The sequence below is a fragment of the Sorex fumeus genome, unplaced genomic scaffold, assembly GCF_029834395.1.
Source record: "Sorex fumeus unplaced genomic scaffold, SorFum_2.1 ptg000002l, whole genome shotgun sequence".
Taxonomy (NCBI): domain Eukaryota; kingdom Metazoa; phylum Chordata; class Mammalia; order Eulipotyphla; family Soricidae; genus Sorex; species Sorex fumeus.
In genome coordinates this window covers 39,892,688-40,036,866 of record NW_026606059.1, presented here as the reverse complement: position 1 = coordinate 40,036,866, position 144,179 = coordinate 39,892,688, and the positions used below count along the sequence as shown (strand labels likewise).

General features: G+C 39.5%; 3 protein-coding genes and 1 non-coding gene across 6 annotated transcripts; 1 reads left to right on the top strand and 3 right to left on the bottom strand.

Moving 5' to 3' along the window:
• Nucleotides 1-14,242: 14,242 nt before the first annotated feature.
• Nucleotides 14,243-27,429, bottom strand: LOC130022423 (cytochrome P450 7A1). Its single transcript, XM_056113196.1, has 6 exons — nt 27,294-27,429; nt 24,112-24,352; nt 22,093-22,667; nt 19,886-20,016; nt 17,492-17,667; nt 14,243-16,116 (listed from the first exon to the last, which is right to left on the bottom strand). Exons 1-6 carry the CDS (start codon nt 27,371-27,373, stop codon nt 15,817-15,819), a joined length of 1,503 nt encoding a protein of 500 aa, XP_055969171.1. The 5' UTR covers nt 27,374-27,429; the 3' UTR covers nt 14,243-15,816.
• Nucleotides 27,430-40,884: 13,455 nt separating this feature from the next.
• On the bottom strand, nt 40,885-41,020 carry LOC130023194 (small nucleolar RNA SNORA70). Its single transcript, XR_008792420.1, has one exon. It is a non-coding gene; the product is annotated as a small nucleolar RNA SNORA70 (small nucleolar RNA).
• Nucleotides 41,021-59,933: 18,913 nt separating this feature from the next.
• On the top strand, nt 59,934-85,666 carry SDCBP (syndecan binding protein). 2 transcript variants are annotated; one of them, XM_056134753.1, is made up of 9 exons: nt 59,934-60,054; nt 67,716-67,781; nt 71,080-71,158; nt 74,002-74,111; nt 75,505-75,663; nt 78,710-78,885; nt 81,034-81,205; nt 82,468-82,559; nt 84,507-85,666. In XM_056134753.1, exons 2-9 carry the CDS (start codon nt 67,731-67,733, stop codon nt 84,559-84,561), a joined length of 894 nt encoding a protein of 297 aa, XP_055990728.1. In that variant the 5' UTR covers nt 59,934-60,054; nt 67,716-67,730; the 3' UTR covers nt 84,562-85,666. The 2 variants fall into 2 exon arrangements, with proteins under 2 accessions (XP_055990728.1, XP_055990681.1); XM_056134706.1 differs by having other exon boundaries at nt 75,502-75,663.
• A 612-nt stretch (nt 85,667-86,278) lies between these two features.
• NSMAF (neutral sphingomyelinase activation associated factor) lies at nt 86,279-134,103 on the bottom strand. Of its 2 annotated transcripts, none has more exons than XM_056130296.1 (30): nt 134,018-134,103; nt 127,516-127,594; nt 127,355-127,422; nt 127,238-127,274; nt 126,753-126,803; nt 123,482-123,553; nt 122,968-123,015; nt 122,812-122,864; nt 116,232-116,361; nt 114,059-114,130; nt 111,937-112,045; nt 109,795-109,971; nt 107,934-108,013; nt 107,070-107,160; nt 106,727-106,790; nt 105,755-105,806; nt 105,516-105,636; nt 104,850-104,981; nt 103,690-103,732; nt 103,177-103,340; nt 101,676-101,784; nt 99,206-99,264; nt 94,633-94,700; nt 92,928-92,995; nt 91,410-91,533; nt 90,248-90,331; nt 88,592-88,742; nt 87,873-87,975; nt 87,615-87,724; nt 86,279-86,985 (listed from the first exon to the last, which is right to left on the bottom strand). In XM_056130296.1, the coding sequence occupies exons 6-30, from the start codon at nt 123,545-123,547 to the stop codon at nt 86,891-86,893; spliced, it is 2,373 nt and encodes a 790-aa protein (XP_055986271.1). In that variant the 5' UTR covers nt 123,548-123,553; nt 126,753-126,803; nt 127,238-127,274; nt 127,355-127,422; nt 127,516-127,594; nt 134,018-134,103; the 3' UTR covers nt 86,279-86,890. The 2 variants fall into 2 exon arrangements, with proteins under 2 accessions (XP_055986271.1, XP_055986307.1); XM_056130332.1 differs by having other exon boundaries at nt 101,676-101,775.
• Between the last annotated feature and the right edge of the window lie 10,076 nt (nt 134,104-144,179).

Here is a 144,179-nt window from a genome sequence, read left to right as displayed (position 1 = left end):
TATTATTTAGGCATATCTAAGTTTACGAATGGACTTAAACGACTGTTCTCAGAAAGCAGGGTTTCTATTAGGGCAAGGCTTCTTCTAAACCAGGATTTTAAAAAGCAGCCTCACTTTCTCAAATCAGTTAATGGCTCACACCCAGTAATAAGTGAGTGGGGCTAACCCTACATCTCAAAGAAAAGTGGGCCACAATCTTGGTTATTGTTTTGTTTTTATCCAAGCAGTGCTCATGGAGCCTGAGGGTCACTGCTAGTGACACTCAGCCCAGTGCTGCTCAGACCCAATAGTGCTGGTGGCCACCAGGACCATCCTGGGGGTGCTTGGGAAACCCTGACATGCTCGAATCAAGCCCAGGGCCATCCCTTGCCAGGCACTTACTCCAGCCCCAGGAGCTACGTGCTTGATAAATCTCATTCTCCGGGAGCCTCACTCTCCATCTTCATCTAACATGACATTGACAAACCAGGATAGATTTCTAGGTGTAATTTGGACAGTTTCTGATCTAGAACATAAAATACAGAGAAGCTCTTATGTTTTTCTGCTTTAGAATTTAGAATTCTGCTTTAGAATATGGCCAAATACAATGTTACACTGCAATGCCCTATTTGAAGGATCCATTATACTTTGACTCTTGTATGTGGGGGGCTGGGGGGAAGGGTTGGGGGCAGGAGAAAGTGCCCATGTGGCAGTGTTTAGGGACTATTTCCAGCTCTGTGCTTAGGAGTGACCCCTGGTAGTACTCAGGGGACAGTGTGTTGTGCCACAGAAGTGAACTGAGATCAGTCACATGCTAGACTAGTGCCTTACCTCCTGTGATATTTCTCTGTCCCACACCCATTATTCTTTCTATAAGGTTTTAGAAAAACACCTACTTGGGTTAGGATAGGTTAATTTATTAGAAGTTGTTAGTTTGATGGGCATAAGAGATAATTCTTTCCCAAACAGTTAGGATTTATGTTTATATATAAAAGTGATATTGAATACTCAATGTAGCCTGTTAGGGTTTGGTAGCTATGTTTTATTTACTGTAATAAACAATCGCTGCTTGTTCTCTTGTTCATTCTAGTTCCTCTCCCCACTAGTTGACACCTGAAAGTCTACTAATAACAATAGTTTGTATTAAATAGACATTTACCTGTGATGTGTAAACCTTTGTAGACAAAATCAGCAGGTTAGGATCTGAGCAAAGAAGCTCCACATTTTTAGAGCTACGGGTTACACAAATTGACTTTATCAGCTTTGGAATCAAGCCATTGTCTGAGCTAATAGCACATTAACATCCCTGGTAGATGACCTCTTCTCAGCAGGCATGCAATGAATCAGTCAGGTTACTATAGGGCATACCTAGCCAAGCTTCATGGATTTTTGAATTTGGAACAACAGGAATTCTAGACCTGAAATGTCTAACCTTTTCTTTTTTATTTGTTTGTTCTTTTGTTTTACTTTGGGGGCACCGTTGAAATGCTTGTGGGGGTTGCTCCTGGCTCTGCACTCCCAAAATCATTCCCAGCAGCTCAGGAATGTATGGCTCGTCAGGAATCGAACCCCAGGAATTGTGCCTCATATAAACCAAGTGACTTCCTCACCGTACTGTCTCTCTGGTCCCCCAAATCTCTAGTTTTGTGTAGATCTTTCTGGTTACCACCTTGGGCCCAAATAATGATATTCCATGTGTGCTATGATTGAGGAGGAAATTAAAATTCACTCCCCTGGATAACAATGTGCATCAAATTTCTAAACATTCAAGTTGAATGGTCATCTAGCCAGATGTGTAGACTGTCACTGTCACTGTCACTGTCCTCCCCTTGTTCAAAGATTTGCTCGAGCAGGCCCAGTAACGTCTCCATTGTGACACTTATTACTGTGTTTGGTATATCAAATACGTCATGGGTAGTTTTCCGGGCGTTGCCGCGCAGGCGAGATACTCTCGATAGCTTGCTGGGCTCTCCGAGAGGGGTGGAGGAATCGAACCCGGCTCGGCCAGGCTGGCTGCGCACAAGGCAAATGCCCTACCACTGTGCTATCGCTCCAGCCCATATACAAAAATATTACCATCTTTTTTTATTCTGTACTTTTCATTTATTTATTTTTTAAAATTTGAATCACCACAAATTATAAGATTACAAAAATATTTGTGATTGAATTTCAGGTACATATTGTTCCAACACCAGTCCCTTCAAATGTCCAATAAGAATAAAAATGAAGAGCAGGAGAACTGTTCTTCAGTAGGAAATTTTACCATCTTAACCAACTTCTAGGATGCATTTTTGTAATGTTGAGTAGATTCATATGGTGATGCAGCTAATTGCTAGAACTCTTTCATATTACTAAACTGAAGTTTCTCACCTCTTAAAAAACAGAACCACATAATCCCTGACAGTCTCCATTCTATTTATTCTATGATTTTGACCACTATGAGTGGAGTCACAAAAATATTGGGTTTTTTGAAGTGACTGGCTTAGTTCACTTAGCAGGATGTCCTCAAGGTTCATTTGTATTGTAGCCTGTCAGAGTTCCTTTTTTGAAAAAGGTCAATATTCATATGTCTGCATGATGTTCATTACCCTATTGATCTCTCCTGATTTTTTATGTGTATAAAGTTACTGACTTCGGGCAAGATCAGATTATCTTGAATTCATTTATGATTCCTTTTCAGTTACTATCTCTTAAGTAAATGCATATGCTTCTAAGTCAGATGTAATATTTGATTATTTTTATCCTAGTAATGTGACAGATATTACACAGTAATAGTTTTTAGGTCTATTGAAGATACACAGATGTTCCCTAATTTTAAAAAATGACTTGTAAATATGTTAGCATTGACTTTAGTTTTGTTGGAATTCTGCAACTTTGGATTAAAGTAGTCTATAGTCAAATACATCTTTTTTTTCTAAAGGGTAAAGTCAAGAGATTCCTTTACTCCCTATTTTTTTCTTCGACATGGAGATAGGGAACCAAGAGAAATGGGGGAAAATGCTGCTTTAAGGTTCTGGGAATTTTATTTGATAAATCTTTCATGCTTTCTTTTTCTTCCTAGACTCCTCAGAGAAGCAGATTGTCTCTGTTTGACTTGAAAAGTTGTTTATAGTTTTGTCATTCGATGTTAAGTTATCTTATTTTTCCTTCAGTATTTGAGTGTAAGCTTCACTTCACTTGTCTATGTGAGTATGTAGGAGTTTCAATCAAGTCACATTTGGGTGTGACTTTACTTTCGACATTTTTTCTGATGACCTTTGCAACTGCCTTCAAGTAACCTTATATCAAATGGCTTCCTAATTTACCAAAGATAAAGTGATGATGGTTGCACCATTTCACCAGAGAACTCAAAGTGAATACTTTGCAAACAATTATTAACTCTATTCCTCCTGCCAAATTTTCAAACACCATGAGACAGCATTGGAAGAGATTCAGTGAGAGGTTTTGAGCACTGAGCCCAGGGTTGTTTTGCAGAATTCATATGACATGCAAGGACAAAAGAGAAGCAAATAGCTTCCAAAACAAATAAGTGTTGGTGTTTTGTAAGTGACTATTCAGATAGTAGAGGCAATCGTCATGTTCCTGATCCACGGCCAGTCCCCAAAGAACATTCAGAAAGATGAGTCTTAAGAAGATACATGCACCTTCTACAAATGTCACTAACCTGCCACACACCTGTCATCTGAAATCCCCAATATTGGAGGATTCAATTATTCAGTTGGAGATTACAATTTAAATGTCCACACCCAAAATTATATTATTTTACCTTATATTCACCCCTTGGTATGGTGATGTTAAAATTAGATCCTTTTAGGCTTCTAAAATGATGGGCTTGGGGCTGGAGCAATAGCACAGCGGGTAGTGTGTTTGCCTTGCATGTGGCCGACCCAGGTTCGATTCCCAGCATCCCATATGGTCCCCTGAGCACCTTCAGGAGTAATTCCTGAGTGCAGAGCCAGGAGTAACCCCTGTGCAAGACTGGGTATGACCCAAAAAGTAATAAATAAATAAATAAATAAATAAATAAATAAATTTTTTAAAAATTAAAAATAAAATAAAGTAAAATGATGAGCTTAAACTCTGAACTCCTTCAGCTAAGGGTCTTGGGTCTCATCTCTATAAACCACCACTCTTAGCCCTGGCACTGAAACACTCAGCAAGTCTTATTCTTTTATAAGTAAAATATGGATATTGTGCAAAAAATGATCACCAAAGGCAAATCTGACTTCAAAATCTTGTCTTGCTTTTACCTAAGGAGTTGAGCTAAAACAAGGTTGGGTTAGCCAGTGTTTTAGTGGGGAGCATTGTGCCTGTACAAATTCTGTAGACTATAGTTAGTAATAATTTAATCTTATGTTAGAGTCTGTGGAATGCACTACAGTATGGAAATAAAAGACATTGGGTTTGTTCTGTGATTTCTGCAGTCCTGATTCTTCAGCTTGTCCCGTAGAAAGTGGGAATGAGGAGAAACCAAGATATGTAAAGACCCTTATTCTTTCTTTTGGGGAACAGTTGGGGAGAAGGGGATTGGAGCAGCATGTTTGGCTTTGTATAGGACTTACTCCTGGCTCTGCACTCAGGGATCACTTCTGGTGGTCTCAGGGACTATGTGGGATGCCCAGGATTGAACCTTGGTGGGATACATGGAAGGCAAAAGCCCTACCTGCTGTACTATCATTCTGGCTCCATGACACTTATTCTTTCTTTATTACTCTCAGATTGAGTGAACAGACAGGTCAGTTGACTACAAGTAAGAAGGGCCAGAAACCACCAAATCTAGTTGTCTTCTCTGTTCTTTGGAAGAGCTATGTGATAATGGGAGATGGGGGAGCTGTGTGGCTAGTCTCAGTCTCCTCTTCCTAGTCTTGAAATAATCTGATTAATCATTTCCAATAACCATACCCCATAACACAGGATATGTCAGGAGCACAATATACCAACACACTACATGTGAAAGTTCCAAGATCCCTTACTCCCAGGTTCCTTTGCCCTATTAACTTGCCACTGTGCAGTGAAGCTAAATCCAGCCATCCAGATAGACCTTAATCCCAAGTAACCTTTGGAGAAGAGGAAGAGATACTAGTGTGTTCATGCATAGATGACCTGTGAGATAACACAGATAAGACAAGGAGAGGTACCTGAGGATAAATCAAACATGACAACACCATACTCTCAAACTTCAGACTTCCAGAACTGTGGGCATGTCCCGAATCTAAAGTATTCTGTTCTGTTCCAACACCCGTCCTATTTCCCACCCACCCACTGCCTCCCGCTATTGCAGTTACTTTTCTTCTCTCTCTCTCTCTCTCTCTCTCTCTCTCTCTCTCTCTTTCTCTTTCTCTTTCTCTCTCTCTCTCTTTCCTTTAGGGACTTAGGGTTTGTAATATAGGTAGTGAAATATTATCAGGTATATCCCTTTATATGTGCCCACACACTCTTGTGGAAAGCTTCCAACATCTCACCTGTCCTCCTGGCCTCTGTTTACCCTCACCTTGGAAATTAGTCTCATATATAATATACATGTATATAATAAGTGTATAAATGTATATAATATATGAGATATATATCCTGCAAATTAATGCAGTCATTTTCCATCCCCATTTTTTCTCTCTCTCTTTTTTTTTTTTGCAGATAGGAGTAAGGGCAAGTGGAGAGTGGGACATGGTCCGTACCACACTAAGCAGTGCTCAGGAGCTATTTCAGGCATTATGTTCAAGGATCACCCCTCAGGGTGCTCAGGGTGCTTGGAGGACCATGTGTACTCAAGATTCAAACTGCTGTTGGCACAAATGATGCAAGTGCCTCATTGCTCATACTGTTTCCATGGCTCTCCACACATTTTGTTGTTGTTTATTAGTGAAACACCATGAGGTACAGTTGTAGACTTACAGATTTTTGTGCTTGGGTTTCAATTATACAATGTTCGAGTACCCATCCCTCCAACAGTGCCCATTTTCCACCACCACGGATCCCAGTATCCCTCCCACTCCCCATCCCCCCTTATCCCACCCTACCTCTGTGGTAGAGCATTCCCTTTTGTTCTCTCTCTCCTTTTGGGTGCTGTGATTTGCAAAAGAGGCATTGAGTGGCAATCATGTTCGATCTATAGTCTACTTTCAGCATGCAATTTCCATACTGGGAGGATCCTCTCAACACCCTTTATTTGGTGCTCCCTTCTCTATCTGAGCCGTCTTTTCCCCCAGCATGTGCGGCTGGCCCCCAAGCCATGGAGTGAACCTCCTGGTACTTATCTCGACTATTCTTGGGTGTTAGTCTCCTATTTTGTTACTATATGTGCCCCAGATGAATGCAATTTTTCTATGTCTGTCCCTCTCTTTGTGACTCATTTCACTTAGCATGATACTTTCCATGTAGTACCACTTGTATGTAAATTTCATGACTTCGTCTTTTCTAACAGCTACATAGTACTCCATTGTGTAAATGGACCAAAGTTTCTTTAACCAGTCATCTGTTCTCGGGCACTCAGATTTTTTCCAGATTCTGGCTATTGTAAAGAGTGCTGCAATGAACAAACAAGTGCAGATGTCACTTCGACTATACTTTTTTGCCTCTCTGGGATATATTCCCAGGAGTGGTATTGCTGGGTCAAAAGGGAGCTCAATTTCTAATTTTTTGAGAATCGTCCATACTGTTTTCCAAAAGGGCTGAACCAGTTGGGATTCCCACCACCAGTCTCCACACATTTGAAATAAAATAAGTTTAGTATTTTGTTTTTTTTGAGGTTTCATGTGGTGGTGTTTAGACCCCCATGCAGTGATCAAGGGATTTGTAGTTCCAGGGATCAAAACAGAGTCCCCTTCTTGTAACACATGTGCTCAACTCCTTTAACCTATCTCTCTGTCCCTCCTTCCTCTCTTTTAAATTTTTTTTTCTTTTTGGGTCACACCCGGCAATACACAGGAGTTTCTCCTGGCTTTGTACTCAGAAATTACTCCTGGTGGTGCTCAGGGAACCATATGGATGCTGGGAATCGAACCCGGGTCAGCCATATGGAAGGCAAACACCCTACCTGCTGTACTATCACTCCAGCTCTCCCCTCCTTCCTCTCTTAAGACATTTGTTTTCAAGACAAGTTAAAAGCATTACTTAGTATGAAAACATTCATATTTTGACAGCATTTTTTCCTATCTGTAAATAACAATTTTTCAAAATTGCTCAAAACAAAATAATCCACTTGCTGAACATTTTTTTTTGTTTCTCTGAAAAGTTCTACCTATAACTTAGTTGCTTCAATACATTATGTTCTGTATCCAAACTAGTCTATTCAAGGGCATATAAATATTTCCAACTTAGAGATGTCTAAACATGGACTGAATGAAGTAATACATTGTGATGTTATTTCTTTAACAATGAGCCTCAATTATTACAAGTAGATCATTTTAATCAAATTCAAAACCAAAAAGATAGCTGCCATTTCAGCTTTATCCTCCAGCTCTGGGAAACTCTACAAAGCACAGATTCCTTTGTGATAACAAAGCATTCATTATAATCATTAATAGACCTCAACAGGTTAAACATTTCTGAAACTTCACTAGACTGGAAAATATTCTATTAATACGTAATGTGATGTTTTATATAAATTAATGACACATTAGAAGGATACAGACTTCTGTATGATTCCTGTCCATCCTCTCCTTCACCTTCTACCTCTTACCCTGCTGACTGATTGCATCTCTTCATCTATCCAGGACTTATCACAGTCGGCCAACCTGTGCAGTGAGCTGAAAAGCTCTCCACCTTCACATTGTTTTAACAGAGAGTAAATGTACCTTAGCACAAAATATGGGCCGGAGCTTGAACCAGTTATTTATACAATTTCATGTGTGACTTCTTTCCCAATATTTCAGTGAATTAGAAATCAGTGGGCTGGAGCAATAGCACAGTGGGTATGGCGTTTGCCTTGCACGCGGCTGATCCGAGTTTGATTCCTCTGCCCCTCTGAGAGAGCCCGGCAAGCTACATAGAGTACTGTGCCCTCACGGCAAAGCCTGGTAAGCCAACCCTGATGTATTCAATATGCCCAAAACAATAATATGTCTCACAATGGAGAAGTTACTGGTGCCTGATCCAGCAAATTGATGAACAACAGGAGGACAATGCTACAGTGCTATAGAAATCAGTAGATCCAGAAAGGTCTGCTAACAAAGCAATCAATAGTAGAAGTTAAACTTGTTGAAAACTACTAAAAAAATATACAAGTAACACTGTGCCCCTAAAATATATGAAAATTTATACTCTTGTAACTAATGATTTACTTAGTTTGGTTACCAATAAATTATTTTTAAAATACCAAAATAAAACAACTAAAAGACTTTCTCAGTGTGCAAAAGTCTTCCACACAAATTATTCATTTTTTTGTCTCCATATCCATAAGTTTCTGCTTCTAGTCTATCAAGATACAGTTAGGAGCTTTGGTGGGCTGTGAGATTTAAGATAAGTATTCTTGCTGAGCTGACATTTGCTAAAAGTTCTCCAAGGCAACACTAATGTAAGAGCAGTTAAAGGCAAATTTCTGAGAAACTGATGACTCTATTTAGCTTGTGTTTCCATGAGTTAAGTGTCAAGGGAGGCACCCTGTGACACCTGTCCTCACTTTTCAGAGCTGAGCTCAGGTATGTTGATTGCCAGGATCTGTCCTTGGCAGACACAGCCGGTTACTTGGAGCTCTGACTACTTCAGCAGGACACTATCACCAGTCTCTCAGGACCTTCTCTAACTCATTCTAAGAAAATGTCTACTGAAGGAAAGCATTTTTTTACATCATTCCAAATATGTATATGCTTTAATGTTTTATAACACTGTAGCACTGTCTTTCCCCCATTATTCATAGAGTTGCTTGAGCGGGCACCAGTAATGTCTCCATTGTGAGACTTGTTACTGCTTTTGGCATATTGAATACGCCACGAGGAGTTTGCCAGGCTCTGCCATGCGTTTGGGGGGTGGGGGGTGATACTCTTGGTAGCTTGCCAGGCTCTCTGAGAGGGCCGGAGGAATCTAACCTGGGTTGATAGAGTGCAAGGCAAACACCCTACCCACTTTGCTATCCCTCCAGCCCTTTTTATAACAATGGCTTCTATTTTCAGAGGTGTGTGAGTGAATTTCACTTTTCTCTTTCCAGAAAAATATACAAAATCACTTTTACATTCACTGCTGGTGATCTTGGGGAAGATAATATCAATACTCCGACTCCTTCGCATTCCTTACTTCTTTATCCTCTTTAAAAGATTCATAACTAAAGTCATCATTTTGGAACTTAAGGAAAAATTAATTGTTTTTTTGTTTGTTTTATGACCACACCTGGCAATGCTTAGGGGTTACTGCCAGTGCTCCTGGGACCATATGGGATGCCATATGGTCGAATCAGGGCCAGCTGTGTGCAAAGCAAGCACCTTACCCTCCATATGTCTTTCCACCCCTAGAAAAAGAAATTGTAACTAAACAAAATCAGCACAGGTACAGACTGTAAATTTTATTCTTGATATATATCCTTCAGATCAATTTGTTCTTACAGCAGTTTATTATAATTATTTAAAAATTTTAGGCTGCAACGTATGTAAAGCATGACCATCTGCTGAATACCAATTAAAGTGAAGAATCTTCAACTGCATTCCTCAAATGTTTTTCCAGGGTTGAAATTTTGTGAGGGTTTAAGTAGAGAATAGGATTTTTTCCTCTCAGATCCCTTCCCTCTCTTCTAAGCTCTGCATCACAAACTCTCATAATTTTTGGAAATTTGTCATTCTATTTGTCAATGATGAGTTGGTTTAGTATTGCTAATTTTATTCTAATTATTTTTAATGGAAAATGAGCTAAGAAATGAGCCATGGGTTTGCAAATAGTCTGGGAGAGTGGGTGGTCCTCAGTGTTAAATATAAACTGGTCGATTCAGTGTAGACAGTATTTGCTATGAAAATAGGACCTTTCTAAGACACAGACTTATCCTGTAATGTGCTGTGTAGTCTTTGTAAAATTACCAGATGTCAATTTTGAACTAAAATGATAGCTGACACTCGTGGGGGGGAGCAGGGATGCTGGAAAGTTGTTTGCATGAAATTCTTTTATTAACATTATTGGAAAGCACAGTACTTTGAATTAGAAAAAGAAAAAGAAAAAAAAGAGCATAGACAAAAATAAGTGTGAACAGTCCACAATACACTATGAAGCATTGGTGTTGCTTTCCTGGAGACACTTTCTAGGCTTATGATACTGACCTGCAACTAACCAAGGTTGTAAGACAAGGGGCTGAAAAGTGAACCTGCATTATGCACTAACAGGATGGAGGTTGAAGCTGCAATTGATTCAACATGTCTAAGAATGAGCCTAAAAGATTCCACAGTTAACAACTCCAAGCTGCTGGAGAGCTGGAAGAAAATCTTTCAGTGTGAAGGGGAGCATGGCGTCACATTTCGATGTTGAATCTGTATGTACACTGTGACTCTACAGGCTTTTAGTCCTTGCAAGATCAGGATCCTCCACTTCCTGGTAACTCAGGGTCAGCTGAACACAGCAGCCGAAGAGTCCTCTAGCTGGACAAATAGTGCACCCATATAACAAAGATTTGGGACAAAAATGACATCAGGGTTTTTGTTTACTCTAGGCTATTTCAATGACCTGGGTCAGGATGGCTTGCCACTTGGTCCTGCCACAAATACCGAATGCAGGCTTAGAGCAATGTGGTCCAATACACTCCCTGCTCTATCTGCCAGGATTGGCACCTTGGGCCCGTGATTTAGCTTTTTAGAATTCACCTTTTCTCTCCTCTGTAACAAAAGGGTTATAGTAGCGGACACCTCAAAGGACTCCTAAGAACCAAGGAAAATGGTGCATCTGAAGCTGGCCTCAGTCACAGGCAATAAATTTTATTCTTGATATTTACCCTTTAGTCAATTTGTTCTTACAACAGGCTACTATATTTTTTTTTATTCTAGGCTTCCTGTTTCAAAGGAAGATCTTTTGCCCAAATGAAATGATTTAGGTTTTCAATAAAGTTGCAAGTTTAAGGTTATTTACAAGAAAATTAGTTTTTAATGTAGCTGCATCACATTTTTTTTGAAGGTGGAACATTTTAAATTTTTTTTTCTTTTTTCAAACTTCTTATAGGGCTGGAGCGATAGTACAGTGGGTAGGGTGTTTGCCTAGCATGCGGCCGACCCAGGTTCTATTCCCAGTTTCCCATATATTCCCTGAGCACCGCCAGAAGTAATTCCTGACTACAAAGCCAGGAGTAACCCCTGTGCATCGCTGGGTGTGACCCAAAAAACAAACAAACAAACAAAAAAACCTCCTTATAGTTGTTAAGGTAACATTATACAATAGTGTTAGTGGTTATGATTTTTGTGTATGAAGTCAATGTACCTCTCCCCCCACCAAAATGCCAAAGATCTTTCATCAATGTCCTTATGCCAGTTCCAGTCTGTTTCTTCCCTCCCCACCTCTCACCTCCCCTCATTTTCCACCACTTGTAACTTAGCTGTGTAGTCAAAGTGCAAAGGTTTGTTTTCATTAGATAATGACTATTCCCAAGAGTGAGATCATTGAGTATTTGTACTTCTCCTTCTGACTTGTTTTGTTTAAACTTCTAGAGTCTAGATTCAGCAAAATTGTACCCACAGGCAAGTTTTCATCTTTCTATAGCCTAATATAGTATTTTATTTTGTATTTGTACTACTCTTTAGTCACTCAAATGTCTTGGGCATTTGGGTTGTTTCAATATCTTGAAATTGTAAATAGTGCTGCAATGAACATAGGTATGTGTGTGCATGTGGAACTATGTATATAGTTATTTATTGGTTGAGGAGTCACGTCCAGCAGTGCGAAGGGATTACTCCTAACTTTGCGATAAGGATCACTCCTGCTGTTGCTGGGGGGACCATATGTGGTACCAGGTATTCAAGTTGAGGTCGGCTGCTACATGAAAAGCAAGTGTCCTAACCCCTGTACTATCTTCTTGGGTCCAGAATGTATTTCATTTTATACTTTGTATTCATAAGATAGATACCAAGGAATATATTTTCTGTGTCATGTGGAAATTTTATTTTTTGATATGTTGTGAAGTCTCCATAACTATAGATGTTGAACCAGATGACATTCCCATCAATAGTGAACAAGGATTTCTAATTCAGCATATCTAAATTAACATGGATTTTTCCTAGTCTTTTATATGTAGGTAATTTTCTCTGGTATGAAGTGATATCTGGTTGTCATTTGACTTTCTATTTTCCTGATAATGAATGATGGTGAAAACTTTTTCATATGCCTTTTGGTGATCTGGATGTCTTCGAGTGTCTTCTCATCTCTTATAATTATTTATTTATTTATTTATTTGCTATTTGGCATTATTTATTTACTATTTGGCACCTGAGCTGCACAGGAGAAAGAGAGCAGCTTGGAACGCCTTCAAGAACGTCGAAGAAATAGCTAAGAGGACGAAGAACCTCTGGCTCTGGGCACATCTCTTTGATTCCACTGTTCTTCCTGCATTAACATACGCCTCAGAGACCTGGGCCCTACGCAAACAGGATGAGAATGCTATTTGGTCTCCCAAAGAGGAATTGAAAGAGCTATGCTTGGAATATCACGTTTCACTCAAATGAGAGAAAGAATCCGGAGTTCCGACCTCCGTCAATGATCAAGAATCAGGGACACTGTCTCGTTTGCCAAGGTGTCAAAAATCAGATGGGCTGGTCATGTAATGAGATTTACAGACGACCACTGGACTAGAGCCGTTCCCAACTGGATTCCATGGGATGTCAAAAGACTACGTGGCCGTCCACCTACCAGATGGTCAGACTTCTTCATCAAGATCATGAACGAATGGTTTGAGGCTCTTCATGTTCATGTTCCTAGAGCGAACAGACGCCATTGGGCTACACTAGCACGCAACAGGGACAAATGGAGACGTTACTGGCACCTGCTTGAGCAAATCGACGATTCGTTAAGTGAAGTTAAGGGAAGTCAAGTGATCAAGTGATCAAGTGATTAAGTGATTTACTATTTTTTATTATTATTATTATTATTATTATTTTGCTTTTTGGGCCATACCCAGCGATGTTCAGTGGTTACTTCTGGCTCTGCACTCAGGAATCACTCCTGGAAGTGCTTGGGGGACCATATGGGATGCTGGGAATCGACCTGGGTTGGCTGAGTGCAAAGCAAATGTCCTACCTGCTGTGGCATCGGTCCAGCTCTTCTTATAATTTTTTAAATCACAGTCTTTGTTTTTGTTTCTAGGCCACATTTAGCTGTACTTTAGACATCACTTTTGGTGGGGTGGGATAACCATATTCAAACCAAGGTCAACCATGTGTAATAAAAGCATCTTAACTGCTCTACTCTCTCTCTCTCTGGTACTCATAGTCTATTTTTTAAGTAGAAAATAACTTCATATACCAGTACATACACACACACACACACACACACACACACACACACACACACACATATATAGTTAAACTTGTAACTTACATAAGTTAATAAAGTTAGTGTTAAAATTGGAATTTCTATACATCAGGAATTGAAATTTTCTGTAAGGACTATTTTAGGTTTCACACTGACACTCTCCATTGAAACAAATCGGCTCAGCAACCATTTTACAAGAGGAGCTCCAGAAAGAAATATTGAGTGTACATGTACCTATTCACTTCATATTTATGTGGAAATCTGAGTTTTTTATATGGCTATATGTTATAAAATGCAATTCTTTTTATTTTTTCAACCCTTTAAAACTGTAGGGGGTGCAAATACATAGTATGACATTAAATTACTACCCTTACAAGTGGCTGCTTCTGCTGTGACCCAGGTTCAATATCCAACACCACATATGGTCCCCCAAGCACCATCAGGAGTAGCCCCTGAGCACAGAACCAGGAGTAAGTCCTGAACAAGCCATCCAATGGAGTAGTGAGCTAGCTCAAAGGGGATTGTGCCTCATATACACTGTCAGGTCCAGTTTCCATCCTCATGCTCGATGGTTTCACATGTGCCACCTGGCCACACACAAAGCCATCAGCAGTCAACAGTGTGTGGAGTGTCACGGGGTGTGACCCTGAGTTCCTAGCACCCCTAAGGACACCTCTAAAAAAAGTTAAAAAACTGTCCTTCAATACCAAAACATGTGGAAAGACATTTGTTCTACCAATTGTCAACCTCTATTGTGTGAAAAATAAAGATGTAGAAATACATATGAGTACATTTAGAAAGACAAAAAATATTGTAAAACCATATTTTAAAATATTTTTTAAAATCGAGTATAAAACAGTTTTATTGATCATGACCTACATCTGAAAGAGTTTAATTTTCTCACTATGAAATTAATGTATGTAACAGGTAATTTTGTGATAATATTAAATAACAAGATTTTTTTAATTAATAAATTTCATGATTGGTAGAGAAATTTTTAAGTGAATGACAATTTTGCTTCTTATAAGGAATAAATTTTGAACACAATTCTTGCAGCTTTTCAGATGAATGTATTTAGTATTCTTAATATAAAATTTAAAACATTCACACATATTTCTGAAAGGTGAATCATTTAAAAATTATAGAATTTAACAATATTTTCTAGTACAGAAATATTTGTAATACAAGAAATAAGTAAGCATAATTTACAAATAAATACATACAGAAATATCAATAAAATATAACTGATAACTCCAGTACATAAAATACCTCACCTCAGCACTGTAATACACATTAAAGGTTATCAAATAACCTTAAATTATCACTGTCCTGTCACTGTCCTCCCGTTGTTCATCGATTTGCTCAAGCGGGCCCAGTAACGTCTCCATTGGAGACTTCGTTGTTACTGTGTTTGGCATATCGAATACGTCACGGGGAGCTTGCCAGGCTCTGCCGTGCGGGCCAGATACTCTCGGTAGCTTGCCGGGCTCTCCGAGAGGGGCGGAGGAATCGAACTCAGGTCAGCCATGTTGGCTGCGTGCAAGGCAAACGCCCTACCACTGTGCTATCGCTCCAGCCCCACCTTAAATTATATTTTCTTCAATTGAATGATATTGAAATATAAAAAGTATTTAAAGTACAATACTAGATTATATTAAATGATCTCTATGTCCCACATTTTACACCCAATGCTTTTAAATGGCTATTTAAAAGCTATTTAAATGACTGTTTTCTCTTAATAGGGATAATATTTATTTTAACTTAAAAATATGCCACATAAAACCTATATTCTTTTAATTGATTCAGGTTTAGTGATGCCAGAAAATAATTGCCTTTTCTGAAAAAAAATACACACTAAATGAACTCCAATGAAAACATAGTTAAGATAGTTGAACCCTGACTTTAAATGGAAATATTAAACTATCTTTAATGTAGTTCAGAAATTAGTATATTATTATTTTTAAAAGTGTGAATACTTGATATAGGGAAAATGAAAAGATATTTTCTTCTTATTAAAAAATCATGGTTTCACTAAAACGTGAATTTGTAACTTTTTCAAATTTACTAGATAACTTTTATAAAAATAAGTTCATTTCCTTAGGAAAAAAGACTGCCAATTGGAGTATCTTCATTCTGGACAAACAAAAAGCTTTTTCTTCTGGGTGAAAAAAATGAAGTTCAGTCCTGGTTATATGACCGTTCACTAATTCAAACAAAAACAGTTGTGCTTCTAACCAGCATAGACTGAGATGGAATCTAGAAACTGTCACCCAAATATTCAGATTCACAAGCAAAGGTCAGTGATCAAGAATTAGACTTGCTATATCACTTTCACTACCAGTTAAGGTATCTGTCCAAAGAGAGAGCTATACAATGTGTTCTTCAGTCCTGTGATATCACCTCTCTCTAATTACATTCTCAGGAACATTTGCGTTTATATTTAAACTCAACATCGTTTAATGGTGGTAAAATGCCTAAACCTGCACGGGACTGGTCCAAAGGGGGACATTTAACAGGGTTTTCCACCAGCTCTAGCTCAAAATAGGTAAGCATCAAAATCAAAAATTGCTTGATTTCCAGGACAGCAAATATTCTTCCAGGACATATTGTGGCTCCTGATCCAAAAGGCATATAATAATATTTTAACCTGTGTCCATTTCTGTAGAAGGCAGTCTTTATCTTCCCATCTTCATCAAGATAGCGATCATATTTAAAAGTCTGAAATAAAAATATAAAAAAAAACCTCTATAAGCTGTTTCTTTTTTTTTTCCTTATTTTTAGGGGCTGGGGAGAACATCCAGAAATTCTCAACTCTGTGCCAAGGGATCACTCCTAGCTATACTGGACCATACCCAGTGCTGGGGATTGAACCTGAGTCGTCTGGGTGCAAGACCATCACCCAACCCTGTACTCTCTCTCCAGCCCCCAAACTACTTTAAATGGAATGTGCTTCCTCCTTGACCTAGAATATACAGAACAGCTTTCTTTTTAATGGAAGTATCATTGCATTACAATTATTTATATTAAAAGTTCTTAATTGATTGAGGTTTCATGATTTATAATACTGCCATTAATAGTTTCCCACGTATAATTCCAACATGCATCACCAGTACATCACTATACCAGCATTATAATATATAGTTATTGTGGGCCAGAGTGATCGCTTAGCAGGTAGGGTGTTTGCCTTGCACTCGGCCAACCCGGTTCGCCCTCTCAAAGAGCCAGGCAAGCTAACAAGGAGTATCCCGCCCATAAGGCAAAGCCTAGCAAGCTACTCGTGACATATTCATATGCCTAAAACAGTAACAAATCTCACAATGGAGACAAATCAATGAACAATGGGAGGACAGTGCTACATAGTTATCATGTGGGTACCATTGAAAATCAATGCATGCTTTTTCCCTAACTTTCCCCTTCTAATCTTCTGGCTTAACATCTTCAAAATCCAATCCACTAATTGGTCAGTTGGCAAGTACCCAAGGAATAAGAATTTAACATTCTCTGTGAAAATAGCGCCTTCTATCCTTACTAGGTGACTAATATCTGGCAGAAGCAGATCTTTAAAAAGGTTCAGAACAAAACTTAGGGCTGGAGCAATACACCAGGTAGGGTTTTTGCCTTGCACGCGGCTGACCGGAGTTTGATTCCCTGCATCCCATAAGGTTCCGTGGGCACCGCAAGGAGTAATTCCTAAGTACAGAGTCAAGAGTAACCCCTGAGCATTGCCAAGTGTGACCCAAAAAGCCAAAAAAAAAAAGTTCAGAACAAAACTAAAAGAGATGGTGTATCTGTCTAACTTCTGGCATTTGGGTTTAGGCATTTTTAAGGAGAAAAAAAAGCAGAAGACTTCTTAAAAGACCCCAAACTACAAATATAATTGAAATTGAGCACATATTGTGTAGTAAAATTAATATCAGGAATAAAAAGATTTAGCCCATTATATCCAGATTCTCAAAATATATAAATATTGGACATGATGAATGAGACAATCCTTATGGCTTCGATGTTTAAAACAACTGTGCAATGGGAAACTTCCATTTTATTTCTCTCTGGAGAGATAGCACCCGCATATTAAACTTTGATAGTCACTTACCAAAGGGTCCGGATAAATTTCTGGATCTAAATGCATTAGTTGTGGATAAAGTGCTATGATGTCATCTTTGCGAATATTAAAGGAACCTTCCTGAAGGTGCAAAGTGAAATCCTCTTTAGCAGGCCGAATGTTCAGGGAGGCACTAGAAAGCCTCAGAGACTCCTTGATGATACTGTCTAAACATTTTTTTAAGTGAGAAAAAAGAGACAAGGAGGAGGGAAAGAAAGAAGAAAGAACAAATAGGGCATTTAAAGACCATATAATCTAAGGTCAAATGTTTCTAGAAGTCTATAACACAAAGCTAGACAGACTATGGGCAGCTGGTCAGACAAATATTTACCAAGCTTTTTTCTGTTACCACTATGCTAGTCAATCATTCACTTGTATCTGAATGTATGTTTTGTTTCTGATTTTTAACCAGCTCAGAGGCTACTCCTGGCTTTGTTCTCGAGAGATTATTTAGTGCCAGGGACCGAACCCAGCTCTCCCCCTCATAGATTGTGTTCACGTTAACCCAGCGGATAGTCTCCCTGTCCCTAACTGTACTTTTGTTGTCATTGTTGCAGTGCACAGGGATCAGTGCCTTCATTCAGGGTGATTTTTGGAATCCATAGAGCATATAATACTCTATGACTTAAGTCACATATTGACTCATTATTATTCAATCTGATTATCTGAGTTAATAATTTTTAATAAAGAAAATATTCTTGGTCACCAAGAGAAACTAGACTTTCAGAATTTTTTAAAAAAAATTTATTTTTACTTTTTCTTGGGGGGTGGTGAGGCATACCCAGCTGTGTGGGCTCACTCCTGGCTCTATGCTCAGGAATCACTCCTGGCAGTGTTTGAAGAACTATATAGGATGCTGGGGATTAAACCCAGGTCAGCTACATGCAGAGCAAGCACCCTACTTTCTGTCCTCCAGTCCCAATAATTTTATTTTTTATATGACACTATATATTTATTGTAATTGAAAATTCAATAAATCACTTTGATGTGTATCATCAATTTCTAACTTAATATGCCTATAATTATTTTGTTTTGTTTGTGGGTCACACTCGGCTGTGCTCAAGACTTACTCCTGACTCAGTGCTCAAGGATCACTCCTGGCAGGCTTGGAGGACCATTTGGGGTGGTGGGGATTGAACCTGATCTGCTGCCTGGTTGGCTGCCTGCAATGCAAATCCCTACCCTACCATACCCTACCTTATCACTCCTTCCCAATATGCCTACAATTCTTTCACTCAAAAATTATTTTCCTTATGTTTCAGGTAGTTGATGTTTCCATAAGTTCTGATATTTACAATAATGTTTCTTAAATGTTTCAGTGTTTACAAGAACCTGCTTTGATTTTTAGATTGTCTGATTATTTATGGTAATACTGTGCTGTCTGACAAATTTGTTGGGGGATACTATTTAGAATAACCCCCACAGAGTTAAAAATCTATACATTTACTGAGAAGGTTCAATCTGACATACCAACACCTATCTTTTATAATTGTCATGTGTTGGATCCTCACTAAATTAATGGGAGTAAAACCCTAGCTATTAGCTCTTTGTTTTACAAATAAGAAATAAGCCTCCCCAAAGTCAAGGGATAGGCCCAGATTCTCACAGGCATGAAGAGCCCAAGAAGGAACTGCAGCTTATCTCCTTTACTAAGATAAACTATCCCTCAAGTATACATTCATTTCTTTCTTTGAAATTAACAAAGAGGAAAGGGAAACTTTCCTGAGAAAAATAACAAAGACAAAAGGGAAACTTCCCTAGTGTAAAAAATATATAGTACTTTTATATTTCTATAAGATACAGAAAACTAAAATTAACCAAAATAATCTTCAACCCCAACTCTTGCAGCTAACTTTCTTGATGGCACCCATTGATTTTAAGAATGTTAACAGGAGCTGGAGCCATAGCACAGCGGGTAGGGCGTTTGCCTTGCACTAGGCCGATCAGGGTTTGAATCCCAGCATCCCATACGGTCTCCTGAGCACTGCCAGGAGTAATTCCTGAGTGAAGAGCCAGGAGTAACCCCTGTGCATTGCCGGGTGTTACCCAAAAAAGCCAAAAAAAAAAAAGAAAAAGAATATTAACAATATGCTTCTATTAAGTATAAAACTTGTGATAATAGTAAAACCCAAGGAAACAAAGCAGGGTAGATAAGCAGTTGAGAGAATGTGTAAAATCAAGTGTCTTAATTAGCACTGTGTCCACATTCTACTCTAGGCTGTAACTCAACTAAGTGCATTTGCATTTGCTACAGGTTTGTTATAAGGATCAAATGGGGGAATCCATCTGAAACACTTAACAACATGCCCGGTACAATTAAGTTCACCACTATAATGCTGGTCACTGTCTGAAGAACACAGTAAATGGGATATCACTTAGTATTACCTAGCACAGTCATGTCATTCAGTTGTGTTGGACTCAAGGAAATAGGATGGTCCCAAGAGCTGATGTTTTGACCAGCATTCTCCAGAGTTTTCTTCACTTCTTCTGTAGCTGCTTTCAATGCTTCGGGGTTCCTGTTAAAAATTAAGAGAAAAAATTAGATGTGCAAAAGTGAAATTTTTGTCAAACTGCGTGTCTACAAACAAATAGAGATTTGCTCCTTTTAACCAAGTACCAGAGAAGGTGGGAAAGGAACAGTCTCATTTGCCTTTTATTCTGTTTCATAATTGCGTTTATCTCCTTATGTATTACCAACAGTTACTGCTTTAAAGGAACCTTGCTATTTCGAAGTCAAAGTTTGGCTAACCAGTTATAAATAAATGTTTTCTTAAAAAAGATTAAATGGTCAAGTTATTCATAAGTGGGAAAAGGGAAGAAGAATTGGTTATTTAAGTATTATAAATTGCTGGCTGACAGGCTAGAGAGGCAGTACTTATGTGCCTTGCATGTAGCTGACCTCAGTTTGTTCCATGGTACATGGTCCTCTGAGAACCACTGAGTGTAGACTTATAGACCCACTGAGCACCCTTGGAATAGCCTGGGTAGTTCCAGACACACAGGACCCAGGAAACAGCCTATATCCTCAGTCCCACACTGAACTGTCAGTCTAGTTGTCTGAGAATTGTTGGGACTGGTCCCCGGGTCCCCTGGGTATTGCTTGGAAGTCCTCACCAAAAAAGGGGAAATTTGAATTAACTCTTAAAATTCATACTATGATTTCAAATAAAAATTTACCTAACAAACATTGTACATTATTGATATTTACATTATATTTATCTTGTAATTATATTATAACTTGCTATACCATTTTGACTTGTAAAAAGACTGGTGATTCATTTTTGTACTAAGTTTACTGAATTCTCAGTTTTATGGGATCAAATACATAAGGCAAAAAATGAAGCTTGAGAAATATTTGATCATATTTATGTGCCTGCATAAAATGTCTGCTATCACCTAGATGATATTAAATTGATGTTGCAACCTTACTGTAGATATATCAATTTATTTGAACAAAGTTTACTTAAGTAAAAACTGTGGAAGATACTTTGTATTTGAGATTAAGTTTAGAAATGGAATTTTTATATTTACAATTATTTTAAAAATATTTATGTGCGTGATGCTTGGTAATAAACTCATATCCTCATACATGCAAAGTATATACTCTGTCATTAAGCTACATTCTACCCCCAAAATAGTTTTTATATTAAAGATATAAAATGATCAATTATCAATGAAAAACCTGATATTCTCAATTGAACAATTATATTCTACAAAGGAACTAATTTTCTTCCCGAGTTTAGGAAAAGGGGCCATATCTGGTGGTATGCAGAACTTACTCCTGACTCTTTGCTCACTGATCACTGCTGACAGTGCTCAGGAGACCATACTTGGGGTTGAGGATTGAGTCTGGATCAGCTACATGCAAGACAAGTGTCTTAACCCCTGTAGTATCTCTTGGCCTCCTAAACTTCCAATTTAACTGGAATAATTCAATAAATCATTTCATTGCAAAATCTCAAACAATTAGCACTTGGGGGTGAATCTATGTTGTATAAGATACAATACATAAAGTTTTTTTTCTTTGCATATAGTTTTAAAGGCAAAATTTCATCCATAATAAATAATTGCTTAATAAATAATGTATGATATGACTGCTCCATAGATAACAGAGTTGGCGAAACAGTAAAAGTAATCACTAACTGAGAGAGGAAACAGTACACAAATAAGTAAGGCAAAAGCACTGCCTCATTTTCCATTCACAGGTTAATAAGCCATAACTTAAATACACCTACAAATTTTTTTTCCTCATGAATTCTGGATTCATAAACTTTTAGGGTCAGCCTTGTTTAAAGGCAAGGATTTTGCTTTAGATTTCCAGGGTAATTTCCAGCCCTCATTCTTTTCCCTAGCCTTGACTCTGCTTCTCTAAGAAGCATGTTCCACTGCTTCTGTTTTTGTGAGAATTGGATGATTTGAGATGTATGAAGCATAGGGGTAAATATTATGCGCTAAAGTGATAGCACGAGAAGGTTCTACAAATGGTTCTGCTCCCGACACCACCCCATTCCTCCCACCACCACCATAATTGAAAATCTGTTTTCTACTAAAATTTAAATGGGATAAATTTAAGTGGATAAGCTGTTACTTACCTAATCATATGAAACAAGCTCCAGAATGTAGCAGGAATGGTGTTTGCTAATGAAGCCCAGAGTAGAGCGACGTGTGACTTGGCCTTCTCCATGTCATCTAAGGTAGACAGTGTGTCATTCATAAACCTTATCAGTTCTGACATGTGGTATCTTTTCCCCAGGTTCTCATGCTTGAAGCTCTCTTCCAGTTTTTCCCTGGCGTGATGTGCAGTCTTGAACATGTGGATGGGGAGACCTGCTACCAAAGCTGGAAAGATTTTGTCAAATTCCTTGAAGTTGTCAAGGTGATTACGAATAAGTGCTTTTTGTGTATCTTGCCCTGTAATATCTCTGCCAAAGAGTGTTATATATCCAGCTTCAAACATCACTCGGTAACAGAAGGAATACAGCCCTTCTGTTCTCCACATGGGCTGTGAGTTAGGGATGACTTGAAGTCTCATGACCCGTTGGAGGTTTTCCATCATTGTTTCTGTGAGGGAATTTAAGGCATCACCCTGTAGGGTCTTGATTAAAGTCTTGTTTATGTTTTCAGTTGTGTCTCCATCATTTGGATCAATGCTTCTGTGCCCAAATGCCTAATAACAAATAAAATGCATGGAAAAAAATTAAGCCTGACCAGATGGCTTAAAGGCTAAAATATATTGTATTATTTTAAATTTTAAATAAAATGATTTTTTATTTGTTTAAGAATACAAAATTGTTTTTTCTATCTTCTCTTCTCACAATTTTACAGTGCTCACAAATGAATGACCAAATCATACCCTTTTTAAAAGGGCCAGATTTAAATCCCTTCTCTTCATTGTGAGCCTCCCCAACTACTACTTCGGGCATAAATTTCTTATTTTTCTAATGCCACTGCATTTATTTGTACATTAATTTGGCACTAATTAATATATCTTAGCAAGGTTTTAAGCTACGTAGTGGCAGAGACCTTGTCTAATTTCTTTACAAAGTCTCAGTAAATATCAGTCAATTTGCGTATGGAAGATACTATTGAATCAAAATTATCTAGTTTTATAAAAATTATATAATAATGAAAGTGTCTGGTCATGTCTTTAACAAAATTAAATAAATATGTGTCATAGGTGTGATTAAATAAGTGTTAGGATTGCATTTCCACCTTCCACAAGCACTATGGGTATTGTTCAGATATTTCTGGTCTGACTGTATTTGTACATCTTACTCTGAGTGCCACCTTTTTAAGTAACGCATTCTATTTTTATATGACTCTCATTAGCTGGTTAAGAAATAGCAAGTATAGGGGCTGGAGCGATAGCACAGTAGGTTGGGCATTTGCCTTGCACGCGGCCGACCTGGGTTCAGTTCCCAGCATACCATATGGTTACCCAAGCACCACCAGGAGTAATTCCTGAGTGCATGAGCTAGGAGTAACCCCTGTGTATCAATGGGTGTGGTCCCCAAAAAAGGCAGAAAAAAAAAGAAAAGAAATAGCAAATATAGATGGGTGGAGAGATAGTATAGCAGGTTAAGTGCTTGTCTTCCATATGACTGACCCAGGTTAGATTCCTGTCATCCCCTATGGTCCTCCAAGCACTGCCAGGAATAATTCCTGAGTATAGAGCCATGAATGAACCTGCAGACTTGATGGGTGTGGCCAAAAAAGAAACAAAACAAAACAGACAAACAGAAAATCTGGGCCAGGGAGATAAATCAGCATGCTGCAGTCCATGCTCTGCATGCTGGAGGTTCTATGCCCAGTACTACATGATCCTCTGAGCACTGCCAAGAGCAAGCCCTGAGCTCTCAGCAAGAAATAGTCCCTGAACACCAGATATGACCACAAAAACTAAAACTAAAATTGGTTATTCATATTCTAGATATTAAATACAATTAGTATTAATACATTATGTCTAGTCTGATCTAAGACCCAACATGTCAGAGTAATTCTTCAACATCTATATCTGTAAATATACTAAAATAATTAAGTATAATAATAAACAAAATGGCAGAAAATGAAGAGAATTGTATACAAATAAAGGCTAATGCAATATAGGTTACCTTTGCAGAAGTAGTAAAGTGAAATTTTTTCCAGTCAAAATATTTCCCATGGCATAATACTTTCTGGTATGACAAGGGATTTGTTACAAAGTGGACATAGTTTCCCATTAGTTTGCAGGTGAAAATATGACCATGTTTCCTTTGATTTGCTTTCAGGAACTCAAGAGGATTGGCACCAAATTGCAGAGCACATCCAAAATATGGAATTAACCCATTCTCCAGAGGTGGTTCACCTATTTGCCTGTAAACACAAATTTATGATAGATATAAGAAATTACATACTTTTTAAAAATTTAAATCAGATTTGCCATTGACTTTAATCGTCAAAATACTATCTATAGTTTCACTGTCCTCCTGTTGTTCATCAGTTTGCTCAAGCGGGCCCAGTAACATCTCCATTGGATACTTTTGTTGTTACTGTGTTTGGCATATAGAATACAATCACGGGTAGCTTGCCAGGCTCTGCCGTGAGGGCGAGATACTCTCGGTAGCTTGCCAGGCTCTCCGAGAGAGGCAGAGGAATAGAACTCGGGTCATCCATGTTGGCTGCGTGTAAGGCAAACACCCTACCGCTGTGCTATCATTCCAGCCCTATCCAGTCCCTGCTCCTTTACTATATTAGAAGTAACTTTAAAGTAGTAATATGTCATACTGGTAGCACTGTAGCACTGTCCTCCCGTTGTTCATCAATTTGCTCGAGCAGGCACCAGTAATGTCTCCATTGTGAGACTCGTTGTTACTGTTTTTGGCATATCAAATATGCCACCAGGAGCTTACCAGGCTCTGCCATGTGGGCGGGATACTCTTGGTAGCTTGCTGGGCTCTCTGAGAGGGATGGAGGTATTGAACCCGGGTTGGCTGTATGTAAGGCAAATGCCCAACCCACTGTGCTATTGCTCCACCCCTACATCATACTAGTAGAAATGATGTCATTAACCCCATGTACGCTTACTTTCCTCAAACATTGATGGTCTAATATGTTTACCTTTCCCAATGACGGAAGAAAAATGCCAAAGTTAAAAAATTCTTTCCTTAGGGCAGAAATAAAGTTAAGTATATATATGAGGTGTGGGCCTCAAGCAGTACTAATAAGACCTGGGGTTACTCCAGAGAAATTTGGCCAACCATATCAGGAGTTAGGGGAATCATCAGTCCTTGGCATCCCAGTAAGTTCCCCAAGCACCAGAAGTGATTCCTGAGTACATAGCCAGGAGTAAGACCTGAGCATTGCTGGGTGTGACCCCAAAACCAAAAAAAAAACTCCCAAAAGAACCCCAATACCCCTTAGTTTTTGGCCAGGAGTTCAGGAATTTAATGATATGCCTGAGGATGTGGTGCTTCTCTGGTTATGCAGGTCCATAGACCACCATTGCAACCCTGGAAGTGCTGGGGGGCCTTCAGGACCACATCCGGTAGTGCCGGGGATGGAGAGTTCTGAGTATACATTCAGAAAATGTATACATTCAGAAATATCTGGTTGGTCCTGTGTGATGGGGATTGAAGCTGCGCTGTCTATACGTATCTCTAACTCCTGCACTCGCTCTCCAAACCGATATAGTTTTCAAGTGTCATTTAATTATATTTCTCAAACTATTTTATTTTACCATTTCCCTGTTTGTTTGGGGAGCTACATATGGTGGTGCTTAGTGGCTACTCCTCACTCAATGCTCAGGCATCAAGCCTGGGGTTCCGACATGCAAATCACAAGTTCAGTCTCTTGAACTTTCTCCCCAGTTCCTGATTGTTTTCTGTAATTGTATGAGATACTGCATAACACAGAAGATTATGGAATTGAAATTTTCAGAATCTGCCTAGTTTATTTTACTATATAATGACAGTTGAAGAGATGTGGAATCTCATCTGAGAAATTAACTTATGATAGTTAAATTAAGTGTTGATAGGATCAATTTTAGTCCTCTTTCATGTTATTTAAATGTTTTTAATTTATAATATGAATATTAATTTTCCAACATAAGCCACTGTCCACCTTAATATAATATCATATAAAATATTTGTTTTTATTTTACTTAATTAATAAGTTATTTAATTGAAACTAGAAAGTATCAGGTCTTAAAAAAATATCTTAAGAAACAAAGAAGTTTGCAAAAGGTTGTAAAACACTTAGAATCTACATAGCTGAACATATTTTGGTAAATTCTACCTTTGGGAGGTGAAAATAGAGATATTTGCATATCCACCTCTAAATACTTATTAAGCTAATCAGAAAAACTATGTCTAGCTAACCATGGGAACTTATTGTATTCTTATACAAATTATAATGGAAAAAATACTAATGAGTGTACCACATTTAGTAATTTCCCAACTCACATTGCTTTATTAGCATTTATAGATAATCAAAGAGTCATAACAATTATCAATAAAGACTCTACGTTCTTGTCCATACTATACAAAGCATAAAAATGACAAAAGAGCATTTATTTAGTCAAAACCTCTGTTTGATCCATACAACAGAAAGAAACCCTTCTTAGTGCAGTTTCATTTAGCATTTGAATCTTTATTAAAATTAATTTCCATTATGCATAAAAACTACAAACGTCTTATAAAATTTATGACATTATGTTTATCAAAAGTATACATTTTTATGTTATCAGTGTATGTCAAAATTAAAATCACATGTGTTAGATGTACTAGATACCACTTTTAAAATTAAAATTAAATCTCAAGAATTAAAGAAAGTTAAAGCCTTAAAATTAAAATTAACATATAAAAATTAAAAAAGTCAAAACATTCTCAAACTTTTACATTGAATTTACAAATCTTATTTTTTCTGGTTATAATTCTAGTAACTTTTGTATATAATAAGAACAAATAGTTTCACAGAACGTTTTGATTAGTTTTGAATCAATTTAAGTTGAACAATCTAAACTTAAACAATTGCTCTCATTTCTAAACTTAATTAACCAAAATTCTTTATACATTTTTATCTGCACTTATAAAGTTAATGTATTCCATTTTTGTTTAACTATTCAAGTATTTATGTATCTGGGGAAAGTTAGAACCCTACCAGGCAAAATCATTTCTTAAAACTTAAATGTGTAGGAAGAAAATACAATATTCATTTCTATATGGAGGTACAGATTACCACACTGATTAAATAGTAGTGATCAATGTTAAATAAGTGAATAAATTAAAATGTGGTTTAAAAATAAAGCTTTACTTACCTTCTTCTCTTTCCGAGAACAAGCCACAAACAGCAACACACAGCTATAACAACTCCCCAGATCAATGACATGGTCAGCATATTGCAAATCTAACTTAATCTTCTATGCTTAGAAAGGTAAGAATGCAACTAAATAGGGCCTCCACCTAGACTTTTTATATATGGTTGGATCTTGCACTTGAGTGACCAAAGTAAACAATTATTTGTTCATCTTATTAGAAAAAAAAAAATCAAATGTCCTTGAACTAAGTACACAGGTATCAGAAGAGCTTCCAAAACAATCAGAAAACTGCAATACTCAGTAAGTTGAAGGTCTCTCAAATGAATGTTGACTTAATGTTTGGACTTAAAGCCAACAGATATCACAACAGGTATTACAAGTTTAGTATGCTTATTAAAAGTTTGAAAACTCTGTTCAGAATGAGTATATAAAGTGGACATGTAAATCTGATAACGGAAAAAAAGATAAGCATAATTTATTTATCAAGCCAGTGGTCTCATGACTTTGAGGAAGAAATCAGTTTAAATGATTTAGATGAGATTGAGTGACTAAGTTCAAAGGAAAGAGAACTGGGTGAAAAGTTTCTACTGTTTCATGTTTCAGTGTTTTTTAAAAATTAGGAATATTTTACTGTACATAGTAACATGCAACTTATCAAACATTTCAAGATAGGTAGTGTGCCACATGAATTTATCTTCCAGATAAAAACACAGTTTATTTATTTATTTATTTATTTATTTATTTATTTTATTGAATCGCTGTGAGATACAGTTACAAAGCTTTCATGTTTGAGTTTCAGTCTTACAATGATCGAACACCCATTCCTCCACCAGTGCACATTTTCTACCGCCAATGTCCCCAAGTATCACACTGCCCCCCTTCCCAATTCTCCTTCTGCATCTATGAAATAATGCAGACAATTTCCTTCTACTCTTTCTCTACTTTTGGGGCATTATGGAAAAACACAGTTTATTTAAAACATCAAAACTTCCCGATTTTTTTTCTAAAAGAAAAGTTGTATGAGCCTCTCTACTAAAGTAAAATAGTTTCCTTTTTAACTAATGTATGACTAGCTGAAACAAATCTGGTAGGAAGTGAAAGTCAGTTCCTAATTGATCTTCTTTACTACTTCCCACTCAAAAGCAGTACCTCTTAATTATTTGGCACACATCCTTCTTCACTTCTTAAGTCTCTGCACACATACATATTAATTGAGCACCGACTCTGTGCCAAAGATTCTTCATAAGTATTCTGGGAAGAGGAGTTAACAAAATGGAAGATCCCTTATGCTAATGAAGGCTGTTTTAGTACAGAAAGGTAATTAAATATGTATTAGGAACAAAATCACATGTAGAGTGCTCATGGGAATGAGAACAGGACGAAATTTCTTCTTATTTTCCCCCATCAGCCCTAGCTCTAACCTGATAAGAAGACGCTGTTGCTTGTTTGCCTGCTTATTTGGAGACATGAATGAGTCTACCATCCTCTCAAGTTGGTAGTGCCTGCATAAACCCTTTTGTTTCTTGCATAAACGCTTGTCTCTTGAATACTGGCCTTAAAGTGGTAAGCACCAAACTTGGGTTCTGTAAACAGAACTTGGCAGAGCAGCCAGGAGCCAACAGTTGCTCTCAGCGTGGTACTGGCCTTCTCCCTGGTTCCCATGGATCAGAGTGGCTGCCTCCAGCACCTACTAGGGCTTTCAGGATCAAATTTGTTGAGAGCTGCGCTGGTTGCCTGTGCTGGTATACACAAGCAAATAATCTCGGGTTTGTGGCATTCAGACTTTTTTTTTTTTCATTTGAGGTATCAAAAGAAAACTGTCTGTCCTTTCCATTTGGAGGTTTTTGTTTGTTTTTTCTAAATCAGGGCTTTTTGCTATCTGGGATCTTCAGGGCCCTGAGGTACCTACAAGGTGAATTAGCAGACTTTGTAAATCCTACCTCTCTCCTCCTTGGGAAGATTTGCATTTGAAGGAGCTCCATTTGTATCTGTATTTTGAATGCCAATGCTGCTTTTTGTTGTTGAGTTTGGACTTGTGTTGGGAATTTGGTTTTGTTCTGTTTGTGTCATGATGCATTTTAGATTTGGTTTTTACCTGTTTGTTTTAATTTGCAGTGGGAATTTCAATCTCAGTATCATCTGGAAGGCTCCTAAGTCATTCACCTTTAGTTTTGTGTAAAGAAAATGATTTTGTATTGAAAACATGTCCTGTATATGTGCTAGATTACTATGCTATTTTAAAACTAGAATTGTTTTTTTCAATGTTTATTTTGGTAAATGGCATGAAATAACCTATGTTCGGGTTTTTATGTTATAGCATAGCAAGGACTCCTCTCAATAGAGCTGCTTAATCATGGAGAGGGAATTGGAAAGGCTTGACTTTTCTCCCCAGTAGTAAAATCTGGAGAGAAAGAGATGAGGATAGAAATCTTAAGGAACGGGGTTGGAGCAATGGTACAGAAGGTAGGGCACTTGCCTTGCATGCGGCCGACCTGGGTTCCATTCCCAGCATCCCATATGGTCCCCTGAGCACTTCTAAGAGTAATTCCTGGGTGCAAAGTCAGGAGTAACCTCTGAGCATCACTAGGCCTGACCCAGAAAGCAAAAAGAAAAAAAAAAGAAAGAAATCATGTACCTCTTGTGTATATCCCTGTGTCACCTCAGCAGAAGCCAGTCCTGACTTTGCTGGTCATCTCACTTCAGGCAACAGCCTCCCTCTCAGCTGAGGGAAATGTTCACGGCTCTTTCCTCAGTACCACAGAGAGCTGGGAATAGTGCTGTTCCCCTGTTTAGCATGGCTTATCCTTTTGAAGCCAGGAAATTGATATTTGAAGAGTTTTAAAAACTACTGTAAGTGTAAATCAGTTAGTAGAAATGAGAAAAATAACTGAGTACAAGGAGAAAAAAATAATGTATTTATGATGAGACAAGGCACGGAAATAAAAGTGTTTTTGTTAAAAGTGTTTGCTCTCAAGGTAAAATTGGTCATTTCTAAAATGATAACGAGAACTAGTTGCTGCCCCTCCCCAACAGGTCTGTGTACCCGCTTGGCGCTCACTCCCCACCCAAACTCGGGACCACCAGGACCGGGCTTGGGGCATCTGCCTCCACTTCAGCAGGGAGCTCCAGCCCAACTAGTCCTTGCCCCAACAGGTCTGTGGAGTAGCATTTGGACTGGCTGGGGACGTGGCCAACACTTTAGGGGCGTGGCCTTCTCAAGTGGGCGTGGCGTTCTCTGAGGCGGGTGGTAGCCCACAGTTTATTTCCTGCTCAGAGCACTGGACTTTGATCGCAGCCTTCATCACCTAATTATGTGGAAAAATTCCTGGCCACCTCAACTATAATACAACAATAATCCACTGGCCTACTCCAATTCTAAGAAACGACCAGTACACAAGAAGCTATACAAAGCCCAATATTAAAGAGCACCTCCTCCTAAAATGATAAGGAAAGCAGAATATTAGAAAAGACAAACATTTGTCTCATGATTTATCTGAATTAAAATTAAGCTAAAATTTAGAAATATAAAACAGCATCGGTTTCCTCTAAATTGTTTTCAAAGATGGATTTTAAAGATACTAAAGTATAGAGACTCTGTTTTGACCATCTGAGCTACATATATGACTGAATATTATAAAACATCTGAAGTTTTGTAAAAATTTTGTTTTTACTATTTATCTTAAAGCTGAACAAAATGCTCACTAATCTTGAGTATGGCAATCTGACTGAAAAGCAGGGCAGATTTGAAGTCATTTTGTTCATTTTTTTTTTGGTTTTGTTTTTTTTGTTTTTTTTTTTGGGGGGGTCATTCACACCTGGTTGTCCCCAGGGCTGCTTAGGGATTGCTCCTGGCAATGCTTAGGAGACCATATGGGGTGCCAGGGAGATAAGCCAGGATGTCATGTGCTTGTGATGTAGGCAGGCAGGCAGATAAAGAAGGCCCTCATCCCAAGGCAATGACAAAAAACCGGCCTTGCAGAAAACAGGAGGAAAACAGAAACTAAGACCTGTTAAGACCTTCACCTCTGTACAGCAACAGGCCCAGAGAAGCTCCTGCAGAAACAAAAAGCCAGAAAAGGAATTTCAAAGAAGACCATCAACACTCCAAACCCTCTTGGTAATCTCCCTAGCAATGGTCTTTTACCTAGGTTGGAGAATCCCTATGAAGGCAACCTTGAACAAAGGAAGGACGCCTATATGCTGCCCAGGCCCATGTGCTGCTTGTGCCCACATGACTGAGTACATGTGGCACCCGAGCACATGTGTCATCCACATCTCCCCTCTTAAGATGTGTACTTTCATGCATTTGTTTGTAATGCTGGGGTGTGTGTAGGAGCCCTCTCCGCCCTTGGAGAAGCCCCGGTTCTCTCTCTCTTGAGCATGTTACTCTCCACTCTCACTTTCTCTTCCTCCTTCCCTTCAAAACCTCCAAATATAATCTGTTTTACTTCACTGCTTGTCTGTTCCTAAAATTCTTTTCTACGAGGTGAGACAAGAATCCAGTAACCCAGTAGGCCCCAGGTGGCGGAGGTAGATCAGAAGAAAGCGCCTGTTCCCCTCTTCACATGTGCCACCCATGGGACCTACATGCTTCACTTTCAAGAGAAGTCACTTTCCTACTGTAATATTTCTCTGGGTCCACCTACGTTAATATTTTTTAATTTCTTACTTTGTTTTTTATCAATTGTGCTTTCCACATCGCAGACACATTTAGAAAACCATAACTCATGGTGAAACACTGCTATCCAATTTATCTGACACTGCTAAATTAATAGACTAGTTCTTTTACATAGTCCACAATATCTATGATTGGACACAGGTACTATGTTGGATAGCTAATCCATAAATATGGTTATGCTGGGACCTAGAATGTGTCTCAAGTGCAGAGCATATCCCTTGTGTATCGGAGGCTTTAGATTCCATTCCTGGCAGCTAATGCCTTACCTCCTCCACTATACTGCAAAGCTTGACCCTATACGCAACATTTTTAAAGTGAAAAACAAGATAACAAAATATTGACCATATTGATCTTTCCACAGTGGGTAGGGCTTTTGCATTGCACGTGGCCAACGTGGCCGACAATGGTTCGACCCAAGTTTGATTACTACACCCCTCTCAGAGTGCCCAGCAAGTTACTGAGAGTATCTAGCCCAAACGGCAAAGCCTGGCAAGCTACCTGTGACGTATTCGATATGCCAAACACAGTAACAACAAGTTTCATAATGTTACTGGGCCCGCTTGAGCAAATCAATGAACAACGGGAAGACAGTGACAGTGACAGTGATTGATCATTCCAGTGCATTGCATTGTGAAGAGCTACAGCTTCCCCCAAAGATTTCCATAGTCCTCAACGCTGTTTTATTCCCCCAACCAAAACCTTTATTCCCATTTTATAATTTAAGTTCAAATGAACTCCTAAACTTTCAAATTGTCTCAAGTTACCTCTTAGTACACTAAATACACAACTGTATCATTGTATTACTGTCATTGCTGTCATCACTGTCATCCCGTTGATCATCAAATTACTTGAGCGGGCACCAGTAACGTCTCTATTCCTCCCAGACCTGAGATTTTAGCAGCCTCTTCTTACTCGTCTTTTCCCAATGATTGGAGTCTCTTTCAGGGTCAGGGGAATGAGACCTGTTGTTGTTACTGTATTTGGCATATAGGATACGCCACGGGGAGCTTGCCAGGCCCTGCCCATGCTCACGGGATACTCTCGATAGCTTGCTGGGCTCTCCAAGGGGTATATATATATATATATTGTGATTGATTGCCTACTGTCTGAACCCCATAGATATTGCGTAGTAATAGTGGAAAATGGGTAGAAAATGTCTTATAATAGGTCCGAAAAGCAGCCTGGAGCAAGGCGGTAGTTGGGTAGTGGAGGTTGGCTACCATTCCTAGGGGCAGGGAGAGCTCGCACCCGCCCCACAGCCTGGCGTGGAGTCCAGTGGCATGGTTCTGGGAGTCTCCTTTTATACCCTCATCTAGGAGGAGCATCCTGGGTTCTAGAGGGTGGCCGATGAGGAGATTATCTTTTAATTTTTTCTCGTTATCTCTTAGTACACTAAATACACAACACATAAATATAATTTCAAATCTTAGAGTGCTGTCTTCATCTTTTTAACATAGGTATGCAACTTGTGTTCTTTAATAACATCCAGAGATGCTACAGTCTTTTTATAGTCTCAGAACTAAGTATGATTTGATTTACTTTTATCTTATATTCCATATTCCAGATTTCCTTTTCATGTTTTGTTTTTTTGTTTAATTGTTTTTTTTAGGGTAGGGCACACCTGGTGATACTAAGAGCTTACTCCAGGCTCTGCATTCAAGCATCACTCCTGGAAGATTCAGGAGAACCATATGGGGTGCTGAGGTTGAATCTGAGTTAGCCACCTAAAAGGCAAACAGCCTAGCTACAGAACTACAGTTCCAGCCCCCTCTAGATTTCTCATGTATAGATAGTTTGGTACTAAGTTGTACATTATTTTAAAGCTTTGTATCTCTTTACATTTTACACCAACAATTAGGCTCTGTATTTTGCTGGTATTACTCATCACTGAGTAATATGTAGTGTGTATATATATATATGTATATATATTATAGTATAGTTCATGTATTTCTTCCTTTTTAGTCATTGTTTATTTTGCTAGATTGTCTCCTCAAGCAACTCTCCTTGAAAGGACAAATGCACTAAAACGCCCTTCAGTTATGTTTCCCTAATAGGGCAAGTTGCCCCATCAACACCTCTTGGGTGCTTGGGAGAGTCTCAGGAGAGGATTTGTTCAACTGGAGCCTGTCTGAGGAAGCTCACAGCAGAGAGGAGCCTCCCAGTTGAGTATGAAATGGCTTTGGCAAGTTGTGTTCAAAGCAGAAAAATAGAATAGTGTCTTTTTTTTTTTTACCATGATCATATATGCTAGAGTGGAACAGTAGACAAAATATGATCCTCTGAAGATAAGGTAAGTACTAAAATCCGGTATACACATATGTTAACTTACATCTCAAAAAGAATTCTGTGGTATGATAAGGATTATGAGATGAGGACACTCCCTTGTGGGCCAACTGTAATCACAAGGGAACCATAAGATGAGGAAGATGATTAGGGCAGAGAAGCCATTGTGGTAACAAAAAAGAGAGTTTGAATGATACACTTTGAAGATGGAGGAAGAATCCATGAGCAAAAGTAGGCGGGACTCACAGAAAGTGGAGAGATAATTTATTCCCTAAGGCCTCGGCTAAGACCTTGAGATTAACCTGTAAGGCCCGTTTCCAACATCTCAACTTCAGAACTTTCATAAAACAAATTTGTGCTCTGTTAAGGCATTAAGTTGGTTGTAAATTTTTACAGTAGCAAGGGAAACTAGGCAGGTGGCATCTTTCTCCAGGAAGTGATTCTTTGGTATGGGTTGCCTATTCTCCATTCTAACTTCAAGGAAGGGCAGTGCCAGATAAAACCGCCCAAACTCTAAAGATAAAGCTGTCCCCCCCACCCCACCTCCCGCTTCCCTGTAGTCAAAAGAACAGATATGTGCAGCACAGATGGGAAGTTACAGTGATTTGCACTTCAGTGGAACAGAGCTGTTGGATCTTATTGGATGCTGGAAAGGCAAAAATAGCTCAGGAATGTCATTTCACTAGTGAAAGATGAAAAATATTCAGGAATGCCGGGTGGGGAAGAAGCAAGCAACAGAAAGTTTGTTGGACCCTGATGACACCATCTCTGACAACTGGGATGAAGTCATGTTCCAGCTGCTAAATTAACTGCTCTGACCATTCTCCCAGAAGACTCAGGGCTGTGCATCTACAGAGAAAAGGAATCTATCGGATAATGACATACTAGTTTACATTCCCAATTGTTACTTCTAGAAATAACGTCTTTTTTCAGATGAGCATGTGCTTCCTAAACAGAAATCAGAGACTGAACCATGCCAGTTCCAGGACTAATGTCAATCACAGGAACTGCAAGCGCTACTCCTTCATGTTACTTCTCTGTCTCAGGGGCACAACAGACTCCCCTTCCACCATTACAGTAACCCCTTCTCAGTGACACCCTGTTCCCTGACTTGACTCTGAAAATGTATCTTTGTCACCCTGGTTGATTCAACAAGTCAGAATTTTAAAATTGATAAGAGTTATCATCGAGGGGTTGGAGCAATAGTACAGCAGATAGGACATTTGCCTTGCATGCGGCTGACCCAGGTTCGATTCCCAGCATACTATATGGTCCCAGAAGCACCGCCAGGAGTAATTCCTGAGTGCAAAGCCAGGAGTAACCCCTGTGCATTGCTGGGTGTGACCCAAAAAACAAAAAACAAACAAAAAAAGAGTTATCATCTAGGCTTCTTTCCTTCAAGAAGTCTCCTCATGTAACAAAACTCTGCTCTAGATGATTTTTATGTTCCAAACTTTGACTGTGAAACAAGTACCCTTTTTCTTTATGTAAAAAGAAAAGAGGAATAAGTGTAACTTGTGGTACAGGACTTTAAGGGAAGGCACACTGATTTGGCTGGACTCAAATCCTCTGCCTTGTCACCTAACAGCAATTTTAAATTCTAAATTTATACGTCCAATTGTAACATATTTTAAGTGATAGGAATCAAGTTTTGCTTATCTTTGAATTTCTATTTAAGTCAATTTATGATATATTACAAATGCTCAGTGCCTATTATATATTTTGATAACATTGTGAAAAATGTTACTTCAAAATATATAATATGCATATATTATATATGCCATATATAGAAAAAATATAATATTAAAATGTGCTGATTGCCTCCTATAGTCTCCATTTTGTCTTCTCTAATGAAAGATCTCTGAGAAATGTGCTTGGCTACAAGATAATATTTCTCAGACTAAATTTCTCAGTGAGATATAATTTTAGCATTTTCAGAAGCTTCTAAGAAGATTTTATGAAAGCAGAGGATTCTGTGCTCAGCCCAACTGTTCTTTCTTCCTTTCAGTAACCAAAATATACATACGGTGGCTTAAATAGAACAAGAAAGTTACATCATAAAGTTATTTTTGTTCTTTGTTTTTTATATGACACAAATCTATGTCTATCTTGTTTAAGTTATTTAATTTTAGGTCTGAATGTAGATGATTACAAACTTAACTAAATTAAGAATACTTTTTCTTACTAGAAGAAATGAAAGCGAACACAGAGAGTATTAGGAAATAGTCGGATGTGGGAGGAGGAAGTTTGGAGGCAAACAAAATCAGTGCTAGATTTTAAGGGTAGTAAACTTCCTCAAGAATTTCAAACAACAAACCATAGTCTGTTTTGCTGTTACATGTATTCCTGCACTGCAAAATGGTCCACAAGCCACTGGCAAATGGGGAGATGATATCAGTGTGACAATGCTGGATTTTTTTGGCTCACATGATTTCCAAGAAAGCAGGAACAAGTTTTCTCCACAACTAAAAGGTTTTGATCAACATTTGTGTCATGACAGTGTAGAATATGTCATTTATTTCTCTTCTTAGGACTAAAACTGATACATCAATGATATTCTGACAAGGATTCCTCTGTTGATCACTCAGGGACACTACAGAAATTCTATATTCAGCTGCTAGGCCCAGGGAATAAAGGTGGCAGGGCCGCTTTCCTGAACAATAGGCAGAGTGAGCAGAGGACAGACACGGTGAAGAGGCTCATGACTTTGCTCATGTGAAGCCCAAATTCTAGACTACAGTTCACCATTGCTCAGACCCACTGCTCGAGTGGCAAAATGTTTTCTACTTCAATTCCCACCATTTCATTGTTGTTGTTGTTGCTGTTGCTGCTTTTTTGGGTCATGCCTGACAATGCACAGTGGTTACTCCTGGCTCATGCACTCAAGAATTACTCCTGGAGGTAATTGGGGGGGCCATATGGAATGCTGGGAATCGAACCCAGTCAGTCGCGTGCAAGGCAAACATCCTACCCGCTGTGCTATTGCTCCAGTCCCAGCCAAATCAGTATTGCTACCTCACAGTGTACTGACGTTTAACAAACAGGTAAGTCTCTGATCCAGAACCTTAAAGAGTAAAGATACAGCGATTTGCACATAAACTAAACTTTCACTGTGTGGACTGCGCATAGCAGCGATCACCCCCACTCTGTACTTTCCTCCTTAGTGACACAGCAGAGATTCATCCACCCTCCTAACTCACCTGAAGTGCCACCAAGAGCCATCGGTAACCAAAAAACTAAATCTACAGCGCCACCTATTCACATAGAAGAAGAAAGACAGCAAATGATTAAGTTGCTATTTAGATTTTAAACAAGAAATGAAGATGGTGCTAATCAAATGTACAGAGTGTTATACCAAATGGAAACTTGAGACTTTGAGGCAATTTGTGATCCCAAAGAGATAATGAAAACTTCCAGGAGACAAAATTTAAAAATGTGCAGGATTGCAACCATGATAAAGTACTCAAATGAGCTGTCATAAAAAAAAACTCAAAGAAATATTTGAAAAACTTAGAAGGCATTTCAATGAATTCAGCAATTAAATTACACAACAAAAGTACTTCATAGATTAAAAAAAAATGATGGAAGCTAAAAGTAAAAATCTACCAGAGAGGTGGAGGGATAGGTACTTGATCATTGTATAACTGAAACCGAAGCACAAAAATTTCTAAGTCTACAACTATACCTCATGGTGTTTCACTAATAAAAATTAAAAAATAAAAAAAAATTTTAAGAAAATCTACCAGAAATGTAGGAGTGGCACAACCAATAAATGAGATAAAGAGTGCTATCAACAGGAAGGACAATTTAGATAACTGGAAGATCAAATCCTAGAAATTATTCAGGTGGAAGACAGAGATGTAAGATGTTTAAAAATGGAGAAATGCTAAAACTGCTATATGATTCTATTAGGAAATTAACAAAAACAACAGGTATCCTAGAAAATGGAAAAAAAGTATAAGGGAGAAGCAAGCTTATTCAAAGAAGTAATAACCAATAACTTACAAAACCCAGGAAAGAAACTAAATATACAAGTCCATGGAGTTAACAAAACACCTAATTAGTAAAGTAAAAAGAGGCTTGCACCAAGATACTTATAGCGAAATTTGTCAAGTGTCCAAGACAAACAAAGAATATTAAAGACAAGAAAGGCAAAAGTATGCAACAATCAAGATACTTTCACCATAATATTTCTCAACAGAATTCCACAGGCCAGGTGAGAGTGTTATTAAAAAGAACTCAAAGATAAAAACTATCATCTAAGAATATTCTTTTCAGCAAAACTATCTTGGAGAAATGAAGGAAAAATATGTTTTCCCAGGCAAATAAAAGATGTAGGTCAACATCACTAACCTTCCCTTACAAGAAATGTTGAAAAAAGCTCTTGTATATGAACAAAAAACATCAGTGTCACTTTCTTGAATGAGAATATCTGTGAAATCAGAAAGGCATGACTCTATCCCAGAACAGGATATTAAAAACTAAATTTTATAATAGGTCAATAGGAAGGCAATAATAAAAATAGTTGTAGTCACTCAAATGTATTAATGACATCACAGTATGAAAAGGTAATTTATGGGAAGCAGAGAGATAGTATAGCTGGTAAGTTACTTTTCTTGCATGAAGTGAAATAGGATTTGATTCCCCAGTATCCTATTTGGTCCTCTGAGTACTGCCAGGAATGATTATTGAGCAGAGAGTCAGGAGTAAACCGTAATATTGCCAGGTGTGCCCCCAAAACTAACAAAAAGATAATTTATGAAAATAAAAATAGGTAGAATTTGTATAAGTAAATGGTGACAGTACAACATAAACTAATAATAAATATTATTTGAGATAGTAGTGCATATGGAGCATGCTAATGAACAGAGCTTATTTGTGACACAAAACAAATATAAATAAAATCATAAAGATTAAAATCATAGCAAGTATCTTTTCATATCAAAATTCTGTAACAGCCACCATGACTGCCCTGAGGGGAAAGGGTGTTGCTCCCTTCTGCCTTTTTCCCTCTGGAAAGAAAAGATGGCAGCCACTTCGGAGCTTTATGGAAAGCCAGGTATGAGTCGGTCCTGACAGGGTGACTGAAACCTCATGGGAAAGGGGCGTTCCCGGCTCGTCCTTCACACCCTACCGAGGTCACGAGTTGCCCCCCACGAGCTGCTCTCCAGCATGGCCTTGGCTCCAGAGCACAGAAGCCAATCTCATAATTATCTGACTCTCAGCAGAAATACTTCCAGGCTTAATAAGTAAAATACCAGAAATCCAAAATCATCATTTGGTTCTTGTAACCAGCTGTAGAAAACAAATTATTTCACAATGTCTTTTCAGCAGGTCTGATTTTGGGGTGTAAACTCTAAATAATAATGGTGCATCTTTTGTCGAAACAATGAATCTAAACAAAGTAGATAGAGTGTTAACTAGAATTCATCTGCCTCACAGGCATTGGGAGGGTTGGGAGGGGGTGTTTATTGGGGTTCTTGGTGGTGAAAAATAAGTATTAGTGAAGGGAAATGTGTTTGATAATTGCATGACTGAGACTTAAACCTGAAAGCTTTGTAACTTTTCCCACAGTGATTCAATAAATAAAAATTTAGAAAAATTCTGTAACAGTAGAACTAACCATGAAAACAAAGCTAGAAAAAACTCTAAAAATTAAATAACATGATACTGAAAAATTAGGTCAAGAAAATCAGAGAATATGTAAAAAAAAATACCTGGAGAAAAATTAAAACGAAGACAAGAGTTGCCAAAACCTCTGGAAGGCAGCACATGGTACACCAATGTTAAATTTATGACAGTGTGGATTAACCTCAGGAAACAAAAAAAACAACAACTTTTTCCTCATACCACAAGGAACTAGAGAAAGAAGGGGAAAACGAAACCAAAACTCAGTAGAACAAAGGGGATAGGAAAAATAAGAACAGTGAAAACAAAATATACCCCAACCCCAAATATTTTCAAAAGAAATGAAGAGCTGGTTCTTTGAGAAAATAAACAATAGATCAGACTCACAATTATTTTCAAAAGGGTTAAGATAGCTCAAATAACTTCACCAAAGACAGAGTCACAACAGAAACTGAAGAAATACAAAGGATGGCAAGGGATTACTATGAATATCTATATGCCAAAAAATTATAAAATCTAGAATAAACGGAGAATTTCTCTCTTTTTAACATAGGAAGCAGGATTTATTGAGGTGGAGTGAAATGGGTGAGGTGGGGTGGGGAGGGCTGGGAAACAGAAACTCAGACAACTAGACTCCAAAGTTCTCAGGAATGCAGTGCTCACTATTTGCCAAGAAAATCATTATTATGGATATATCATGTCCTCACATCCATCTGAGATGAGTTATTTTTCAGTCATCATGTCTTCAAATTTATTTGCACTCAAATTGATAACGTCCTATTATTTGAAAATGTAGATCTTCTGGGGGACAAGGAATTTGAACTTGGTTCAGTGATAAACCTAAATCGTAAGTTCCTTATTCTGCAATCTGGTGCAGATGGACAGAATGACTTGAACAATGAGGCAACTATTCTCTAGAGTTTCCCCAAGGCACCACATATACCTGTTCCGAGCCTATGATGTGGGTCATCAGGAGGGCAAATATGACTAACCACTGCAAAGAACTATATCTAAAATCCCTTATGGCAACCTGTAGAAGCAAAAGGCTGAATTCACTACAAAGGGGCTGCTATTTGCTTCCATTGCACGCTGAGTGGAAAAATTCTTAAAAACACATAGGAACTCTCCTAGACTGAAACATAATGAAATTGAAAATCTGGTAGACTAATCATGAGAAAGAAAGCTGAAACACTAATCAAGAGTTTCAAATACTAAAATTCTAGGACCAGATATCTCCACCAGTTAATTTTAAGCCAGTGGTCAAAGAAACAATATGTATTACTTTCAAACTCCTCTAAAAATTTGAGGTGACAAGAACGTTTCCAAGCACATTTTTTTAAGCTTTTTGAGTCACACCCTGCGATGCACAGGGGTTACTCCTGGCTTTGCACTCAGGAATTACTCCTGACAGTACTTAGGGTATCATATGGTATGCTGGGAATCCAGCCCAGGTCAGCCGCTTGCAAGGCAAATGCCCTACCCGCTGTACTATAACTCCAGCCCACAAACACATTTTATGATGCCAACATAATCCCATTTCCAAATTCAGACATCATATTAAAACAAAATGATAGTCAATATTAGAAAATTTGGAAATAACTAGCATTAGGAATGTGGTTTAAAGATAAGTCTTTACTATAGGTGGGACTGTCTGGCTTAGCCTCTGTGGAAAATAAAATGGGACTTTTGAAAAATTTAAAATAGATTTTCCACATGACCCAATGAATTCATTCTTTGGCATCTAGCTCAAGAATACAAAAACATTAATTTGAAAATATATAGGCACATCTATATTGATTGCAACACCATTTACAACTGTGAATATCTATAAATAACCGAAAATGCCCAAGAGAAGATGAGTAGATAAAGAAATGCAATAAAATAATATTCACTTTAAAAAAGAATTGTAAGATTGCCCTTTGAGGATTTTCTTTTGCTATACAACTTGGATGGAACTGGGGCATATCATGTTAAGCAAAATAAGCCAGGAAGAGAAGAAAAATAACAAAATATTTTATATGTATGTGGAAATGCCCAAAGGAAAAAAAATCCTGTAATTTGGCCAACAGAATTGTTTGCCAACTGGTGGTAGTGTGGGTTGAAAAGATATAGGACTTAAGGCAGGAGGGAAGGCATACTGACATTTTGGTGGTTGGTGTGGAGTGGTAGTATAGAATGTCTATAACATTAATATGAATTCTATCATGTATCTCAATAAAAAGAAAGCTATAGACCAATATCTCTAAAAATATAGATGTAAAATTTCTCAACAAAATACTAGCAATCTAAGTTCAAACAAAACTTTAAGAGGAGCGTACAAGATGATCACACAGAATAAAAGTATTGTTCAAGACACCCAAGTCAATAAATATGATTCAGCACATAAATAAAATGAAGGCAAAAACTCACATAGTTATGTTAATAGATGCAGAAAAAAAGCAGTAACAATAGCCAATCTATTTAAAAGCTCTAAATAAAGTGAGTATAGATATAAAAAAAACACAAAATAGTAAGGGATATACATATAGGCATACAGCTAGCATCATATCTAATGATGAAAAATCTTTCCTCTAGTATGAAAAAATAATGCAAAGATGCACATTTTCATCCTACTAGTCCACATAATATTGAAATTCCTAGTCAGAGAAGCAAGGCAAAATAAAGAAACACATTATCCAGATTATAAAGGAAGACGCAAACTATAGCTATATGCAAGGAACATAGTACACATATGAAACCTTGAGAGCTACACTCAAATTATTAGAAATGTTCAATATACAGAGATCTAGTGCCTTACCATACACAAATCAATAGAAAGAAAATAAAACAATCTCATTTTATAACTGCATCAAAAGGAACTGAATACCCAGGAGTTTAACTAAGTTTAAGTTTAAGTTTAAGTAATACATTTAATTAAGGTGTAGTAAGGGCTATACCCAAAAAATATTCAAAGAAAGAGGTGATACAAAGAAGAGGAAAGATACATTGTGCCATGATTTAAAATGAATATAATTAAAGGCTGGAGCGATAGCACAGCAATAGGGCGTTTGCCTTACAAGCGGTCAACATGGAGTTCGATTCCTCCGCCCCTCTCGGAGAGCCCGGCAAGCTACCAAGAGTATCTCGCCTACAAGGCAGAGCCTGGCAAGCTACCCGTGACGTATTTGATATGTCAAACACAGTAACAACAAGTCTCATGATGGAGACATTACTGGGCCCGCTCGAGCAAATCGATGAACAACGGGAGGACTGTGACCGTGATAATTAAAGTATGTTAGAGCCTAAATCAATATACATATTCAGTGTGATCCCTATCAAAATCCAAATACTACTATTAACAGAAATAGAAAAATAATTCTAAAATGTATTTGAAATCATGAAAAACTCCCAAGGCCCAAAGAAATCTGAGAAAAGGAACAAATATGGAGGTTTCACACATCCTTGCCTTCAAGCTAACCTATAAAGTGAGAGTAATAGAAATAGCGTTATAGGAAAACAAACAAGATGAAAAACCAAACAAACAGATCAGATCAACAGTACAGTGCTGAAACACACAAAACCAAACATATATGAACTTATACAAGGGAGCTGAGAACATATAATAAAGGAAGTAGGCAGGGCATTTGTCTTGCATGCGGCCAACCCGGCCCACCCAAGTTCGATTCCTCCGCCCCTCTCGAAGAGCCCGGCAAGCTACGAAGAGTATCTCACCACACAGCAAAGCCTGGCAAGCTCCCTATGGTGTATTCGATATGCCAAACACAGTAACAACAAGTCTCACAATGGAGATGTTACTGGGCCCACTCGAGCAAAACGATGAACAGGACAGTACTAGAGTGCATTTGTATACTACTTAATTCAGCCACATGACAAAGAACGAGATAAGGCTATCTTGCACAATACACAAAGTGAATTGAAAATGGATTAAAGATTTAAATGTAAGACCAGAAATCATAAAACTAGTAGAAGAACTAAGAAAAAACTAGTAGAAGATAGCAGTTGCACAATGTTGCTTTTGAGATTTCTTTAAGGACTCGTTTCCAACGGCAAAGGAAACAAAAACAAAAATAAAACAAATGGAGCTATATCAAGCTAAAAGGCTCTTTTGCACTGGGCAGAAAACAAAATAAAAGTCAAAACAAGAAAATATCCTGGAAACTGAAATATGGCTCTGCAATAAAACAGATTTCTTGCACACATGAAGCCTGGGTTTGATCCAGAAAAAAAATTACATCCTACTAAGTGGGAGAAAACATTTGCATATCATACATCTGCCAAGGGCAATGTTCAAAATATAGAAAGAACTCATACACTGTTGCTAGAGAACAGCTGAGGGAGGCCAGTGGATAGGAAGGCATCTGGTGAGTGCCTGTTGACCGTTGAGCCTGGTCTATGACTTCCTGCTCTGTGGAGCTATCACCACCAGCCCCACAGGGTAACCTCACTGAATGCCTGATTCTGCTGTACTTGGAAATGAATCCTGGCCACCCTAGATCTCAGGGGAGAGAAAAAGCTAAAATTAGGACAAGATTGAACTCTTTGGGGTCCAGAAAAATATGTGAGAATAGCCTCCATCTGAAAATTCATTTATTTGATGTGTGGAAGAAAGAATTCAAGGACAGGACAGGGGGTACATAAAAGCAGAATTTTTTTTTAAGGAGAAAGGATACCCCTGAGATGTGGGTGTGAGTGGATTTAAGGGAGATTCAGGCATTGGTTGTTAGGGCAAGGGTTGATGTAAGGAGTAATGAAGGGGAAGAAATATGCAGAAGGAGTTAGCATGAGCAGCGAGATGGGGGTGGTGCTGAAGATGTGCTTGCATAAAAGGATAGCATGCTCCTTTATACTAGTACGTATAATTAGTGTCTACTATGTTCTAGATACTGGCTGTCACTTTTTTCTAAGTCCTCTTTTTCGGGGGATGAGGGCATACCCAGCTGTGCTCAGGGCTTACTCCTGACTCTATGCTCAGGCATCACACCTGGCAGTGCTCAGGGGACATATGTGGTGCCAGGAATTGAACTGTGGTTGGCTGTGTGCAAGGCAAATATATTACCAGTGTATTATCTCTCTGGCACGCAAATCCTTCTCCATCGGGAAGTTGGAACCACAGGGTGCTGGGTTGGTGGCTCAAGGTTCCTTTAGTTTTCTTCATAAAACACACCAGATAGTCTTTTTTTTTTTTTTTTTTGCTTTTCATAGCAGTTTTTCACAGTCTCTCTTACAACACAGTTGCATAACCAAAACAACCATGTTAAGTAAAAACTGGATAAACCTGAATAGACACTTCTACAGAGACAAACAGCACATACTCATCATCACATTTTTTGAGAAATGCAAGTCAAAACCACAATAAAATATCCCCTCATTTATGAGAATGGCTATTAATAAAGAGGCAAGAAGTAGCAAGTGTTAGGGTCATGCACACGGCTCAGTGGTAAAGCATATGCCTTGCATGTGGGAGGCCCTTGATTCAACCTCTGGAAAAAGAATGAAGATAAAGCAAAGGAGGAAGAAAGGAAGGAAGGGAAGGATTTCCTGTAACATTATTTATAATAACAAAGATTTAAAAACAACCTAAATTACCTAGATATGGATGAATACATTTTTTAAAAGTGGTATATATAATTATAGAATACTATTGTCCTATTACAGAAAAAAATGAATTTTAACAGACAAATTTTGAGGGCCTCATGCTGAATGATATGTCAGAGAAAGAAAGACAAATTTTAAATTATTTTGCTCTCCGGTGAAAAGGTAAAGATATAAAATAATTGCCAACTCAAGCAAAATGAAACAAATTCTTAAGACTATAAGGATAATATAGACGTTCCAGAATGTAAGGGGGAAGGAGATGGATAAATAAGGAAAAGAATCGGTTGTATGGGTGGATGATAAGAACTAAACTTTTTGTAGGGATCACAATGCAATATGTACAGAAATAAAATACACTGGTGTACACTCAAATCTATTTAATTTTATAAATTAGTGTTACTTCAAGTTAAATAAAAAAAGAAAAGTAAAATCTTAGCAACGTGAATATCTTTTTCAAAATCCTACCAACAGAACTTGGTTTAGTGTAAGTATTGACTATGTTAATACTTTTGAGAACATTTCCCAATATTAGACTTCTAAAGCAATGGTAAAGAGAGAAGAAAATTGAAAATTATGTTACTTTGTGTTTAAAAAGACTCAGGAATCTGATTTCTAATTTTGATGTATCTGGTATCATGAAAGAAAATGATTCTTTATCTCAAGTATCACAAAATGAGTTTGAAGGCTACACAGGGCAGACTTCTGATGGGGAATGTGCCTTCTGTTTACAAGAGAAGGCGGGGGCTGGAGCGATAGCATAGTAAGTAGGGTGTTTGCCTTGCACGTGGCCGACTGGGTTCGATTCCCAGCATCCCATATGGTCCCCGAGCACTGCCAGGAGTAATTCCTGAGTGCATGAGCCAGGAGTAATCCCTGTGCGTCACTGGGTGTGACCCAAAAAGTAAATAAAATAAAATAAATAAAAGAGAAGGCATGAGACACCTCCATGGGTGCTGGTGTGCTGGAAGTAGGGCCGCTCCTGATAATAAGCACTGGCAGAGTGGGTAAGACAATGCCCCATCACCACCAAGATGGTTACTGTCACAGTCACTGTCCTCCCGTTGTTCATTGATTTTTCAAGTAGGCACCAGTAACGTTTCCATTGTGGGATTTGTTGTTATTGTTTTTGGCATATCGAATATGTCATGGGGAGCTTGCCAGGCTTTGCCGTGAGGGCGGAATACTCTCGGTAGCTTGCCAGGCTCTCTGAGAGGGGCGGAGGAATCAAACCCTGGTCAGCTGCATGCAAGGCAAATGCCCTACCCGCTATGCTATTGTCTGGCCCACCGCCAGAACGGTAGCCTGGGTATTGTGGGCTATGCAGTGCTAGGAATCCAGCTCATTCTTGGTATGTACTATTCCACATAAGATATACACCCACCACACATATCATATTTAGACAAAAATTGGTGTCTGTTGTTTTTATTTGTGCCCCTGTTGTAAAATTAGTGATGTGGTCTTACTCTAATCTGTATGCCTATGATTTTCAGCATGGTGCTTTTGTGGGAAGCAAAGCTTTATATAAACACATATATTATTTTTATAAACTGGCTATACTAAAGTGATACAAACATCTTTAGACAAACTATAACATACGAAATTTTCTTTCTCTCATTTCTTGGGGGGGTTGGGAGGTGGTGGTTCTCAAGCTGCACTCATGGGATACATTCCAGTAATTCTTCAGTAAATGGGCCAATGGTTGATGTAAGGGCCCTATTGAATCTTAGTCACAACACTCTCTCCAGCCCCTCTTTTGTCGTATTGTAGCACCAACTCTACAGTTAAGGTTTGCTTCTATAAATGTTATGCTTTTTGTCTTTTAGAATAAAGCCTTGAACAAAGTGAAACTTTAAATATTTCCTCCTTTTTCTTTCCATTTCTCAAGAAGTTTCTAGAGGACAAGCTAATTATGTTCTCCTTAGAGAGGAGGGAGTGGATTTAGGAATGAAAGGTTTAATGGGAAAGAGTAACAAGGTCACTGAGTGGACACTGAGAGAAAAGCTCTTTCCATGGCTGGCAGAAGAGCAAACTACTTATGAGGTTCTAGAAGAGAGGAAATGGATTCTGCATTAAGTCCTTGTGCTTCTGGGGCTGTGGCCATGCTGGAGAGCCGCTCACGGGGGGCAACTGGTAACCTCGGTAGGGCGTGAAGGACGGACCGGAACGCCCCCCTTCCCATGAGGTTTTAGTCGCCCCCACACCCCAGGCTCATACCTGCTGTCCACAAGGCTCCCATGCAGCCGCCATCCTTCTTTCCAGAGAAGAGAGGGCGAATGGGGCAACACCCTTTCCCCTCCGGCAGACTTGATGGCCTGGGTTAACTCATCGTCCGTTCACTTTTCTGCTCCAAGCTGCTGGGTTCTGCATTAAGTCCTTGTGCTTCTGGGGCTGTGGCAGTGCTGGAGAGCCGCTCGTGGGGGGCAACTGGTGGCCTCGGTAGGGCGTGAAGGAGGGACCGGAACGCCCCCCTTCCCATGAGGTTTTAGTCGCCCCCACACCCCCGGCTCATACCTGCTGTCCACAAGGCTCCCATGTGGCCGCCATCTTTCTTTCCAGAGGGAGGAGGGCGGAAGGGAGCAACACCCTTTCCCCTCCGGGCAGACATGATGGCCTGCATTAATGCATAGTCGTTCACTTTTCTGCTCCAAGCTGCCGGGTTCTGCATTAAGTCCTTGTGCTTCTGGGGCCGTGGCTGTGCTGGAGAGCCGTTCGCGGGGGGCAACTAGTGACCTCGGTAGGGCAAGACCCGGCAGCTTGGAGCAGAAAAGTGAAAGGACTATGCGTTAATCCAGGCCATCATGTCTGCCCAGAGGGGAAAGGGTGTTGCTCCCTTCCGCCCTCCTCCCTCTGGAAAGAAAGATGGCGGCCACATGGGAGCCTGTGGACAGCAGGTATGAGCCGGAGGTGTCGGTGCAACTAAAACCTCATGGGAAGGGGGGCGTTCCAGTCCGTCCTTCACGCCCTACTGAGGTCACCAGTTGCCCCCCACGAGCGGCTCTCCAGCACGGCCACAGCCCCAGAAGCACAAGGACTTAATGCAGAACCCAGCAGCTTGGAGCAGAAAAGTGAACGGACTATGCGTTAATCCAGGCCATCATGTCTGTCCGGAGGGGAAAGGGTGTTGCCCCAGTCTCCCTCTCCTCTCTGGAAAGAAAGATGGCGGCCACATGGGAGCCTTGTAAACAGCAGGTATGAGCCGGGGGTGTGGGGGCGACTAAAACCTCATGGGAAGGGGGACGTTCCGGTCCGCCCTTCACGCCCTACCGAGGCCACCAGTTGCCCCCCACGAGTGGCTCTCCAGCATGGCCACGACTCCAGAGCACAGAAACCAATTTCTTAACTATCTGACTTTCAGTAGAAATACTTCCAGGGTCAATAAGTAAAATAGCAGAAATCCAAAACCAACATTTAATTCTTGAACCCAGCTGTAGAAAGCAAATCACTTCACAATGCTTTTTCAGCATGTCTGATTTGGGGGAGGGTAAACTCTAAATAATAGTGGTGAATCTTTTATTGAAACAATGAATCTAATCAAAGCAAATAGAGTGTTAACTAGAATTCATCTGCCTCACAGGGACTGGGAGGGGTGGGGGGTGGGGTTTTATTGGGGTTCTTCATGGTAAAAAATAAGTATTGGTAAAGGGAAATGTGTTTGATATTTGCATGATTGAGACCTAAACCTGAAAGCTTTGCAACCTTTCCCACAGTGATTCAATAAATAAATAAATAAATAAATATATAAATTTAAAAAAAAAAAGAGGAAATGGAGCTGAAGAACTCTGACCTGCTTAAGAGTATGAAAAAGTAATGTCTGAAGGAATGTTTCTGATCTACTAAGGACACCTAGAAAAATCAGCAGTACACACAAAACCAGTTCTGACTTAGGTTGAAAAACAAGAGACACAACAGAACTTGTGCCTTCTGTTATATCTAGTGAATGACATTTGTCACACTGACACTTAGTATTCAAAAAGGTTTTTTAGAAGTTATTTTCCTGTTGCTTTTCAAGAGATCTAATATCAACCTTGTACATTTAATAGAAGATTTGCTTGTTCTGAGCACAAGTTAACACAAGTAACACTTCCTGCTTCTGTGTAAGTTGGCATAGCTCAGTCATCTCCCTCCCAAATCCCGGTCAGGAAGCCCCTGATTAGGATCACCCACATTGCTCATCCTGAATATTTGTTAGGCCTTCAGCTGAAGTCAAGATATTACTCTCGGTTTCCTCTGTCTAGTCCAAATCTTGTAGCTGAAGATTCCTTGGCATATTTAATTCGCCTCTTTAACGGACGTGAGATTTATGATGATGTAGGTCTCCTCTGTGGGCCATCAGAGCGTTAAGCATTCAAGAAGAGACACAAGATAGACTCAAAGAGAGACTTACATGGGCTGGAGAGATATATTAGCGGGTAAACTGTTTGCCTTGCACATGCCAACAGGGTTTGCTTTCTGGCATCCGATATGGTCCCCCAAGACCTCCAGGAGTGATTCCTGTGTGCAGAGCCAGAAGTAAGCTCTGAGCACTGCTGGGTGTGGACCAAAAACAAAGAAAGAAAGATAAACTAAAATCAACTACTTAGTGTGTAAGAGAAGGGCACCCCACCTATTTCTGGCATCATTTGTTGTTTTTACACGATATGCTTCTTACCTAGTGGTTTTGAGTTACCTCACAGTGTGTAATCTTTGGAAGGCATTTTCAATGTCAACAAGAATTCAAACTTAAGTAAAAAAGTTAAGAGCTGGAGTTCAATGAATGTGAAAAATACAACCGAGGTGAAAACTTCAGCAAAGGGTATATGTTAAGCATGCCTAAAGAGCATGCAAAATAAAAATAACCTCAACTTGTTTTTTTACCTGGAAGCTGAAATATTCTTTTGACATTTATTTTTATTGTTATTTTTATTATTGCTATTATTTGAGGGTCACACCCAGTGGTGCTCAGGGTTTATTCCTGCTCTGCACTCAGGAATCTTTCCTGGCATACTCACGAGACCATACGGTATTATCTTTCCAGCCACTCTTGACGTTATTGCAGAAATCTTAAGTTCTGAGCTTCTGGTTAGAGGGGAAATCTATTGCTGATCCTAGAATTAAGCATTATGGTAATTCTAAAATCAAACTTCTCTACCTCTCAAGTTTTGTGGCAAACATCAAAGACTACTGAAAGCATAGCACCAGCCCTCAGGAAGTTTCTATGAAATAATGTCAATTAATAGAAAACTAACACAGAAGAAAAAGTCACCTCTAATATCATTCAAAATTATACAGTTAAGACTGGAATAAGAGTTGAAAGATGAGGGTGAGTTCAGGAGGTCAAATTAATCCAATTTCTCATTTAGCCACACACAAGAAGCTAAATAAATAAAAAGAAAGTATAGTAATTTTTCTCAGGAATACAGATCAGAAATTCTGCATTTCCCTAACTGTATAAACACAACTAACATAGTTGATTCTGAACATCTGGTACTTTTGGCCACGTTGAACTTGGAAGAGTGCCCTTGGCAATCTTTAAGTGTTTATAACTTAGGGAAGACTCCCAAGTAGAAATCGGCAACTAAACGCAAAAATCATTTCCTCCCATTCCCTTCCCTTTGGTGTGTGATGGTGGTGTACTGGGGATTCACACACTTGTTTGCAGAATCACACCAGCACAGCCAGGCACTGCACACCATGAGGTGAGGTGAAACTGGAGATCAAACTCACAGTCTCATAAATGCAAGGCATGCATTCTAGCACTAAGTTCTATCTTCAGGTCTTACAAAACCAAATTTTAAAATAATGAGAGAGTACCATGACATAGAATAATATTAACCAATGAATGAGCAAACAAGGACAACCCAAATGCCAATATGTACACAACTCCAGATGTGTGTAGAGATTTTATTTTTATGTTTTTATTAGAATGTCAAAGTTCTTATAAGTATTGCAAATATTAAAAAGTAAACTGTATATAAGAATAGACAAGGCATAATAACTTATGTTCTATGAAAAATTTCTTTGAGCAGAGCGATAGTACAGCAAGTTGGACATTTGCCTTGTACTTGGCAGACCTGGGTTTGATCACCAGCCTCTCCTATGCTCGCCCGAGCCTTCTAGGAGAGATCCCTGAGCTCAGCTATAAGAGTAAGACTTGAACACTGCTGGATATGTCCCCAAAACAAAACAAAAATTTTTGTCAGTGGGGAAAGGGGAGAGTGCTATCAGGACAAAGAAAGGAACACTAAGACAATGATAGTTGGAAATGATCAATCTTGTCAAGAACCGAATGCTGAGAGATGGTAAAGTGATACACATCATAACTTTCAGTACCTGTATTACACATGACATTGCCTATAAGGAGAGAGAAGAAGAGAGAGAGTGATAGAAAAAAAGAAGGAGGTGGAGAAAGATGAAGTGTAGGAAGAGGAGGAAGAGGAGAAGGAGAAGGAGAAGAAGAAACTGGGTTTATTGGTGGTGGGAAACGTACAGTGGTAAAGGGATGGGCATTGGAACCATTGAAAGAAATCAAGTCATGAACATTTTTGTAACTGCATATCTCACTGTGATTCAATAAAAAGTAACTAAGAAAAAATTAAAAATAAAGATCATCTGAAAGGGCTTCATAGTGTGTGCATTCGGGAATATGGCATCTGAAGAATGTACAGTTAGAGCATTTCTTAGTTTGTCATACATACTTGAATCTTATACAATGAAAGAACAATGATTTAAAGGTTTCCTGGCATTGCAAACGAAATGGAGGAATGGAAATGGTGAAGAACTGCAAAATACATAGAATATAATTTGTCTGCCACATGTGAATAAGAATTATTCATGATGACCATGAAAGAAAGTAAAATACAGAATCTTAAGGCACAACAAGTGAGCCAATTGAAAACTGATATTACTTTTTCTAAAAGTCAACAGTCATTTCTGCCTTTTCTTAATTTTTTTTCAGCACCGACAATTATTCTTATAATGTAGGAGAAAAACATTTCTAAATATGGTAAAGTTTGTTTTAATTTCTTTTTTTTAGGAAAACAGAATTCAATACACACCTTTGAAAAGTGAGCCAAAATGTACTAAAAGTATATTTAATTTGTATTTATAGTTTGTGATTAACTTACTGGTATGTCGAACAAATATATTTTTACCACTAACCGAAGGTATGACTCATAATTTTGAGGAAAACTAGTACAAATGACATCTTCACTTTAGAAAAATAGTTTATGATGAAATAACTTTAAAAATGGTTGGTAAAAATTGGAAATGACATCAGAAATACTTAATTTAGTAAGGGCAACTGTTATTATTTATATAAATAATTTCTACTTCTAAAATTGCTAGTAATTATGGATTATTTACTTTTACTGGTTTACAGTTTTTATAAAATGATACATTTCAATGTTATTATTAGTAGTGGTTTGTGGGCTACTCCCAATGGTGCCCAGGAGCTACTCCCAGTTCAGTGCTCCATGGTCTCTGCTGCCAGTGCTCTTGGGATATGTAGTCCCAGGGGTTGAACCTGGGCCTCCTGACACAAAGTGTACTCGAAACATATTAAGCTTTCTGGCCCTCAACCTTCTTTTAAACTAGGAGCAGCCTGTGTATTTAGAAGGTGATTAAATTAATGAAAAATAACGTAGACAATTTTTTCAGAGTTACTCCCTTTCAAATGAGATTTTCTAGAATGTACATACATTTATTCCAGGAAGTTCAATAAAGTAGTTTTTTTTTTTATGTGGTGGTTTCATTGTTCAACAAAACATTATTCAAAATCTTGCTGATATAAAACCCCAAGGAGGGAATTGTGTTCCGGGAAAAAGGCTATCTTTAAAAGGAGTTTAGGACTGGCTGGCTGTCATGCGATTGAGATGTTAAAAAGGAAAAGGCAATTTCATAATTCAATAGTGCAAGTGACCTGAACGTGAACTCCTTTGTCTTTAAGGTAAAATAAAACTTTTAGAAATGACGTCAATGCTAATTATGGTAAATTAATATTTCACAACTTAAACAGAGAAAATTCTTTTGAAGACTGAATAAAAATATTTAGAATTATTCTCATCTTTATTATTAGCCATACGTAGTATTATAAATCAGGAATAGTTTTGAAAGGTATTTTTTTAAGAGAACACAGTACTTTAGAAAAGAATCATCAGATTTTTACTATGAGTGTCACTGAATAAAACAGATCGTAAAGGGGTATCAGGGAACTCATTATACATTATACAATTTTTTATTTCTCCTCCATTCATTAAGCACAACTCTAGTTTCTGGTTCTCTACTGACAAAAAATGATGGACTGATCAAGCTGCTTCTGTGGATTGTTAGGGATGATTTCTTCTGTTGTCTCCTTGGAAGAACCCGTTCCTTATTATTGTTATTGTTATTATTACTATTATTATTGTTATTATTATTATTTGAATCCAGATTAACTACCAGGATCTCACCATTCTACAAGGAAGTGATCATCGATGTCAAGAGAGGGGTTCGGCAGGGTGATACCATTTCACTGAAACTCTTCAGTGCCGCCCTCGAGAACATCATGCGATGACTGGAATGGGAAGGAATGGGAGTGAAGATAGACGGTCGGCAACTACACCACCTCCACTTTGCTGATGACATCATTCTAATAACACCAAACATTAGCCAAGTGGTACAAATGCTGGCCAACTTTGTGAGTGTGGAAAGGTCAGACTACAGCTGAATCTCATGAAGACAATGTTCATGAGAAACGATCTCGTTCCTGATGTTCCATTCGCTCTCAATGGAACGAACATCTCCGAATGCAGTAGTTATGTGTACCTAGTTCAAAAATCAACATGACGAATGATCTGGCACCTGAATTGCGCAGGAGGAAGAGAGCAGCTTGGAACGCCTTCAAGACTGTCAAAGAAATAGCTAAGAGGACAAGGAAACTCCGACTCCAGGCACATCTCTTTGACTCCACTGTTCTTTCTGCGTTAACATACACTTGTGCCCTATGAAAACAGAATGAGAGCGCTATTTGGGTCTCCCAAAGAGGAATCAAAAGAGCTATGCTTGCAGTATCACGCTTCAACCAAGTGAGAGAAAGAATCCGGAGTTCCGACCTCCGTCAACAGTCAAGAATCAGCGATGCTGTCTCATTTGCCAAGAAGTCGAAAATCAGATGGACTGGACATGTAATGAGATTTGGAGACGATCACTGGACTAGAGGTGTTACTGATTGCATTCCACGGGATGTCAAAAGATCTCGTGGCCACTCACCTACGAGATGGTCAGACTTCTTTGTCAAGACCCTGAATGAACGGTTTGAGGCTCTTTGTGTTCCTGGAGTGAATGGTTTGAGGCTCTTCGTGTTCCTGGAGTGAGCAGACGCCATTGGGCTGCACTAGCACACGACAGGGATGAAAGGAGACGTTACTGATGCCTGCTCGAGCAAATCAATGGTTAACGGAAAGTCAAGTGATCAAGTGATTATTATTTGACTTCTAGCTTTTAGAGACAGATTCTAGAGAAAGCTGCCTATACACTTTCTTCTAGGTCTACATAGTTTCATTCTCTGTTTTCTTGGGCATATCTAACAATAATGTTGATCCTCTAACCTCTCACCTCATATGGACTCTTGTATTCACATTGGGCATCACTTGGAAATTCAGAAAAATCTCATCTCAGAATGCTTACTATAACTAGTCCTAAAAAGTCCCTTTTATCATGCAAAGGATATATTACTTATTTTGGAGATTAGACACGGACATCTGAGACATGGATGGTTAGTTCACACTACCACAAGTGTGAACTCACACAGTACTTCATATTTAATAAATTCCCAATCTTCTAATCTTCCTTTTGTATTTCTCATCTCAATGTACCCTGTCTCAGTGAACAAGCTAACATTGTAGAATAACTCCCAACATGGATTTATTTTAAATTCCACTAACCACTGCCTTTTTGAGTATTTAGATATCTTTGATTTTTTCATTATCATGGTAATTGCCACATTAGGACCTCTGTAATCATCTCCCAATGTATTTCCCTATGTCCAAGACTTACCTACATGCCCGACCCATTCTTCAAATGGTAACCAGAGTGCTCATTTTAAATGCAAATCTAATTATCACTCTACTAAGCTTCTATATATCAAGCTTCTGTACAACCCTGCTTAATTCTCCAGATTAGTTATTTTTGTTTGTTTGGGGACCACACATACCAATTGTGCTCAGGGTTTACTTCTGGCTATGTGCTCAAGATTCTAGGACTCTATGTGGTACTGGGTATAGAACCTGGGTAGACCAGGTTCAAAGCATGCACTTTACGTACTGTACAATCTTTCCTGAGTCAGTCTAACTCTTCTTGTTTTTGTTTTGGGGTCACATCTAGTAGTACTCAGGGCTTACTCTAGGCTCTGCACTCAGGGATCACCTCTGGCTGGGTTTTGGAGAACATATTAGGTGCTGGAAATAGAACCTGGGTCAGACATATGTAAGACACCCTCTCAGCTGTTCTATCCCCCTGATCTAAACTAGTTTGATCTTAAACCAGTCCTTCTTTTACCATTGCGATGTAGCCTTCCTGGAATACATCTAGTGCCAATTTAACTACAATGTTTTTCTGTTTGCTATCCTCTATCTGAAACATTTTTCTTCCTTTTGCCACTTGACTAATTCTTATTCTTCATCTTAAAAGCTGTATTTTAAAGGATATTATATTTGAAATCCTATGCTAGGGGCTATGGTACAGGGATTAAGGCATTTGCTTTGCAAAGTTGTCAAGATAGGTTAAAACATGGCAAGAGTAAAACTTGAGCACCTCCCTCAACAACAATATCAATAACAACAACAACGACTTTGAGAAATCATACAAAATTTTGGTATCTTTCTATGATAATATCTATTCATAGTTCTGTGAGATTTTTCTTTTGTTTTGTTTTTGGGCCACATCTGATGGTGCTCAGAGATCACTCCTGGTGGTGCTCAGGGGGCAATATCTAGGGCTGCGTTGGTTGCATGCAAGGAAAATGCTTTAAACTCTGTCTTATCCCTCAGCCCACTCTGAGCTTTTTCTGTAAACACTCATCATAACTCTGTTTATAGTTATTATACCTTTAATTAGTAGAAAATCTTAGAACAATTTTATATTTACAGAAAAAAAATGAGCAAACGGTAGAGCTATTGCGCATGCCACTTTCTCTGGCATCTTGTATTAATGCAGTGAGCCATAAAGTCAATAAATAAGTATCAGTACATCCTTATCAAATAAAGCTCACAGCCTACATAATGGTTCACACTTAATGTTATGCTACATGTTTTATTTTATTACCATTTATTTTATGCTGGGAAAATAGCCCAAGGGCTGGAGTGCCTATTTAGCATGTGGGAGCTCTGAGTTTGATCCCTGGCATTGCATGGTCCCTCAGGAACTGCAGAAGTGCTTTCCCACCCACACAAACATATTATTTGACACAAACTTGGTGTTCTATAATTCAATTCTTTTAGTATAAGGTAGTTTTAGATGCCATAAGCTAAAGAAAAAGATAACTAATGAAACCAACTCATTTCACATAGGAGTCGCAATTGGGGTCCAATTGATATCTTTTTTGTTCAGCGTGGTTCCAATATCAGTGTTTCCAACAGTTCCCCTCAAGGTACATGCTCAGAGAGAATGCCTCACAGAAATCACAGAAAGTACTACACTTGTGACCGCAGTTTTATCATAAGAGCAAGATTTGGAAGATATTTAAGTAGAGGAAGTCTCTGTCCTTCTGGAGTTGGGGATGCTCACTGTCCATATACACGAATGCATTCACCAACAAGAAAGCACCACTGGGTTTTAGTGTTGAGTTTTTATTTGGCTTTTCATTATATGGGTAAGATTGATTAAATTACCCTGTGCAAGAATGACACCTCAAATATCCTCTTCCCCCCAAAGATTTGAGAGTAGGGGTGAAATTTCTAACCCTCTAATTCTGATGCTTTTTTTTTAGGTGACTACCATAATGAAACTATGTATTTGGAGCCTCTCTTTCTCCCATTTGAACTGAAACTATGAATGACCAGTATCACAGCAAGGACACACCTGTTTATAACTCATAAAACTCCAAGAATATATGAAGGTCCTGTTTATGTTTTATTATACAACATACTGTCCTGTGGCATTGGACAAATGCATGATGTTGTAAGTCTATTATTACAATAGCACTGTAGCACTGTCCTCATCAATTTGCTTGAGAGGGCACCAATAACGTTTCCATTGTGAGACTTCTTTTTACTGTTTTTAGCATATTGAATATGCCAGAGGTAGCTTTCTAAGCTCTGCCTTGAGGGCGGGATACTCTCTGTAACTTGCCAGGCTTTCCTAGAGGGGCAGAGGAATGGAACCCAGGTTGGTCGCGTGCAAGGCAAACGCCCTACCTGCTGTGCTACAATATCACACAGAATAGTTTCCTCATCTTATTAGGAAAATTCCCTGTATGTCACTTAATTATCCTCTATATTCCCCAAGCCCCCGACAACCACTGATCTTTTCTACTATAATTTAATTTTTATCCAGAATGTCATATAAGAGTCACATAGTGTGCACTGACCTTTTACTTTTTTTTAAATTCTAAATTAAAAATTATTTTTGGGTTTTCCAAAGTGGTGTTCAGAAAGCCTGAGGGATCACAAAGTTGAACTCGATTAAGTGCAGTGGCACAGTGGGGTAGTGCCCAGGGATTATCCTAGTTAAACCCTCTCCCCCCACCTCCACCCCGGTGTCGCTGAGGGAGGGCACTCCAGGATTATGTGGGCCAGCTTGGGGGACCATGTGGTGCTTGAATGGAGCTGGGCGTCTATCTCCCAGCCCCTAAACTATTTTTTTAAGAGTGAATTCTTTCTCAAATCAACATTTAAAGTTCCCTATTGTCCTTTCAGAGTTTGATAGCTCATTTCTTTTTATTACTGAACACAATTTCATTGTGTGGAAGTACAAAAAAAATTAGCAAATTTCAGCCATGGTCTATGAAAATGTTAGTGCAGCTTGCAGGTGTAGAGAAGCTGAAACATTGCTTTATAGTATCCCACGTTAACTATAGTATTCTATGGTAAACTTAAACGTATTATGCCTTCGTCCTATTGTGTGCTAATAGGGATGTAGTATCTGTGATGTAGGGTGCTAGAAAGACAAAAAAAATATCTACATCAAGTTCTTACAACATCATATGAAACACAATTAGTCCTCAAAAATTTTGACATTAGGACATATATGATAGCACAACAGGCAGGGCATTTGCTTTGCACAAGTCCGACTCGGGTTCGATTCCTCCGTCCCTCTCTGAGATCCTGGAAAGCTACCAAGAGAATCCCACCCCCATGGCAAGCTCCTGAGGGTGGATTCGGTATGTCAAAAAGAGTAACAAGTCTCATAATGGAGATGATACTGGTGCCCGTTCAAGCAAATTGATGAACGGGAGGACAGTGCTACAGTGCAGTGCTACTATTTTTTTTTTTTATATTTTTATGAGTGAAGCACCATGAGGTACAGTTGTAGACTTACAAATTTTTGTGCTTGGGTTTCGATTATACAATGATCAAGTACCCATCCCTCCACCAGTGCCCATTTTCCACCACCATGGATAATATCCCCCCACCCCCATCCCCCCATTCCCCCTGCCTCTGTGGCAGGGCAATCCCCTGTGTTCTCTCTCTCCTTTTGGGTGTCATCGTCTGCAAAAGAGGCATTGAGTGGCAAACATGTTCAGTCCATACTCTACTTTCGACATGCATCTCCCCTCCTCGGAGGATCCTCCAAACACCCTTTATTTGGTGCTCACTTCTCTATCTGAGCTGCCCTTTCCCCTAGAATGCCCGGCTGACCTGGACGCCATGGAGTAATCCTCCTGGTACTGATCTTGGCTGTTCTTAGAAATTAATCTCCTATTTTGTTACTTTATGTCCCCCAGATGAATGCGATCTTTTTAAGTCTATCCCTCTCTTTCTGACTCATTTCTCTTAGTGCTACTATTTTTGTGTAGCATCACATATAAATGCCAAAAGCCAAGGGATAATTTATGATCAGAGATAGACATAGAGCAATAAACGGCAGCAAAAGGGCCACCAAGAGAACAGGAGTTGGAAAGTTTAAGTAGAGAGAATGTTTCTGAGCCTGCAGGTGGAGAAATTAAGGCACAGTCAGGACGAAGCAGGACCACAGGGGTGCAAGTGCTCAACTGGTCGAGGACTATTTTCAGGACAGATTCTGGGAACCCTTTGTCTAAGGAACAGGCATCCACTTCGGACAAGTGGAGGGATGAAGTGGGTGGCAATTGGCCCTCCGGCCGTCACAATCGGAAAGATGCGGAAGGGTGCGAACCTAGGCCAGTAGACCCTCCAAGGTCCCCCCACGCCTAAGTAGCGGGAAGGAAACCCAACCCGCCCCGCCCCACCCCCGCCGCCTCGTTTCCATGGGAACGCGGTCAGCTGACCGGGCGCCGCGCGCCTGCGCGGGCGGAAAGCGGGGGCGCCGTGACGCGCCGGGCGGGCGGGTCCTCGGGCGCGCGCCTGCTCGGGCCCGCGGCGCCTCGTCAGTCGGAGCGAGTGGCCCGAGGCAGCGGCTTCCTCGAGTGCAGTTCCTGCGGCCTAGGTGAGCACCCTCGGGGAGAGGCGGCAGGAGCGCTCCTGCCGGGTTCGGGAGCTGGCAGATGGGGGGCCCCTCGCGCGCGGCGCTCTTCCCTGCGCCCCCCCGCTGCTGCCCCGCCGCGTCCCGGGCGAAAGTTGGCGCGCGCGCCGCGCCCCTCCGCGCCGGCGACCCCAGGACCCCCCACCCCCACCATCCCCACCCCCACTCCACGCGGCTGGTGGGGGGATGCAGCGCGGCCGAGTGGGGAGACCTCGGCAGCCCCCGCCGTGGCCGTGTTGACTCGTCCAGGTCCCCGGGGGGTCCCGTCTCCAGGGACGCGGCCACGGGCGCGCTGGGGGCGGGCGGTCGCCGCCCGGGCTCGGGGGTCGCTGGGGACCAGGGAGGGGGTTGGCACCCGAGAGAGAGGGGCGCTCCGCAGCTTTCTTTCCACTTGGCGGAGGGCGGGCGGGGTCCCGGGAACTGGGGGGATTTCGCTGGAGAAGTTGCGGGAAAGGACGACAGTAAAGCGACACTTAGGTCGGAGGTGTTGGAGCCAGAAAACCCGCTGCAGCTGTCATGAGTCAGAGCTTTGGTACCAGGATATCCTGGTCCCTAAAGTGAAAGAAAAGGCAGATCGATCGGGGGAAAGTTCTCGGTTTCACCCACAGGGAATTATTATTATTATTATTATTATGATTATGATTATTATTATTTTACATGGAGTTTTTCCGTGGGCCGCATCTGGAAAGGCATTTCTAGGGCTGGCTTCTCCCCTGTACAGAGTAGAGTATCTGCTTATTCATTGAGTGCTACTTCTCCCTTGATGTAGTTCGTGGGGAAGAAAAGTAACGTTTGGTGGAGCGAATGCATCACGTCCACTTTATTCCTGGGCCCGGGGTGGGGCTGGGGTCAGTAGGTTTAGAAAGTAAAATTAATTGGAAACCCAGCGGTAACTTTGACTCAAATATCTGTGGTTAAGCGCGCATTTGTGGTCTCTGTCTCTGCCTCTCTCTCCTAAAGTGTTTCCCTCCTTATTTTCCCTTAGAACTGAGTTCTGAGTTCTATAAGGCTTTGTGCTTTAAATGGAACATAAATATTACAGTACAAATGGTTATGCCCACAGAATAAAAACACGGAAGTGGACTCAGTGTCTTACGTTCAGGAAATAGTTACTTCACTATAATCCAAATTTAACCTCAGCAACATTAATTTTTGGTTATGTTTGGCATTGTAGGAACGGATATAAAAAGTATGACCAAAAGAGGAATAATTTTTTAGTAGGTGACAGTTGAATGTATGATTCAACCAAATCAGTATCCTAAATTTAACATGACTTAACTATTGGGATTTTTTTTTTAAGGGTAAATAAATGCCGAAAGAGATTTTTCCCACACAACTTTAAAATTACCACTTCCATCTAATGTTAGTAATATTAACATTTATTAATTCATTTCCAAGTGCTTCCTACAGTTCAGTTTTCAAGGAGGCAAGTAATCACATGATGCAGTTTAACTAATAAAACCGTCTACAGTAGAAAGTCTCATTTCTCTATCCAACCATATTCCATTCTTTTTTATTTTGTTTGATAGCAGCCATCCTAATGGGTTTGAGGTGGAATCTTACAGTTTTGATTTGCATTTAACATAATTATTAGTTATGTTGAACATTTTTCACATTCTTATAGTTCCTTTTGGAGAAATATCCATGCAAAAGTTTTGCTTCTCCACCCCCCACCCCCTTTGAATGAACTTGTTTATGTTGCGTTTTAGGAGTCATACAAGTATCATGAAGATTTATCCCAGTTGGATATGTGCAGATATTTTCTCCTATTTCATGGTTGTATTTTAACTGTGAATGCTATCTTTTGGCCTACAGAGTTTTAAAATTTTTATTAAATTCAAATATATGTTTTTTTTCCTTTTTTACCTTTGTTACCTGTGCCATTAATGTCAAATCATTGCTAAATTCAGTGTCCTGAATTTATTTTAGGTCATGTGCTTGGATCCTTTATCGGTTTTGAGTCCTTTTGTTACATTCTGTTAAAGATTGACCTTCATTCTCATTCTTTTGCACATGTATATCCAGTTTTTCCTAGCAGCTTTTGTTGAGAAAACTTTTCTATTTTTCTAGAAAAATAGGAAAATCTAAATACAACATTAAAGAAATACATATCACATAAACAAAAAGAACAAAAGTATCAAATCATTGAATGTTTTTGGCTTGCCCTTGTCAAAAGTCTTTAGATGATTGCATGCAAGAATTTCTTACTATGCTCTGTTCTATTTCATTTCTTGCTTTGTGATTTCAGGAAATCTGAGTCTTCTAGTTTCTTTCTCAAGATTGATTTGGCAATATGGTGTCCCTTGAGAGGTCATGTGATTTTTTTCAGGATTCTTTTTTTTCTATTCTGGTAAAGGATCATTGATATTTTAATAGACTGCATTGCTTTGTTTTTGGTTATTGGGGCCACACCCTGCTGTACTCAGGGCTTACGCCTCTGCTCAGATCACTCCTGATGAGGCTTGGGGGACCATATGTGGTGTTGGGGATTGAACTTTGGGTCATTTGTGTACAAGGCAAGTGCACTACCTGCTGTGTTCTCTCTGGCTCCTAACTACTATTTTTGATTGTTAATAGTTTTCTGGTTGATTTGTGATACTTTTCTTCTTCTTTGGCTTATATGATATGTATTTCTTTAGTGTTATACTTAGATTTTTCTGTTTCTCTTTCGAGCAACTATTGGTTTTTATTTTGTGATTACCATGAATCTTACAGAAACAACTTTATTGTTATCTCTTTTAGGTTAGAGCGATAGCACAGCGGGTAGGGCGTTCGCCTTACAAGCGGCCAACATGGCCGACCCGAGGTTGATAACATATTCAAATATATTCTAAAGTACCACTTTTTTTTTCTCTTTGCTGTTTGCTTTTTGGGTCACACCTGGCGATGCACAGGAGTTACTCCTGGTTCATGCACTGCACTTAGGAATTACTCCTGGAGATGCCCTGGGGACCATATGGGATGCTGGAAATCGAACCTAGATCGGCTGCGTGCAAGGCAAATGCCCTACCCTTGTGCTATTGCTCCAGCCCCCTAAAGTACTACATTTTTAATCACCCCAAGTTTTATATCTTTTTGTGTGTGCATTAGCTACATATAGCTATTATTACTACTTTTGTTTCTTAACCTTCATACCAGCTCTATGAAAGATTAGTCATAACATACATGTTATATTATTTTGAATTTTGCTGTATATTCTTCTTTACCAACAAGGTACCTATTTTCCCAGGTTTTCATGCTAATTACTTGTGCCTTATTTCTACTTAAAAAAAGTGGTCCCTTGATTATATTTTGTAAAACTTCCTTTTTTTTGGGGGGGGGGGTCTGAAAACTATGTCTTATTCAGTCTTTCATTGTTGTTGCTTTTGAGTCACACCTGGCAATGCTCAGGGCTTAGTCCTGGCTCTGCACTCAGGAATTACTCCTGGAGGTGCTCAGGGAACCATATGGGATGCCAGGGATCGAACCTCTGTTGTCTGTGTGCAAGGCAAATGCCTTACCCGCTGTACTGTGACTCCAAACCTTTATTCAGTTCTCAAGGACAACTTTGGTGGGTTAACTTCTTTTGGGTAGTCGTTTTCTCTTTCAGTACTGAAAAAATACGCTATTCTAGTCTGTAAAATTTCCTCAGGACATTCTTCTATATCTTACGTAGGGGTTCTTTTCTTTTACTGCTTTTAGAATGTGACCTTCAGTGAATTATTAGTGTCTTGGTAGGGATCTATTTGTGGTGATCTTTTGTGGAACTTCTTCAGCTTCCTTCCGTACATTAAGGAAATCTTAAGCCCCGGTATGCAATTTTCTGTCTCTTTTTCTCCTTGGAACTATAATGAGATTGTTGTTCTATTTGTTGGTGTCCTATTGGTCATTTAGGTTGTGTTCTTTCTTTTACCCTTTATTTTTGCTACTTTGTTAAGAGTTAGACTGCTCTGCTTTGAATTCAGTGATAATTTTCTCCTGCTTCATCTGGTCAGCTGTTGGATCCCTGCTGGTGTTTTTCAGGCTTTTCAGCTGTTAATATGTATTTGCCTTTATTACAATTCTGCTGAACTTTCTGAAAATCTTCATAATCTTTATTCTAAATTTCTTATCAATAGCACAGCAGGTAGGGCCTTACACGCGGCCAACATGGCCGACCCAAGTTCTATTCCTCCGCCCCTCTCGGAGAGCCCGGCAAGCTACTGAGAGTATTCGATATGCCAGACACAGTAACAACAAAGTCTCCAATGGAGATGTTACTGGGCCCGCTCCAGCAAATCGACGATCAATGGGAGGGCCTTTACTTTTACTCTTATCAATATAACCATTTACATTTAAGTAAGGTATTTTTATTTTCCTTCCCCCCACTCCTCACCCCGTACCCCTTTTAGAACATTAGCCTTGATTCTGTCTTGGTTAGAGTCTATGATTAGGCAAAATCCTCAACTTTCCTTGAAGTCACAGTCTCTGTAAGAGCTTTATTCCATTTTTCAACCCTGTTACATATCTTGGTTATCTTGCAACCCTTTGAAATTGACCCAGCAGCATTTCTAGTGGCCCCCAGAAGTTGAGTTTGTGCCAAGACCTGTGTCTCATATGGAGGGTTCTCTTTCATTCTGATTCTCCCTAGAGCTTCAGAGCAAGTTTTAAAGTCGTGCAAATTCTTCTCTCAGAGGGAGGCTAGGAAGAGGGATGTTTCTGTCTGCTCTGCTAGACTAAACCCTGCATTGATGCCTAGTTAAGGACTGTTTCTATGCTGTTTGCGGTCGCACCTGTAAACACTGGCCCCACTGTCCTCGGTCGCACCTGTAAACACCAGCTCCGCTGTCCTGCAGAGCCGGCCTCTCCAGCAGTGTCCCCTTCGAACAGTAGCCATAAATGTCTGGACATGGGGACCAATTTTTTCCTTAGAGATAGGCAGTGTGTACAGTTTGCCGCCCACCTGAGAGACTGGGGAGCCCCCCTCCACCAAGTTTCTCAGTCTTCTGTCTGTCCACTGAGCCCTGAAGGTGTGGCAGTTAAGAACTGCATGTCCCATCATTACAGTCTGAAAGGACCTGTGTGCATTAGGCCTCACTGGCCTCTAGCCGGGTAAGCTAGAGGCGTCTGTAAGGTAATTGCTGCAAATCTGGGAGCACTGAGTATTTTTCCAAAACTCATATCATCCTAAGGTGTTTTTTGAACAACTCAAAGTTAAAGAAAAAAAATGTGTATTTATTTTTCTATTAACCCTGCCCCTTTATTAATGTTACTGTCCTAACCATGTTGTACACAAGCCTGGCTGTGGAACTTGCATCGTTTCCTAGCTGTGGTGCATATAGGGGGTTGCACTTCAGGTTTGATGCTTGCACATAGCCGCAGTACTCACCTTGTTTCAATGGAAGTGATCACCCGTTGTTCTTCAGGGATACTAGTATGGTAAGAGAAGGTAGGTATTAGGTCAGCAATGTAGTGATTGCCATTCCTGGTGATATTATCAAAATATATGGTTGTAGGTTTCCTTCATCACAGTAACAGAAAGCAAAATAAGGAGCTATTCTTGGATATCAAATATAGTCTTTAAACTACTGAGATTTTGTGTCTGGACACTTGCATTAAAGAGTCTTAAGAATTTACCTGGATATTGCCTGGAAGAGAGAAAAGAAGTATTAACTGGAACACTTAATACTGAGGCAGATGGTTGTTTTATATTAAAAATCTTCAAATAATCCAAAGAAACTCTGAAACTACTCATTCTAGAGCACTGAGAATCTTAGTAGAAATTTAAATTTAAATTTAATTTCATTTGGGACTGTTTCCTAAGGGTTAGCAGTGTTTTGGGTGCAAAAGCTACCCTTTGAAATTAAGGCCTTTCGTAAAGCATGGAGAGAGTTGAGGCAGTTGCACAGCACAGAGTGGCCTGAAGCAGGCTCACAGGTATTGCCCCTACAGGATCTAAAGAGGGGGGAAACGACAGAGCAGGGAGTGAGGCCACAAGAGAGTTACCTAACTCCTGCATTGCCCAATGGGATGCGACTTAGTGAAGTGAGTGTCAAGGAGGTCTGGGCACAGGTGCTTCCTACACTGCTTGGGCTGTAAAATCCTGCAGCCTCACCAAGACAGCCATCAAGCTGAGATCCCCTTGATCTGTGCAGCATGGAGCTGTTTCCTATCACTTGAATTTTAGGGAAGTTGTGGTTCTCAGGATGAGATGCGGCTATGCTCTTTACAGGAAGTCAGTCCTGGGTTCCACCCACTTTTTCTAGCTTTGTTGTTTGTCTCTCAGACGGTTTCGTGAGATATATCGTCAAATAAAGTTGTTTGATTTTGGAAATCTGAGAGAGCAGCAGAGGTCTTTAGCCACTGGTCCATGGACCAGTGTTGATTTAGTGCTGAAAGTTTGAAAACCACTGGTCCACAGTTATAACAGCAGTTATAGCTGTTGTTTCATGGACCAGTCTACTGGACAGAATACAGGTGTAAACAGATTGGAAAACACTACTCCAAAGGAAAGGAAGGGGCTGGAGCAATAGTGCAGTGGGTAGAGCATTTGCCTTGCATGTGGTGGCTGACCCGGGTTCGATTCCCAGCATCCCATATGGTCCCCTGAGCACCGCCAGGAGTAATTCCTGAGTGCATGAGCCAGGAGTAATCTCTGTATTGCTGGGTGTGACCCAAAAAGCAGAAGCAAAACAAAACAAAAACAAAGGAAAGGAAGAAGGAACTCTCTGAACTAGGGTGAGAGCAACCCCAGAATGGAGTGAATTGAGTTCCGTTGTATTCCAGAGGCCTTTTCCATGCTTTCTGAGTGGTGCTCTCTGTGGAGGGAAGAGTCTACTGCAAGAGTATTGTTGCAGATCCAGAACTCTGCTAGTCCCCTGTTTTCCGTCTTCTAGGGACTTTCATTCCTGTTGTCTACTAAAGCAGCTTTTGGGTTTGGGCTGGTGTTATAAGGTAAACCTCAGCCTGGTCTTAAATCCAGAGTCTCAGATTGATCTTAACTCTGGATTGTGGCAGAATAAGTTCATCAGATTTTTCTTGGCTTTGTGGCTTCCAGAAATTGGTGATTGCACAACTCTCTCAATGTACCGAAGTCTGTCAGTTTACATGCTATAAAAAAAGAGTTTCATAATACATAAAGGTTTATCAGTTACAGAATCGTTATAATTCAGCATTCAACCAAGACACAGAAAGAAACAATGGAGGTTTAGCATCCAGAATTATCTAAAACATGATTGAAGAAATAGGCATCATCAGTTAGTAAAATGGAAGAATAAGACCAGTCAGATGCTGCAGTGGTAGAGCACTTGCCCTATATGTGTAAGGCCATGGATTCAGACATTACAAATAAATAAATAAATAAAGAGAACACGAAACATTTTTTTTTGGTCTAAATTTCTAAAATGGTGGGACTTTTACCATAAAGGAAGTTTAAAATCTGCAGTAGCTACAGTTGTAGAATGGTAGGAAGCGGGAGTGGTTGTTTCATAACTCTTAATCAGTTAACAAATTTTGGAATAGCCTGGAGGTTAGCATTTTTTCCTGTATTTTGCAATTGAAATGTTTCTTACTGTGTTAATCATTCATACATGTTTATGTGTATGTTGCTGTATATAGTATTTTTGAGAGGAATTTGAATCAAAGAAATTCAATTTTGTTTTCTTTAGAAAAACCCTGCAAAAATGTCTCTGTACCCATCTCTTGAAGATTTGAAGGTAGACAAAGTAATTCAGGTATGTTTAAGTTGTTTAAGTACTTTTTGTTTATCATATTCTAATTATAGGTGAAGTGAAGCAAGAAACTTAAAGGCAATGTATTTGTTTATTTTTTTAAACTAATAAACATTTTTTCAGTTTATTCATTGCAGTGCAACAAGTGACTGACAAGTTGTTGATTCTTTTTCATTTCTGTTTCATTTCATTTCATTTCATTTTCTTTATGAAAATGTTTCATAATCTTGGGATATCAATTCTTTGAAATAGGATAAGTCATGCTGTTTAAAAGTAGCTGATTGTGTTGCTAAAATATAAATATAATTTATTTACATTGGTACAATACGTTTCAACTTTTCAGCCATTTGAAGTTATTTAAAATTGGAAAATTAGGGCTGGAGAGATAGCACAGTGGTAGGGCGTTTGCCTTGCACGTGGCTGACCTGGGTTCAGTTCCCAGCATCCCATATGGTTCCCTGAGCACCGCCAGGAGTGACTCCTGAGTGCAGAACCAGGAGTGACCCCTGTGCATTGCCAGGTGTGACCCAAAAAGAAAAAAAATGAAAAATTATTTGGTATCCTTAGGTATAACCAATTTTTTTTAAAAAATTGGGATCTGCTAGAGTTCTTCCTGGCACTGCCCCTTGGTGAGTAGAGTTCTCAGGGCCCGTGGGAACGCCCCAGGTCCCATCTACTCTGGGAACCAGGCTGTTGCTGGTGAAATCTGACATTTTCAAAGAACAGCATAGATTAATTGACCTTATTATTGCTGGCGGCTGATGGGTTCAGATGTGGAAAGCAGACATCTTTGGATGTTAGCAGTACTTAAACGTTGCCCTTATAATTTGGAACTTCAAGGACAGTGCTCCAGCAGCTTCTTCTTAACTCCTTCCTCCCTCTTACATACACCCTGTTCACTAGTGTAGGGACACTCCTTCGGCCTTTATTTTCACCATTGTCTCTCCTAATAAACTTTTATCATATGACTACATGTCTTATGGTTCATGTGGGCGGCTTTGCTCTGGTCGTGCTGCAAATGTGAATCTTTGAGCATCCACTGCTCTAGGTTCGAGGAGTCGTCTTCACATTTTTGGGATATCAGTAGCTGCAAAATAGCTGCAGGGATCCTTAGGTATAACCAGTTTTAGAAATTATTCCTTGTCCATTCTTTAAGATTAACAGAAGTAGTGGAAGACCTTTAATAGAGAAGTTGTGTAAAAGCAAAATGAAACTGCAGTGATTCATTTTCTCTATGATATAAGCAGCAGATAGGCAGATATTTTACTTGTTCATTCTCTGATCATATCAGAGTTTACATGAATTCTCATTCTCTGATCGTGTCAGAGTTTACATTAATTCTAATTGCAACTCAGTGTTGTTTTTTTTTTTTTTTTAGTTCTCCATGCTATGTATTTGCTTTAAATACAAAAGCTTCTGCTTTCTAAAGAAAGCTTAGGGTTCAGGAAGTTTGTGGTTGTAGCTACTTTGTAAATTGTTACTCTTTTTCACTGGAGATAACTTGTCATATTTAATGATCAATCTGTTCACAGTTTGCTTTCAGTACACATACACACACAGTGACACACACACATATATTCAAAATCTCTTCAGATACTGTAATTTGTAAGAGTGACTGTGCTACTTCCTTAGTCCCCAAATCTTTTCAATATAGTGCATGTGATGAAATTGTTTCTGAGTTTATTTAGGGCTAGGATCACACTGGGTGGTCCTCAGCTATTCCTGATTCTGCTCAGGAGTGATCCCTGGCAGTGCTTGGGGGCCATATGCAGTGCCAGGGGTTGAATTCATGTGAGCTGCATATAAGGCAAGTGCTGTTACCGCTTGTACTATCTCTTTGGCCTCTTCAGAGCTTTAATGTTAAAAATAGTGTCCTTTAGGTCTTGACCTGTTTACTTTGAGATTTACTTCTGTAAGAGCACAAAGTTTATGAGCAGGAGTAGTTCCTGAGCTCTGCTGGGTGTGATCCAAGAGACAAACAGAAGTATAACAAAATTAGAAGAAATTTTATGGAACTTCACAAATGAAAATATTTTCAATAATGAAATGTTGACTCCTTTTAGCTTAAAAAATGGTAACGATAAAAAAAAGTGTGCGGATATAATTATTAGCTGTGTTAGATGGTTTGGGTGAAAATAGTGATGATTTGGAGCATGTATTTTTCATCTACTGTGGGTATTAAAATGTGGTTTGTACGTCTCCAAAATCTACTGTTCAGCTGCCAAGGCTTTGAAGTCTCACAGTCTAAGTGGCCTGTTCAGTCATCTGAAAAGCTCTATCACTTCTTTCTTTGGTAGTTTTCTCCTGTGGTTTTCATTTCCCTAGAATTCAACTGAATAGCATACTTCTTTTAAAAAATGCTTTTTTTTTTTTTTTATCAGAAATAGCCTTTAAGAACAAAAAAGGAAAGGGGCAGAGAGGCAGTTCAAATGGGCCAGTGTGCATACTCTGCACGCACTAATCCAGGCCCAATCTCTGGCACTGCAGAGCCCCTGAGCACGGCCAGGAGCAACTTCCGTGCAACAGGCCTGAGGGACCCCTGATCACTGGTAGTTGTGGCCCAAAAACACACACAAAAGACCCAAATTTGAGCATTTAAGATGGCATCAGAACGCCAATATTTTTTTTTTAAAAGCCCTGTCTCTGTAAAGTAATAAACTTTTCATCAGTGGAACATGCCATACCCTCATACTTGAGCATGACTGAAGTCATAAGGATATAGCTTGTCAAAGTGATTTTGGCAAGATTGTTGAACAGAAATTACATTAGCATCATTTTTTTTATGTTGATAATTAAGTATGGTATTGTGTAGTTTGTTGCATTTTTATGTTTATGTAAATTCTAACTGTATACCGCCTAAAATGACAGCTTAAGTGGGATATAATAAAACAAGTAAAATAAATATCAGCAACTTGTGTAAACTTTTAGATATTTTTGTTAGTTACTGGTATGTGGTTTTTTCCTCTGTTGTTGAACTTTTTTTCTATTCAGCTAAAGTACTTTTTGCTTAGGCTAATTAGCAAAATAATAATGAAAATATAAAATGTAAAGTTCATGTTATAGTACATTGTCATTGAAAATATTAATTTGTTATAATACTATAAAATATTGCTTACTATATATGTAGAATGATGCAGTGAAGTATTAGAAAGTATCTTTAGAATATGTGATGTTTTTGATTTACTGATTTCCTTTGAAGTGTTTGAAGATAAACTGTTCTTGAGTAGTTTCGGTATCTTAGTTTCTAAGAGTGCTGAACTTATAGATCTTATTGTCATTAGAACTTTCTTGGCTTTTTCAGGCTCAAGCTGCTTTTTCTGCAAACCCTGCCAACCCAGCTATTTTATCTGAAGCTTCTGCTCCCATTGCTCATGATGCAAGTAGGTATACTATTAGGCTTCATACTAGAGTAGAAATGTTTGTTAAACCTTATTTGATGAACTGGAGAATCCAGTTTGAGTCTACAGAACAAAATTGACTGCTAATGCACTGTGGCAAGGACAGAAAATGTTACATCAAAAAATTAATAAATCTTTAACGAAGAAAATGAATGCTGGAACTGGAGAGGAGGCACAGCAGGCAGCTTGCCTTGCACGTGGCCAGCCTGGTCTCAGTCCTCAGCGCCGCTGATGGTCCCAGGAGCTCTGCTAGGAGTGATCCCTGAGTGTAGTACCAATAGTAAGCCCTGAGCACCACTGGATTTGGCCCCAAACCCAAAACAAAAAGAAAAGCAAATGCATTTTAAGTATGTGAAGATAAATATTACTTTCTTGGAAATGTGAATGAAATCATAACTCTCATAAGTCCCTGACTTATGACTGATTTATATTTGGAAAATAAAATCGTAAGTGAACTCTACTCCATACTATTGTTGATGAGTTTATGGCATCTTCTGACTGGGGCAGGAAGAATGGGTGAGGCATTGGAGTTGCCTGCCATCACTTTTTGGTGGGTAGCTTATCAAATCCTGGCCTTTATATCCAGTCTTCCTAGCCTTTTATTCTTGTTTTCTAGGTTCAGAGGAATTTAGCCTTGGTTCCCTAACATAACAAAATATAATAGGTTACTGTGACATGTCGTATTTACTCCGACTCCCAGCTCAGTGCTTTGGGGTTGCTCCCTTAGGGGCTTAGGCAACTATGCAGTGCCATGGATCAAACACTGACCTACAAATAAGTGCTCCAGTCCACAGAACTATCTCTTTAGCCTGATAGTATTTTTTATATAAATCACAAATAGGCCATGCAATAAGGAGCTTTTAGAAGTATGGCCCAGGGCCAGAGCAATAGTACAGCAGATAGGGTGCTTGCCTTGCACGTGGCTGACAGGGTTTGATGTCCGGCATCCCATAGGGTGCTTTGAGCACCATCAAGAGTAATTCCTGAGTGCAGAAGTCAGAGCCAGGAGTAACCCTTGAGCACTGCTGGGTGTGACCCAAACCTCTCCCACTTGATCCCAGGAAAGAAATAGTGCCCAACTCTTCCAAATACTGTTGATTGATACTTCAGTAACATGTTTAATTTCATATGCTGTTTCTCTAGTTTTATTGGAGTGAGGCTAACATTCTTTTTTTTTTTTTTTTTGCTTTTTGCTTTTTGCTTTCTGGGTCACACCCAGCGATGCACAGGAGTTACTCCTGGTTCATGCACTCAGGAATTACTCCTGGCGGTGCTCGGGGTACCATACGGGTTGCTGGGAATCGAACTTAGGTCGGCTGCGTACAAGGCCAATACCCTACCTGCCTGTGCTATTGCTCCAGTCTGAGGCTAACATTCTTTTTTTTTTTTTTTACATTTCAGTTTTTTTTTTTTGAGACATCATGAGGTACAGTTGCAGACTTAAAATTTTTGTGCTTGGGTTTCAATTATACAATGATCAAATACCCATCCTTCTACCAGTGCCCATTTCCCACCACCACGGATCCCAGTATCCCTCCCACCCCCTATCCCCCCCATCCCACCCTGCCTCTGTGGCAGGGCATTCCCTTTTATTCTCTCTCTCTTATTGGGTGTTGTGGTTTGCAGAAGAGGCAATGGGTGACACTCATGTTTGGTCTATAGTCTACTTTCAGCATGCTTCTTCCATCCTGGGAGGATCCTCCCAACACCTTTATTTGATGTTCCCTTCTCTATCTGAGCTCCCTTTTCCCTTAGCATGTGTGGTTGGCCTCCAAGCCATGGAGTAAAATTCCTGGTACTAATCTCGGCCATTCTTGGGTGTTAGTCTCCTATTTTGTTACTTTATGTTCCCCAGACGAATGCAATCTTTCTATGTCTATCCCTTTCTTTCTGAGTCATTTCGCTTAACATGATACTTTCCATGTAGTACCACTTGTATGTAAATTTTATGACTTCGTCTTTTCTAACAGCTACATAGTACTCCATTGTGTAAATGTACCAAAGTTTCTTTAACCAGTCATCTGTTCCTGGGCACTCAGGTTTTTTCCAGATTCTGGCTATTGTAAAGAGTGCTACAATGAACAAACAATTGCAGATGTCACTTCGACTATACTTTTTTTCCTCTCTGGGATGTATTCCCAGGAGTGGTATTGCTGGATCAAATGTGAGCTCAATTGCTAATTTTTTGAGAATTGTCCATACTGTTTTCCAAAAGGGCTGAACCAGTCGGCATTCCCACCAACAGTGAAGGAGTGTCCCTTTCTCGCCACATCCGCGCTAGCACCGGTTGCTTTTGTTCTTGTGGATATGGGCCAGTCTCTGTGTTGTGAAATGATATCTCATTGTGGTTTCAATCTGCATCTCCCTGATGATTAATGATGTGGAGCATTTTCTCATGTGAGAGGCTAACATTCTTAAAAATGATTGTGAACCTCGAAAAATCTACATGGTTTGCTTTTTCTTTTTGTTTTCTTTCTTTTTTTTTTTTAGAGAAATCATAGCCATGTAAATGAGTTACAAAGTAATTGGTTTAGTAAAAACTGTTTTAACAGTTTTTCTGACAGTCTTAGAAAATTGTTTATTCCTTGCTTTTATGAAGAAAAAGCAAGAAAACTCATTAAACAATTCTTTCTTGGGTATTTAGAAATATTGAGCTCTTTCTATTATAAGTACTTTTATACTGTATGATCTTGTTACTACTACAGAGATGCTTTTCCAGAATTGCTATTTTATCAACTTAAGTGGAAGCTGATAATGACAGATTTTATTTTCAGTATTCTACTGTGTTATTTTCCTTTCTTAATCCATTCATTCATTTTTATTAGGTCTTTATCCTAAATTGTATCCGGAACTCTCTCAGTACATGGGTCTGAGTTTAAATGAGGAAGAAATACGTGCAAATATGGCTGTAGTTCCTGGGGCACCAATGCAGGGGGTAGGTATAATTTGTTTTCTCAATATATGAATCATATTTTATACATAAATAAGAGCTTTGCTCTTTGTGACTAACTTACAGATTTATAACCTTATCAGAAACTTTAGACTTCATTCTGGATATCACCTCTTAAGTAATCTTATTTCCTTTTGCACAGCTTCCACTTTTCTGACAGATAACTTTAATTAGTTCTTTCTTTTTTGGTGGGGGGATTTTTGGGCCACACTTGGTGGTGCTCAGGGGTAACTCCTGGCTCTGCACTCAGAAATCATTCCTGTTGGGCTTAGAGGACCGTTTGAGTATCAACCCAGGTCGACTGCATGCAAGGCAAGAGCCCTGCTTGCTATCCTATCACTCCAGCTCAATTCTCTTGTTCTATGGATTCTGTCTTTTCCATGTTCTTTGCATTTATTTCACCCATTTCTGTTTCACTCAGAGTAGCTGTATATCTAGCCTAGATTATTATGGTGGTCTCTACTTTTCTGGAGAACCTAGCCTAGATTATTATGGTGGTCTCTACTTCTCTGGAGAATCATTCTGAAGTATAGATCTGACATATTTTGTCTTGCTTATAATCTTTTAACATTCCAAAATCCAAAGCCTCTTAGAATTCAACACCAGATTGTCAGTTTTAATATAATGTGTCTGATGGTCTTTTTTCTTCAGTAGCTGGTCAAAGACAGTAGCACCTTTTTAGCACATCTAGTTAGTTAAATACACCAGGAAAAGGACCCATGTCTCATTTGTTGCCCTAACCCTAATGCTCAAAACAGTAACGGGCATTCATTTAGCAAACATTAAATGAAAAGTTGCATGTATCCAAACATATCGAGGACCCATTATCTGAGAGCAATCCACTTTCCTCTTTGCAATCTGAGTTAATTGCCTGAGCCAGTTCAGTAACCTCTTCTTTTCTTTGTTTTAGTAGCATGTGAAGTTAGGTGGTGATTTAATTCAGAAAACATTGTTGTGTTCTCATAATGGAGGATGCTTTTAAGTAACATCCTCCAGTCTGCACAATCAAATATGTGGGGATAAGATATACCAGGAATTAATATAAAGAATTGTTTTTTAAATTTTTGTTAGTGAAACACCATGGGGTACAGTTGTAGACTTACAAATTTTTGTGGCTTGGGTTTCAGTTATACAATCATCATGTACCCATCCCTCCAGCAGTGCCCATTTTTCACCACCACAGATCCCAGTATCCCTCCCACCCCCCCATAGAAATATTATTTTTTGCAGAAAAATACTTTATCTAAAACAAGTCATTGCAGATCATTTTGTGGGAAACCACATTTGGAGTATATACAAATGGTCACTTTAGATTTTTTTTTTTTAATGGAGAATGTTTCTAAATATTGACATACTATGTGTGTGTTTTTGTCAGCAGTTGGTAGCAAGACCTTCCAGTCTGAACTATATGGTGGCTCCTGTAACTGGTAATGATGTAGGAATTCGTAGAGCAGAAATTAAGCAAGGAATTCGTGAAGTCATTTTGTGTAAAGATCAAGATGGAAAAATTGGCCTCAGGCTTAAGTCAATAGATAATGTGAGTATGTATCTATTTGAATTTGTCTAGATGTCTTATTGTTGTCAATATTAAAATAATTTGAAATAGAAATGTTTTTATTATGGTGGTCATATTATTTTAATAATCATAGTTATTTAATAATCTAAAATAATTCCTGTTTATTTTATTTTCTCTTTTCTTTTTAATTGAATCATCATGAGATAGTTATTAAACTTTCATGATTGAGTTAGAGTCACAAAATGGTCGAACACTCATCCCTCCACCAGTGGGCATTTTCCACCACCAGTGTCTCCAGTATCCCTCCTAGCACCTCTAGCCCATCCCACCTGCCACCTTTTATTTCTGCTAACTTAACCTTATCTCCTCGGAGAAGTCCTTTTCTGAAGAGGCAGAGTTGGTAGTTCCAACATTTTATGGAAGACCATTTCCCCTTTCTGGACCCATCTTCCTGGAATAAATTTCACGGATTGCATATATCAGAATACTTTTTGTATGGTGATGGTCTGGCATTGAAATAGGGTAGCAAATAAAGAGGTGAGGAAAAAATGGGCCCATGAGAATCAGTGCTCTTATGTGTATTTTTAAGCCAACTCATTGTCATCTTTTTCCCTCAAGTTTTTTATTTGAGTTGCATGATTTACAGTACTGCTACTAATGTTGAACAACACTCTTTCGGGCATCCAGTGTTCCCAAAGCGCCCGTGCCACCTGAGTGTCAGTGTCCCTCCTCTGGTGCCTCTGGTCCTTTGCCACCCCCGGAGCAGGTTCAGTTCTCTAGGCTGACTCTCAAGGGGTATCATCATTGTCTTTTTTTTAATTCCTTTTCTATTTCTCTGCGTTCTACATATGGGACAGATCATTCTGTATTTGGCCCTCTGCCTCTGACTGACTTCACTCAGCAATGATGCCACCTAGTTCCACCCATGGAGCAGTAGATTGTAGGACTGCATCTGCCCTTAGAGCTGAGAAGTGTTCCACTGTGTATGTGTACCAGTTTCTTTATCCACTCATTTAATCTTGTTTTCAGTTCTTGACAGTTGTGCATAGCATTGCAGGGACAGCGCAAATATAGACCAAATGATGGTCATTTAACTTGCTGTGGCTTTGTAGGTTTATTGCCTCCATCCCTTCATTTGAATTTATTTATTTATTTATTTTTGATTTTCGGGTCATACCCGGCAATACGCAGGGGTTACTCCTGGCTCTGCACTCAGGAGTTACTCCTGGCGGTGCTCAGGGGACCATATGGGATGCTGGGAACCGAACCCGGGTCGACTGCGTGCAAGGCAAATGCCCTACCTGCTGTGCTATCTCTCCAGCCCCTCATTTGAATTTAATAGCTTGTTTTCTGAGTAAAAGTGATTTTTCTAATATGGGAAACCATGACTTTTAAAATTATTTCATCAGGCTGAGTATGTAGGCGAGTGGTAGAGCAAATGTTTCACACGCATGAGATCCTGGGTTCAGTTTCTGGCACCAAAACAAAACAAAACAAAACAAAAAACAGGTATAGGCATATATCTAAAAATACACATGTACATGCACACATACAAATGTATGTGTTTATTAATGTATAGCTACTTTACCTTTTACCATGCTGAAGGTAGGGTTGCTCTGGTGAGGAAGTATTTAGGATTAAATACTTATCTTTGTTCTGAATTATAGTTTTGCCTTAGTCGTTTCCTTTTTCAGTCTTAAGATTTATTAGCTTGTGTGTCCAGCATTTTCACACAGGAAATAATGAGTGTAGCACACTGTGGGAAATGGCCAAGGCTAGTCTTGGCACAAAATCTCAACACTGTCTTGCCTCTCCCGAGGTCTGAGTCTCTGCACACATCACCCATTCAAGACACGCGTGTGTCTTTGGGGAGGCCTGACCTCTACTATTCTTTCCTCTCCAGCAAACAGAGGATCTGCTTTCCCAGGATTTCTTCTCTGCTTCGTCCTTTGTCCTCAAGAGAAAGGACAGTCCTCACACTTCACAGCCTTTTCCTCACTGCAGTTATCTTTACAGAAGATTGGCCCACTTACTCAGAGCTCACTGGTCTGAGCATTTTATAGGCTGTGCCTGGTTTTCCATGTACCACCTTAAAGTGAAAGGCATATGGCAGAAATCAAGACTGGGACAGCTGGCGGTGCTAAAAGGGACCTCGGTCTACGGATGGCCTTTATATTTATCACACATTCTCCTATTTTGTTCATCATCATCCAAAATTGAATCTTTACAAGTAAAAATACGTTTGTGGGTTCAGCTCAAGTCAACCATACTTCTTGGATTCCTATATTATTTCACTGTGGATTCTTTGTAACAGTGGTCTTTAACCACTGCTGGTTACAATGTAGAAAGGTTGAAAACCACTGGGCCTACCACCATTATAACTGCTGATGGGCTGGTAATTAGGACAGTGTCCATGTGTAGGTGAAAAGCTTGAAGAAGGCTGCTATATAAGACCTGAAGTGATATTTAGAATGCCCATTTTTAAGGCTATTAAATCCCAATTTAGTATACATAATTTAACAAATGGGTTTATTACACCCATTTATAAGGCCATTAAGCTCCAGTTCATTTTAGTATACATAATTTAACAAATGAGTAAAAAAATATTTTGGCTGAAAAGCAGCATTATGACCTTAAGCTATCATTTCTAATCTGTTATGCCAGACAACTAATAACACTAATTGATGTGCTTTGCCCTATGTACATATCATGTTGCTAATAGATATATTCTATCAGATGCACAAGCTTATATTTATTAATTAGGCCTACTTTATTTTCTTTAGTCGTTCTATTAGATTAAGGGAATGATTGCGGTTTATTATGATTTTAGGTAGAAACTGCCTCCATGGAGTTTTGTTTGCCTTGTGTTTTAGGCATTTTGAGACTTCATAAAATTTCCAGTTTCTTTTTGAGGGTGACATCACATAGACTTGTGATTTCTCCCCCACCTCCTTTATTATAACATTTATTGCAAGAATTGTTTCCCTAAACAATTTCTAATTTTCCAGCATTTTAAACCATGCATAACAGTATTAAATGTCTATGTGTATTTTGTTACTCCTTTTAGGGTATATTTGTTCAGCTAGTCCAGGCAAATTCTCCAGCCTCATTGGTTGGTCTGAGATTTGGTGACCAAGTACTTCAGATTAATGGGGAAAACTGTGCAGGCTGGAACTCGGATAAAGCCCACAAGGTGCTCAAACAGGCTTTTGGAGAGAAGATAACTATGACTATTCGTGACAGGTAAGTTGTTCAGATCGAAGTATAGAAGACTAATTTTTCTTTTTTTTGGGGGGGGGGGTTTGGGGGAGAGGAGTTTATAGATTATGTGACTATAATGTTTTGCTGTAGAAAATGATACAAATGTTAGTGGTTAATTATATAATCTTACAGTTCTTTGGTATAAACTTTTCTTATACTTTTTTTTTTAAGTTAGTATTCTGGTTGAGCATATACTGATTACAAAATTACAGATTTCATCCTCTTTTTAATCCTTAATCCTCCATCCTCTTTTAATGTTTCTCTACAAGATTGTTTTAAAAAGGTATGTTGGAAAGATCAGTATGCAGGTTTTTTCTGCTCTGACTTTCGAGTTTACTTCTTAGCCATCAAGTCTAGGTTGTCCCGACAAGGGACCTGGCCCCCTGCAGAATGTCCAAGTGGTGTGTGAGTTCTAAGAACTAAATCTGGTCTTTGGTCATAAATCTCTAGTTGTCAGGGTGGGAGGATGGAACATTTTATTAAGCAATTCATTGTAATTTTACATGTGAAATATGAACCACTTTTTTTTGCCTCAGTCTTCATAAAGCTTTAAGGATGGAGTCACATCAAATTGTTCATATTTGGGGAGATACGTCCTGCTTTTGTCGATATCTAAAGAGAATTTCAAAAAGTAGTGTAACAACAGGAGATGAATAATCATGAAAACTAATCATGTAAATGTGAGTTTATAAAACTCGTGCAGAGGGGAGCAGGTATGCCTGGCATCACAATGTTTTTGAGTTGGTGGCCAGCGAGACTGATTGCCTTATGTCTTTTTTTCGAAGAGCTTTGAGGAACTCTCTTACTGCTTCTGCAGTGGTTTTAAAGTAGAGCAAAATTCCTGGTGGCCACCCCTCTCGCATGCCCCCAGCCTCGCCAAGAGCACCCTCAACTCAGCACCAGGCAGGCTTACACAGGGCAGAGCTTGGCTGGATCAGCCTTGGGCCAGCACCGCCAGGTGGATTTCTCTGTAAGGAAAAATACAGCAGAACTGTCCAATAAGATTTTCAAAAATCAAGACATGAAAAAATGAAGATTTTAAATAAAAGTACTTCCTGCAATAATTGAGCTCCAGGAAATATGATTCTTGTTGAAAGTGTATTTCATTCCTAATGCTAAATCACTGATAACTCTTCAAAGGAAATCTTTATTTTTTAAAAAATTTTGAGTCATCCCTAGCAGTGCTCTGGGAGTCTTTTATTTTTATTTATTTTATTTATTTTTTTTTTATTTTTATTTTTTTGTGAAACACCATGAGGTACAGTTGTAGATTTATAATTTTTTGTGCTTGGGTTTCGATTAGACAATGATCAGATACCCATCCCTCCACCAGTGCCCATTTTCCACCACCATGGATAATATCCCCCCCACCCCCACCCCCCATCCCCCCCTGCCTCTGTGGCAGGGCAATCCCCTGTGTGCTCTCTCTTCTTTTGGGTGTTGTGGTCTGCAAAAGAGGCATTGAGTGGCAAACATGTTCAGTCCATAGTCTACTTTCGACATGCATCTCAGTGCTCTGGGAGTCTTATCCAGCAGTCTGGCAGATGGTGGTGGTGGTGGCGGGGGGATGGTAACCATGTGATACATGTTATACATGGGATCTAATCAGGGCTCCAGAATGCCAAGCATGTGCCCTAGACCCTTGAATTATCTCTCTAGCCCAGATGGAAATCTTTTTTGGGGATGGTGGGACTCCCAACTAGTCCTCTGGGATTCAGAGTCTACTCCCTGTGATTTTCAGCTAAGTGGGCAGGATGGTTCTGTGCTAGGCCCCAAGGATGCTCTGATGCTTCTCAGGCGCTGTGGTGCCAGGGACAGCCAAGCCACCTCAGTGCTTCTGGAGGAACCTTGTGTTGGGGTTGGCCTCTTAATCCCTGCACTAGCTTCCTGGCCCCTTAGAAGGTAATATTGATTAACAAGTTGGCCAATCATGATGAACAGATGACAAAAAATTTTTTTGAACTTAAGGTGTTCTGCGAATGTACAGTATCAGAGCTATACTAAGTAGTTCTTATTAGAAATAATCAGATAACTAGGATGTTTACTGGAACATCCTAGTAAGAGAGAATAGAAATCCATAAAAATGTTTACCTTGGGATTAAAATTATAATAAAAGCTTTATGTTTATAGGCCCTTCGAACGTACAATCACCATGCATAAGGACAGTACTGGACATGTTGGCTTTATCTTTAAAAATGGGAAAATAACCTCCATAGTGAAAGATAGTTCTGCAGCCAGAAATGGTCTTCTGACAGAACATAACATCTGTGAAGTCAATGGACAAAATGTCATTGGGCTGAAGGTAAGGAACACACTTGTCCCCTCTTTTGATGCAGTTTCATTTTAGCCCAAGAATTTTCTTTTTTTTTTTTAATTTTAGTGAAACACCATGAGGTATAGTTGTAGACTTACAAGTTTTTGTGCTCGGGTTTCAGTTATATAATGATCGAGTACCCATCCCTCCACCAGTGCCCATTCTCCACTACCAATGATCCCAGTATCCTTCCCACTCCCCCATCCCCCCATCCCACCAAAAATATTTTTTTGTTGGAAGTATATTTCATTCCTAATTATATTTATATTTTATATTATATATTTGTATATTTTATATAAATACATTCATATTTATATATTTGTGTTATAATATATTTATATATTTATTCATATTTCATTCCCACCCCACCCCACCCCACCTCAGTGGCAGGGCATTCCCTTTTGTTCTCTCTCTCCTTTTGGGTTAGCCAAATCATTTTCATTTGTCTGTGTAGGTGGTGATGTTTTTACATTGACCTGAAGATTATAGAAACTTGGTGGAAAAATGGGCACACATAGGGCATGCTCTCTGCTCTCTCCCATTCACAGGAAGTACCTGGGCTATTACCTGGAGCTACTGTTGCTTTTATAGGGGCAGTACTAGGTGATCTTTGGTCCTTTGAGCTGAGAAATCCTTGGAGATAAACACTTAGGATTTTCAGAATATATCCTGTGTTGAATGATTATCCAACTTTTTTTAACCCAAGAATGGTTGGAAATAAGTATTAGTTTATGTTCATATTAGCAATTTTTACAGCTTTTTCTTTTATACATTCTAACTATGGCTATTTTAATATCTGGTTGTTTTCACGAAGATATACTCATGAATTTGGTTGAGAATACAGTTAACTAAGGATAGACAACTGTTATCTAAGTAGTACTCTGGAACTTTGTTTAATCTTAAGTAATGAAAATATGACTTGTGGGTAATATATTCAATTCAGTTTACTTATTTGTCCTGTTGTTTTGGCTAGAAAAAAGATGAACACCGAAGTTTGGCTTTCTTTTTACAAAAATGGCATTCTGGCCCAAGAAAACTCCCAGTTCCAGGTCTGGGGATTATTGCCTTTTAAGAAATTCTTATTTTTTAGGATTAAGCTCGGTAAGGAAAACGAGGCTGAGTCTTAAGGATCAGAATTTTAGAGGTGCAAGCAAAACATGAGAGGACATAAATTGTAATTTTTAACTAAGAAATACGTAGTTTTATATATTAAAGCCTTAGGGAATTTCCATTATGTCTGTTTTCAACAGGACTCTCAGATTGCAGACATACTGTCAACAGCTGGGACTGTAGTCACCATCACAATCATGCCTGCTTTTATCTTTGAACATATCATTAAACGGTAAGTTGACAACTCTTCACCTGGATGCTTGGGCTTATGTCATTTGCTACATTCTTTTAATTACCACATCTTTCATTCTTTGTAATATATGATGACGGCGTTTTCTCCAGAAATCTGGAGTAAGTATTTAAGGCAGAGGTATTGTTTGGTTAGGACAACCACCACAACACCCTCATACCTCTCAAGTATGCAATAAATTCTTACCATATGCTCCCTCCATTTTGAAATGTCCTTTAGAGGAATCATAGCTAAAGATGGGGCAGGCTTTCATTTTGGCTTTCAGTTTTTCAGTAAAATCAGCAGTAGTTGTACTCTTGCTTATTAAACCTTCTCGACCCGGGCTATTGTGGCTCATGATTGACAATGCTTCTCAGTGAGATATTACAAGTAATGTTCTTGGGCCGGAGTGATAGTACAGCAGGTTGGGCATTTGCCTTGCACATAACAGACCCGGATTCGATTCCTCCCATCCCATATGGACCCTGGACTAATTCCTGAGTGTAGAGCCCAGAGCAACCTCTGGGCATCACCGGGTGTTACCCAAAAAGCCCCCCCCCCCCAAAAAAAAACCCCCAAATAATAATAATAATAATAATAATAATAATAATAATTTAACTTTCTATTCTGTCCAGTACTTCAGGAGGCAGAGATTAGGGAGCAGGGGTAGGGGTGTGGGGAGAAGATAGAGAAATGTTGCAACTGCCATCTCTTCTCAAAACTTGAGGAGCAACAAGGATTATTTTTCATGGAGCTTTGAAGATTCTGGCTTTGACAAAGAACTATAGGTCCTATGGTTGCCAGTACCCTTGGTGAGAGGGTTGGGGGCCTCTCCCGATTCTTCGCCACAGCCTCCCCCGGAAACTTCCCTCACCATCATGCCACTGTCGCCTCCTCCCCCTGCTTCCCTCTCCGGTAGCTGCCTGTGAAAATCCTGGCTTCTGTCATAACTGTCTTTTGCCAGGTTAACTTGAAACTTCTTCCAGATTCCCTCTCCTACGTGGAAATAAGATTTAAAGATTCAAAAAATTTAAAGACAGACACCTGTAATGAAACTTTTGTTTCAACTTCTGGGTAGAAGAATACAGCTGGCTATGGGCATCAGGGATAAGGAGTTATTTTGAGTTTTACCTTTCCTGACGGCAGTTATGCACCTTCTATATCCAACATTACCATTTTCGTTTTCTTCCGTCTTTAAAAGCAACAGCAACAACAAACTCTAGGCATTCATGTACACGGGCTTATATCTAACTTTTCTAGCCAAAATAGTTTTTTGCTCTAGGTACTTAAAAATAAGTTACATTACCCTAGACTCTTAGATTTCTAAGTTTATTTGAAAGACCTCTCCTCTTTCCCAACACTCTCTCTCTGTCTCCCCCCCCGCCCCCCACCCCCCCCACACACACTTGATGCTAATAGGTGCTAAACTGGCTGGTTGTTTTTTTCTGGTGTTGAACAGACACAGGCTTCACACATGCAAGTCAAGCCCTCTGTCTGAGTTAGATCCTTGGCCCTGGAATCAGGTGTTTCCTTCCATCAGAAATAGCATTTTTGTAAAAAGAAACTCAAGCTTTAGTGCTTATCTTGTTTTTGGAGGGGGGAGTGGAGGGTTAGGCCTCATCTGTCAGTGATCAGGATTTACTCCTAGCTCTGTGCTCATGGGATACTCCTGGTGGGGGGAATTAAACCAGGATCAGCTACATGAAAGTTCAGTATCATACTCTCTCTCCATCTCAAGCTTTAATATTCATCTATTAGTTTTGGGGCCACATCCAGAAGTGCTCCAGGTTTCCTTCTGGCTCTGAGTTCAGAGATCACTCCTGGAAGGGCTTAGGGGACCATACCTGGTACCAGGGATCCAGCCTGGCTTGCGCATGTGTAATGCAAGCATCGTACCTGCTGTACTTTGTCTGGCCCGAGCTCTAATATTTAAAAGTGACTCTTTTGTAGGATGGCCCCAAGCATTATGAAAAGCCTGATGGATCACGCCATTCCGGAGGTTTAAGTCATGGCACAATGGAAATTTGCTGAACTATTCCAGTTTACTTCTTCGGCAACTTCTTTATTATGCACATGGAGCTTTCTAGGAGCCAGAGAGCATATGCTGCATGAAGACCCTCTCTCTTATGGCTGGGAATCTCACCGTTTGATCTCATATCTTGTTCAGACTTCAAGATAGTTGTAGCCTTATCCTGGTTTTACAGATGTGAAACTTTGCAAACGATTTACTGACTTTCACCGAATAGTTTCTCTACTGGAAACCTGATGTTTTACAAGCCATTTTGATTAGGATGACTGATACAGGCATTGCTTTGTTGTCGAACCAGTCACCTTTATCCTAGACATCAAGTAGTGCTGTTCTCAACTTTAATTCTATGGCATATTTGCATTTTTAGTGTGTTACCATAATACATTTAGAATGATTGCTTTTGATAGATTTTTTTAGTTCTGTGTGCGTGCATAGTATGTGTGCATTAAAGCCAATTAAGTAGTATTTGTTTCATTCCATGGAAGCATTAAGCAGTGTATGTAGGTTGCAAGAGATTATGTTAATTACCATTAAATTTTAACTACCTTCACTTAATATGCTTAAACTGTCGCCTTAACTATGTTAAGCATCTAGAATAAAAGCCAAAATAGAATTAACGCTGCCTTTTTAAAACCCAAAATGCAGTTCTGTATTAAACTGAAATGTACTCTAGGCCAGAACAATGTAATACCAAGTTCATAGAGTATACCTGCTTAGTTGCATTTGAGATTTTCTAGTTAATGTGTAGTGGAAACTTCTTTCTTCTAAGTTACTAGAATCTTTTTCTGAGAAATAAATCGCTATATATTTAATGTAAAAATTCTTATACTATATAGGGTAAATTTTTGATGGCTTTTTTTCATTTGTAGATTAAGTGGGCTAATACCCGGTCTTGGCATTTTACTCGCAATAGTTTGTAACCTAGCTATTTGTGTCTTAAAATGTTTCTTCTGGTAATATTTTCCATTTTATGACTTCTCCCTGTAAACAAAACAGTAGTGTCACTTTAATCTGATTCTTTCCTTTTCTTTTTGATTTCTGCCTGTCCTATATTAAATATGTTAAATAAAGTTAAATTTTAGTTTGTTGTTATTGCATCCTTTGGGGAAAAAATTTGGTTGTTTTCACCAAATCTGTGCATGACCTAGCAAACAGGCATGTGAAATTTACTTCCCAGAGCAGCACTCAGTAGCCCAGAGAAAAACTTGCTTGTGTTTAGAGTTGTAGATGTGGGGGAGAGGCTAAGAACCTCAGACCCACTGGCCTGCACACTTCCGCTGAGAGTCAGGGAATCAATGCTGCTATTGATTCTTCAAGACAGCAAGTAACGTCTAGTGACATTCAACTAACTTTGAAAATTACATGACCCTGCTCTGATTCAGACTCCTTATGCCCCATTGCCTACAAGATATAAAGATGTTTTTAAAGATTATAGGAAATTTTAAAACCATGTAATTTCTGTGGTTCAAAGATCGGATATGAAGGAAAAGCAGTGGTACTGCGTTATAGCCGGTTTTGTCTGAGGCTGTTTAGAAATCCAAACCACGTTCTCTGCCTTGCCGGTCTGTCTGGGTCTGCTCTGCATACAGTGATGTGCATGTTTTAATACTTTTGGAACCAAATATGATTTTTTAATGTAGAAGAATCAATATGAGGTATGTCTTTGTAATATTTAAATAAGGAAGAAAAACTTTTATTACAGAAAAATATTTTAATGTTGTAGAAAAGATGAGCATTTTAATAGCTATAATGAAATACACCGTTCCCATACAGTAAACTTAACTGATATAAGAACTGCTAATTCTTCCCCAGGTTCTCAGAATCCAGGGCCAATAAGGTTATAGAAAGTCACCACTCCAGGAAAACACACAAATCTCCAAAACCAGTGAGCAGCACTGCGTCGTCACTTTGGAAGACAAACTAGAGCAACTCAGAAGTAGAGAATACTGCACGTTTTAGGCGGGGGGTTCTGAACTGTTCAGTGCTTTCTGGAGCTTTCCCCGACCCAGTTTATCATCATCTAGCTAGTCTCTGTCATTCAAAGCTGTCTTCTGACCATCACCAGACTCAGCTGATCTTACCAATGTTATGTTTTCTCCCTAGTGCTGCCATATCTTTATCTGCCTGAGAGGACGGCAACTAATGGCTCTCAATGAAGTCATGATTTAAACAGTTTAAACCCACATATTTCTCATGTGGTAAACTTCTAATTACTATCATTGCACATTCACAAGTTCATTTAAAAGTTTGGCTTAAAAATACATTAAGAACAATTCAATTTGATAGTCAAGAGAGGAAAAGGCACTTAATACTGCTGTTTCCAGAACATAATTTGTCTGTCTTCCCCTCCTGTGATGATACTGCTACACTGTTCGTTCATCCATATACATGTCACTGCCCCTAAAAGAAGGAGATACTGTAATTAGATGACAAGCTAGCCAGGAGATATTCACTTTGTTTTTGAAGATCCTAGAAAAGCGAAAAGTCATAAATCCTCCAGATGATCAAAAGAAAAAGTTTGCAAACATAGTCAATAAGCAATATAATAAACTTAATAAAAAATATTTGTTAAGTGTGTCAGAGGCAGAATTATATATACACAGCGACCCTCTCCTTAACACATCAGGACACTTTCCATCCTGGAAAAAGTTCTCCAGAGAGAACTGGGAGGTAGAAGTTGGCAGTCAGAGAACTTAAAACAGCTTACACCAAATTCATCACTTTTCTAGTTTTTAAAGAAACTTTTATCTTGGGTGTGGGGTGGGGAAGAATATAGCTATGCCGTTCAATTGACATTTAGAGGCTAAGGTGGAAATTTCCTTTTGGGATTCAAATTGTATCTGAGCATCAATCTAAATCGTGAGGGACCAAAGCAGGAGATGCTGAACACTGGTGGGATGCTGGTGGAAACGGCTGCCCCACAGAGAACAAGGGATGTTTTCTGCTTGAGAGGTACTCTGTGATGGGAGGGGCAGGGATGACATTATTAATATTATTACAGGAATAAGGCCAAGGACATAAATGCTTACCTGTGTGGCCCTGTATTCGCTCACTGATTTTCCCTCCAAGAAGGTCCCAAACAAGCAGCTGACCCGACTGACTTCCAGACAGAACTGAATTCCCATCCCAGATAAAGCATCTACAAGAATGTTTTAGAAATGTTTCATCATTCATCATGCAGGAAGGTCTTTTTTTTTTACACTGGCCAAAGCAAGCCCAGCCACTGACACGATCTTGAGCTTGTTTGTAAATTTCTTCACCCTAGTAGTAAAGTCAAGAAGATATACCTCTGGGGCTCGTCTGATGTCATAGAGGAGATGAGCATTCCGGTCTGTACGTCGATGACATTCAGACAGCCATCTTCTCCTATGCTGAGGACGTGGCGACTGTCTGTAACACAAGGCCAAGCACAGATAAGGGTTACACTTTCAGAAAAACAATTCAGAGATTATATTACTGAATCTAATGGACTACGCGGCACTGATTTTTGGGTCTTCTTTTTTTTAGCTACTTATACTCAACCAATGATGGGCCACTCTTGGAAATACCTTTAAGGTACTGGAATTTGATAACCCTTTGGTCATGAGTTTGTTTATATTTTAAAATACATTTATCGGGGCTGGAGCGATAGCACAGCGGGTAGGGCATTTGCCTTGAACGTGGCCAACCCGGGTTCGATTCCCAGCATCCCATGTGGTCTCCTGAGCACTGCCAGGAGGAATTCCTGAGTGCAGAGCCAGGAGTAACCCCTGAGCATTGCCAGGTGTGACCCAAAAAGCTAAAAAAATAAAATATATTTATCTAGTGAAGGGGCAGATTAAGACCATCATTCAAATACAGCTTTTCTGCTTAGGTATGAGCTGCCTTAAGTACAGGTATGAAGTGCAGCTTTAGCTATATATGAAATCATAAAAGAACATGTTTTCTTTTTTACATTTTTACTATTTATTTTAAAATAATCATTCTAAGTCCCCCGGTATTATCGTAATGAAGAGGACAATACTACCTGGGCTGAATGCAGTATCGTAGATAGTCCCTGAATGGCATGGAATCTGGTGCAGTACAGTAGCTGTGGTGAGATCCCAGATAGTCACCGTGCCTTCTTTTGTGCCTGAAACCAACAATGTGCTTGCAGCATTTAAGCTGATTGTATCTACCTAAGAAAGAAAAGACACTGAAATGTATTTGGTTTAGAATTTTAATGATTAGTTCTATTTTCCTGGCCAATTCAAATCGAAGAACTGGTGGAGGGATGGGTATTCATTCGATCATTGTATAACTGAAGCCCAAGCATGAAAGTTTGTAAGTCTACAACTACCTCATGGTGTTTCACTAATTTAAAAAAAAATAGTTTTGAAATGCACTGTATCACTGTCCTCCTGTTGTTCATCGATTTACTCCAGCGGGCCCAGTAACGTCTCCATTGGAGACTTTGTTGTTACTGTGTTTGGCATATCGAATACATCACGGGTAGCTTGCCAGGTTCTGCCATGCGGGTGAGATACTCTCGGTAGCTGGCCGGGCTCTCCGAGAGGGGTGGAAGATTCAAACTTGGGTCAGCCATGTTGGCTGCGTGCAAGGCAAACGCCCTACTGCTGTGCTTGCTGTGCTATCGCTCCAGCCCAATTTTGAAATTAAAAAAAATAAAATTGTGCTGCTGTAACTAAGAGAATGTATTTCAAAATCACTGAATGATTTTTAAATTAAAAAAATCATACTTTAATGAATGAAATTTCACTCAGGTAAATATAGTACTCTTTTTAAAATAGCCTAAAACTGACCATCTCAGATAACTCCATGGATAGCAAATTGTAGCAAGGTGCCGAGCTGCCTGAAACATAGCTTGATCCATGGTTATTTAAGGGATTTGGGGAATGAAAGGGATCATCTATCCAGGTTATGCTTGTACAGCTATAAGAAATTATACAATGAAACAAAGACTTTTTCTCTATCCAAGCTGTAAACCCTTCAAATTTGACAGCAATTCATACATTTAGAGAGAAAAAAGCAGTATTACAGCATAAGACAGAAGTGTGATCCAACCAGTAGTAACACAGGAAGTGTCAGCCTTGGTTCTGCCCAGGTGGTATGCTCTGGGGCCAGCTCTTTAAAAGAGAAAAAAATTAGGGACCAACCCGTACGGTGCTGGATAGTACTCCCAAGACACTGCGACCTGCCTGGTGGTGATAGGGTGAGGGACAAGTGAATGCAAAGGTTGGGCCTGAACTCCGGGCTTTGCACATATATGCAAAGCATGTGTTTTACCATTTGGGTCATATCCCTAGTTCCAAGTCATAGGTCATTGTCCCAGGTGTTTGAAGGGTGTTTGTCTGTATAGTTTTTGTGTGTCATGGAAGATGATGGGTCCCATTTTTTCCCCCAAAGTAGTTGGGGGTGGGGTGGTATCCACATATTCACTCTTGTATACAGATAACAGCTATTTCAGAGATCTAACTGGTGGCAACTGATTATCAGGGAAATAGTACATGGAGTGAGGTGGGTATTGGGGGTGAAGTAGATGGGAATTCCAAAGAGTAGTCTTTGATCTCCAATAAAGAAAATTTACAAAACAAAATATCATGAACACTCAAATGAAACCAAAATCTCTGCCCCACCCCCCTCCTGTTGAAGCTGAGTGTGCAGTCTTGTGGCCAGTACTTACACTGACATCATGTTCCAGCTCGGCCACCAAGTCAAACTGGTGTTTTTTAGCACCAGACATTTCTGCAGGAACACCAGACCACACCTAGGAGTGAAAATATTGCAGAAAGCATCTGTAGACATCTACCAAAGCATCTCTGACACATTCAAGGAAGAAGCTTTGACTAGCTTCCATTTCACACACTTGTCAACAAGATGCTGCTATTTCTGGCTTCTCCCCTGCCGGGCCCGACACCATGTGTTTAACAGAGTCAACCAGGTGTGTTTGTATCTGTTTCTATTACTTGTGTTACAGTTGGAATTGTGCGATGTAAATTTTGTGTGAACTAAGTGAAAATGAGTACAAAAGTATAGTATATTAATGTTTTAAGACTCGAAAGTCCAGTGACCAAAAAAACAAAATACTGAAAAGTAATTTTTAAAAAATTACTGAAAAACATAGAGGAGAAAATTCATCTATATAAAATCAGGATGAATCCTGAAACACTTATGTTAGCATTCTAATGGTTTTAGGTTCCATGCTTTCTTATACATAAAGAAAAGTAGAATATTGGATATGCTGAATACTTGTACAGTTCATGCAAGAAATTTATATAGGATTCCAAAGAAAGAAAAAGACTTCGGTTCTACATCAAGGGAATGGTGAATGGATGTATATTGGCATGTTCAGATTTGAAACAAAATGTATTATTTTAGTGTTTCCCTACTTTAATCTGAAATTTTCTGGTCAACTGTCAAGTTAGATAAAGAAGGATGTCTACCCAGAATTTCTATGCAATTGATTTCAAGTGAAAATAGATCATCTAATACTGAGGTGAACACAGTAAAAAAGTCATGACAATTTCCTGTTAAGTGTCCATATTAACAAAACAGAGGCAATGCCATTCAGTATTCCTACACATCACGTAAAGACTGAAAAATTGTGAAGTGGGTCGGAATAATACTACAGTGGGTAGGGGGCTTGCCTTGCACATGGCCTGCATGGATTCAATCCCCGGCACCCCATATGTTTCCCCGAGTCCTGCCAGGAGTGATCCCTGAGTGCAGAGCCTGCAGGATGTGGCCCCCAAACAAAATGGTTCAGTGACTGAACACACTAATAATAGATAGCTAATGTATTTTCCAAATATTTTAAGTTAGGTAATATAGAGATAGATATAGACCTTCACCGTAGAGTCCCATGATGCAGTATACAGCCTGTCATCATGCCAGCATATCTTACTAACAGCATCGTCATGTCCCATTAATGTGTCCTGACGTCTTCCAAAGGCTATGGAATAAAAATAGCTAACATAAAAGATAATGAGAAACATTAAAACAACATTCCAGCTTAATTTTATGGCTCAAACATATTTCAAGATACACTGCCATACTACTATTAAGTATTAAAGCTCAATGGAATGAGAATTTGTCAGTTATTCAACTATTCAAAATGAGCAAAATTCGAATGTCAAACTAGGAATGTCTAGGTCTGGATCATCTGGATTTTTACTTTGATTTCAAGTTGAAAGGAAAATTAGACTCCATTAAGAAATTATAGAGCAGCATTGAGAAAGACAAGTAAGGAGAGGCTGCTAAAATCTCAGGGCTGGGATGAATGGAGACATTACTGGCACCCGCTTGAGTAAAGAGATGAACAATAGGATGACAGTGATACAGTGATAGTGATTAAATTCAAAAATCACACTTAAATCCAACAATTCTGTCTTCATCTCTAATTCTTGTTCCTTTCTGCAACTCACTGTTCTACCAGTGAAAGATTCTGTCCTTTCCTGCTTTCCAGTCACAACATTTTTATACAGCATATGGAATTGATATATGCAGTCAGGAAAAGGGCCCCGTGGAGGTCTCTAAATTTCAGGGAGCCAGTTAAAAATAAATATATTTGGGTAGAGAAGATATATTCTGAAAAGGAGTACTCTGCTATCAGCTCAGGATGAAAACTCAGATCCTCCAGATCCTCATGGTGAGGAATGATGCCCTGATAAGATCCGGAGGAATCTCCGTATCTCCCAAGGCTAGAAGTCCCTTTCAAGAGGACAGAATGATAGTACAGCAGGTAGGATGCTTGCCTTGCATGCGGCAGATCCAGGTTTGATCCCTCGCATCCCATATGATTCCCTGAGCCCACCAGGAGTGATGCCTGAATGCAGAGCCAGGAGTAACTTTTGAGCACCACTGGGTGTGCTCCCCCTCCACATACACACAATTTTTTTTTTAAAATCCCTCTTAACAACTACGAGCAAAACAATGGCCTTCTGCCCAATCCAAGGCAACTTGTGGAGTAGAAAACACAAACCAAAAGAAAAACACAACCTGTAAAATAAGCCATGCAAAGAAACTGATATTCATCCCATTCCAGGGTGCCCACGCCCCACCACTCAGAGGGTGTGACTTCTCCTTCTCCCTTTATCAGGGGCATGCTTGCTTCTGGGATTTGCTCTTACACCCCATCTTGGGGTACATCATTTGTCTTTTGCACTTTGTGGGGTCCTCTCTCCTCTAGTTCCTAAGTAAGACTATTTTACTCCAATCTCTGTGTTCTCTGGAAATTCTTTTCTGCGAAGGAAAGTCAAAAGCCTGACGCAGGGGGCGATGGGGACTTGCTGGTATCAGGGCCCCCCATACCGCCACCCACTCCTGGACACCAGAATTACAACGGCACATCCCGAGATACATACACATTATTATCCCATGAAGAAGTTATGACAGTGGCATCTCCTGGTAAAAGTAAACAAGATGATAAAGCCTGAAATGCAAATGATTCAACATTATTCATGTACAAGAGAAAATCCCCAACACGACAAAACTGTAAGTTTCTAAAAAACGATTCTGCTGATGCGGGCTCTCCTCATACTTGCCCAGGTTTGTCTGTTTGGTTGGTTGGTTTGGAGTCACACACCACTGGGGCTCAGGGATCATGTGTGATGCCGAATTTCGAACCAGCCACATGCGAGGCCAGGCAAGCGCCTCACTTGGCCTCTAGTACCATCTCTGGTTTCCCAGGTTTTCTAAACTGGTCCATTCCAGTTGCTTACTCTGTTCCCAAACGTAAAGAGTCAGGACTGGAGTGACAGCATAGTGGGAAGGGCATTTGCCTTGTACGTGCCTGACCTGGGTTCAATTCCCAGCATCCCATATGGTCCCCTATGCACTGCCAGGAGTAATTCCTGAGTGCAGATCCAGGAGTAACCCCTGAGTACTGCCAGGTGTGACAAAAAAAGGCAAAAAAAAAAAAAAACCCAACAAACCAAATATCAAGAGTCAAGGGTGCTAGAATGGAGCCTGACAATTTCCAGGCTTTCCCTGCCCTGAACTAGAGGAAATCCTACTGAGTCTGAGAGACGTCTCTGGAAGGGGGACCTGGGAGAGTGGGGTGCTCACAAATGCCAACTCCTGCTCTGGATTACAGTCCTCTATGGGTAAGGAAAACTTCCAGTAATCTCTATGGAACTTCAAAGTATACTCTATGGAATTAACAGTAGTAGTTAATTCCCCCCCAATCTCCCCCCCAGAAGAATTGGCTTACTATATTGGGTATCCTACCCACTCAGAAATAAGTCATATTTTAACAGTCCCAAATAGGGAATTACTGATTAAGGAAAATTTGCCCAGGTGACTCTTCAACTTCAGTTTTGCTTTTGTGCCACACCAGGGGACTGAGTGGAGGTTGCCCCCCACAGTGCTCAGGGGACTGTGTTGTACTGGGGTTCACTCTTACGTGCCGAGCGCTGTGATTCTCTGAGCCGCCTCCCAGTCTTCTCTTTAATTTTTTTTAATGTAAGAGTATTGTCTCTTTAAATTTTTGAAGTTACAAATGAAAGAACAGTATTAAGAAAAAGGGACAATATGATTTAAAAAAAAAAAAGTTGTGCCAGAGCGACAATACAGCAGGTAGGGTGCTTGCCTTGCACACTGCTGACCTGGGTTTGATCCCCGGCATCTCATATGGTTCCTTCAGATCTCTCAGGAGTGATCCTTGGGCATAGAGCCAGGAGTAAGCCCTAGGCACAACTTAGTGTGAGGCCCCCCCACAAAGAAAGTATGCTGAATTTACAATTAATTCAAGGGTTGGAGCAACAGCACAGCGGGTAGGGCATTTGCCTTGCACATGGCCAAGCTGGGTTCGATTCCCAATATCCCATATGGTCTCCCGAGCACTGCCAGGAGTAAGTCCTGAGTGCAGAGCCAGGAGTAACCCCAGTGCATTACCGGATGTGACCCCCAAAAACAAAAAAAATAAATAAAATACAGTTAAGAACTTATCACATACCACAGTAGAATAAAATTATTTGGGAGAAAACAATTACATAAAGTATTAAGTATACAGCAAAGTGCTATGTGAATTTCTATTACAACAACAATTAACAATTAAAATGAACTCACCATATTTGAAAATGATATACTTCTTTGCAGCATTTTGGATTCCTTAGAAAACATCTTCAAGGTAGAATCTAGTAAGAAGAGGACAAACATTAAGACTTTCTGACCCCAAAAATTGGAGTCATGAAATTTGCCTATAAATAAATGGATGGACATGGAGAGTATCATGCTGAGTGAAACGAGTCAGAAGGAGAGGGACAGATAGAGAATGACTGCACTCATTTGTGGAACATAAAAAATATATATAGTTAGAAGAATGCTATCCATGGCCAGGGAGAACAGGGGTTAGGACTGGTCAGTGGTTGGAACTAACCACAAGTGTGTGTGGGGCGGAGGGTAAGTAAGATAGAGAAGAGATGGCTATGACAATAATAGCTGGGAATGATCACGCTGGGCAAGATCTGAGGGTTAAAAGTAGGTAAGGGAAATTCTTGATAAGCCTTCAGTATCAGTATTGCAAACCACAATGCCCAAAAGGTGGCGGGGAGAGAGGGAAGGAGGGAGGAAAAGAGCTTGCCAAAGAGGCAGGCAAGGGGTGGAGGGTGAAGCGAGGGAACCTGGGGACACTGGTGCTGGGAAATGTACACCGGTGAAGGGATGGGAGTTCGGATACTCTATGACTGAAACTCAATCATGAACAGTGTTGTAAGGGTCTATCTCACAGTGATTCAATCAAAAGTTAAAAACAAAAACAAACACTGTCCTCCTATTATTCATCGATTTTTTTGCTCCAGCGGGCCCAGTAACGTCTCCATTTTTGAGACTTGTTGTTACTGTGTTTGGCATATTGAATAGGTCACGGGTATGGCCATATGGGCAAGATACTCTCAGTAGCTTGCCAGGCTCTCTGAGAGGGGCAGAGGAATCGAACCCGGCTTGCCGGGCTGGCTGTGTGCAAGGCAAAAACCCCCTACCGCTGTACTATCGCTCCAGCTTTTTTTTTTTTTAAATAAAAAGCTAAAAAAAAAAACAAAAAAAAAAAACTTCCTTACCCTGAGACAAAGAATAGTGACTTATCTAGTCTTGTGGCTCAGAGCAGTGACAGCAGACCCCTGGTGACCACTGCAGGCATCTGACATGGGATACTTCAGGTCCACCCAGCAGCAGGGTTCAGGCATGGGAACTCCATGCCAAGGATATCATGGCTTACTGCTGACATTCCAGGGTACCATGTTAACTAAACCAAACCGTTTCTACATTTTGGATTAAAAAAAAAGAAAAAAGAACCTCATTCCTGAGATTCAGGGTCACTCTGAGAAGTGCTCAGACAAAGTAGAATAGAGCATCCTTGCCTTTAAACACACACTTCGAGGTTTATTTTCCTTTTGAGAAGAGGGAGCAGTTCAATAGGGGAGAACATTTTACTGGAAGTAAATGAGAAAGAAATAGCATTTATATTTTGGGAAGGCTCCAGACAATCCCAACAGCGTGGGTGATCAAAGACTGCATTTATATATCAGGGGAATGAGAATGTATGCTAGGCAGGAGAAAATTCAATCCCTGAACTAAGAATTCATAAAATGTTTAAAAGAATGTCAGGGCAATGGTTGGAGAGATAAGGACCGTGGGGAGGGCGCCTGCCTTGCATGCGGCTGATCTGGGTTCATTCCCCAGTATCCCATATGGTCCCTCAAGCCTGCCAGCAGCGATTCCTGAGTGCAGAGCCAAGAGTAAACCCTGGCTTCCTTCCACACTCCCAGTGTGGCCCAAAAACCAAACACCAAAAAAGAAATTCAGGCCAAAAAGAGAGAGAGAGAGAGAGAGAGAGAGAGAGAGAGAGAGAGAGAGAGAGAGAGAGAGAGAGAGAGAGAGAGAGAATGTCAGGCCAGTTTCACAGCTATTAAAAGCTGCCTATTTACCAGCAGAGGCTGAACTGGAAAATTTGGTGGGGAATCACCCCAGCTCTTTCACACCAGGAGCAAAAGTTTTCTCTTTCCCAAGAAAGCCTCTGGGAGAACATACAACAAATGTCAGAACAGAACTTGATTCTGCAGAGTACAACCTTGTACCTCAATTTTATAAGGATAACAAAGAAACCCCGAGATTTTATTAGCAGAAGGCTTAACTATTCTTCAGCATTAGCCTGGGAACAAAACAGAAGAATGAGTACTGTATCACCTGTTCTTTTCTCTAAGGTAAATAATTAACTCTGATATTTTCTCCACCTTTCTTTTTATTCTAAACTTGGTCTGTTCTCTAAGACACTTCTGAGCACTTACTACTACTTCTACATAAATGTACTAATTTGGGGCACCCCACAAGAAACTAGAAGCCAGCCTGGTGTATGAAGATGCTTTTCTCAAATCAGACTTCCTCCTGGTTTAAAGTTTAATCCAGTAAAACTCTGCTTATCAGCAGGTTTTCCAGTGGCAGACCCCAGGAGTGCCCACCTAACTGAAATATAATCTGAGGAAGAGAAGTAAATTGTGGTGATGATCAGAATACATATAAATCAGAACTGTGAATTATTCAGATCTAAAAGTGAAAATAAAGCAAAAAGGAAAGGAAGAAAGGAAGGAAGAGAAAGAAAGAAAGAAAGAAAGAAAGAAAGAAAGGAAGAAAGGAAGAAAGGAAGGAAAGAAAGGAAGACATCCCAGGCTTTTAAATTTAAAGAAAGTAGGGAAATAAAAAATTACAAATGATATCTTCAGAAAGAATTTCAGCTTTTTAAAATCATGGATCAAAATTCAACTGTAAATTAAGAACAAAACAAAACAAAACCCTTCCTTCTTTCAGTAAAATCTGCAAAAATCAGTGTGACACTTAACAAACCAAAAAGGTTTCAAAGCTTGAAGCTCTGGAAACTCATGATTTCCAAGGTCAGACAAGTACAATGAACTGAAGGATTTAACAAGTCATGTCTGAAAACTCCAGGGAAGAACATAGGCTTTGTTTAATGATAAAGCATTCTGTCTTGGGACCAAGAATGTTGGCAAACTCAGGAGGTAGGAAGTCTGGCAAAACTTGTGTTGTTTCCTTCTTTCAGAGCCTCTGATCTCAGTGGACCCAAAAGGCACAGTGTGTTTCACTTCCTTTAGTCCACAGCTGAGTCACTTTCTACACTTTGTGGGCAGCTGTTTTTATGAAATCCGAGGGAAAATTTGAAAGAGTAAGGAGGACGTGCTACGGACGGTAAACTGTGTGACACTGCATAGTTGGATGAGCACCATTTCATAATGGAGGAAAAAAAATATTGCTTCCCGTTATGACTCTTATTGCTCATATATGTTTTACCTTGTCATCTGCTGAGTCAGATGACAGAGTGGGGTGTGTCTTTGGCTCCTGGGTTGTCTTAGCCAGAACAAAAATTTTTCCAAAAGCTGGCCTATTGTTCCTTCCCCTCCATGGTGGAAAACCAAACAAAGACTTGAATCCTAATGGTTTGTGCTACCCAGCTTACCTTATACGGACACCTCACTGAGAACAACATCCCAGCCCGGACACCTGTGTAGATCCAGCAGATTATAGAGGCCACCGGGGAAGCACTATTTTGAGAAACTGACTCACCTTGCCCCTTCCAAGGCTATCCCAGTTCTCTCCCAATTGGGTGTTTGTATTCCAGAGCCTGCAGTACATAGCCTTGCTTTCCAGAAGCCTAGTTCTTCTGTCTGATTCTTCCCCCATCACACAGCAAGAACCCACTAGCCACAGACATGTTCCCACTAACACTTGCTGGCAAATAAACAGGCAGCCTCCACACAGCCACTAATTTTATGAAAACCAGCGGCCTCAAATCCTATCTGGGCAGCTATGCTATCAACCCCCACCCCCTCCCGTCCCTCTGCCCCCACACATACGTTATCACAGCTTCTACAAAGTCAAGAGGGAGCACTCCCGGGAAAAGCAATTATATGGGCACAGAGGGACATTTTAGTTTAGTCTTGCCTTGAGATCAAAACTGATGCTCTCTTAGGGCTGGAGCAATAGCACTACGGGTAGGGCGTTTGCCTTGCACGTGGCCGACTCGGGTTCGATTCCCAGCATCCCATAGGGTCCCCTAAGCACCGCTAGGGGTAATTCCTAAGTGCAGAGCCAGTAGTAAACCCTGTGCATCTCCGGGTGTGACCCAAAAAGCAAAAAATAAAAAATAAAATAAAATAAACTGATACTCTTATTAATCTAGATCTGTAAGCCTTATTAAGCTAGGACAAGAGCTTTATATAATTTTGATAAGGTATAAGAGAGCATATTAATAATGTATGAAATTAGATCTTGAGTCAAAGCCACCAATAACAGCCTGAAGAGACACTAAAACACTTGACAGCAAATCTGTCTAGCCACACGCTCGCCAGCACCATGCCTGCCCATCCACACAGCGGCTGCAGAGGCCTGTCTGAGTGAGAGGATAGGAGAGCAGCTCCTTCTGAGATGTCCCGTAAACTCTGGGAAACCTCACCAGCAATAGAAAGGCATTTCAGTATTGGTTTTGGTCAACTACGTGAAAATCTGTAGAACATGCCACAAGTTGCTCTGATTTTATTTTACATGCAGGAAGCACACGCACAAAAAAAAAAAGAGTTGAAAAATGTGGACACTATATGATGCTGGGGAACCACTTTCAGGTAGAAAAATATACCTTGTGAGGTTGTGAAGACTGAAGACCCGTTGCAAGAGACAGCTATTCCAGTCACTGCGCTGTTAGAAAAGGAAATTTCACAGATTAGTGTCAGCCGTGGACTAGCATGTTCATTTGTTTCAAGTCATGGAGTTATTTATTTTGGGTTTTTGAGCGGCTAAGTGCTTGGGTGCTTGGGGACTACTCCTGACTCTGTGCTCAGAACTTTTTCCAGGGAGCATAGTACTTGTGGGAGGAGGTAGTGGAGGCATGTGGTATAGGGTTTAGGAGGTAGGGGCAGAAACCAAGGCCTCCTGCATGAAAGCATGAAATCAACCCTTTGAGCTATGCCTTTTCTTCACATTTACCAGGGAAATATGTCTCCACATGCAACTACTATTACCAACCCATCACTGGGAAACTTCTCATTTCACACTGTGTATGCCGGTGGCTGGAATACAGTCCCAAACTCGGCTGCTGTAGTTGCTGTATTCAGTTGAACACACTTCTGACAACTGGAAAGCTAGTAATGAGTTTCCTTCAATTTTGTCTTATTTGATTATCATCATCACCACAACTAAGGCTTTTCTTTGTAAGCACTCCACTTGCTTCTTTCCTAAACAGGATCTACTTACCATCTGTCAGGGACTGATCCCTGGTCTGATTATACCATGACCTCTTAAAAGGTTCACGGCATTTGATAACAAGGTTCCTTTTTTAAATGCCTTTTAGGGAACTGAAGCAAAAAAAAAGCTATTGCCATTTCAAATGAGGCAGAACTGCTTATTTCTTTTCAGGATGCTACACATGGATGCAGTGCCATGATCTAACATTGCTGGGAATGTTCAACTTTGCCCGAGATCGGTAGCAGCAGCCATGTTATCCCAATGTCAGAGGAGGGGTTCCATGGCCAGGGACCAGAACAGCAGGTCTCCTTCCTAGTTCTGAGTATAGCCACTCATAATGGTATGGCCCACACAAGGTCAATGTTCTCAACACTTGCTATACCAAAGCACAGGAAGTCTCTTGATGGCAGAAGAGAGGAAACATTTAGAACCCATCTTGGGCCAACAGCAAGTCCAATTTCTTAGGTGTATATATATTATTTTTAAAATCCATGAGAATTTCTTAGTACACTCTACCATTTTTTTTAAGTAGATTAGCTAAGGATGGAACTGAGAACGCAGCGGGTAAGGCACTTGCTTTGCATGTGGCCAAGCCTGCATGGACCCCAGCACTGCAGAGGGCCCTGAGCAAAGCCAGGAGTGACCCCTAAACACAGAGTCAGCAGTAGCCCCTGAGCACTGCTCGGTGTGGCCCAAACTGCTCTCCCCTCAAACAAGCAAACAAACAAAAAATAGTTTCTCCTACATAGGGCATTTGCCTTGCACACAGCCTACCCGGGTCTGATTCCTCCCTCCCTCTCGGAGAACCCGGCAAGCCACCGAAAAATCCCCACCCGCACGGCAGAGCCTGGCAAGCTCCCCATGCCATATCCAATATGCCAAATACAGTAACAGCAAGTCTCACAATGGAGACGTTACTGGCGCCTGCTCCAGCAAATTGATGAACAATGGGAGGACAGTGCTACAGGGCTACCGTGCTACTTAGAGCAGCAGCAGACTCCACACCTGGGAAGCTATGCCGTGTTTCTCCCTCCTCTGGCCTCATCCCATCAAAGAATGGAGCAGCCATTTTGAGAGGCACAAAACTACCTGCTGTCTGTAGACAAAGTCTTTTTTTTTTTTATAAAATAACTTTATTAGGTCGGGCTGGAGTGATAGCAAAGCAGTAGGGCGTTTGCCTTGCACGCAGCCAACATGGCCCACCCGAGTTCGATTCCTCCGCCCCTCTCGGAGAGCCCGGCAAGCTACCGAGAGGATCTCACCCGCACGGCAGAGCCTGGCAAGCTCCCCGTGACGTATTCGATATGCCAAACACAGTAACAACAAAGTCTCCAATGGAGACGTTACTGGGCCCGCTCGAGCAAATCGATGAACAACGGGAGGACAGTGACAGTGACAGTTCATTAAGTCATTAATTTCGCTGCTTACATTCAGTATTCCAACACCAGTCCCACCACCATTGCACCTATCTATCACCATTATTTCTAATTTTTCCCAAACAGCCCTTCAGCTTGCCCCCATAGCAGGCAGGTCTTCAATAAATTTATTTATTTATTTATTTATTTATTTTTAAATTGATTTACTGAATCACCATGACAACAGTTATAAAGCTTTCATGTTTTGAGAACAGACAAAATCTTAACCTCTCGCTGGCAGGCGTGGCAATGACAGATGGCAGGCCACCACAGATCCATTCTGTGGACTTTCTCTTGCCATAATGCAAGTCCAAGACAGACATGTGGGGGGAATAAAAAACAAGACAAAAAACAAGACACTAAAATGAAAACTCTTCCCTCAGCCTGAAAGGAAAATTCAGGCCAGGTCAAGGCGTTAAGTTTTACAGAACGGCAGAGATGAACTCTTACTCTTTGTGGATTTTGTAGTGCTCATGTAACTGCAGTTTGGTCATGTTATTCCAGGCCAGGGTCTTGCTCTCTTCGGTCAGGTCTTCAAAAGACTCTTCACCTGGAGAGACTAGATCAAATCATTGCTGAGCTAGTTAACTGCATTGCTGGCAAGCATCAGAGGTATGATAATTAATTAAAATCAAACAACCAAACCAAACAAACAAACAAAAAAATTGTCCTACCAAAATGAAATTGGAAACACATGCCTATTACAAAGAATGATGGCCATCAAGGGAAAACAATTAAATCACACAATTCAAATAAAATAAAAAATAATTTGGGAAAAGATTATTTTTTAAAAAATATCTTGGGCTACTAGAGTCTTTTAATACTTTTATCAATGTCTGCCAAATTCTAATTTGGTTCCTAAAGAATGGATAACTATTTCCTTGTCACTGTTTTTTGCTAAAAGCCAACAATTTCCTAAGAGGGCCGCAATTTTTGTTTTGGTTTCAAAGAGGAAGAAGAAAAGAGATAAAATAAATTCCTCCAAGTGCTTCTAGTCAAAAGTAGTTAAGTCATCAGTTCATATAAATAACCGGAATGGTGACCCTTCCAGAAAAAAAATCACAGGACAGTGGAGCAGATCTGATGATTAAGTAGAACAAGGGGTTAAGTGGCATCACAAGATAATCTGATGGTCTTTATGACTTAACCCCGCCAGTCCAGTATCTCTTAGTGAAGTTCTCCCAGCTTGCCTGGGGTCACTGACTCTGTAATTCCCCTACGATTGAGACATTGCTCAGCCATTTGTGCCTAAGACTTCAGAATGTGCCCAGAACAGAGAATAAAACTGAAGATAACAAAGAAGTCAAGTGATCGGTCTGTTAAGATTCCATACCGTGTTAGACTCCTGGGAACCTGTAAACTTGTGGCTGTTTTATGTGTATAAAACAGGGATAACTGAGTGAAGGAGAGTGTTCTTTCCTTCCTTCCCAAACACTTGATGCATGAACTAGGTCAAGTCCATTATTAGCCTGTAGCATATGCTTGGCACAAAAAGCTGAGTCCATAAACGCCAAATGATGAACAAGAGAAAATAGGACCCAATCAAGAAAACAGTGTACTCAGAGTTCAAGATTTGTATGGATAGATGAAGAAAGTCAGCCTGGGTAAGAGTAGGAAAGCATGAGCAGAGAGTAACCCTCAAGACAGCTGCGGCCAGGCAACCTACAAGTATGAAAAAGAGACTGGAAAATCACAGGAAAGAATGAGAGCCATAACAATGAAAAATATTACAAAGTCTCAATTGCTAGAAGTTTTTCAAATGAAAAGTTAAAAACCAGACAATAAAAATAGGTACTTTCCCCCACCCCAAGAGAACAATCAAAAGAGTAAAACCTAATCAACTCTTAATACAACAATTCATATTTCTTCTCCTCTTCAGCATCTTCACAGACATTCTAATTGTAAAAGAGAAATAAAAGGTACATGCATTTGTTCTATTTACAAGATTTACCTGGAAAATCTGGTATGGGAGTACTACAACCAGAAGTCTGGGACACACTTTTAAACTTTGGGGTGATCCTCCGAGGATGTGGTGTCACAAATAATTGTTTTGGTGTCTGTCCAAATTCTAAGATTTGGGTGAGCATGGCCACTTTCTCGTCTGGGTCTTCAATGCTGTAAGGACAGAAAACAGTGTCGTGAACTGCACACTTTAACTGAATACGTGTATTTCAAAAGATGCAGAGATCAACCCTCAAATAGTAACTGCAACTCTAAAACTCATCATAGAACTTTAGATTGCTTAAAGATTATTCAAAGGTAAAAGTAAGGAAAAGATAAAATCACTTGTTAAAAGTTCCCTACTATAGTATTATCAAATGACAGCATACATTATTTCAAGTCAGTGGCTTTACACCTGTAGACTAGTTACTGCCTGGGGACCCGAGGCTGGAACCCACTTGTTTTTCAATAAAGAGGGAGTTTGTAGTGCAATAAAAAAATCTCTTTATAGACACTGAAATACCTGTTCAAGTCGACACCTCCTTCATAGGTCAGCGGATGAAACACTAGAAAGAGAGAGGTGAAACAGCGTTGAAAGACATGTTGTTCAGTGAGAAAAATGCACTGTTGAGAATTCAAACAACTTGGTGGCGACATTACACTTTTATTCAAATAAACTGATTTCATCATGTGAGCAGACAATCATCCCACCTCAGAAACTCTCAGTGGAACTGTTACCTTCTGCTGAGCAGAGCACACTAGCAGGGCAGCAGGGCTTTGACCTGTACACTCCCGCCAGCATGATTCTCCCCTGGGGAAGCATTCCAGGCTACATTCCAGTGTGAGAAACTGTATCTGAACTTCCCTTCCCACTGCACTTCCCTGCTGGCTGTGTGAGGCCAAGGCACCTGGAGTCAGGTAGGAGCTGAAACTGAACGGCAGGCGCAGTGTAGCCGGTAATGTTCCTTCTGCTCAATTTAAAAGAAACTCTGAGCCCATCACAGGACTCGAGAATCACTGTTTTAGCTTTTGATGGAGACTTAAGTTAACTCACTGAACTAAACAAAAAGGACAAATTAAAACAAATTTTTCTTTTTCTTTCTTTTTTTTTGCTTTTTGGATACACCTGGTGATGCACAGGGGTTACTCCTTGCTTTGCACTCAGGAATTAGCCTGGCAGTACTCAGGAGACCATATGGGATGCTGGGAATCGAAGCTGGGTTGGCCGCGTGCAAGGCAAATGCCCTACTCGCTGTGCTCTCACTCCAGCCCCCTTAAAACAAAATTTTATTGAGCAAAAGAACTGTTGGGAATATGGTGACGCTGATAAGCTGTTTTGCCATTTTTTGGCTTTTTTTTTTTAAGTCATACCCAGTTGTTTTCAGGGGATACGCTCAGCTCAGTGCTTGGAGAGTAGGGGGCAGTCCCAGGTGGGGGTGGGAAATCCTGGGCGTCCTACAAATAAGTCCTTTGAAGTCCCATCTCTCAGACCCTGAAGCTGATGATTTTTAGGCACACTTACTTTCTCCTGGTTACTCAGCACTGAACCCCAGACCGGTGGGCCCACAGTTACTATTTGCTGCTTCTGCTAAAGAAGTACACTTGGTTGCTCTGGCCTTGGTGTTCTTCCTTTGCTTTTGTCTTCATCAAATGCAAAACGAAATTTCCTTGAGTACTACTTACCATTGTGGGCGCCAATAGCATTACTTCCTTTTTGCTTGTAGCCAAATATTAGATCAATCCACTCATGAAGGTGCTCGGATACATAAGCGCTTTCCAAAGCATCTTTGCTCTTCTGGAGAAAGTCCTGGGGACCTATCACATCAGACTTGATCAAAACATTTCCAAGTGGCCAGTTCATTTTCTCATCTTCTCCCTCCTTCCATTTTCTTTCATTTTCCTTTCTTTTCCTTTCATTTCCTTTCATGTTCTCCCTCCTTCCCCCCACCCCATTGGTAATTACAGAGAAAAAGCTAAAGTGTCCAAGCTACACAAGAGGTACGTATTTCCTAATAAGGATCTTCCTGCATCATATGACACAGAAACTTTTTTCTTGGGGATGGAGACTGTGAGGGGGAAGTGACAAGCATCACTTACACAATATTAAGGTCTGTCAAATACGTACTACATTTCCATCATAGATTCATAAGAATACTTTGGATTTGGAACAGAATCGATACCAACTCATTTAGATTGACAATGATAATGTTTTGCTTCTTTTAATCTAGGCAACAATGTGATTGATGATAATGAAACTATATTGGAATGTTTAAAAAAATTCTCGTAAAATAAAATTGGACAGTAAAAAAAAAAAATTCCCTGATTCAGTCTGTCCAAAGTGGTACTCACTCTGTGCCCAAGGGGGAAGTTCCACATCATCAACCATCTGCCCTCCTTGTCTCTTTCCCAAGTCCAACTTCAGACTATTGACTAAAAAGCTGACATCATCTCCATAGAATTCTGGAATTAACTGAAAGTTTACAAAGAATTTGTTTAAGCAACCATAAACTATTTTTTTTTAAGCAAAGCTGTTAGGCACCATGAGTCTAGTAAATCATTACCTACATTAACTACTGTTAACAGCTTACCTCTTTAAAGTCTGTTGCACCATCCAAACAGTTTTTCCAAGTTTCTGCAATACTAAATATAAGAAAAATTCAATGGACTTTGATGTAGGGTGTGAACACAGGAGAAGCAGTGCTTTCTTTGGGCATCTCAATATGGTTCTAGTTTTCTCTATGTTAATTAACTTGTCCTGTTTGCTCTTAAATCTCAACAGTCACAGAAATATCCCCCTTTATAGTATAGTCTCTGGGGTCACACAAGGCATAAGTGTAGAGTCAGGACATGAGCCCAGCTGGGATCTCTCTCAGTCATTGTCTTCAAGCCTCTAATCATACCTGGCCTCATCCTCCCAAAGGGCCAAGGGAGGCAGGGGCTTAAACACAGGAGAGTTAACACATCCATTATCACAGCTTAGTTCAAAGAGGAATGATAAACCAGCACGCACAAAACTTTAAAAACCACTTGAGAGACATAAACCCAGGGGTGACAAATGAGTTATTGGTGGGATGCTTATGAACATTATTTACTTGTTTATATCTTCAAATTTCTACATAATTAAAAAAAATAAAGGTTATTTCAACTGTCCCAGGGAATTGTATTCTATCCACATCATTCATTAGAATGACAAAAATGTCAGAAATAATTTAAAGGGTTAACAAGACATAGAGTTAAGTACTTTAAATTATAACAGCTTACGATGTGATAAAAATTTATGTGTACTGAAAAACATCTAATGATATGGAAGAAACTTTGAGATCATATTAATATAAGGCCACAAGTGAAAGGCATGCCAAAAACTTTTTAAAATTATGTCCTCACATATAGAGAAATATGAACAGGAAAAGCCAGTAAGGAACAGACAGATAAAACTATGAATGATCTTCTCAGGCTTTAAAAACCTGTTTATATTTAGTTTTAAAATTAAAGATATAATATTACATATATTTTAAATATATGGTTAGAAAGTTTAAAAATGTGAGTCATTTATGTCCAACCTGTTGAACATTCGATCTGCATTATCAAATCTTCCATTCTGTAGACACAGCATATACTCTGGTGCTAGAGGAAAAAATAAAAGCTTAGACTCGTTGAAGAATCCACATGAAATAACATTTAGCTGAAAATAACCATTGAGAGTCTTACCATTTCTGGACCAGAGAGATCAGACAGGGATTATGTTGCTAGCCTTAGATATGACCAATCCCATTCTATCTCAGGCACCATATAGTGTACCCCAAGCACTGCTGGGAACAACCCTTGAGCACAGAGTAAGGAGCAGCCCCCAAATACCGGTTATATCCCCGACCCCCATCCCTCAAACAAACAAAGGAATCTTACCAATTCTAACAAGATAAAACAGCACATAACCCGGGGAAGAGTAGTGACTGCCATACATGAACTTTGGGTCTGGCATTTCCTGGTAACGTGCCTACAACATATGTAAAAAAACAATACTGCTAAGTGTTGGCTATGAAAATGACAAGGGACTCAAGTAAGCAAGGCTTAAAGAAACAATGGCATGGAAACACCTCTTGGAATCTCTCTGTTTCTCTTTCATACACACATAGAAAAAGGAAAAACAGAGACAGAGACAGAGAGCAGAGAAAGAGAGAGGAAGATATGGAAAATCTGTGAATAAAAGTCACATTCTGTGACAACTGGGAATTCTGCTTTTCTTGGCTCAGTTCTAATAGTGTTGGGGCAGGCACGAGTAGGAGAGATTATATGTGGCTCAATTTAGCAAAGATAACTGATTAACTAAAGGTAATAAAGATAATAACTAAAGATAACTTAGCAATTTAGCAAATATAACTTTGAGGGAAATGAATCAATAAATCTGTAATCTGGTGAGCTTCCCACTTCTTGCATTGTCTGCAGAATGCCAGATTCAAGGCCCGGACAATGCTCAACTGAAGTACATGCTCCAACTGTGGGGGGCCCGGTGAGATCCCCCGGGGAATGACCCCTTGGCCCTGAGCCTAGGAGAATCCCTGAGCACCACTGGGTATAGAACAAAAACCCAAAGACAAACAAATAAGCAAAAGCAAACCCCTAAATTCGTGGGAGAAGGCAGGGTGGCAGAGAAGACAAACTATGATGAACCCTAGGTCACCTCCTCTAAGTCCCTGACAAATGAGTTTCAGTTACTATACAAACAGGCTTTGGCTCTGAAGTTGCTTATAAACCAAGATATCTGCATACCAGGAGTCTCTCCAGCCGCTCCTTATTCAGGGCTCCAACTGGCTTACTAAGATCCCGAAAGGTTTCTGGATTCGACAAATCTGTTACAAAAAAAAAAGTATTAATAAAGCAAACAAGCAAGGTGATCCTCCAAAGCAGATTCAGAAGCAGAATTTAATTCCCATCAAACATTCCCTACTCCCATCAAATTTTTGTTAATAAAAACTGAAGCAGATACATTAGAATGGCAACACTCCTGCTTTTATAAGTGCTAGAACTTTTGGCCTTTAGGTTAGCAATGTCACATAAGAGTAATATCCATAATTTGAAAATGCACTGAATACTGATTTTTTTTAAAAAACCTTACCGACAATAAATATATGTATATATTCCAAATGAAAGAATATAAAATCTGTCACTATTCTATTATGGTTTTTATGTATAATTTTGATTTACAGTGAATAGTTTTACCCTGTAACAAAAGTGTAATTTAAGAATAGGAACTCTGAACAATATTAGAAAAACAAAATTATATTCCTAGAAAGTCTATCTCATCCAAGTACAAGGGTAAAATTAGTGAAATATCAAATGAAATCCCTGTTATCAGTAAAATATTTAAAATCTTACAAAATGAAATTTGATCACACTTGTTAAAATAATTTGACAAGAGAATTAAACCACAAACCACAGAATTAAGATGGTTCTACTTCAGCCATCCAGAATGAAGCCTGTTCTTTTCTGGCAAGGAGTCTAAGCTGTCTCAGCCTGAGAACCAAACACAACTTCTCTCAAAACTCAGACAGCAGGTGAGCGGGGCTGAGGTACATCCTCAAGGTTGCTCCAGAGGCTGGCAGGACGCCAGCTGTGTAGGACCAACTGTGGTCCTGCTCTGCCCTAAAAAAGCAGGAAGGGGGCAGAACGTTCTCAGCTGTGGCTACCTGCTGTGACTCCCACTGCTTTAAATACCATCACTGTCACTGGCCTCCTGTTGTTCATCGATTTGCTCCAGCAGGCCCAGTAACGTCTCCATTGTGAGACTTGTTACTGTTTTTGGCATATCGAATACATCACGGGTAGCTTGCCAGGCTTTGCCATGCGGGTGAGAAATTCTCAGTAGCTGCTGGGCTCTCTGAGAGGGGCAGAGGAATCGAATCCGGGTTGCCCGGGTCGGCTGAGTGCAAGGCAAACACCCCACACGCTGTGCTACCGTTCCAGCGCTAACACTAGCAACCAGAATAAAAGAAGACACGGATTTTCTCTGTGCATCCTTCAAGACACATCTGTATGTCAGTAGGACACTTGAGGGCATTTTGTCTGTGTGTGTGTGTGTGTGTGTGTGTGCCTGTCTGTCTGTCTGTCTGTCTGTGTGTTGGGGAGTGGGGGGAAGGGAGGAGATTAAAAACTTGAGATGATGGAAAACAAGCAGAATTTAAACAACACTCATTCAGAGTCTAGGAATGGAAGTGGGGACTCTTTTTTTTTTGTCAAGAATTTTAAATTATTATTAGTGAAACACCATGAGGTACAGTTGTAGACTTACAAACTTTCGTGCTTGGGTTTCAGTTATACAATGATCAAGTACCCAATGTGATCTTGGAAGTTATTCTTCTCTTAGTTTCATAGATCTTCCCTTAAAAGGAAGTGGGGACTACTGAGCAATAAGACTGAACGAATTCTAACTGCAACATTGCCTGTCACAATTCTACAACGCAATGGACTGTCTCCTTTAAAGGCCTCGTGTGCACACACAAGGGCCCCCTAGGCTTCCTCATGGGCACTTACTGGCACCAGACAGCCTGAAAAAAACACCACCACCACCACCACCACCACCACCACCAATAACAACAACACTAGGATAAAAGCTCAGTTCCAGGGCATTTACCCAGTTCCAAACTGCAGTAATCGCTGATGGTCCAGGGGAACACGGGGTACTGAGAGAGGTCGCTGCAGCTGCGGTCAGCCAAGTTGTTGAGGTGGAGGAGGTACTGGCGGTTGGAGAGGTGGCCCCGCTGCCACTGCAGTGTGTAGCTCTCAGCTGTGCGCTCTGCGACATGGTGCTCTGAGGAGGACAAGCCACAGGTCACCACTCAATGGGGCAAATGCTGGCAATGTTTTATCGAGCGAGTGGAACTAGACGCTCTGAATGTAGAGCCTTCATTGTATTTTTTTGGAAAAAAAAAAATTTTTTTTCCATAGGAAAAGAAAAGAATGCTGTGGTTGGTTTTCACCCAATACTTGTTCCATAAAACAAAGTTAGGATTCAGGAGACAAAACTATTACATATATGATATTAATAGTAAATATTGTTAACATATAGAGAAAATGTGAAAGGCTGGAGCAAATACATCCCCAGCAATGTACCCTTTTCGCTATGTTAAAGTTGACAATTCATAACAGAATTCTTCCACATGTACTTGAGTTTCAATGCATTTAAAGAATCCACAACCATTTGTGAAAATTTAATTCACCTATGCCTTATGAAATCAAAACAAAACTGTATTTGAGAGTTCTTTCATTTATTTTTAGTTTGAGGGCCACACCCAGCTGTGCTCAGCGCTTACTCCTGGCTCTGCATCTGGGATGACTACCAGTGATACTCAGTGGACCATATGGGATGCTGGGGATTGAAACCAGGTCTGTCATATGCAAGAGCCCTACCCACTATACTACTGCTCTGGCCCCTTGAGTGTTCTTTCAGGCAGGAAGAGGTGTTATTAGTTTTATTTATAAGTATTATTTATGGGATAAGAAAAAAAAGGTTGAATAATAAAGGTATTTTGGCAGGAGGAAGAGATTTCTCAAACTGGAAGAACCAGAAAGACCACCCCCAGAAATAACACCAGGAAAATGGAATCATAGACTCTGTGGCACTTATGGAAATTTTTCCTTCCAGAGCATAAAAGAGTCAACTGTTCTAATTTGTTTAGTTACTGCTTTTTTCAAATCTTTACTGGCTCCATCAAGAAACTTATCTCATTTGTTGACTCAGTATTTATTTGTATTTACTTTTGCTTAAGTTTACCCTCAAAAGGACTTACCCAAATCAAAACACTTATGTCCCCACCTCAGCCATTTTCCATTCTCAGAATAACTCTGAGAAGTCTTTATAATCTTAGGAATCAACTGAGGAAGAATGGGTACTCTATGAAGACAGACTTTTTAGGTCACGGTAAGTTTCTCAAATAGAGATTTTTAGGACTCCCCATGAAAACTGAGAAAAAAATATTTTTGTTGTAATTGAAAAAAAATAATTACAAGGTAAGGACGCTGGGAGTTAATTTGTATTAAGGCTATAAAATAAATTTCTTATCGAAATAAAAGATTGCTCTTTGAGAGAAAATTTTACTTCTAAGGGAGAGAACATTTTACTCTAGACCTCATAAATGATTTCACTAGAAATGTTCACTAGATCAGCAAAAAAAAAAATGTTTTATGATGATATGAATAAAATTCCAGTACTTAGATTTTGAAAATCATTCTAGTCAAATCATCTGACAACTATGCAAATAAGAATAATTTAGTTTAAAAAATATATATGGCTGTTCTCTCTGATAAAGTTGGGGAAAATTACAATTTCCATTGAAGACAGGAAATATTAAGCCCCATGTGTTATAGTGAACGTAGTTCCTGTGTTCCTCTTGAGATCATAACTAATGACTACAAATATGAGATAAATCACTGTCCCACACTAAGAAAATTAATCTGGTTTTCATAAACTAATTTAAGGTATAAGTAGACATAAAATAATCAAATTCAATCTGGGTGAGATGTTAAATATGAATAAAATTTCAATATATTTGCTAGGCATTTTAAAAATGCACTTTTGGGTAGAACTATTACCAAAACACATTAACATTTCCTAGCTTTCAAAAGCTCTTTTATCAACTATAATAAGTAATGAGAATAAATTGAATTCTAGAAAGGCACTTTCAGATAAAACACACTCTTATGTTTCCTATTTTAGTTACTTAAAAAACTGAACAGCTTTCAGATGAACAGATACAATGAAGGGTTATCATCAAACCTAGATACGTGGCAATATAAAAATAGACGTCATCTCTATCTTGGGGTTCATAAAACTTTAGGTAGATGTCAGAACACAGATCATCTTCTGTGCAAAATACTTCCAGGCCCTATAAGTTCAGGGGGGGGGGGGGAAAGAATAAAGCAAATATCACTGTATGCATCTTACAGTCTTAACATAAGCTACTTAATTAACAAAGAGCAAACAATAAAATATCTATGTTTTATATATAGCTCCTATTATGTCTGTTGTCTTTAAATTTGATTTGGTGACACATATATTTTTCTGAGAACAACACATGCATCTCAGCAAAACTTTGTTAAATCATTTTTGGTGTTGAATATTTTCAGTCACAATAGTTGGATATTCAAAAACAAAATGTTTAATTTTTTTTTAAAGAAATAACAATTTGTTGTCCCTTTTTTGATTTGTTTTTGCTCTTGGGCCACATCGGCTGGTGACTGGGGCACCAGAAGGTAGCAGAGAACCATGCCCAGCATGCACTTTGCCCACTGTGCTCTCTTGGGCCTCCAAAATTCTATTTTCTCACTTAACTGAGTAACTCATTCAACTATTAAGTTGAAATTTCTTCTTCTTTTTTTTTTTTTTTGCTTTTTGGGTCACACCTGGTGATGCTCAGGGGTTACTCCTGGCTTTGCACTCAGAAATTACCCCTGGCGGTGCTCAGGGGACCATATGGGATGCTGGGAATCGAACCCAGGTTGGCCGGGTGCAAGGCAAATGCCCTACCCGCTGTGCTATCACTCCAGCCCCTAAATTGCAATTTCTAAAAGAATACTATGAGTTTTTTTGCTTGAAGGCTAAGATAAGAGAAGAATAAAGAAAGGATAAAAATGTAGAATTTACTGCTGGAGCAATAGCATAGTGGTAGGGCGTTTGCCTTACATGTGGCTGGCCCGGCTGAGCCAGGTTCGATTCCTCTTGGAGAGCCCGGCATGCTACCAAAAGTATCTTGCCCGCATGGCAAAGCCTGGCAAGCTACCCGTGACACATTTGATATGCCAAACACAGTAACGAGTCTCACAATGTTACTGAGGACAGTGCTACAGTGCTACTTGTTTCAAGTACAGGCTTTTACCATTTATTATCAAGGTAACTTAGGGAGTTAAGTCTTAAAGTTTCAGTTTCTTTGTAATATATCATCTAACTAAAAGCTACCATCTATCTCACAGTGATTATCACGATAAATAAAGGAAATACTGTATGTAAACTGCCTAGCTAGCTCAAGAAGGCATTTAATGCTAATTTCTTCCTTTTTTCTGATGGTATAGACAAAGGAAGAGATTCTTATACTGAATCTTTCTCCCTAACTATGTACTAATACTGAAAAGGAAAGTCAATCTTCAAGTAAAATTAGCAGCAAAATAGTTAAATTTCACTAGCTGAAACACAAAAAGTAGGCGCTTAAAATTCCACAGTGTTTTTGCAATGCCACCGAATTACTGGCTAATCTTCAAAGGAGAAAAATAAATTTATTTTACAGTAAAACATTTCAGTCACTCATCCTTTACAGAGGGACTGTTCTGCAAAGAATAAATAAGCCTAAACAAAAAAAGTTTATTCTAGGGAATGGTGTGAAGAACAACCCATGTGATTCAAATGATTATTTTATCCAGTTTTCTCTCTCACAAAGGTTGAAGGTTGAATGAGTGTAAGTTAACTTAGGATATATTCTATCATACTACAGTTTTACTTGAGAGTTAATTTTGGAAATTCTTCCCAATTTTACTTTAAGACCAAACTGCCGTGAACCTATTCATAGCACTGGATTGATTCTTTAACACATTACTCCAGAGTAAGCCAAGAAAGTGAGCACACAGACGACAGGAACTCAACTCTAAGGAACTCTTGCTCTTTCAGCCAAAACCACTTTCACAATAGCCCTACAAAAAGGAATTATTCCTCTGTAAATGTCTGGGAGTCCAGGAGAAAGAGCAGCAAGATTCACAGTGCATTTGCTTAGAGAACAACAGACCTGTACTTAACAGATATGCCCTAAGTGTTTATATTTCAATATGCCATTGACTGGACTGAAGGTATTACAAGCATCCACTTGAACGAACATTCTATTTGAACGAAAGTTCCACTTGAACTCACTCACCAGAGGCATGAGGCCGTGCCTCCTTTTGTAAATGCGGCGGACATCCTGGAGTGTTATCTGGACAACAGGTTTCTTTAAAAGCAAAAAGATTGTCTTTAACATCAACATTATGATTCTAATCAAATTGGTGCACTCACAAGGCAAATGTGGCTTTCGTTTTGACCTGCCCCTTTTCACTAACTTTACAACCCTTTGACCTTCCTTGGTACTCGAAAAAATGATAATGATATCATCCATCTTAAGGTAACCAAAAGGATGCTGAGTGAAAAGGAATAGGGGTGAGTAGAAATCAACCTCTCGGGAATTTTGTTACCTCTTTATAAAATAACAATATTGATTCATCTTTTTTAGAATCCTCTTATCTGCTTACAGTGTGCTCAGAAATAGCAACATATTAGAGCAAGGCACTGAAACTTTTTTTCTATGAGGAAAGTATGCTTGCCTTTCTAGAGTCTTAAAAAGCTCATGAGAGTTGGGGCTGGAGCAATAGCACAGCAGGTAGGGCCTTTGCCTTGCATGTGGCCGACCCGGGTTTGATTCCCAGCATTCCATATGGTCCCCTGAACACCACCAGGAGTAACTTCTGAGTCCAGAGCCAGGAGTAAAAACCCTGTGCATCGCCATCGCTGGGTGTGACCCAAAAAGAAAAAAAAAGCTCGAGTGGCTAGGAAGGGAGTGGAGACTGGCTAACAGGCAACACACACATCATACCCCTCTGGAGTGGGGAGGAAAAGGAGCCTGCTGAGGCCACAGTGTATGTACAACAGTGGAAACTGCCTGGAGACTGGCTGAGGACTTGAGCTCACAGAACTGAGGAGGAATAAATGCCCAGACCGTGGATCCTGAAGCTAGACATAGACTCTGATACTTTCCTACATGTTTTTGAACCAATGCTAGACAGCCCATTCAGTGGTATGTCCTGTGTCTCCGGGAGAGTTTGATGACTGTGCCCCACCACCTGGTGGTCAGAACTGCTACAGCATCATCCTGCACATAAGGATGTACTAGCTATTTGAGTGACACAAGAAGTTAGAACAAGCTGGAGATTTTCTGTAGTGTCTTTTTTTTTTTTTTGGCCACATCCTGTGAAGCTCAGGGGTCACTCCTGACTCTGCACTCAGGAATTACTCCTGATGGTGCATGGGGGACCATATGGGATGCCAGAGACTAAACTCAGATCGGCTGCAATGCAAAGCAAATGCTCTCCCCGCTGAATTTTGCTCCAGCCCCACCACAAGTGTTAAGTGTTACCACAGAAAACTGCACAGGCAGAATGTACTAAGATGTCTGTCTTTTTAATCAACCCCTCCGGGGGCTGGAGTGATAGTACAACACGTAGGGTGTTTGCCTTGCATGTGGCTGACCGGGGTTCGATTCCCAGCATCCCATATGGTCCCCTGAGCACCACCAGGAGTCAATCCTAAGCGCATAGCCAGGAGTAACCCCTGTGCATTGCCGGGTTTGACCCAAAAAGAAAAAAGAAAAAATCAACCCCTTCAAAGAGGGGTCAGGTATAGAAACAGTAAACATCTTTACAGGTGATAGTGGAGAACTCTGAGACCATCTTTATGTTCGGGTCCCTGAAGGCTAACGACTCTGTGAGAGAGAAGACTTCTCAGCAGCATGGCAGGACTTCCATAGCTGCCCAGTGACACCATCTCTGCCACTCCTGCCTCAGCAGGGAGAGGGCACATGTTCTGACCACTTTAGGGAAGATTCAGATCTTTTGATTTTGTTCATAGTACAGGAGAAACAAAAAAATACCATTACACTTGTACATATATGCAGATATGCAGGAAACATTCATGTCTTTTCAAGCTTATTTCATTGATCTCTTCATATTTCATTGGTCTCTTCAAGAGTTGCTTTCTTTAAACTTCTCAAAGACCCTTTCCTAGAATTGGGATGGGCAGGATTTCTTTTTGAAAAATGAGGATAAATGATTATTAGAGGAGTGCAGACTTGAATAAGTCTATATCAGGATTACACTGGAAGCCTGTCCCAAACACAAACACTGGTTTGGGAAGGGGCAGATGGGACGGTTGGGATTTTGACCCTCACCAAAACATGAAGACAATGTCATCGTGAGGGCAACTTCCCAGAGAGGAGAGTTTCAAAATGAAGTCCAAGGTACTAAGGTGACTTTCCACCTAATGCTGCAGTCTGTACTTACTGGGTACCCATTCAGAGGCTGAAAATACAGATTTGTGTCTGTGATGCACACATGCCCGGGGTTGGTCACAAGTGGTGTCACCATCTCTGCTTTGCATTCCATGTGGAGCTTTTCAGAAACACTCTGGAATCTGAAAACAGATTTTTTTTTCAACAGAAGCAAGAAAAGTCAGACATCTTTCTACTTTCCAAATTTAGCTCTATCTGAGGACTGGCACTGTGCCAAATTTGTATAGGATTCATCCAAACACTATTTAAATACTTGGGCTGAAAATAATCTCCCGTATAAAAGCATAGGCCAAAAAACATACGAGAAGACTTTCTACTCCCAGTGAGGATTTGAGAGACCATCTTGACACTCACTCTAATAACAGAAACTACCTACATAAGCAAGTTGTTCCTCATTAAAGCAAACAAGCACATGAAAAAAAAAAGAGCAAAAAGCAGAGATGTAGATATTACTGAAGAGACCAGCGTAAGTAGCTTCAGAGAAGGCAGGATGGGTAAGATCATTCTTGTACAGAAATACTATTAGCTCAGCTTGCAGTTCTTTTTGACACAAACCCTGCATACAATAAAAAATTCTGAGTCAGCGAGAACTATTACCCAAGCTCAGGAGAGAAAAGACTCATGAGTATTATACAAGATAAGTCTTGTACCAAAAGGAAACTTTAGCACAGCCCCCAAATTCAATGATATACAAACGGATAATACATCAATTAATATTTATAAAAATTAAAAAGGAGGCTTTGGGGTCAGAAGGCAAGCACATAAGGCACTTGCCTTGAGTGTGGCAGACCCGGGTTTGATCCCCTCCTAAGTCCTCCCCTTGAACCATATTTGGTTCCGTGAGCACAGAGCCAAAAGTAAGTGAAATAAAGACAAATGTATCTCAAAATACCTCCCCCTTCAATACCATATATAAAGAATGAGGTGAGGGAAGCCTCATCAGAGAAATGATAACCTCAAAGGAAAACCAAGAAGAAATGCCCGAAGTCAAAAGTATGAATGACACAAATAATTTTTAAAAGCGAATAACAGGGGCCAGAGAGATAGCTTCAAGGGGTCGAACATAAACTCTAAATGACTCAAGTCTTTGTTTGGGTTTGATCCCTGGCCCCACAAGGACCTCAGAGCATTGCTAGGGAGTATCTCTGCTGGCCTCTAGTGGTGGCCGCTGAACAATGCAGTGCCAGACAGCGCTGAGGGTGCCCTGAACTGGGAGATCCACAAAGCTCAATCAAACATGGCCAGTGTCTGCAGGGGAAAAAGCTTAAGGAGACTGGGGAGAGAGGACAGTGAGTGGGACTTGCAGTCAGCATGGGTTTGATCCCTGTAACCCATATGGCTCCCGAGCACCGCCATAAGTGAGCCTAGAGCACTGAGCATTGCTGGGTGTGACCCAAAAGATTAAGGACACAATGGACACCGCAGAGAAAAAGGTTAGTCAAACGGAAAGCAAGTCAAAACGAAAGGAGAAAAAAATTAAATACAGATTGCTCTGAGGAAATGTGTAAAAATACTAACAATAGTGGGTTTCAGTTACTGGATGGGAAATGGGGCAGAGGAACTATTGAGGAAAAAAGCAGTTATGAACTGAAGAATGATGTCAATTCACACCCTCTTGTTACCCTGAAATTTCCAGGCAGGATAAGCAAAAAAGAAAATGACTCCTTCCATGACAATGAATCTAGAGGTACCTTCAATGATTCAATGCCCCTGGTCAAGAAAACAGAAGCATAAACAGATGGGACTATATCATGATATGAAGTTTCTGCCCTGGAAGAGAAATGATAACTTGAATTTTTTTAAAAAAGAAAAAAACTCTCCACAGATTGGGAGAAAATATTTACCACCACTCATCTGATAAGGGCTGGAGCAATAGCACAGCAGCAGGGCGTTTTCCTTGAACACAGCCGGTGCAGCCGGCCTAGCCGACCCAGGTTCCATTCCTCCGCCCCTGTCGGAGAGCCCAGCAAGCTACCAAGAGTATCTTGCCCACAGGGCAAAGCCTGGCAAGCTTCCTGTGACATATTAGATATGCCAAACACAGTAACAACAAGTCTCACAATGGAGACGTTACTGGTGCCCGCTCGAGCAAATCGATGAACAACGGGAGGACCGTGATACCGTGCATCTGATAAAGGTTAATATTCAAAATATGAGAACACTGGTAGAACTTTGCAAGAAAATAAACAAACAACCCCATAAAAAATGGGGAGGCAGGGGTGGGGGTTATAGAAACTTATTCAGAGAAATACAGATGGTCAAAAAGGTCTAAGAAAAAATACTCTGCAACACTCATCACCAGGGAAATGCAAATCAAAACAAGGAGATACCATCTCACACCAGTGAGACTGGCACACATTACAAAGAACAAATACAGCTAGTACTGGAGTGGATGTGGGAAAATGTGGGAATGTGAACTGGTACAGTCTTTTAGGAAAACAATATGGATACTCCTCAAAAAAATTTAAGAATTGAGCTTCCATATTGTATAAACTCAAAAAGGACAGCACATAGGCAGTGGCTCTGTCTCTCCCGCCACCTGCATTCGGTAGTCTCAGGCCGCTTCCTCCACCCCGGAGAAGTTGATGGCGATGGACAGGAAGGAATGAGGGTCAGGCTGGTTGGTGTTAGTTGCAGTTTATTCCAGTATTCTCTCCATTCATTCCTCTTCCTCTCCTCTGCCTCCTCTCCTGCTTCTTCCTCCCCCATGCTACTTCATTCTCCTTCTCAATCCCCCTTCATCCTCCTTCTCTGGAGTCTGGATTCTGATCCTGATGCCCTTTCTCCTCTTGCTCTGGAGTCTGGATTCTGATTCTGCTCCCCCAGCCCACTCTTATAGTCTAGTTAAATCCCAAAGCATGAGTGGTTGGGGTAACAATTACATGTAGGTGTGATCACAATCAATAGGGGTAGAATTCTTTCCCTCGGGACATTGGCTCCTAGGACAGATTCTCATTATCAGATCAATCCACCCTAGAGCAGATTCCCCTGGGTGTGTTTCTCCTCTCATTGTCTAACAAACATATAAGCATATATAATATAAATCATTTTGTATGGATACAGTAAGCAATACCTGAAACTTATAGAATTGCCCTCCTAGGATCATCTCGATCTCAGACTACAGTGCTCAGGCCAGATAGTCTTTCCTACCCCTAGTAGGATCCTAGTCTCGTCGTTACTTTTGGATCATGACAGCATTTGTCTATCACCAAATTCTTAACTTATAGTTAAGAACCATGGCACTTTGGCCTGGCCCATTTCGATGCCAGGGTAGCTCACCGCTTGCCCTGGGTCTATTCAGTCCCTCGTCGGGACCCTGCTTTGCGGGTGTTAGGAACTAAGGGCAACTGAGGCTTAAGTCGAGAAAGCAGATGCCCAGGAGTGAATAATATTCAAAGCCAATTAAATCCTAAGTTACAAAGCATAATGTTAACGGTCTTCCTGTATCTATACAAAAAGGGCATTGCTTTAAAGTAAACTGTTCATAAGGCATAAGGAGAGGAGAAAGGCAATATTTCACTCATACATATAAAATCATAGATTTCTGAGGAATCTAACCTTACAAGTTAACGGAGTCTGATTAGAGGGAAAGCTGATTAACTGGTTGGGGAGGAGAGCATAGGGAAGAATTTACAGATAAACAGAATGGAATGGAAGTGCCTCAGGAGCACTGTGATAAACCTGAGTTCCTTGTGGAGAAAGGAAGAAAGGACAAAGCATATGATAGAGCAATTCCACTTCATGGCATCTACCCCAAGGGGCCCAAAATTTTATTTCAAAAAAATATATATTTACACTCCTGTGTTCACTGCAGCACTGTGCACAATATCCAAAATGTGGAAATAAACCAAGTGTCCAGAACAGGTGACTGGATAGAGATAACATGGTACATATGCACAATGGAGTACAACTTGACTTTAACAAAAGATAAAATCATGCAGTTTGCTGCTACATGGGTGTGTCTGGAGAGTATCATGTTAAGTGAAGTCAGACAGAAGAAGGATAGATATTGAATGATCTCTCAAATAATTCTAATGAAATGATAAATTTAATGTAAATAGATTTATCTAATTTTATACCTATGTATAGACTTACACATACAGAGTACATGCATATATATACCTACACAGATGCATAGAGAAAATAAGAGAATAAGAGCACATGATCAAAATGTTATTGACACCTAATGACAGAGAGGGTCTGTGTTAACTACTCTTATAACTTCTGAGGATCTGCAAAATTTCAGAAAAAAACAGCACTAAAGATAGTAGAAAATACAGTTATCCCTTATTTCTTCAATAAGAAAGTTATTTCTTCAGAAATATGAGAAGAGTTTTTTCTTTGAAAAGGTATGCTTATTCAAGAGAAAGTGTGCAAGATTGGGGTATCTCACGTAATATTACAAAAACTTCTTATCCCAAGTTCTTCCATATATTTTGGAGATTGAATAAATTAAAACTTTCATAGTGAAGCACTTTTTGAATTGATGCCATGTCAAAGCCTAGTACTGCAGTCTAAAAGGCTACTTAGAAAAATTACAGATAAGCAAATGAAAAGAAGTCAATTCTGTTTCTTTCTTAAATTGGTATCTTATCTTCCCCAGCAATCCATTTACCTAATATATCTTGCCAGTACAAAAATGGAACAGAAATTGATGCAACAGAAATGACACAGCTAAACAAACACACATAAATCATAAACATATCACTAAGCTGATCAAAGTTTTACTGGCAAGTTCATTAGCATTTTAACATTCAAGTGTAAGGGTCCAAATAACTCAAATTCACAAATACCACAAAGATTAGCAATAAAATAGAATGTTCCAAACTAATCTCATTTATAAACTAATCTTCTAGCAAAAGCTTAGCACATAATAATCCATAAATGGAACTATTCAACCATAATTTTCATCTCTGTCCTAAGTCAAAATAACAGCAACTGCAAAAACTGAAAATGAAAATGATTTGAAATGCACTGAATACAAACAATAATAAATCAAAATTTTCACATATTAAATCATCTAAAGTTAAAGAAATTGGTTATAGGGTTTGGCAGTAATGCTAAAATTAGAATAAGTATACAAAACATAATTTTCTATCCTTGTGATGGACTATGAGTATCATTACTGTATCAATGAGGGAAGTAATTTTTAGTATATTTTCTTTAATATCATAAAATATGAAGCAAAAAAATTCCAGTAAAAAGGTTTTTATGGAAAAAAATCACAAGGAATATATTCAAGACTTAAATATATAAGAAGATTGTAGATTTACTGAGATTATATCCCAACAGTTTTTCTTTTCTGAAAGAATTCTGAAGTTTTGTAGAAGTAAGTAAGTTCAAAAATTGTGGAGACAGAAGCTAAATAAGTAAATAAGGTATAGGAGTTATCAAAAGTTACCAGAAAGCTACTGAAAATAATAGGAATTGGAAATATAGACAAATAGCCAAAATCTACTTAACATGAGGCAAGAAACAAGTCACAGAAAAAGTCAAATATTAAGATACGTTTTACAGAAAACAACACATTGCATACTCAGAAAAGACAAGAAAATCAAGGAAAAAACATAGAACAGTAAAAGTATAGTCTTTTGGTCTCTATAGGGCACTGTAGAAAGGTTCCTAGAAAAGTCAGGAAAGATATCCTAGAAGAATAGGTAAGCTGAAATAAAACTGAAAAGTATGTAAGAGGAAGAGATTGAGTATTTCAAGCAAGGGGAATGTTACCAAGGCTCAGTAGTAAGAGATCACAGGGCACAACTGGGACATACATAAAAGGCAGAGAACTCCAGAGAAATAATCCAGGACCAAAAGTAGTGACCAAGGGCCAGCTAGACACCCTCCAGAGTTGATGCTTGAAGCTGAAGGTAACAGAAGTCTTCAAGAACTTTAAGTAGACAAGTGATATAATGAGGCTTATTGGGATGCACTTCATTGATTTCTGTTTTTCTGAGGGAGACAGAGTCACCCAAGCAGTGCTCAGGGAGCCCAGTGGCCACTTCTGGTGATACCTGACCACCTGGGATGGTAGGTTTGGTGCAAGGACCTGAGCATGCAGTGCCACACCCTGACAGTGCTCAGGGTCTTCCACCGCCATAACTGGGGTACTTGGGGGCTTCCAGGACACACAGTGATGCTCAAGAGGTCTTGTGGTACCAGGAATCCCACAGAGGCACCCTAACTTCTATAGCATTTCCCTTGCCCCTTGGGGGGAAAAAATCTATAAAGCACAGGGAAAAAGAAGGCTTTCCAAGGACAAGCCAGCAACAACAGTGTTTCAAGTGTGGTATGCCTGGCCTTCACAGCGAGAAAAAGGACTAGAAAGACCCCCAGGAGCCCAGTCAACAGTCAAGACCTGACAGCTTTCAGGATGGAGAGTCCAAGAGGCCTGATTTGGCCTCTGTGCAGAGGGCAGTCACTTTCTGAGAGAAGCAGGTTTGGGATCATCATTAGCTTTGGAACACACAGAATGAGTCACACAATGATAATATTCATTGCTTTTATTTCCACCCCCCCCGCAAGGGAATAGAATTGTAAAATCAACAACAACAACAACAAAACCCAAAACGTACCTGTTTTTATCAAATGATGTCCTAGCCAAGCGGGACTGCAAAATAGCTGTGATCTATTAAAGCGGAACCATTTAAAAACAGATTTCAGTATTTATAAAATAAAATATCACTCTAGGTTCATTCACAATAAAGATGTGGACTTATAGGAACACTTACCATAGCAGTTTGGTCCCCTAGTTTGTCCAGGCAAGATGCTCTGTGAAGCTATTATAACATAAACAATACAAATTAATTTTTATCCTAGATGGTATGAAAATACCACCTTTAAGGCAATAAAAAAAAACACTGTTATAAAGTAACAAAACTTTCTAATATATCTATGGCTTCTTAGATATAGTTCTCAAATTCAAGATAATGAAGTAAATCTGTTTCACAGTTATAAGAGAGATTATAGGTTTGGAAAATATTAAATTTTTTTTGGGGGGGGAGGGGGCAAACTCAGCAGTGCTCAGGGCTTACTCCTGGCTCTTCATGAAGGGATCATTCCCCGTAGGCTCGGGTGACCATATCAGGTCCCAGGAATTGAACTCATATGGAAAAGTGGAAGTACCCTGTACTGTACTATTACTCTAAACTCATAAATGTGAAAATTGAAAAAAAAATAACTTTCTGCCTAAGTTTACTTCTCCTTTTCTGCCCACTTGAAGGCCTGACTAGGATAAAGGCATACCTGAAGCAATGTCTCCACAACATCTTCCACTTTCCCGGAAACATCCAATTCAAAGATATATTCCATTTTGCCCTAACAAAGAGGAAAATAAATCAAAAAGAGAAGCAGCAACATGCCTAAGTATATGACCTTAAAAACCTTTGCCACCCGCTATTGAATTTTGTACAGGCCAGGTGTATCCTAACCCACATCACTGTCAAGTGAGGATTCCAGGGAAGCAAAGGTATCTACTGATCTTGTCAAGGTCCCTCTGTGTGGAATGAGCAGGTTCCTCCTGCAGCCTGCAAAATTCCTTCTGTCTTTGACTTCTGCTGACTTCATTATTCAGGGCTTGCTCCTGGCTCCGTGCTCAGAGGTCACTCCTGGTGGTGTTCAGGGGACGACTGTGGTGCTAGGAATTCAAACCAAGGTTGGCGACATGCAAAACAAGTCCCTCACCTAACATACTATTTCTCAGGCCCTTGGCAATTATTTCTTTAAATAAGCATTCTAAGATTTTTCTCATTGTTTCTTCGGAAAACTCCCATGTTTCCACTGGTCCACTGACTGGTGTTCCAAAAATTTCTGAGCTTTTCTTTACTCTATTTTGTCTTCTCTTTCTAGTCCTCTAACTAGATAATTTCAGACAGCATGCCATGAAATTTGCCAGTGTTTTCTTCTCTTTGATTAAATCAACTGTTGAAACCTTCTAGTGAATTCTTTTTTTTTTTTTTTTTTTTTTTTTTTGCTTTTTTGGGTCACACCCTGCGATGCACAGGGGTTACTCCTGGCTCTGCACTCAGGAGTTACTCCTGGTGGTGCTCAGGGGACCATATGGGATGCTGGGAATCGAACCCGGGTCGGCTGCGTGCAAGGCAAACACCCTACCTGCTGTGCTATTTCTCTAGCCCCCTCTAGTGAATTCTTTGATTTGATTCTTGTATTCTTCCAAAATCTTCAAAATTTATATTTGGTTCTGTTTATATATCTTCTGCCTCTTTATTCCAATTCTCATTTGTCCATCCGCTTTTCCAAGATGACTGAGGATACCTAGGATTCTTAATTTTAATTTTTTATCAGGCAATTAACATATTTCCATTTCTAATCTCAGCTTCAGATTATTTTGTTTCTTTGAATGGATTATTCCTCCCTTTCCCATTTATTTCCCCCACCCAATGACTCTTCATTGATAATGACTCATCTGAGCTGTCTCCCCATCTTTATAGACCAGCTACAAGGAAACATTTTCACCCATAAGCCTAAGAGAGATTCTGGGGTTTCTCAATTTTTTTCTGTCAAAGTGTCTTCTCTGAACTTATCCATATTGATCTCAATTAATAAGTGTCTTCTTCTGAAGGGGGTCCATAATCTCTTGTTTCCGCTGGTGTGTCAATCTTGGTACTACAAGTTCTCTGGAGCTGCCATGAGCTGTCCAGCCTCTAAGCAACCAGTGAGAGAGCAAGTTCCTTGAGAAAGTAGAACTTCGGATGGACAAGTCACTCTTTTCTTTCCCCCGGGGATAAGTCGCTCGTCTCTATGGGCCTCAGGTGGCTGTGTCAAAGGCCTTCAGGATGCCTGTGCTTTCCTATTGCAGTGGTCCCCAAGCTGGAGTCTGCCAAGTCCTCTCAGCACTCTGAGGCAGGTGAGATGTAAGACCCTTCAGTTGGGACCACCAAAAGTGAAAAGCAAGGAACGTGCTCCTGTCTTCTTTTTTTCCTCCCCAGAAGCATAAAGGGAGTTATGAATTTCCTCCAAGTCATATAGAACTATGCTAGGATAAGGTTCATAATCAGAGGCTAGCATTAATTTTTCTATTAGCTTTGATGCAACTAGATTTATGCAACTAGGGTATGATGCAGGGGTTTCTTAAAATGGCTTCTGGCTTTCTCAAAGAGATTTGGGTCCATATAACTTTTTTTTTCTTTTTGGGTCACACCTGGTGACGCACAAGGGTTAGTCCTGGCTCTGCACTCAGGAATTACCCCTGGCGGTAATCGGGGGACCATATGGCATACTGGGAATTGAACCCTGGTCTGCAAATGCCCTACTCACAGTACAATTGCTCCAGTCCCCCATGTAGCTTTTTAAAATGTAGTTTATGTAACAAGGTTGCAACAGTGTTCATGTTTATGCTTTCAGATAAAGAAAGTCACTGCACCTCCACCACCAAAAAAGTGTCAAAGACTATTCATTGTGTGCTTAGTGCAAGAACTGCTGAATCAGTGTCTCTGGGACAAGGATGTGGGGTCTGAGACTTCCTGTTTTGCCATCACTCTATGTTGTGGCCCCACCCCACTCTTTCATGTGAGAATTTTTTTGTGTTCTAATCCACTTCATTTGAACAAAAGAGCTTTCTTTTTCTTTCTTCTTTTTTTTCTTTTGCTCAAACAACCTCAATTATTTTCTTTCTTTAGTTTAACATAATTTTTCAACAGACCAAGTTCAGTTTTATACTTTAAGTGGAAACCTTGGAGTTTCTGAGGGAGAGAAGCCCAGACAGTAGTACTCAATTTAAACAGGGAAGGGTGGTGTCCTACCGTATGAGGGGGCATTTGTCAATATGGAGCTGCTGGATAATAGGAGTGCAGCAAGTATATTTAGTGAGTGGAGACTGATTACAATACCTAAGCTCAGTAAAAAGAGACAAATCTGCTGGTAAATCTTATTTATCTTCTGATAAATCTTACCAGAAGATTTATCTCTTTACTACACAATAAGCTGAAGCATAAGACATTAAACAAACGGTGCAATGTGGTATCTATGCTAACTTAACCACTTACAGAAAACCAGACATTCTGGTCAAGTGACCTTACAGCTTCAGAATTATCACATAAGGGGCTTTATATATAAGTATTTCTAAACACTCAAAAAGCAAATTCTCAGTAATATTAAGTAAATAATCTTATAAATGATGCACATTCTGATTTTAATTTCTAGTGTAAGCATTAAAGCTTCCTTCATTAGCACACTTTTTTAAGAAAATCAAAAGCAGTCTTTTTGGTGATGGAATGATGGTGCATGTGGTAATATTATATAGAGGTGTAAAGATGAACCCTGGAATTTTCTCTTTCACAAACCAGTACAAGTCAGTAAAAATACAATTTTTAAAAAAGTTAATTGAAAATTCTTTAATGAAAACATGAGGATCCATTTAGAAACTCTATTATAACTGCTAAGTAGTACAATTTTAAATATTCATTGCTATTTTGATTAAATATGTAAACAGAAAAATAAATCCATACTATTCAAATTACTATAAAAATTAGTGGAATATATAAAAATATTTACTTACCCTTTCGATTTTATATGGTGCAACAATATTGTGTTCTTTAATGAAGTATACCTGAGGGGAAAAAAATCCATACTTGTATAATAATCAAACTTTTACGTTACAAGTAAATATAAATTAGGACACTATGAACTTTAACTGTTATACACTCTTGTTTTCAAAAGCATGTATGTTAATATTAGCATACTTTTGAGGTTTATTGTTAAAAATAAATTTAAAGGATGATTATCAAGAAAATAAGATAACAAATATTACGGATAAAACATGAAATTTGCTTCATGAATATCATCACTTGCACCAGTAACCAAGTAAACAGGTGAAGGAAGCTAATCTAAGAACTATTTTCTGAAAAATGGGCAGAACAGAGCCACTGTAGTATGAAATACACTCATCACAGAGCAGCCTTTTCCTCTCCAGCTGGTCGGGGGAGCAGGGCTTCCTCATGCAAACGTTCAGATTTAGAAAAAATAATTAGACATGCTTCTTACCTGACTGAAAATGAGTGAAATACCCCCAGATTTTGCCCTAAAATATAAACAAGAGCATTAAATACACACAACTTTTTTTGTAGAAGTAAAACTAAGCAGTTAGTGATAATGACATACTTGGTGAAGAGTTTATTGGCTTCGCTGTCTCCATGTTTTCCTATGTGTATACAATCTCTCAAAGGAATCTGAATAAAATTGAAAAAGAATTATTACTTGAAAAGCAACAAAATCGAGGAAAAAGAACAGGTATGGCTCTGTTAGCATATAAAGGCAGTTACCTTAATGATAGGTTCAGATATTGCGTCTGGTTCGAATATAACTGATTTTGAACATATTTTAAAGGAGCCTCTGATTTTCCTAGGGAGTAAATGAAGTACAATAAATTATTATCAGTATACATACCAAAAGTCACAAAAGAATTTTAGTATACCTTAAGTAGATTATTGTCTAATAACAAAAAGCAAGCATCCATAAAATAGCCATAATGAATTTAAGAGGGTTGGTAAACATAGCAAAACAAATGTCCTCCACTAGATGTTAATGAAATCTGCCTATAATTGTGGCTGCCTTTGTAGCACTATCCCATGCATTTCATTTTTACCTCATCTGAGACATAACTATCTGAAGGGGAAAGTGAGGATGACGAAAAATAGTTAAGTATTAAGAAAAAGATTCTGGTCAGGGTATAACTTGGTATAGTGATTCCTTTTCTTTACTTCTATAAGGTTCTTATAAGGTCCTATAAGGCCCATCCCAGGCAGGAATGCAGAGGAGGGGGAGGGAGAAGGAGAGGAAGAAAAGGAAGGGAGAGAAGGAGGGAAGGAAGGAAAGAAGTAAAAGAAAGAAGTCAGGAACAAAGAAAATGAGAAGCACTGATTCCATCTGTCTCCAATAAACTCTCTCCAAAATCTTTCCATGACTTCATTTTTTCTTACAGCTGAGAATTCCATTTTGTATATGTATCAAGGTAGTTGCTGGTTTCCTTTATCAAGTCATTTGTTCCTGAACACTTGAGTTATTTCCACTTGGCTCTTGGGATAGATGACAAGAAGTGGAATTGCTGACTTTCGTTCCTTTGTTTTGGAGTCACACTCATCAGTAGTGCTTAGGCCTTATTTCTGGTTCTGCACTCAGGAATTACTCCTGGCAGTGCAAGGGGACTATGTGGAGTGCCAGGGATTGAACCTGGGTCAGCACATAAAAGGCAAGCACCTACCCAATATACTATCTCTCTGGTTCCAGAACTGCTTTACTTTTAATAACTTCTTTCTCTGGCCCGTGTAATCCCATCAACAGCCAATACCCAGAGACTATAAAACCCAGCTCCCAGAAGCGCACAGCCGCATTTGTGGCCATGTGACATCTTATTATCAAGTTCTTACTGGCAGGCTACCGAAAGTATCCTGCCCACAAGGCAGAGTCTGGCAAACTCCTCGTGGCGTATTCAATATGCCAAAAACCAGTAACAATGATTGGTCTCATTCTCCTGACTCTGAAAGAGCCTTGAATGTGGCACTTTCTAAAATCTCAGGGCTAGGACGAAGGAGACGTTACTGGTGCCTGCTCGAAGAAATCAATGAACAACAGGATGACAGTGATACAGTGATACAGTGAACTTCTTTCTCAAAATACTCTTCAGAAAGGCAATGCTGAGTATCCAATATTGATTTATACTCTAGAAAACCATCTACCTGCCTTCCCTGTTCCTGTGCCTGACCCCCCTACCCCATATTTTTTTGTGTCCCACATTATTCAAAAACAATCTCATTTCCTTCCTTGCTTACAAATATGCCAATGTCTTCTTAATTTACAAGAAAAAAATTCTTAATAAAATTAGAACCATGGCAACCTTTACCCCAATCACGTTTCAAGATCTAGTTAGAAAATACTTCTTATCTAAGGAATTTATACCTTTCCAATCCAATATATGAATATTTGTTATCAATCTTTGAGTGGCCAAGAGGAAGAAACTGGATTTTAGGTAGGGTTAATCTGTGCTTGTAAATTAACGGTGGGGAAACAAAACATGTGATAGTAATTCTTAACACTAATAATTCAAATGCTAGATTCAGGGTTTTTAATTGAACTGGGATATACATCAACCTCTAGTTTGATTATGATACTGATTGGACCAGATTTTAGTTTGATTTTCTGATAAGAATAGTCAAAGGGGTACACATATACTTCCTTCACCCCAGGAGACCCCAGTGGATTAGGTGATGTCAATCTTGATTCAGTCCATTATTAAATTCCTCAGCAGATTTTTTTTTAACTTGGTGGCTTAAAGTCCACTAGATCAAGGATTGGAAAAGTTTCCTTTTAATGATTAGTAACTATTTTGAATTTGTAGGCCTTATGTGCTCTGTCAGAACCATTCAACTCTGCAGTTCTATTGGGGAGAGCAACCAGACACGATATACAAGGGGATATGGCAGTATGCCAATAAAACAATAAAAATATAAGTAGAGAGAGCTGTGTGGTAGGCTAGAGTTTACAGAGCCTGGCATAGATCCATTACTCAATAGGATTAACATTTTTATCATTTTTTTCTGTATTCGTTGCAACTATACAGAATCTCTTACCAAAAAACTTTTCTGTAATTTGGCAACCCTCTAAGTACAATCTGCAAAAGAAAGGCAGGAGTAACTTTTGATTCTTTACCTTCATTTATAAAGTTTCAAAAAATAAGCTGTCATCCCAATATATTTCACAGGTAAACTGACTAGCATACATATGTACGTTTGTTCATAGAAAGAGGATTTAATATTTCTGATACATTTCAACCCACTGAGATCATTATTCTCTTCTTGATGTTCCTTTGTCCAATATTAGCTTCTACAAGTTGGTTCTGTATCTTTTATATTTAATCTATAGTCATTTTTTTACTATATCAAAGCACCTTCTTTCCTTGTCAGTATGATAAGATGTTCCAGTCTCACACATTGCCTGCTCTGGACTTAAGATACCGTCACTTCTCCAAAGATTTATTGCTCATTTTAGTGGAAAGTGTTACTCATAGATACAAATCTTGATGTCCACTGCCACTGGGTTGTTTCTAGACCTTTCTGGAAGATATGCTATAAAATACAGTCTTTGCAGAGGAGGAAGGAGCTGTCAAGCAGTGGTTGGGGGCCAAGGAAGGGATCATTCCTTGTGATATGCGACCAACCAGACAGCACTTCAAAGCAAGGGCCTGAGGATGGTGCTGTTGAGGCGTCCAGGTGGTGCTCGGAGGACTCCAGGCTATCCCAGGCAACTGGGCGTCTAACTCCATCAACCCTTCTGTCCTAACCCTAGTACTATTCCTTCCACCCTAGAAGATTTATTTATCTTTCTTTTATCTTTTGTGAATTTATAATTTTGTCTATCTTTTATCTTTTGTGAAGCAAAAATGGTTCTTACTAAAGAAGTTTACTTAAAGAAGTGTGAGGGGAGAGAAAGAGAGTCAAATTCAAGAGAGAACACAGGCTAACACAGGCTTCCCCAGAGTGAAAAAAGCAGAGAATGGTTTTGGAGACAAAGTCGTATACAATTTCTCTAAATTATCTTGTCCTAGAGGTCTCTGCAAACATAAAAGTTAATCTGGGTGTTCTCACAGCCTTGGATTCTTAAAGGTTTTTCATATTCGTATCAGGACCTTTTGGTTCTCCTGTAGTTTTCCCTTTTCGGAGAGGGTCTACCCTTCTCTGGGTGCTGCCTTAGTTAGAACACTCTTTAAATAAAAAAAAACTACATGATTTCTAGTAGGCATTTCCAATTCAAATGAAAGATCCAAAACTTTAACCTACATCCTAGTATTATATTTTTTATATCTTTTACACAGAATATTTTGATCTTGGTCACACTTGTTTTATTATATAAATCCTTATACATGTATTTTTTAAAGTTTTAAAATAATAATATTAATATTGTCCATGACTATACTCCTACTAAAACACTTTAAGATTTTTGAAATTATTTTCCAATTTGTATTTCATCAATAAGCAGATTCTACATTGTGAAGCTGATTAATATTTTTCTATAATTAATTTCCAACTTTATGTATAGTTAACTTTGTTTTATTTTTTATTTTAAAAACATTTCTATTAAAATTCATTTTTTAAAAGACTTAAAATATCTATTTGGTTCCAAAGCCAATGATACAAAACAAAATTCAATTGGAAAAAAATCTAGGTTTTTTTTCTTTTTTTTTAATTGAATTACAGTGAGATACAGTTACAAGCTTTCATGTTTGAGTTACAATCAAACAATGATCAAACACTGAAAATCTAGTCTTTCATGTTATACTGGTTTAATCTCTCTACAGAGTGGACCAGTCATTCCCATTACCTTTAGTTCATGCCTTTAATAAATTATTTTGAATTCAACAGTTTAAATTTTTAACATAGTGAAAAAACTCCCCCTTCTTATATAAAATAACATACAATATACAATGTTGATTCAGTTTCTATTTTTACTTAATATACACTAGAGAGCTCTTCTATAAAAAATTTCTTTGTTCCATTATCACTGCTGTAGAGTACTCCATTATGTAGACATTTCATGATTTATTCTATAGTTCTTTATTGGATTAAAATAACCTTCCACACAGTCAGTCCCATTTCATAATTTCTAATGTACCTTTGATATATCCCTTGAAGGAACACTGACATACATCAATTGATGTAATCTAATGCCATATGATTAAGACATAACTTCGCTAAATACTACCCAATTCACTTCTAAGGAGTTGTACCATTTTGCTCCATTTCACTCTATGAATAAGAATTTTAAATCTTCAAATACAGGTTTCCATTTGTTAGTTTTTATTTGTGTGTTAATAGTACCCCAAAAAGTACTTATTTATTTAACTTATTGGTTTGGGAGACACATCTGGTGATGCTCAGAGTTTATTCCTGGGTCACCACTAGAGGTCATTTCTGGCAGTGCTGAAGGGACTATATGGGATGCTGAGGATCAAACATAGTTGGCTGTGTGCAAACAAGTTCACTACCTGCTGTATTATCTCTCCAGCCCCAAAAGTGTTTAAATTTTTAAAAAGCATTAATTATATTATGATATGACAGAGGTGTTAAAGGAAAACAAAATAAAGATACAGAATTAGAAGAAAGGGGTGACGTCTAGAGTTCAAAGGCATTGTGTCCATATTCTGCATGTGAAGCCCTAGCTCAACTCGTGGCACCAAGATGTTCCCCAGGTACCTCCAACAGCAACTTCAGCACAAATCCAGCAACAGCTTCCAGATGTGGGACAAATATTTTTACACAAATATATAGGATAAGGGAAAATGATAAAGAAAAATCTGGTGGTTAAAAACAAAAACCAAGGTTTGTGTCTGGAGAGATAGATAGTACAGCAGGTAAGGCGCTTGCAATACATGCACCCAACCTAGGTTCAATCCAAGGCCCATAAGGGCCCCTGAGCCATGCTAAGAGCAACTCCTGAGCATTGCTGGGTATAACCCAAAAACAAACAAACAAACAAACAAAAAAAGCAAAATGGCAAGGTCCAATATTCAAGGAAATATCATAGTCTAATATGACTGAATTAAGATTATGGAAACAGACATGTCCTGAATTACAAAATAATAAGCAAAATGTTTTTTCCTTTACTTGCATTTCTGAAAGCACAATATGGTTTTTAACCTTCCAAGAAAAAACTCTGATGAACACTAAATGTTAAAGTACTTTCTGGGGCTTGAATGATAGCACAGCAGGTAGGGCGTTTGCCTTGCATGCGGCCAACCCGGGTTCAATTCCCAGCATCTCATATGGTACCCCGAGCACTGCCAGGAGTAATATCTGAGTGCACGAATCAGGAGAAACTCCTGTGCATCGCCCGGTGTGAGCCATCCCCACCCCCGCCAAAAAAAAAAAAAGTAAAACAACAAATAAAGTACTTTCCAAGATGTGGTCAGTGCTTTTCAAGTATCATGCTCTAAAATTGATAAGCAGACTTATTTTTGCTGAACAACTTTTGTTTTAGTTAATACCAATTTGGAGATAGAAGCAAAAATCTTTATTGATTCTTTACACTTCTGCAACATAGTTTCCAAAAGGCAAACTCAAAAGAACAGAAAGTGCTTAACTAATCAAATAGAATATTTTGTTACATATTATAGTCATTAAAATACTGTCACTGTCACTGTTCTCCCGTTGTTCATTGATTTGCTCGAGCGGGCCCAGTAACATCTCCATTGTGACACTTATTACTGTGTTTGGCATATCAAATACGTCACGGGTAGCTTGCCAGGATTTCCAGGCTAGATACTCTCGGTAGCTTGCTGGGCTCTCTGAGAGGGGCGGAGGAATAAAACCTGGGTCAGCCAGATCGGCCGGGTGCAAGGCAAATACCCTACCTACTATGCCATCGCTCCAACAGAGATGTTATTTCTAGTTCAAATAATTTTTCAGTTTTTAATATTTAGTTTACTTTTATTTTATTCTATTCTAGGATTTTATGATAATTACTTTGTAAGACCATAACCCAAATAATTGATAATAAAATCACAAAAGTAATCTGCGAAAAAACTAAAGGAGCCATTCTACTCAGCTGCTTCTCAATATCCACAACCACAAAGAAACCAGAAAGCACACTGTTCCTTAGTTGTGAAAAATATTTGAAGTCACAGAGTAACTTATAAATCCTCTTCTCATCTCTTACCTAGTAAGACAATGCTCCCAGAGAAGGAGGCGGGATTTATACCATTATCTATTTGATTTTAAGATATACAGCATCAGTTAGATGTGTTAGTTCACAGAGATCTAAAATTATTCTTACCTTTCATCCTGAGTGCCCCTTTGCTGAATATGATTAGCTGTATGCTGCTCAAAGTAGTATTCTTCCAAGTTAAGCAGCAACAAGGAAAACCTAAATTGAGGGGAAAAACAATTTCAGGCTTATTTTTTTTATCTTATCTATTTCTTTATTAAAAGGGTTTTATTAGTGAAAAGGCAACTCATAAGTTAGTAAGCTTACTTATCCAGCACACATTGTAAAGCAAGCATCCACATTTGGTTTTTGTAAAGCATAAGAAAGGGAATTATTGAACACGAGAGACAATGTGGTGGGTTTTGCATGCAGTCAACCCCCAATTCAAAATCCCCTGCACCACATATGGTCCCTGAGCACCACCAGGGGCCACTCCTGAGCACAGAGCCAGGAATAGTCACAGAGAATGACAGGGTGTGCCCCCCTCCCCTCCAACACCTTCCTAAAGAAAACATCTAAAGCAACCCTTCTGCAGCCACAGGTGCCCAGATAAACACCTATGCAAGAGGGAAAATCTCCTGCATTCTTTGAAGCGTAGACCCTGGGAATGGTACTCGAACTGTGACTTCAGGATCAGAAGGAGAGGGACAGATATTGAATGACTGCACTCATTTGTGGGAAATTAAAAAAAAATAGTATGAGGCTAATATACAAAGCCAGGTAAAACAGGGACCAGAAGGACGCTCAATGGTTAGAACCTTGCCACACTTGTGTGGAGGGCAAAGGGCAGTTAGGATAGAGAAGGGACAAGAGAGAGAGAGAGAGAGAGAGAGAGAGAGAGAGAGACAGAGACAGAGACAGAGACAGAGAGACAGAGAGACAGAGAGAGAAAGAGAGAGGTGCCTGCCACAGAGGTGAGAGGCGGGGAGGGGGAGGCGAGAAACTGGGGATATTTGTGGTGGAAAATGTACAAATGTACACTGGTTGAGGGATGTGAGGGATGGGTGCTGGAACCTTGTATGACTGAAACCCCATCATGTAAAGCTTTGTAACTGTGTATCTCATAGAGGACCTACTAGGGATTATTAAACAAATGTGAGTTCGATCTTCAGCATCACATAAGTGCATAAGGTCTCCTAAGCACTACCAGAAATTGTCCCTAAGTACAGAGCCAAGATAAGTCCCAAACACTGCTGGGTGTATCCAAAAAAACAAACAAAAAAGGGGGGCTAAGAGGCTTGCCTTGCAGCAACTGACCTAGGTTTCACTTCCAGCACCCCGTATGGTCCCCACCAGGAGTTATTCCTAAGCATTCAAAAATAAACAAACAAATGTAAAAAATACAAACAAAAAGTAAGTAAAGAGGACCTACTGCCAATACTTTTCAAGCTTCTCCAGGAAACTGAATAAACAAAAACACTCCCAAATAGTTTCCATGAGGCAAATATCACCCTGATATCAAAAGCAGACAGATACATCACAACAAAAGAAAATTATAGGACAATCACTTGATCACTAAAATACTAGTGTATAGAATCCTGTGACTCATCAAAAAAGATCATACGCCATGATCAAGTAAAATTCATCCTAAGGATGCAACATTCACAAGTCAATCAACATAATACATCATATTAGTGAAAAAATATGATCTTAACAATAGATACAAAGAAAGCATTTGAAAGATCCAAACACCTGTTCCTGATACAGACTCTCAACAAAATGGAAGTTGGAGGACCTTTCCTCAATATAGTCAAAGCCATTTACCACAAGCCCAGAGTGAGTATTATTCTCAATGGAAAAAAAACTAAATGCCTTTTCTCTAAGATCAAGTAAAAGACAAGACTGTCCACTCTTGCCTCTTCTATTCAACACAGTACTGGAAGTACTTGCCATAGCAGTTAGGGAAGAAAAGATATTAAGGACATCCAGATAGAAAAGGAAGAAGTCAAGCTCTCACTATTTGCAGATGACATGACACTATACTAAGAGAACCCTAAAGTCTCTATCAAAGTTCCTAGAAACAATACATTTGTATAGTAGAGTGGCAAAATCAACACGCCAAAGACCATGGATTTCCTACATGCATATAATGAAAGAGAAGAAAGTGATATTAAGAAAGCAATCCTGTTCACAACTGTGCTAAAGAAAATCAAGTACCTTGGATCAGCTTAACTAAGGAGGTAAAGGACCTATACAAAGAAAACTGTAGCACTGTCCTCCCATTGGTCATTGGTTTGCTTGAGCGGGCCCAGTAACCTCTCCATTGTGAGGCTTGTTGTTACTGTGCTTGGCATATTAAATACGTTCACAGGGGACTTGCCAGACTTTGCCATGAGGGCAAAATACTCTTGGTAGCTTGCCGGGCTCTCTGCGAAGGGTGGAGGAACGGAACCCGGCTCAGCTGGGCTGGCTGCATGCAAGGCAAACACCCTACGGCTATGTTATCGCTCCAGCCCCATGAAGAAAACTACAAAACACTATGTAAAGAACTAAAGAGGACATAAAGAAATGGAGACATATCCCCTGCTCATGGATTGGGAGAATTAACAGTGTCAAAATGGCAATGCTTCCCAAAGCATTATATAGATTCAATGCATTCCCTATAAGAATAGCATGACATTTTTCAAAGAATAGATCAAACACTCCTGAAATTCACATGGAACAATAACCCCCATAAATAGCTAAAGCAATCCTTGGAATAAAGATGGGAGATATCACCTTCTTCAACTTCAAACTGTACTACAAAGTGGTAGTAATTAAGACAGTGTAGTACTGGAATAAAGACAGACCTGTAGGTCAATGGAATAGAGTTGAATATCCTGGCACATGGGCTGGAGCGATAGCACAGCGGTAGGGCGTTTGCCTTGCATGCAGCCAACATGGCCGACCCGAGTTCGATTCCTCCACCCCTCTTGGAGAGCCCGGCAAGCTACCGAGACTATCTCGCCCGCACGGCAAAGCCTGGCAAGTTCCCTGTGATGTATTCGATATGCCAAACACAGTAACAAGAAGTCTCATGATGGAGACGTTACTGGGCCCGCTCGAGTAAATCGATGAACAACAGGAGGACCATGACCATGACTGTGATCCTGGCACATATTTTCAAATATATGATCATTTAATCTTTGATAAGGAGCAAGCAATATGGAATAAGGAAATCCTCTTTAACAAGTGGTACTGCTAAAACTGGGCAGCTACATGTTTGAAACTGAACTTAGACCTCTGTCTATTGCTGTGCACAAAAGTCAGACCAAAATGGATTAATACCTCAGCATCAGACCTGAATCCATAGAATACATATAAGAAAATGTAGGTGAAACCCTCCATGATATTGAAGCTAAAGACATGTTCAAAGACGAAAGACCACTAACCAAGCAAGTAGAAACAAAAATAAACAAATGGGACTACATTAAACTAAGAAGGTTCAACTACTTCAAAAGAAACAGTGACCCAAGACACAAAAATACAAGACACAAAGATAGCCCATGGAATGAAAAAAATTATTCACGCAATACTCATCTAATAAAGAGTTAGTATCAAAGATATACAAGGCACTGGTAGAACTTTACAAAAAAAAAAACATTCAACCCCATCAAAAATGGGTAGAAAAAATGAACAGAAACTTCCTCAAAGAAGGAATTCAAATGGCCGAAAGACACATGAAAAAATGATCTACATCACTAATCATTGTGTAGATTTAAATCAAAACAACAATGAGATATCATTTCACACTACAGAGACTGGCCCACATTCAAAAGAACAAGAACAACCAGTGCTGGCACAGATGCAAAGGAGAATGGGACTCTCATTAATTGTTGGTGGGAATGTCGACTGATCCACCTCTTTTGGAAAACAATACGGACATCCACAGAAAACTAGAAATTGAGCTCCCATTTGACCCAGCCATATATACCCCTTCTGGGAATATACCATAGAGGCCTGAAACAAACAGCAGAAACACAATCTGCACTTCTATGTTCATTGCAGCTGGAATGAATCTGGAAAAATTCTCCTGGAAACAACTGAGTTTTGTTGACTACATTAAACTAAGAAGCTTAATGAATCGAACAACTCGAGTGGAAAGAACTCGAGTGCCTGAGAACCGAGGAGTGAATAGAAAAACTATGGTATATCTACACAGTGGAACACTACACAGCTGTTAGGAAAAATGAAGTTATAAAATCTGCTGATAAGTGGATGAACATCATGATGAGTGAAATGAATCAGAAGGAGAGGGACAGATTTAGAATGACTGCACTCATTTGTGGGAAATTTTAAAAAAATAGTATGAGGTTAATATACAAAGCCAGGTAAAACAGGGGCCTGAAGGACTGTTCAATGGTTAGAAGCTTCCCCCACACATATGGGGGGCAAAGGGAGTTAGGATAGAGAAGGTATGAGAGAGAGAGAGCAAGAGAGAGAGAGAGAGGTGCCTGCCACAGAGGTGAGGGGCGGGGTGGGGGGCAAGAAACTGGGGATATTTGTGATGGGAAATGTACACTGGTTGAGGGATGGGTGTTGGAACCTTGTATGACTGAAACCCCATCATGTAGAGCTTTGTAACTGTATATCTCATAGTGATTCAATTTAAAAAAAATGACTATTAAGGGATCACCTTATACCAGCAAGGATGGTTTATATCAAAAAGCCCAGAAACAGTAAGTGCTGACTGGGTTGTGGCAAAAAGAAACTCTCTTTTACTGCCAGTGGGATTGTTCCTTGGTTTAATCTCTTTGGAATAACAGTCTGGAGATATCTCAAAAACTTAAGACTAGAAAAAAAAATTAAAACAAGAGTTCCCATTTGACCTTGCAGTTAAACTTTTCTGGCATGTACCTTCCAAACAAAAAAAGTATCCTCACCATTATACCTATGTTCACTGTACTATTATTGACAACAACCAAGATATGAAAGCAACCCAAATTTCCAGCAACAGAGGAGTGAATAAAAAAAAATCATGGTTTACATACACAATGGAAAACCACTCAATTACTAGAAAAAGATGAAATCATGCAGTTTCCTACAACTTAGAGGGAATTTGAGGAAGTCATACTAAGCCAGGTGAATCAGAAAGAAAAAGGCAAACACCAGATACCCACGCATTTGTAGCTTATTAAGAAACAAAACAAGCAATTAGAGAGTCCCCAAGGGCAACAACCCTGAAATAAGGTCAACAGAGAAGTGTGGCCTACAGCGCTGGAGGGGGATGGGACAAGAGTGGGGACAATGGTGGAGGGACTCAGCCACCCCATGGGTGGGCCTGCTATAGCAGCAATACCCTCGGAAACATCAGGATTGCAAAAATAGTTACAAAACAGAAAACAGCCAGGATTTGTTAGGATGTAATGGAATAAGAAACACTGTGTGTCACTGGAAGCATTGTAAAATGGTGCAGCTTCTACAGAGAACAATATGGTTTTCCAAAACAGTTAAAAATAGAACTACATGCGATCCAGTAGGTCCAACTTAAACAGAAGAAAAAAAATCTCCAAGAGACAGCTGCATAACCATGCTGACTGCTGCCTTTTTTTTCACGACAGCCAAGAGTGGGAAGCAACAGAGATGGGTAAAGAACGCGTGGCATATGCAGTCAGGCTTTGTTAAACACAGTGATCAATGAAGGACCACAGAAACCATGGACCCAGAGGCGCTATCAAAAGACTATACCACAGCCTGGATGTGCGGAGAGCAATACCCCCTAGGGTTGCGTAACTACATTGTATATTTACACAACAAAAGGTAAAGGTAAAGGCCCTCGATTTGCTCTGATCGTCGATTTGCTCCGAGCGGGCCCAGTAACGTCTCCATTGGAGACTTTGTTGTTACTGTGTCTGGCATATCGAATACTCTCGGTGGCTTGCCGGGCTCTCCGAGAGGGGCGGAGGAATCGAACTCGGGTCGGCCATGTTGGCTGCGTGCAAGGCAGACGCCCTACCCGCTGTTCTATCGCTCCAGCCCTCACAACAAAATCACTAATAAATTATGATTTAATATGGTTAGAATGATACAAAAATTGTATAAAGCTAAATAATTAAATTTTTCTGAATCTGTCAAGTCTTTGAAGTATTGAAGTATTCAGTTTTAAAAATTTTTTTTAAATTTAGGAGCTGGGTATATGGCTCAAGATGTAGTATATGTGCCCTGTATGTGAAGACCGCAGGTTTTATAACTGGCACCACATGGCTCACCGCTAGGAGTTGTCCTGATAGCCCCTGAGCATTGTCAGCAGGGGTTACCTCCTCACAAATTCTATTACTTCCTTGAAAACTACTACAACCAAGTTTTATGGCATTATGGTACTATGAATAATGATATTAGGGCTATATTCTACACAATAAGAGATTCTGAAATTTTAAAAACTTAAAATCACTTTGATAGTTTTTCTACAGTGATTATAGTAGACCGTGAGTTTTTTTTCTTGTAGGTCAAACCTGGCGATGCATAGGGGTTACTCCTGGCTCATGGGCTCAGGAATCATACTTGGTGGTGCTTGGAGGACCATATGGGATGCTGGGAATCAAACTCGGGTTGGCCGTGTGCAAGGCAAATGCCCTCCCTGCTGTGCTAATGCTCCAGCCCCTGTAAGTTATTTCTTTAGAAGACTTTTGGCCGACAACTGGATATACTTTCATTTATTTCATCTTTACAGAGATGCGATGTTTCCTGAAAGTTTCCTCATTCATCAACTTAATCTGCCTGAACAATGCTACCCCATTAACCTGTCACCTAAAGTTGATTTGATTTGATTGTGGTTTGGGGGCCATTCCTGGCAGTGCTCAGGTGACAACATCTGGTGTCAGGAATTCAAACTGGAATCAAAGGGGTGGGAAGGCAAGAACCTTAACCCTTATAGTCTCTCTCCAATCCTCTCACCTAAATTTTTTTTTTTTTTTGCTTTTTGGGTCATACCCAGTGATGCACAGGGGTTACTCCTGACTCTGCACTCAGGAATTACCCCTGGCAGTGCTCAGGGGACCATATGGGATGCTGGGAATTGAACCCAGGTAGGCCACGTGCAAGGCAAACGCCCTACCCACTGTGCTATTGCTCCAGCCCCTCACCTAACTTTTAAAGGTAGACTCTACTCAACACTAACCAAGGACATAACACGTTCAGTCAGGTAACCTAAGTAACCTCTCATTCACTTAGCAATTTTATTCAACATACTACCAGTGCAAAGTATTTGTAATGGTCCGGAAAACTGTGTGAGTTAATCAATTAGGTTTTTCAATGATTTTATACCTCTTGACCAGTACCAATTCATGGACTGGTGGTGAAAAAGACAACATCAGCATTCTATTGGAGATGTACACCAGATTTCACGGCACTAAGGACTGTGGTATGGGCATACTGGGAGAAAGTGCCAGGATACCCCAGTGGTACATGCATAGGCAGAGCAGAGAACAAATGCCACATATTTGCCACTTAACTCTGAGAAGCACAACACCATCAGTGGATAAGACTCTAGAGCCTCCACCTAGAGAGTTGATATAATTAAACTAGTCGTTTGTTGTAAGCTTCTTCAAATGGTCTCCGAAACAAGGAAGGAAATAAGAAAAATGTTGAAAAGACAAGGGAAATTGCTGAGCAGTCCTATAACCCACCATCAGAAAGGTTTCCTGGGCAAAAATACCCAACAGCAGCCTTTGAACATTCAAACATAAGCTCTCCCACCTAAGTATACTAACATGAAATTCTTCTTTCTTAGTTCTCCTATTTACTCACCATAAAACAAACCTCATTTGTCTAGCCAAAGCTCAGATGAACTAAATTCACTGTACATTCTTAACATATTAGTCAGAATTCTGTCTCAAAAGGTCAGATTTAGCAAAGACACAGGCGGTATATTAATTCATGCTGAAGATTGGGGACAACTTCCTCATTTGGTGGCTTACAAGTGTTGTGGAAATAGCACTAAACTTATTTAGACACATAGGTTCTTTCTTCACTTTTCCGAGTTCCTAATCCACTAAAACAGTTCTATGGTTCCAAACTCAAGCTCTCCCAGGAGTTTGCTACCAGAGACACAGTGTGGTCGTGTCCTCTGTGGCCTGTCATTTTCAGTCAGATGGTCAGCATAATTACCGGAGTACAAAATCAGAATCACTTTCTTTGACAACAATCTATTTTAAGGGGACCAGAAAGATAGTATAGGAAATGAGGTGTTTAATTTGATTCCTGGCATGGAGTATTGTCCTCTGAGCCCTGCCAGAAGTGACACCAGAGTACTGGGCCAGGAATAAGTGCCAAACACAGCCAGGGGTAGCCCTAAAACCCAACCACCCCCACCCCCCAAAACCTCAATTTTAACCAGGCAGAGAGATCTAAGCAGAAACGGTCTTAAGCACAGCCTTTATTTTATTTTATTTTTTTTTTGCTTTTTGGGTCACACCCAGTGATGTTCAGGGGTTACTCCTGGCTCTTCACTCAGGAATTACTCCTGGCGGTGCTGGGGAACCATATGGGATGCTGGGGATTGAACCTGGATCCACCGCAGGCAAGGCAAATGCCCTACCCACTGTGCTATCACTCCAGCCTCTCCAGTGCTATATTTTTAAAAATTCTAACTTCAGAGGAACACACATATACACGTGCACACACAATTATTATAAGTTTATTCACTTGTCTTCTTTTCTAGAACTTTTCATCAAACACCATTTAGATTGGATGTTCGGAATTATTCTTTTTTATTCTTTTTTAACTGTGTCACAAATATCTTATATACTGTCCAGAAATAATACCTTTTATTCCTTGAAACTTTCTATACCTGTTCTGTTAAGATTTCATATATGCCGGGGCTGGAGCAATAGCACAGCAGATAGGGTGTTTGCCTTGCATGAAGCCAACCTGGGTTTGATTCCCAGTATCCTATATGGTTCCCCGAGCACCATATGGGAGTAATTCCTGAGTGCATGCACCAGGAGTAACTCCTGTGCACCGCTGGGTGTGACCCAAAAAGCAAAAAAAAAAAAAAATTTCATGTATGTTGGGATCCTTAATACTCTCCTGATTCAACAATAAATAAAGTGACTGCTTTTCCTGAAAGTTTCTTCGATGCCACTTGGTTAATTTTTTTTCCATGGAATTCCATACAGTTCTTTGGCTTAATACAAATTAAAGTGTTCAACAAGATAAGTCAAAAAACTTTATCTCACTAAGTACTGAGGAAGATGTCCTTTGATTTTCTGAATCACCACTTCCTGATTCCTGTCTGCAGCAGGTACGTGTCTGCCATTTTCCCCCACCCACTCTGGCAGCCTGTAACAAGAACAATTATGTTATCTTCATTTCTCTTTCTAATGTGTTGTTTTTATTTTACCCCTGATTCATGGATGCCACTACCCATGTAGTATCTCCTTGACATTCTGAGCCCACTGTCTCACCTCCTAATACATATTTCTAGATTTCAATCTTGAATCTCATCCTAACAAACCTCATAACATTCAGAACAAGTGTTATTCTTCTGTTGTAATAAAATTCAACTGATTATATTATCCATAGTGTATACATGGATAATAGAGATAGGTGAGGAACTGAATTATATTTTTAGTCCCTGAAAGAATTGTTGTCTCACATAAATTACTGGTCCATCTCCCTGTAGTAGTATTTCATCTCCTTAAGATGCTGTCACCAGTACAACCAATTTCACTGTTTCATCTGGCCTTTTGATCCCTTCCCTTGGGTTTAAAGCTCTCTCTAACAATAGGTCAGACTCCAGGAAATTACATTTGCCTCTGACTATGAGATGCAGTTATTTCCCAGCCCAGATGGTTCTGATATGGAAGCCCTTTCACTGACACCATCCATAAACCCCATTTCTATTTTCATTTGTGAGAATGAATGTCCAAAACATCACTATTGCTCTCAAAGTTTTTTCCTCATCAAATGTCCCGGCTCTGTGCTGATGCTTTCATAAGCTTTCCCTATATTATCAAGAAGGAAAGATAGAAGTATAGTCTGAAGGAACTGAAAAAAAAATCAGGAGGAGGAGGAATACTAAATTCTTGTTATCTAGAAAAGAGCATCTTAAAACTTCAATATGCGTACAATCATCTGGGTACCTTAAGAAATTGCAGATTCTAGTGTAGTACATTAGCAAGGGGGCCATGGGTGGCAGGAATGAAGATTCTGCTTATCCAACAAGTTACTGAATGATGCTGTTGGCTCATGGATGACAATTCAGAGGAACATGATTTCAAACAGACTCTAATCATTCCTGAGTCGTTCTAAA

What these genes read in the sequence shown, in the direction of transcription:
- LOC130022423 (XM_056113196.1), bottom strand. Translation starts at nt 27,373, where the DNA reads ATGCTGACCATGTCATTGATCTGGGGAGTTGTTATAGCTGTGTGTTGC. An exon ending in GTTCTCGGAAAGAGAAGAAG is followed by an intron (nt 24,353 to 27,293) that starts GTAAGTAAAGCT and finishes TTGTGTTTACAG; the next exon opens with GCAAATAGGTGAACCACCTC. An exon ending in GAATGACATGACTGTGCTAG is followed by an intron (nt 17,668 to 19,885) that starts GTAATACTAAGT and finishes AAAAATGTTTAG; the next exon opens with ACAGTATCATCAAGGAGTCT.
- SDCBP (XM_056134706.1), top strand. Translation starts at nt 67,731, where the DNA reads ATGTCTCTGTACCCATCTCTTGAAGATTTGAAGGTAGACAAAGTAATT. An exon ending in AGGTAGACAAAGTAATTCAG is followed by an intron (nt 67,782 to 71,079) that starts GTATGTTTAAGT and finishes TGGCTTTTTCAG; the next exon opens with GCTCAAGCTGCTTTTTCTGC. An exon ending in GGCTTAAGTCAATAGATAAT is followed by an intron (nt 75,664 to 78,709) that starts GTGAGTATGTAT and finishes TACTCCTTTTAG; the next exon opens with GGTATATTTGTTCAGCTAGT.
- NSMAF (XM_056130296.1), bottom strand. Translation starts at nt 123,547, where the DNA reads ATGGAATATATCTTTGAATTGGATGTTTCCGGGAAAGTGGAAGATGTT. An exon ending in TTACTGCAGTTTGGAACTGG is followed by an intron (nt 108,014 to 109,794) that starts GTAAATGCCCTG and finishes TTTTTGTAACAG; the next exon opens with ATTTGTCGAATCCAGAAACC. An exon ending in TCTTCATGGGATAATAATGT is followed by an intron (nt 91,534 to 92,927) that starts GTATGTATCTCG and finishes CTTTTATGTTAG; the next exon opens with CTATTTTTATTCCATAGCCT.